The sequence below is a fragment of the Rattus norvegicus genome, chromosome 6 (genome assembly GCF_021556685.1).
Source record: "Rattus norvegicus strain SHRSP/BbbUtx chromosome 6, alternate assembly SHRSP_T2T, whole genome shotgun sequence".
NCBI lineage: Eukaryota > Metazoa > Chordata > Mammalia > Rodentia > Muridae > Rattus > Rattus norvegicus.
Window position 1 is genome coordinate 33175338 of NC_141539.1, and position 127163 is coordinate 33302500.

At 47.7% G+C, this 127163-nt stretch overlaps 2 protein-coding genes across 3 annotated transcripts; one reads left to right on the plus strand and one right to left on the minus strand.

Moving 5' to 3' along the window:
• The first annotated feature begins 4511 nt into the window (after positions 1 to 4511).
• On the plus strand, positions 4512 to 10334 carry Pomc (proopiomelanocortin). 2 transcript variants are annotated; one of them, NM_139326.3, is made up of 3 exons: positions 4512 to 4607; positions 7752 to 7902; positions 9648 to 10332. In NM_139326.3, exons 2-3 carry the CDS (start codon positions 7771 to 7773, stop codon positions 10221 to 10223), a joined length of 708 nt encoding a protein of 235 aa, NP_647542.1. In that variant the 5' UTR covers positions 4512 to 4607; positions 7752 to 7770; the 3' UTR covers positions 10224 to 10332. The 2 variants fall into 2 exon arrangements, with proteins under 2 accessions (NP_647542.1, XP_087408394.1); XM_087552268.1 differs by having other exon boundaries at positions 4520 to 4607; positions 7722 to 7902; positions 9648 to 10334.
• Positions 10335 to 12103: 1769 nt separating this feature from the next.
• Positions 12104 to 85574, minus strand: Efr3b (EFR3 homolog B). The gene is given in 23 exon segments (NM_001427261.2): positions 12104 to 16098; positions 16717 to 16766; positions 18031 to 18137; positions 19402 to 19450; positions 20826 to 20917; positions 21780 to 21907; positions 22975 to 23042; positions 24641 to 24772; positions 26235 to 26396; positions 26623 to 26698; positions 27664 to 27836; positions 29880 to 29931; positions 30225 to 30336; positions 31437 to 31598; positions 31766 to 31901; positions 32608 to 32686; positions 33089 to 33223; positions 34141 to 34290; positions 35085 to 35206; positions 40562 to 40712; positions 46907 to 47034; positions 48120 to 48196; positions 85341 to 85574. Coding segments are annotated over 23 exon segments (2454 nt in total). The 5' UTR covers positions 85348 to 85574; the 3' UTR covers positions 12104 to 15992.
• Between the last annotated feature and the right edge of the window lie 41589 nt (positions 85575 to 127163).

The following is a 127163-nucleotide window of genomic DNA, read 5'->3' on the forward strand; positions in this document are numbered from 1 at the left end:
TTGAAACAGACTAATCTTCGATAACTGTTGCTAGGAAGTAGCGAGGAGTAACTCTGGCCGAGGACAAGCCGTGCGTGGTTCCTTCCTGGTACGTGGGTGCAGCTTGGTTTGGCTGCAAGTCAGATTCTCAGGCTTCTTTTCTTTTCTTTACAAAGGAGGCTCATCCCAAGATGGAGGAGGTTTAGTCTCTCAGCTTCAATCCCTTAATGAATTCCATTCGCCATTAGATTTCTAGAATTGCTTTGTTTTTATGCTAGGATCAAAGGGGAGGAACTGATAAGTCTACAAAAGGAGACATTTAACGGACACACTTCTCTCGATAATCTAACAGGATACCAAATAACCGGAACAGATCCAGATAATAGAGTATTGAGTGTCTGAGCAACCACAGGGTGTGTTCTTTTGGAACAAACATGAAATGCTGTTCAAAATGGGGTACATGTTCACCCATTAAGTCTTAAACATTTCCTTAGGACTGAAATCAAACAGAGCACACTCTCTGACAACAAGGAAATTAAGCTAAAAAACGGTTTCTAAAACAGAATCAGAAAATCCCCAAGGCTGGGAAGATAACAGAACAGTTCTCAGTTCACAGGTCAAAGATGAAAATAAGATATATATTTTGAGATGGGGTTTCCCCGTGTAGCCCTATCTGTCCTGGAATGCACTCTGTAGGCCAGGTTGGCCTTGAACTCTTAGAGATCTGCCTGCCTCTGCTTCTGAGTGCTGGGATTAAAGGCACACATCACCACTGCCTAGCTGAAAATAAGGTATTTCGAACTAAATGGTAATTTTAAAACTTAAATACTAAGAATTGCAAGATGCAATTAAGAAGAACCTTCTTAGAAAGACATTTATGGCCATATCTACATATGCAAAAAAATAGAGGTTCAATGTCAATGATATAAGTAAAAACAATTGCTTCCTGTCCGACTTGAGTAGAGAAAGATTAGCTAACCAAGCATGTAGAAAGTAGAAGGAAGTAACAATTAGTAGAAATTTCAAAAATACTTCTGAACAACACACATGCAGTAGACAGAATTAACAATACCAAAGATGACTATTGTAAAAATAAACTTATAAAATTGATATACATCTGTCTTAGTTAGGGTCTTATTGCTGTGACCAGACACCATGACCAATGTAAGTTTTATAAAGGACAACATTTAATTGGGGGTGGCTTACAGGTTCAGAGGTTCAGTCCATTATCATCAAGGCGGGAACATGGCAGCATCTAGATAAGCATGGTGCAGGAGGAGCTGAGTTCTACATCTTCTCCCAAAGGAAGCCAGGAACAGACTGAGCATCCTCAGGCAGCTAGGAGGAGAGTCTCCAAGCCCACCCCCACAGTGACACACTTCCTCCAACAAGGCCACACCTTCTAATAGCGCCACTCCCTGGGCCAAGCATATGCAAACCATCACAACATCCAAGAAAAGGAGAATATAAATTACTAATACCAGACAAGAAAGAGGCGCACAACCAGAGTCTTCAGATGCTAAGGACCTGATAAGAAGCTATAATTAGACTAGGGATATATCTCAAATGTGTGAAGCCCTGGGTTCAACCCCTAGTTCCACAAAAAACAAAAGACTCCCCCAAACAAACACAACAGAAATGGAAGCTATAACATGCCAATTTTTTTTTTTCCGGAGCTGGGGACCGAAACATGCCATTTTTTAAGCCAAAAACTTAAAGAATTTTTGTGAAGTGAATAAATTCCTGGAAAAAAAAAACACCTTATTCAAATTGGAACAAGAAGAAATAGACAACGGGAATAATATTAAGGAAGCAATTGAATCTTCAATTGCTAAATAAAAACTGTTCAGCAAGCCAGGTGGTGGAGGCAAATACCTTTAATCTCAGTACTTTGGAGTCAGAGGCAGGTGGATCTCTGTGAGTTCAAGGACAGCCTACTCAACAGAATGAGTTTCAGAACAACCAGGGCTACACAGAGAAACCCTGTCTCAGAACACCCCTTCCTCCCAAAAACATCTTTCCAATAAACAAAGCAGACATCTTAGAAGCCTGGAAGCCTTCATGTGCGAAGCACTTTTAACATTCAAGGAAGACATTATAGCACTGTCCTTGGCTGAGTTAAAACAAGGAGAGAGATTTCAGTTTGTCTTGTGAGAACAGTGCAAATTTGATACCAGATTTGACAAGAGCTTAAAAATAAAAAGGAAAATTAGAGGCCACACTCATGAAAGTAGAGGCAAAAGTCTTAATTAAAATGCTAGTTATATAAGAGACACTCATCATCGTTAAATTGTGCTTCTTTGAAAGCACAGTATGTTAAACGTTGGGAAAGCAATCAGCAGTGTCCTAAGAACTCGCTACAGTATTACACTAAATGAGGAAAACTGTATTGTTTGAGGCTTTCAGAGGCACCTACTCCAGGTTATCAAAGATGTTGATACAAAGGCAATGGAGACCTTTTCCTGGTGACACCCATGTTCAATGCCTGTGTGGTGACAGTATCTCCTGTGTCTTTTTGACCCTGGTTCTGCTCTGGTTTTCTTTTCTTTTTAAAATCTTTTATTTATTTTTTTAAAAAATATTTATTTTTATTTTATGCCCATTGGTGTTTTGCCTACATGTGTGAATGTATGGGAATGTCGAATCCTTGGATCTGGAGTTTAGACAGGTATGAGTTGCCATGTAGGTGTTGAGAATTGAACCCAGGACCTTTGGAAGAACAGCCAGTGCTCTTAACCACTGAACCCTCTCTCTCTAAGCCTTGGTTTTCTTTTCTCCTTTACTGAGTTTGGCCATGGGTCCAGCCACCCTTGTCTCCTGCCCTCCCCCACCTTTATGTCCTATAGCCCAACCAGTGTTTCCTAATGTGGTTTAACAGCTTTTCAAACTTTTCAGTTCATATTGGGCAAAGCAAGTTCTCCTATGTATAATTAGGAGTCCAGATGATAGTTAGGCCAACCCAAACCTACCTTGGTTTGACTCCAATGCAAGCAGCCTCCTAAAGTCACATCCATAAAGCAATGGACAAGACAAAGAGCACTGCCAAGCCTGGTGCTGGTTAGGGCAGAGGTGGATGGGAGGTCAGAGACAGAAGTGAATCAGTTCACGTATAATAAGCTACTGTACAGATGAGACAGGAAAGGGGTTCTCTGAAGAAAGGAGATCGTTTCTAAGGCTCCTGGTAGAAATAACCCAAAGTGGCTTAGTAAGAGCCAGGTGATACTGGAGAGCTAGACCGTCATAGGGATCTGAGTTACCTCATCGGAGGGACACAGGGTGCTCAGCTTCCAGGGAACACTCAGGGAGGTAGAGGCAGAAAGAAGCACTCACGGAATATGAGCATTGGGGTTAGCTGACGTCCAGGATATGAGTTGGACAGCAGGTAATCATCCCAGAAAGAGGTCAGAGCCATGTGACACAATCCTTATTCACCATTAGGGAGCTTGGTGCATTCTCTGGTGCCACAAAAGGAAAAGATTTTTGGAAGCAAAGTCGATACTGCCAATCAGAAAAGCTGAACTCTCAAGGGACCCCCTGGAGTCCCCCAAACAAAACAAAGCAAATAGACAAACAGACAGTGTCTAACTGGGGAGTGAAGTTCCTTCAACTGGTAGATTAAACAGGCACCGGGACTGGTCTGATCCAATCCTAGTCCCCCTGCCAGTCACAGCTCTCTTCACAGGCTTTGCTCTTTGGCACACAGGCCTGTTCTTTCTTCTGTTTTGCCCTGTGAGTTCCCAGCCAAGCCAGAACGCCTGGGCCTGGCCACACGGTGAAGGCTGTCAGACAATCCCCAGGCCATTCTGCCAACTCAGCCCCAGAATGGCTTCCACTTCCCTCCACAGAGTGCTGCACCTCCTGGTTAATAGTCTGAGGCTGGCAGGACCTTTCCCTTGGAGTTTGGGCATCAAAGGGCACCTGTCTTGGAATAAGTATTGGGGATGGAGACAGACTGTACAAACTCACTTGCACACACTCCCAAAGGTAGCCTGCCTTGGGCTGCCATGATTCTTGACAGCCTCTGTTGTCTCCCTTCTCGAAACGAAACAGAGATCTTGATTTCACAAGACTCCATACTTTCCCAACACTGGGGAAATCTGATGCGTAACAGACCCCCTCCTCATTAGTGATATTTACCTCCAAATGCCAGGAAGGCAGATGGACGCACACAGGTAATTCCACTCCATTCTGTAAGACCTCAGAACTAGGCCTGCCTCACACCAGGATGCTAAGCCTCTGTCCAGTCCTGAGTGGAGATCCAACAGCATCCTTAATTAAGTTCCTCCTGACCACCGGGGCCAGGTGTGCGCTTCAGCGGGTCTGTGCTAACGCCAGCCTCCGCACTTTCCAGGCACATCTGCTGTGCGCGCAGCCCCGACCGGGAAGCCCCCCCTCCCGCGGCCCGCCGCCCCCCTTCGCGTGGCCGGGGATTCGCTTGTTGCGTTGCAGAAGCGCTGCCAGGAAGGTCACGTCCAAGGCTCACCCACCCAACCCTGCAGGTATAAAAGAAGAGAGAAGAGTGACAGGGACCAAACGGGAGGCGACGGAGGAGAAAAGAGGTTAAGGAGCAGTGACTAAGAGAGGCCACTGAACATCTTCGTCCTCAGAGAGCTGCCTTTCCGCGACAGGTAAGGGTGTCTCGGCTCCTGACGGCTCTCCTACGCTGAGCTCTGTCCCCGGACCCTGGGATCCCCAGCAGGCGGTAATGCAGACTGGCGTTCTGGCTTGTAGCGGACCTGACCTCTTCGCAAACTTTCTGAGACGTGAGAGAGCTGAGCCCGGACGATGGGTTGGCAGACTGCATTGCTCCAGAGAGCAGGTCTGTGGCAATTCCAAAGACCGCCAGCGTCGGGGTCCCAGGGTCCGCATGGAGGAATGAAGCACTGGGAGGCTTAGGATTGTCTTAGACTCCGACTGGCCCCTGGGGAGATCTTGGGAGAGTTCCCCCTTAGGTTTCTCCTCCCTATTGTTTGGACTTTTATATATCTTCTTTAAGGCAAGAGACCATATATACTGAGCACACGTTGGAAAGATAGCGGGAAAGAAGGGCGAGCCACAATAAACTCCTAATAGTGGAGTTCACTTGTTATTGCTGTAGAGATCAAAACCCTCGCCTCCCTGCGCACCTTAGCAGACCTGATGTGGTTGCGTTGCGATAATTGTGTGGGTTATAGGAAAGGACGGTAAGTAAGTGGGCTCTTCTTTCCAAAATCCAGCTCAGATTAAAAACAGGGTGTGGGGCGGGAACTGTCCAAGGTCCTGAACCACTCCATCTAGTTTCGAAAACCTTTAAAAAACCGTGGGGGCGGTGCAGCAAGTTGTAAGGACCCAGACTCAGGCAGAGGACATTTCAAATGGAGAGAAAGATCCCCCAAGTTCTCCGTGCGTAAACCAGGGGAAGCTCTCACAGGATGGCTGGAAGGAGTCGAGTGAAACGAAGAAAAGTTTGTCAGTTTATGAAATATGCACAGACTAACGCCTTGTTTCCTGTGGTATTGTGGAAATTGAAGCATACGCACCGTGTATGGATGAAATCGCATCTTTGTGCCTCTGAGCTTTATAGACAGGTTATCGGAGTCACTTTGAGAGCAGAAAATATAAGGCTCTTCTGAGTTCAGAGAATTTTCTGGGGCCCTAATAAGTGTAGTTCTATCGAAATGAATAAATCGTAATCTTCTGTCTTCCAGAGCTGTTAATGACTGGAACCCGGCACTCTCTAACCTATAAAAAGCACAGCATTTGACATTTCCCCCAATACTTTTGATTTTTCAAAAAAAAAATTGACACAAATAAGGCGTTTGTTTCATTGTGGAAAAAAGGGGGACATACAAATAAAAAGCTGGGGAGCTCTGGGAGTGGGGATGAGAATTTCAGCACACAATAGGTGGACTAGGAAGAGAGGGCACGATTTTGAGGGCCTGAAATCGTGACTGTCTCTTCTTCAAAGATAGACCTCATTCCATGGTACCCAGCTTTCAAGACAATGGAAACTTAGTTGAGAAGTCTATCAGACTTGCATGATCTTATTTTTCTTTACTAATACGTTTTTCATGCTATTTACCATTTTTTCCCACCTTCCTATCTGGGGGGACTTTGTGATCTCAGCATTTTGAGCTAATTGGCTGCTTGTCTGAACCTGAGCCCCAGCAAGGGCAACAAGTTTGCTTCTGGTCTGAGGTGTGGCCCACACAGCTCAAATGACTGCTAGCGTCTACTAATGGTAGTTCTGAAAAACAAAACAAAACAAATCAAATCAAAACAAAACAAAACAAAAAAACCAAAAAACAAAAACCACTCAAAGCTTGCAGGAAAAACCAGCTCTTGAAGACTGGCACAGGGTGGAGCAGAGAGGGGAGATTCTTGAAAGCTTTCATTTCCAAATCCTCCCTTTCAAAAATAAAGGCTTTTCTCCTGTCTCTCTAAATGAGATTTATTTTCTGCCATATTCTTCTTAAAATGCAAATGTTCACCAGACAATTAAGCCATTTACATATTTTTAATTCTTAAATTTTTTTTGTTTTTTTGTTTTTTTTCAAGACAGGGTATTTCTGTGTAAACTTAGCTGTTCTGGAATTTTCTCTGTAGGCCAGGCTGGCTTTGAACTCAGAGATCCTCCCGCTTCTGCCTCCTGGGTGCTGGGATTAAAGGTATGAGCCACCACTGCCTGGGTATTTACATTTCACTCTGACTAACTTTTCTAATTAAAGGTCTTCCTAATGGCTGGTAATCTGAAACCCAGAATGAGTGTAGAGTTGGTGGGGAGCTGATTACAGACTATGGTGACTTTAGGGATCCTTGGGTGATGGGGAACAGGTGTAACAAGCTAAGAAGCTAGCAGTGCTAGGGAAATGCTGGACGCCAGGGAGCCAAGGCACCGTGGTTGCTCTCTTCTGCCTGTTGGTGCCACATCTGCCCAGAGATGCTTTGCATTTCTTGACAGTATCTTAGTGGCTCTTCACTTCAGGGGCAGCTTCTTCACTGTGGAGGCAGCTTCCTTTCTGGTCTTCTGCCCGTCTCTCTGCCCTCAGTATTGACATCCTCTTCAAGGTCATGTATTTCAGACAAGACTTACATGTGTGGTCTGTATGTTTAGAAAACAGGGAAGTTTTAAAGGAAGTGGAATCTGCCTTAGAAAGAAATCTTCCCAAAGTTACTAGGATCTGGGAAATAACAATCACCAGGAGATTTGTGTATACAATATCAAATATTGATTAAGTGGAAGGGTTTTATTTGCCTGTATTGAAACCTACCTTTCATCGGAAGTGATCAAATTTTAGGTGAGAGGAACCAAGGCAGGACTTTCTCAATCCTTTGTCTTTAGTTATTCCCACCCTTTGGATATGGAGTGTTAACTGCAGCTTTTTCCAGGCAGTGAATTTAGAAGCCATCTGGGAATACAGGGAAGCTTACTTTTACTGCATCATGAGCACAAAAGAAATGATCTTTTGGGGTCATCAGCTTTCCCACCTCCCAAATGAGGGGCCGGACCAAGTGATATCCTAGATAGCCTCACCTCTGATTTTTTTTAAAAGTCTGATTTTAACAGGAAACAGAGAGGGAAACTGCCTGTAGTTTGTGTTGAGCCCTCTTTTCCTACCCCTCCTATGACAGCCACACGCATCTCCCATCTTCTGAGCCCTGCTCCTGTCCTCAGAAAGCCTTGGACTGTAAAGGTGAGAGCTGTTAGTGTTGGCTCAGAGTCCTTTCCTGGTCACTGGCCAGCATTGTTCTGCTCCTTGCAGGGGTCCCTCCAATCTTGTTTGCCTCTGCAGAGCCTCAGCCACCTGGAAGATGCCGAGATTCTGCTACAGTCGCTCAGGGGCCCTGCTGCTGGCCCTCCTGCTTCAGACCTCCATAGACGTGTGGAGCTGGTGCCTGGAGAGCAGCCAGTGCCAGGACCTCACCACGGAAAGCAACCTGCTGGTATGTGGGCCACGGACACCACTGTGGCTTGGGTGGAAGATGGCACCGGGATTAGAACAGATGGAAAGGAAGAGGGCTGTGGGAAGGGGTGACAGGGAAATTCATCTCCGTTAATTGGAGTGACTCGGAGCAGCAACAGAACTCTTTCTGTAAGGTTGGAATTAGGCAAAGGTGAGAAGGAGGTGGCTTCAGAGAAAGGGGTCTGGTTCATAATTTCTGCTCCATTATTCTCACCCACTCATTCTGTTTCTGGTGAGGAATCCTCACAGAAACTGAGTATACACAATGCCATATTAGCCAGGAGTGCTCCTTTAGTTGGTCCCGTATTTCAACCCTTTGGCTCCCAAATCAACCTCCCTTTAAATAGTGGAAACCTGCAAGTGCACTTCATATTTCTTCCCTCTTTATTTTCTCTCAGTTACAAAGCCAGTTACTAGTCGGGTATTTCCATATAACACCTCCAGAGGGAGAAGGAAAGACCAAAGTCCCCCCCCCCAAAGAAAAAAAACCCAAAAAACTGATGCCAAATATCTCACACTGCTTCTAGAAGGCAGGATTCCAGCCAAGTTCTTTTCCAGTCTTTCCTGCAGAAGCGTGTAAAGCTGTCAGGGGCAGGCTAGGGCCCCTTACACATCACCATGTGCATGCACATGCATGCACACAAGTGTCGGGTGCCTGCTACTACATCCTGTTCGATGTATCAACGGACAGCTGAGGCTAGGTGATGGAAGAGACCTTCTCAAGACATAAGAACAAGGTTCATGTACTTTAGACTCAGAAGGCCCAAGGAACCCTGGGTGATCCAGTTCAGAAACTGCCAAGGCTGTTGATTTGCATAGCCTCTCCTGAGATCTCACCAGGAAAGGGGTTGGTGTAGGAGATAAACAAGGTCAGAGTCCTCGGGTGACACCTCACACTTCTGACACCACTGAGTCCCCTATTTCATTTACATTACGTTTAAATAACTTTGCTTTTATCACCCACTGTTAACATTCGGTAGCATTATAATTGTAGAAAAACCTTCAACGGATGAGTGGGTGGGGTCCTTCTATTTTCTCCTCCTCAATTTCCAAGGTTCTAAAAAAAAAAAAAAAACAAAACAAAACAAAAAAAAAAAAACCTTAAGGTTGCAGCTTATGTAAAAATAACCACAACCGCAGTTGTGAGTCTTCAAGGTGTAGACGCACCAGCAGACCACTCACGATGGATTTATCCCTTGCCTTTCACCCTTTCTCCCAGTTAGAATGAGGTGGCAGGGAAATGAACTAGTTTGTCTCAAAATTCTGCTTGAGATGATACAAGAAGATACACAGTAAAAGACCTAGTGGGTGCTGGGAAGTTTTGAGGCAAGAGACCTAGGGGTAGAGGGCTGGAGTAGGCACATAACTTTGTACATTACTGGTGTAAAATTGAATCATTGTTAAAGTCCAGGCTCCTAGAAGCCAGAAACCTATTACTAGGTCCCTATCCCAAATCCCAGACCCATGCCCCTCCTGGACTTTAATAGAACTACTCCTTGACCCCATTGACAACACTCCTTTTGGTGCATATGACAGCAAGGCCTTGCTAGTAAGAGCTAAGCAAGTAGATTGGGATGCAATAGCAGCTTGGTGCAGGATGTTGGCAGGACCTCGGGGGTCCACATTGCTGGGCCTGATGGCCTCGAGGCATAAACTGGCACCACTAGAGGGCAGGGATGGTGGCCACAGGAGCTGGCTTGGCTCACACATTGGGCCTCCCTACAGGCTTGCATCCGGGCCTGCAGACTCGACCTCTCGGCGGAGACGCCCGTGTTTCCAGGCAACGGAGATGAACAGCCCTTGACTGAAAATCCCCGGAAGTACGTCATGGGTCACTTCCGCTGGGACCGCTTCGGCCCCAGAAACAGCAGCAGTGCTGGCGGCTCAGCGCAGAGGCGTGCGGAGGAAGAGACGGCGGGGGGAGATGGCCGTCCGGAGCCAAGTCCACGGGAGGGCAAGCGCTCCTACTCCATGGAGCACTTCCGCTGGGGCAAGCCGGTGGGCAAGAAGCGGCGCCCTGTGAAGGTGTACCCCAATGTCGCCGAGAACGAGTCGGCCGAGGCCTTTCCCCTAGAGTTCAAGAGGGAGCTGGAAGGCGAGCAGCCTGATGGCTTGGAGCACGTCCTGGAGCCGGATACCGAGAAGGCCGACGGGCCCTATCGGGTGGAGCACTTCCGCTGGGGCAACCCGCCCAAGGACAAGCGCTACGGCGGCTTCATGACCTCCGAGAAGAGCCAGACGCCCCTGGTGACGCTCTTCAAGAACGCCATCATCAAGAACGCGCACAAGAAGGGCCAGTGAGGGTGCAGGGGTCTTCTCACTCCAAGGCCCCCTCCCTGCATGGGCGAGAGCACCTGACCTCCAGCCTCTTAGAGTTACCTGTAGTTAGGAAATAAAACCTTTCAGACTTCACAGCCGGCTCTGATCTTCAATATAACTGCGTGAATAAAGTCAAAATACACAACCGTCCAATTACACTGCCATGTGACCAGATAAGAGTGTCAAGAAAACATCTCAACCCCCTTCCCCCAGCAAATACTCTTGGTGGGGGACTAGATAGTTTGGATGGCTCAGGGTGGTTCTCTGTCCAACACTTCTAGGATGTCTGCTTAGCTTGGCCCTTAAGCCAAGTCCTACAAGAGTGACTGACCCTAGGCACTAGAAGCCAGGTGGCACTATTGGGGCCTATTCCACACTGGGAATATATCTGGGAAGTCACTCAGGAAGTTCCAGGACACAGGGACACTCCTAGCTATGTTGAGTCTTTGCTCCAATCTCAGGCAGGTCCCTGAACCCTCCCATGATTTAGTTATCTGTCTCTTCATTCTTGGTGTAAGGGCTCCCTGGAGGATAAAAGGAAAACAGAGATTCCATTATTTTATCAGGAAAACGTGAGAACTGAGAGTCAGTAGCTGTTCCGATTTGGTTATTCATATATTCTCTCCACACACACGCTCTTACCCACCATAGAGATAAACGCACTGTCCCTCAGGCCCAAACCTTGAGGGCATTGGTTTCCCACCTTGCTGTGTCTTCCCAGCTCTCTCCCAGTGCTTCATTCTCACTACTCCAGTGCATTAACCAACTGGCCTCCAGTTGATTTCCTGCCCATGCAAATTATTCACTGTTGCATGTATTTAAAAAGAGCTTGTTAGTTCCTTGGTCCTTGGCCCACCCGACAACAGTTTTCTCTACATCCCAATTTCCCATCAGTTGCAAGCTTTTGGGGCAAAGTATATTGAGCATGAACATGAATAGAAAACTATATATGTAAATCTACACACATGTACATATAGAGATGAACATGTCAATCATGTCCATTCTCCTACCAGGCCTTTAGCTCATGTTTCCTGGGATTAAGGTCCTGCTTCATGTCTCTTGGTTTCACTGCTACTCTTCAGTTCTTCATACCTGGACCCCACCCCCAATGTCACCTTCAGAATCTTTGCTGTTTTTTTTTTCAATGCAAACCTAGGTTCAAGACCACCTCTACCAGGCCAGTCATGCTCTCGACCTGTGGCCCTGTTTATACACAGGGCTCCTGTAGTCCGCTCCCTCTGTGCTGGAAGGCATCACTGGCCAGGAGGACAAGTGATTTGCTGTGTGTCTGTTTTGTCCCCTCACCTAAGAGAAACTCCAAGCTCTGCAGGCCTGTGTTGTGTTGCTTCTGTCTCCTTGTGGAGTTTTCACAGTGCTGAGGTGTGTGTGTGTGTGTGTGTGTCACACTTCTGCAGTCAGGTTTACAGGGGAGGCACACACACCCTTTGATTAGACATCCATGGGCCACACACAGCAAAGCCTGGTACTTGTGTATTTATACAAAAGCCCTTATATCTGAGAGGCGTTTACAAGGACGCGGTGAGCCCTGGAAGTCCTGCTGTGAAAGGGAGTCAGAAACCCGATTAAGTTCTCACTAATGTGGGTTGTGGGAAATGAGCTGGAAGGAGGAATGGCCTGGGCCCTCCTGGGGATGATCCCTTGCTGGGAATCCTCCCTTCAGGTTTCCACATCTGTAATGTCCTCCCCCTCCCTTCTTCATTAGAGTTGGGTATAAAGCAAGGGTGTGGGGGGGGGGGTGTCGAAATGCCAATGGTACACCACTGCTATTTTTCAGTTTCTGTTTTTATCCAAAAAAGAAAAAAAAAAAGCTATTTTCTTTTAAGAATTCAAATAGACAGCCATATGGTGACAACATTAACATTTATTTGAAAAGGGCATCATCCACTAAAAGTCAGTTCTAAAGAATGACTTTGGAATAGTCCCTCCAATACCCTGGAAGGAAAACTAATTGGATCCAACAAGTTCAAAATACAGAAAACTGCCACAGGTGCCAATTCTGTACTCACATATAAATACATCAGTCATTATATACACAGTGTTGGCAACTACAACTACATTACACACATGCATGGACATAGACACACACGCACACTCACACACACACTCAGCCAGGTCATGAAGGTCTAAAAAAATCCCAGACACGCTGAGATAGGTGGGCTGCAGCATCTATGGCTGTGCACTTCCATACTCTATGTGCCAGACTCCAATCAGTAAGAGTTCAAAATGGGCAAGTGTTAGGCTCACGAGATTCCCATGCTCTCTGAAGAAACCAGGCTGGTGCCAAAGGGCGGTCAACAGGGCCATGATGTCTTTCCTGCTACCCACGACTTTTCCTTATCACTCTCCGAGTAGCCAGAATCAAGAACAGGGCCTCCCATGATTCCTCTTCTGCAGTCTTTAGATTAGACCCAGCTTGGGTTATAGGGTCATAGAAGCCTGACCGTTTTCCCTGACCTTTACTCCAGATTCAGAGGCCAGAACCCTCGCTTTGATGCAGTCTGCTTGCCAGAGAAGGTCAAAGAAAGCAGGTACAGCCTGACTAATATGCCCCTGCCTGACCTCCGAGTCTGCTTTTGAACACTAAGTTAAGACCCACAGCTCAGGCCTTCCCTTTCCCCCAGGCCCCAAACATAGCTAAGCCACACAGGGCTTTGAAGCTTTCTCTATAATGGGTTAACAGGCCTATGACAGCCAAAGGACACCTGGCAGGCACCGCGACCCAGGGGCCCTCAAGAAGTCTGGGGCTTCTTTTCAAGAAGTCAAGAGTCTTAGGGCTTTTTCAGATCCCAATCCAGTGGAACTGCATCGTGTGGACCAGGAACAGCCTGTGCACAGGCAGCCTACAGGCTATGGCTGCTCTGACCAGGGTCCTTGGTCCCAGGCCCATGTTGTCTGGCTTTGTGTGCAGGTGGGAGCCAGACAGGGGACATGTCTAGGTTTTTCGATGAGGACATTTAAACCATTTATTTTAGTCTTCGAGGTAAGGAGAAAACAAGAAACAGGCTCGGCACGGGGTAAACAGCAGCTGCTACTGGATCAGGTATTTTCTGTTAATCCATTTTTTATACTCTTTATGATCAATGTGTTAACTTCTAAACCACAAACACATTCCTGCCTACTGGATTCTGTCAGCAGGGTGTCACCCTCATGCCTATGAAGCTGGAGCCCTGGGTGCTTTGATGGTGGGGGTGGGGACTGGTTGGCCTTAATAGGTTTGTTGGCTCCTTTTGATCCTGGTTTACAACAGGGAAGGAGAACAGAACAAGGCTAAGACAGTGCTATCAGACACCAGAGGCTCAGAAGGCAAGAATGGACACTAGGCTCCTCCCCTAGCTCCCACCCACTGTGCTTTTGCCTCTCTCCCCAGCCTTGTGATGGAAGGACAGACTCTCCTGCAATCACCATCTAAACTTCCCGCCTCTGAGGCAAGATCAGATTCCATTTCCTGTTAACAGGCAAACCACTATCCTACTGGATGTAAATTTAAATCAATTCTACCAAGAAGAGGGCACACAAGCGGCAGGCTCTCTAAAAGCAGCATGTCCCTGCCACACAGCCATGGTATGAGGAAAAAGAAAGGCAGAGAAGACTGAGCAGCCATTGAGTCTGCAGAATTGAACTCTGGCTTTTTCTTCTGTCCCCAGGGAGAGAGACAGACGTATCCAAGCGGCATCTGGTTCTGATGCTGGCTCTCAAAAGACTCCAAGGAAGTGTCTCCCAATCCACAACTAGGATTAAGGTACCTCAGGGGTGGTCAGCGATGATGTCAGTGGGGAGCAATAAAGAAACTAACGGACTCCTATTCAAGCCAAGCATGGGATAAAAGATGTGGCCAGCAAGAGAAGAAAGACAGTTTTTAAGCGCAAGGCTTAGATTCCTTTAGTCTCTAAAAGATAACTTGCCTTCGTGTCTAAGTTGCCTTCTTAGTGAAAAGGTATTAGGGAAAAACCCAAGGCCTTGCTTATAAAGTTGGGTTGAGCAGCAGCCACACAGCCCCAAAGCCATGTGGGTGGTGTTGGGGTGTGGTCCATGCAGGCCATGCACCCATAGCTCAGTGCAGGGACCATGGGAAAGGCTCAGGCAGGCCCCGTCTGTGATATTTACCACACAAGCAACGGAAAGTACACGTACTCCAGTTCTCCTAATTCTGGAAAATGTTCCCTCTGTCCTAGCAAGCAGGCTCTCACCCTGCAGGGTCCTGAGAAGCCTAACTCTCCTGAGCAGAAATAGCTCCTTTATGACCCTAGGCCACACTACCTAAAACCATACCCTGGAAATGGCTCCTGCAGGTCAACAGAAGCACACCCCCCCCCCCCCCCCGCCTTTTCTAAGAAGTTAAATCTCTGGAGCAGTGTTGGTCCTGAGAGAAAAGCAGCTCAGAACACTTTGGGGAAGTTTGAAGGGAAAGAAAGGACTATCCTGGACCATGGAGTACTCCCACTGCTAGGCATTCTGGGAGGCAGAGGGGCACCAAGAGGGGCATCAGGAAACGGTCAAACCAAGGGGACAGCAAATAGACATTTTTGTACCCGCACAGTCCTGGGTCAGCTGCGCCCAGCACACACGAGTCACATGGGGACAGGTACGTGGCCCACAGAGAAAATGGAAGACGAAGTGATTCCTACCACCTCTACCTCAGCTACAAGCAAGGCTAATTGTCCCCAGTGTCTCAGACTTTGCCCAGAGAGGGGAAAATATTGTTTCAATCCTAGCTGTTAAATCTTTCTAAAGTGCCACTTGCTTAACTGCCTCTCTCCCAACCCCTAACTACCGCTGACAGCATCTTCCGTGGGAAGTGACGTGGACAGGCCGCAGGACCCTGGTGCTTCCTCCCTCTCTTCAGCCGTCTAGAACCAGCTAGTTTGCTCAGCTTTCACTCATCCCAGAGGCTGTGGAAACAAAGACATCAGGGACCAAACTTAACCACCCAGGAAACATCCAGTAGATAGAGAACCAGAGAAGATCCACCACAGGCTTCCTCAGACAGAGAGTGTGAGGAGATGCTATGCAGCCAGGACAGACTTGCCACACTTGTGCTTTGCTGATGTTGCCACCCTGTCTGGGAGACCCAGCCCCTCAACATCCCCAGCCTGTTGCTCTTCTGGTAGCCATGCTGCCTCCAGGGTCTCTGGCCCCAGCTCCCGAAGTGAGCTCTCAGCACTCATTAATAGTAGAAAAGGAAACACAGACACTAGAGAGGAAATGGGATGCTGGGTAAGACCCCCTAAAGACTTAAGAGGTGAGAGCAGACATCCCCTCCGAGCTCTCTCCCTCACACCGTCACTTCTTCATGTGGGGAGTGGGGGATGGGAGGATTGCCTCAGTTTCCCCAAGTGCCATCTACGCTTTCCTCAGATCAACCATGCTGATATCAGGCTCCTTTCTTTGGGAGTGGCTGACACTCCCTCAAAGACACATCCCCAATGGAGGCTTCCCAGAAGCAGGAGGTCTCCTGCTTCTCAGGAGACACCCTTGTGTTTCTCTGTCCCTGGCTGATACAAGAGAAAACAGGTGAGATGCTTGCTAGCCCAGAGGGCAGGTGGCTGGATCCTCCTCACAGAAGACGAGGAGGAGGCAGGAGGGCCACAGAGGACCAGAGGCTCCACCTTTGCTCATTTTCCAGGGTGTTGAGTTCTTAGCTATCCCAGCTAGATTTCCACACGGTGAGAGTGAGCAGGAGGGCGGTCCTCCTGCAGACTGTGTCCTCTAAGGAGTTCTGTCTCTTGGAATTCAGTATACGCATAGGTCGGGAAACTTCATCTCATAGACGGGGATGGAGTGGTTCTGCGGCTGGCCGTACGCTGCACTGATGGTTCCCGAAGGGCTTGGAGGGGGGCTGGGGACACACGAAGGAGAGAGGTATGAAGCAGTAACTGGGGGTCGGGTCCTACCCTTGTACACCTCAACACAGCAGTCAGTTTTGGCTTCTTTTTAAAATGCATGCCACTCTGCGAGTTCCCAGGTTTTCAAGATGTTCTATAATCCTCAGCTCAGTCCAGATTCCCCGCAGGCTCCATGGCAGTGGTTCTCAACCTTTCTAACGCTGCCACCCTTTCATACAGTTCCCTATATTGCGGTGACCCCCCCCCAACCATAAAACTATTTTTGTTGCTTCTTCATAACTGTAATTTTCATCCGTTATGAATCATAATGTAAACATCTGATGGGCAACCCCAAAGGGAGTTGCAGCCCACAGGTTGAGAACCACAGCTCTCTGATGTCACAGGTACTTTAAAGATTAAGTACTTGCCCAGGATGCTAAGATTCCTGGCTGTTTCGAAGCCTCACTAAGCCAGTCTTGTGCCCTCTCCAGCTGAGTCTAGGGCTGGCATTAGAGGTTGAGGGTGGAGGGAGGGCTGGCAGCAAGCAGGTATGAGGAGAGGGCTTAGGACAATGGCCATGACCCTTGATGCTGGCCACAAAGTTAGGGTCCCCTGCCTATGCCATCACTTACCGGATGGTGATTTCAAAGATCTGGTTGAGTTTGCTCTGCAGTAAGGAGGCCTAAACACAAACAGAAGGGAAGTGAACCTGGGATTCCAGGAGTGTCAGCTGCCACCTCTCTGGCCGCCTGTCCAAAGGACACCTGGAAGTTTCTGATCGTCACAACTGCAGGAGAGTAACCCAGTGGGTGTGTTCTTATCTCTGGCACCTGTCTCTTGGACTTGAATTTTCAGCTCAGGGACAACCACTCAGCAAAGGCTGGCTGGTGACCTGAGAGGAGGCCAGGAAAACCAGGGAGAAGTTTTGGCAGGTTTCTGCTCTTCAATATGGGGTAACAGGGTCTGTTGGGCGTGGGGTAAGGAGCTGCCGTTACTCTTTCTTGACATGTGTCTAGTACTTCCTAGAGCATGAGATGAGCAGTCTACATCTCAAAGTGGGATGTGAATAGCTTACAGTAGGTAGCACAGGCATGGAAGTTATGGGCTTTTATATAGATACAAAATATGTAGATCTTATATAAATATAAAATATAAGCCACATGCCTACAGGAGGCTGAGGCGGGACGGTTGAAAGACCGATGCAAGCCTGGGATGTAGAGTTCAAAGCCGTTCAAAAAGGACGGACAGCAAGACCCTCATTTAAAAGAACCAGGCTGGTGAGAGGGCTCAGCAGATAAAGCCTATATAACAGAAGCTGGATGGCCTGGATTCTATCCTTGGAACCCACATAAAATCGGGAGGAGAGACCAAAAGCTGTCCTTTGACTTACATATGCATCTTCACCCATATCATACACACAGGACCATAACAAAGTTTATAATACAATAGTAAAAGTTTCTGTTCATTTGGTTGAGACAGGGTTGGCCTGGGATTAGTTGTGGAAATTAGCCTGGCCTTGAACTCACAGAGATCTACTGCCTCTGACTTCTTAGTGCTGGATTCAACGTGTGAGCCACCACACCCAGCTGGCACCTCCTATGCTGCCCCTACATGTCACTGTCTTCTTTTGTGGTCTCACTATGTAGCTCTGGCTGGCCCTACATGTCACTGTCTTCTTTTGTGGTCTCACTATGTAGCTCTCTGTAAGTTCTGCCTCCCAAGTGCTAGGATTAAAGGTCCAAGACAGTGAGTGCTAAATGATTAGTCACTGGGTTCAGGGAAAGCAATGTAGGGGAAGGTATTGGGGTGAACAGCAGCATTCTGTCTGCTGGAACAAAACCCCTAATTTCTGCAGTACAAAGAGCCAAGGTTTGAACTCAGTCCTGCCCTCAACCCAAATCTGGTTTCTGATTGGTCAGGAAGGTATGCTGTGGTGTGTCACTCACCCGGGCCCCACAGTGGGCTGCAATCTCCTCAAAGGGTGCCTTCTGGAATTTCTCTACCACCTGTCGCCGTCGCTCACGCTCCTGTTCCTCAACTGCCACACTGTCCACTGTGACACAGAGAACTGGGTTAGTGTTCAGATCGTCCCCAGGGATAGAGGAAGGAACTTGAAAAGATGGACAGGGTGGACCCTTGGGATGAAAGTGGGGCGGGGACACGAGAGGGGCGGAGACATGAAAGATGTGGCAACCTCATGTGTCCTCACAGACTTTCCCTGATTCTGCCCAAGGCTCCATCCTCTGAGAAACAGTTAAATGGGCCTGCAGCTCGGCATTTAAAGATCCAAGCGGCCGCACCCCTGCTGGGACTCTCAAAGGAATGATCTCAGCTGCCCCTTTTAGTACTGTCAGGGCAGTTTTTTTTTTTTTTTTTTTTTTTTTTTTGTTCTTTTTTTCCGGAGCTGGGGACCAAACCCAGGGCCTTGCGCTTCCTAGGTAAGCGCTCTACCACTGAGCTAAATCCCCAGCCCCTGTCAGGGCAGTTTTAAAAAGGACCTGAACAATAGAAAGGGCAGAGAGACCCTGAGAGTCAGAGCAAAGCACTACAGCAGAGCAGTCTAAGAAAATTTCACTTAAGGCTTTACACACCCTTACTATCCCAGGTCAGTTAGCACCAAATAAAATAGGGAGTGGGTCTGGAGGTCAAATAATGACCATTTTGAGTGGGTTAGGCAGGTCAGTGGTGTGTTCATTCATTACTTCTTGATTTCTTTTCAGGCAGGCTTTCACTAGATAGCCCTGGCTATTCTGGAGTTCACTATGTAGATCAGGCTGGCTCCAGCCAGGCAGGTATGAGATCTCCCTACCTCTGCCTCCCAAAGTTCTGGGATCAAAGGTGTGCACCACTGCTGCCCCACTGAGTACATTTGTAACAAAATACTGAAGGGGCTTCGTGGAAAGGACATTTAGTGGCTTAATTTGTCATCAGTTAGAAACAACTTCTACACAGAAACACTTCATGAGCCAGTCCTGCAGATCCCTTATTAAATGAACACAGATACGATTTCTTCTCGGTGCCTCTCGCTGGTCATCTTGTCCTTTTGTGTCATCTTCCACACATAAGCAGTTTCCATTTATTTGCACAAACCAGTCACCTGGCTGTAATCCACAAGGGGCAGCTTTCAGAGGCAGCTGCCATTAGTAAGCGGGAAAGAAAGGGCTTGCCTGGTATGCAGCTCCAGCCACCTCCCTGGGGACTTCCAGCTGCAGCTCTGGTGGCTGATGAGTTTACAAAAGGCTACCAGCCTCTGCCACCGGGTCCACGTCACCCCCGACTTCCCCTTTTCAGCAGAGTTTCTTGGGGACCCGTCTTACCAATGGCCTTCTTCAGTGTCTCATAGGTGATCTCTTCTGCAGGAACTCGCTGAAGGAGAAAGGACGGAAACGTTCAGAAAGGTGAACATTGCTTCTTAGGGGAACGGCCCTAAAACACCCTCATTCCCAGAGGTGTGGAGAAAAGCAAACAAGACCAATTCCTCAGATTCCCTAGGAAGAGCATTCTATTCCCTTTTCCCTACCTAAGCCTACCCATCAAGCAACATGGGAGGAAACCACCACATAATTAAAAAAAAAAAAACTCAGAGAAATAATAGGATGTAAAGAAGGCAACTGAGAAATGTGATCTCCAATATGAACTCCAGAAACTTCATAACACTTTGAAGGCTTATGATATTCAATTGCACCCCCAAGTGATGGATTTTAATACAGTAAGTCCGTGAAGGTTAGAAACAACGAGCCCTCTGCTGATCTGATTGGTCCCAAGACCAGAGGCAAAGGATCTCAACTTCTGCAGAGAAAAGAGGCAAGAAATAGTAAAACCCAAAGATGTGGTTTCCGTGGATGCTTGGCCTCAGGAAAGGTGCTGCAGATAACGAAGAAGACAGTGGGGCTGGCTGGCACAGGACCCTGAACAGAGGCTGAAGATGTGAAGCAGGACAGATGAGGAGAGAAGAGCCCTGCACCAGTTACCAGGACACCCCTGGGATAATTTGACTGAGGGAAAGAACCAACATGAGTGTCCCAGGAGTCCCAGGAGTGTCCCATGAGTAAGGGGCACAGGCTAGGTGAGCATTTCTCCTCCTTAGCTTCCCCTAACTATCGAAGGCTTCCGAAGCCAGGACAGGAGAATCCCCTCTACAGTGTGGGGAAGCAGTCCGCTCACTCCAAGGCTGTAACCCAAGAGGGGTCCTGCCTTTCACAGCCTCAAGGGCCTCTGAGGATCCTTCTGCTTCCTCACCTTATTTACTCAATTAGCTAGGCTTAGAGGTTCCTACCTCCATAGGAATGTTCTGAATGAGCTCTGTAGAACTTGGTCCAAGGTAGAGGGATCCTTAGTCCCAACCTTCAGGGACTTTTCTATGCTCTGATCACTCCCGGGGAAAGACTCAGCGCCTTCTACAGCGGCCCTCATAATCCCCATGAATAACCGTGTCCCTGTCCCACCCGGATGTGGGCCCTCCCTACCTTGTACTATGCTTGTGCCTGTCAGTCCCCCAATTTGTGCGATTAGGGAATGGAAACCAGAAAGCCCTTCTACAGTGATTTTTTTTTTAAAAAAATGATAGTCTCATGATAGAAGAATGGTAATACATTTTCCAGCTGGAAATATCAAAGCTGTCCTCATAATGAGAGTCAGTAAGGAAATGGATTTACATGAGAAACTAATTTCCACAGATCCTTTAATGCAATGTAAAGGGCAGGGAGCACTTAGCACCCAGAGTACAGACAAGAACACTTACCTCCTCTTTCTCTGGGCTGTTCCTGGATTCCACCTCTACCTGAAGGGAAATGGTTTCTCCAATGCTCTTCCTCTTGGACAAGCGATCTTCATCTGGAAAAGAGGAGCCCAGAAGCTGGGGCTCCTAGTCCTTGCAAAGCCAGGGCTAAGCCACTGGTCCTACCCACTATGCCTTTGGCCCACAGCCCTCAATGGCTCAGGACACACTTAGGCTACCCCTGGAGCTTCCAGAAGCTTCTAGCTGCTGTGGGCCTTCTCCACCCATCATAGGGTGCTCAGGTTGCTTCTTTGGGCTAGGATTTTTTGCAACCATTTACGGAACATATCTCAACTAGCAAGTTTGTTCCATCCAATCACAGCAGCAGTAATGGTCACGCATGCAATGTTCCCTAAATGCATCTGCTCCACACACCTCCACATAAACCCCTCTAATGAGGAAATTTTGTAGTCATGTAACCTGGGTTTGCAGAGACTTGCCAAAGGTGTTTTTTAAAGAGGAAGTAGCACAGGGTTGGGGATTTAGCTCAGCGGTAGAGCGCTTGCCTAGAGAGCGCAAGGCCCTGGGTTCGGTCCCCAGCTCGGGGAGGGGGGGGGGGGGAGTAGCACAGATATCTTGAAATGGTTCTGTAAGGCCATGCATGCTCTTTCTAGAACTATGAACCGGCCCTTCCTTCACAAGCCGGGTTATCTCATGGGCCAGCTGCTTTCTGAGATCCCAAACTGAACAGGAGGTGCACTGGAGTCAGGATCTCAGCATAGATTCTGCTCAGCTCTTACGCAACATCTAAGAGGCCACCACAAACAGGTTCAGGAGGCAGGCCACGCCCCCTTACCCTAGGCCTCTCGCCTGGCAGGAAATGTGGTCCAGGAGGCCACGCCCCCTTACCCTAGGGCTCTTGCCCTTCCTAAGCCTGGAAAGCAGAGGCAGACCGGAAGCCTTGTCTAGAACTCATACCTGTCAGCTGAGGGATGTAGGGCAGGCAGAGCCTGTCCGCATTGTAGCCGCTGCCTCCGAGGACTTCGCTGATTTTGCTCTGGCGGAAGAGAAACTCGATCACCACACCGTCCAGATTCTGAGCCAGCCTGAAGACAAAGAGGAGGCAGAGTAAAACTGTGGGCAGCTGGAACAGTCTCCGGATGACGGGTGACGTTATCAGAACTGCAACACATTCCGTGTGCAAACAAAACAGCAGCAAAACAGAAGACTATTCCAACAGTCCTTTCTCTAGAGACACCTACTGTTACTTTATCAGTTTCCTTCAGTTGAACGTTCCCTTCCCTAACATACAGTTCTGGGATTAACTTTGGGCATGTGCATGCGTGTACAGGTGCACATGCATACGTGTGTACTCAGATGTGTGGTACACACTCAGGTCAACGTTGGGTGCACTACTTAAGCAACATTCACTTTTTGTTTGAGACAGGGTCTCTCACTGGCCTTGAGTTCACCAAGTAAGCTAGGCTGGCTGGCCAGTGATACCTGACTGTCTCCCCGGCCCCAGAACTGGATGACAAACACATACCTTTTTTTTTCTATTTCTTTTGTAACAACATGGTTTCTGGGGATCAAGCTTCATATGTATGGTATGAAACAAGCACGTTATCAACTGATCTATCTTGCCACTATTTGATAACCATTCTTCACACTAAATATTCTTTCAAAGCATCACGGACTTTCTGAATCTTTTTCTTTTGTGATGCTCTGTGTGGGATTCCACCCAGGATGCATGTGCGTTAGGCAAGTGTTCTATCACTGAACTGCATAGATCCCCTACCCCAGCATTACTGCTCTCCTGCAGTTAGTGTGTGGAGAGGCCACAGTTTAGAAGGCTAAGTCCTGTGGTTGGACACCTTTTGTTCCAAAATATCTTTCCCGACATCACTGACACGTCACCATCTGAAGGCAGGGTCCTGTCAGAGACGGCTCCTCTAGAATGCACTGCCCCTGGGTTGGACCAAAGCTCCTGGAGGCTGCATTACTTCCTATGCAGCGTGACACCCTGAACTGGCTCATAATGACCTGTTTGAGGTTTGACAGCATGGCAGCCATGGAAGGACTACAGTAATGATGAAGCTGAACTCTGCCCAGGACATGCCTAAACCCCTGGCTTTGTCTGGCCTCATACCGCCATGCCTGGTACTGTCCTTACCTCGGCTTTTCCACAAACACATCCTCAGGAAGCATGTATGGTGCCTCTTTCTTCCTGGTCTCTATTACCTGGAGTTTGGAAAGAAACAAAGGATGAGAGGAAGGTCCAACTGGGCGAGGTGCCTCAGAGCAGATGACAGGAAGAGCTGCAAGTCCCCTCCCCCTCAGCCTCCTTGGAGATTCAGTGCAGAGAGCTTCTCCAGGGAGAATCCAGATCCCCAGCCATCGTCAGAGCTGCCTGGGGAGACAAGTGGCTGCTAAGGCTGTCGCCACTGATGACGCACAGGTGCCGAGTGTCCTCCAAGAACAAGGCACTCGTCCCTAAGAGACTGGGATTCTGTCAACTGTGCCTTATGCCTGTGCTTTTGATTGACACAAGTGAAAAGAGATTGCAGGCGGTGAGTCTGCATCTGATGGACAAGGATGGCTTGAGATTTCCTCGAGAGCCCTTGCAAGTGTTGGGGGGAAGAGATGTGAACGTTACTGAGGGAGTGAGAAGCTAGGGAAAGATGGCGTGCAGCTATGCAAGGGTGACCAGAAACCAGCCCCACCATTTCCAGTGAAGAGGGCTTCCTTTACTCCCATATCAGCTCAGAGCCTGGGAAAGTCCGACACTCTTGGGAAGTCTCTGATTCACTGACACAGCACCTTCCCTCATGCCCCAGCCAGTGTAGGTCAGCAGAGACCTGGAATTTTAAACCTAATCCTAGACATCATATGATTCCACCCAAAATAATTCAGAATTTTTTCATGTGTATGGTATCTGTGAAGGCCAGAAGAGAGCATCACATCCTCTGGGACTGGGGTTACAGACAGGTGTGAGCTACTACATAGGTGCTGGGAACTGAACCCAGATCCTCTGCGAGAGCAGCCAGTGCTCTTAACCACTGAGCCATCCCTCCAGCCCTCTTCAGAGAGTTTTAAAAGACCTTTATGCAACAACTGAGGAGGGGCATGCACATGTCAGGGTTACCTGTGGAGGTTTGGGGAGCTGGTTCTTGCCTTCCACATTGGTGAGGCCGAGTCTCTCTTGCTTTTGCCACTGTACCATATACTAGCCCATGAGCTTATGTCTTGGACCCCTATTTTGCTATAGGAATGCTGGGATTTAGGCTTGTACCCATATGTTTGGATTTCTTAAATGAGTTCCAGGGTCAAGCGAGGGCTTTCATCCTGAGACAGTTTCAGTGTTGTCCAGAATGGCCTTGAACTGGAGATCCTCTACTATTGGCCTCCTGAATGGCTGGGATTACAAGTCTCTATCACCACACTTAGCTTCCCAAAACTTTATTTATTAGCCCAGGATGGCCCTAACCTTGCTAGACCAAGGTTTTTCTACCACTGAAACTTATTGAGGGCTGAGAATTAGAGACATATGTCACCATACCCAGTTTTATGCGGCGATGGGAACTGAACCCAGGGATTTATGAACGCTAGTTGGGTACCATCTGAATCACATCCCCATTCCTCCCCCGAACTCCTATGAAATTGCTTTCTTCCGAGTGATTGCAGGAGCATAGGTCACATGCTTTCCTGAGGACAGAGGGAGCAGGGATGAGACCCCTGTGCTCATAGGCCGAGGACAGAGGATCTTTAGCCCTTCCACACTTCTTCCAAAGACAACGCTCAAGGGCCCACTGGGCTCTTGGGCCCCTGATGACACCAACCTCGTGGATGTGCTGACAGAAGGCAGGCACTGTTGTGAGCTGGCTGATGAGGTTCAGGTAGGCTGCACCCAGAGCGTAGAGAGCACAGCGGTTATAGGCAGGCAAATTCTCTTCGTTGACCTGGGCCACATCCTGTGGTAATGCAGATAAGGCTTACAGAGCTTTTCCCTGACACTTTAAAATCTACACGCTCCCACCTGACCTCTCCCCAGGCTTCTTAGAGATGCCTCATCTCTCTAGACTGTCTTTGTCCCACATCCTTGGGAGGCAGAGGTCCTCCTTAAAAAGCTAGAGAAAATGGTTAATGGGATAATTCATGGTCTGGAGGCTCCTGAATAATCCCTACTAAGCATAGAGGTGATGGTCGCATTTCCCTACTCTGTGGTTCCAGCTGTAGTGAGCACCACTGTCAAACCCTACTCATTACCATTAACCATACCATAGCTGAAGCTGGGCTGGTTGGTTTTTGGCTTGTTAAACTGGATCCATATGCTAAAAACTGTGGGCACCATCAGGAGATTGGGACTCAAGAGAATTGAAAATTCCATCTCTTAGGGTGAATAGAGGAAACTGCAACATCTAGGTTGGCCTGCAGGATTTAGCATGGTCACAAAGATAACCTAGACACCTGTCAGTAAGTTCAAGAACATGATACCTACTTGGCTTCAGGACCCCGATGTCCTGCAACCTGTGAGGTTGGAAGGACCCACCTCGAAGGCAGTGCACTTCCACCAGGGCAGACCTTGAAGGTTTCAGGTCCTGTTGAATACCAGACTGGCTGCCCAAGAATCACAATGCAAACTTGTTAAAGATGTGGGTCCCAGGCTTGAGACAGTGTGGCTTTTCTAGTTTGGGCAATTTGTTTTAGTTTGTTTTTTTTTTTTGTTTTTGTTTTCCAAGACAGGGTCTCTCTGAGGAGCCTGGCTATCCTGGAACTAGCTCTGTAGACCAGGCTTGGCTTTGAACTCAGAGATGTGCCTGTCTCTGGGACGAAAGGTGTATGCCACCATATGTATTTTAAGCAAGCACCAGCGGCAATTCAATTCTGAATAAGTAAATCTGAGAGTGAAAGGATTCTTATATTTTTGGTTGTGAGCCTAGCCTTTAATGGCTGAGCCATCTCTCCAGCCCAAGAGTGAAAGGATTCTTTTTTTTTTTTTTTTTTTTTTTTTTGGTTCTTTTTTTCGGAGCTGGGGACCGAACCCAGGGCCTTGCGCTTCCTAGGTAAGCGCTCTACCGCTGAGCTAAATCCCCAGCCCCGAGTGAAAGGATTCTTAATGAACACATTTGTTTCAGGATAGCTCAGGGCTTTTGAATGCTCTCTCAGGAACTTCTGGGGTTAGCATTCAGACCCCATGAGGGACTTGAAATTTTAGAGACTCAGGGATGATTCCAGATGAACTTAAAGATGACCAAGAGCCATGAATTAGTTTCTGGGGCTTCCCAGACAAGATCATGGTTTGGGGTCTTCATAACCAACCAGAGTCCCAGGACACCAAAGAAACTGTCAAGTAATGGCTGCAGAGTCTTCCTATCTGTGCCTGGCTATAGGCCCTTCCCCATGATCCTCATCCAGCCCCACATCCAGCCCTACCTGAACAGCCAGCACCAGTCGGATGAGGTCCACCACCACCTCCTCATTGGCCAGCTCAATGCTGATGAGGGCCAGCAAGCCGTAGAGGGCCTCATAGTGCTTCTGGATGTTTGTCTCCTCCTTACAGCTCAGGTAGATGTGTCTGTATAGCTGCTGGGAGTGCTGGGGACAGGACAGCCATGGTCAGTGGGTGGGCGCAGAGTGGGGAGGAAGGCCCCACTGAAGGGGAGGTAGTAGCCCCATCTCAATTCTCAGCAACTGGGGCCAACTGAAGGAGGGAGGACGCAGGCTCGGGAACCAGTGGTCAAGCAGTGACTTAGAGACTAGAAGGTTGGGAGCAGTAGGCCCGGCCTCCTCTGGGGCTTGTGTGTTCTGTGGTGACACTCACCTTCTTCATGAAGACAGTGTCCTGCCGGGAGCACTTGTCCACTTTCAGCTTCAGGACTGAGATGTCACCAAGGGTGCTAGGAAGGGATGGAGGAGCTGTTAGCCTCCGTGGGAGGCCAGCCTGAGTTCTCACGGTGTCACTAAGTTTGGTCTCCAGGGCTGTGGGTCGCCCTTCATTCTCAGCCTCGACTCTCCATTTCCTCCCGAGTTCTCACATCCCCACCCCCCTCAAACTTCATGCTGTTTGTTCTCTCCTGTAGAGAGAATCTCCTGTGTACTGTGCGGAAGCAACGCCTGTCAATAAAGGGCTGGTGGCCTGTTAGCAAAAGGCGGGAGATAAGAGGTGGGAGCTCCAGTAGAAAGACAAGAGCTCTGGGAGAGAAATGTGGGGAGACTCATCTCCCAGACTCTGAGGAGACAGACGCGAGACTGAGGAAGGGTAACCAGCCACGTGGCACACGTAGCATGGAATAAACAAGTTATATAAACTATGAGCGGGGTTGGGGATTTAGCTCAGTGGTAGAGCGCTTGCCTAGGAAGCGCAAGGCCCTGGGTTCGGTCCCCAGCTCCGAAAAAAAGAACCAAAAAAAAAAAATAATAATAATTATGAGCCAGTCGGGGAATGAGCCCAAGCTTATGGCCTAGACATTTATTAATAAATAAGTCCCAGAGTCACTATTCAGGAACTGGGCATAGGTAAAGACTGGTTACACCCTTCTTCCCTTTACTCCTTCCAAATCCTCAGTGCCAATGGACCTACACCCTCCTCTTCCCTAGACCTGAAATATCCAATATCCCTTAGTACCTCTTATTCCACCTTCAAATCCCCACAGTACTCTCTCCAGCCCTCAGGGCAGGCACAAGCACACTATGGCTCCCCCCTCTCCTTGGCCAAAGTCAGGGATACATCCTAGCGGATCTCATTGCACTCAAACTGTCCTCCACCTGGGCGTGCGGTGACTGGCCAAGAAGACAGGTCTCATTGCCTCCCCCACCCCACGCCCCCATCACACATCTACTGAAGGAAAGAACTCGGGCTCACCTGATGGTAGAGAATTTGTGGCGGTTGCCATGACGATCAATGAAACTGATGAGGATCTCTAGGACGAAGAGGCGGATTTCTGCATCCTCCATGAGGGCAGTGGAGAGAAGGCGGTCCAGGAAGTTGCTGGGGAGGGCTGACATCATGTTGTTGCACTGGAAACCCGTGGATACCTGTGAGGAAGCCCGGGGAAGGTGTACTTAGGAACACGGTCTCTCTCGGTGCAGAGGTGAGTTGGGGAAGCAGCCAGGAGGATTCTGGTGTAAAGTGTTCATCCTCCATCCTGTCCTCTCACGGGCTCTGAGGGGCCACCTGGGAAGTCTGCTTAGTACAGTTCAGTTGACATGTAGGTGTATGGGGACAGCACGCAGGGGCAGTAAGTGTTAAAAGTGAGTAAAGGAATGAGAACGGAGAAGGGAAAGAGTCAGGGAACAACTGAACGTCCACAATGTGTACAATGCTTTGTTAAGACTTGGAGTCCCAAGAACTAGAGGGCAGAGGAAGTCACAGCTGCCTGGCAGACTCCACTTACATACCTGACACAGCCCTGTGACAATAGGACCTTCTGACCCAAATCAGTCGGCATAAACAGATACATCACACATGATACTAAATGCTCAGGTCCCAAGGGGTATTTCCTGTTAAGTCCATTTTTGCAGACTGGTACCTCTCAAGGTTCCATGGTGCCAGCCCAGCCCAACCCTAAAACATCAAGGGTTCTCTGAAGGAAGATATGGGTGTTCTCCATACGACACGGGGTGCAAATTAACAAGGGCCAACTCAGCAAGACTACAGGATCAGAGACCATGGAGAGGTCAGACAGCTAGATGGGGGAAGTATAAAAACAAGGACGTTGCGGACGGACACTGAGTGGGGCTGGAGTACCCTCAGTGGTGGGGCATTTACTTATGAGTGAGGACCTGGTTTCAATCCCCAAAGCAAAGCCGCTAACAAGCAAACAGAGCAGAAGGCTGAGGGAAGGGGAAGAGGAGAGGGAAGGCCTGCATGGAGTGCGGGATCTGTATACCCTGGCATGCTGGGAGCAGAGCTGGGAGCTGGGTGGTGCAAAAAACAGAACAATGAGATTGGCGGCTCTCAACCTTCCTGATGCTGCGACCCCTTAGTACAGCCCCTCATGCTGTACCCCCCTACCACAAAATTATTTTCGTTGTTATTTCATAACTGTAATTTTGCTACTGTAACGAATCATAGTGTAAAAATGTGTTTCCAGATGGTCTTAGGCAACCCCCATGACAGGGTTATTTAATGGCTCTGGGGGTCGGGACCCACAGATTGAGAACCACTGGTCTATAGAGAGAAAGATCCTGGGAATTTTGCTCTAAAAAGTCGGAATTTTAGATGTTGATATTAGAAACTGAGATCTTCTCTGAAATGAGGAGCAAAATAGGAAACTGCATTCCCAGAAAGTTCTTCTGGTATTTATGACCCTTGAAGGTGGACTTAGAAACATTGAAGACAATAACCTAGTTGTGAGATGTCCAAAGTCTAGGCTGGGCCAGGGAGCTTGTTACAGAGGCAAATTTCAATGCTGCACATGGCAGTTCAGGTATGCCCATAGTGCCAGCACTTGGTTAACTGAGGCAGGAAGGAGGACCGTGAGTCCAATGCCAGTATAAGCTATTTAAGATCCAAGGCCAAGCCAGTGCTGCGGGGGTGAGGGGGGGGGTGTCTCCTAAATAAATCACATACACACAAATACAGACTTCAGAACCTCACCGGGGCTGACCACTCACGCCCCCTAGGGAAACTGCATATTTAACCAGGTGGGCGTGGGAATGGTGTTTGGGAAGAACAGAACTAGACCCCAGCAACGAAAGCCGAGATGCATTAGGACATATAGGAAACATGGAGGAAGGAGGTGGTGATGTCTGGAAGGTTGGAGAAATGGGGAAAACAGAGGTACAGGGCTTGGTGAAGGACACCAGGGAGGCAGATGGGGAGGAATTACCTCAAGACCCACAAGGTTTTTAGTGACAAGGCTACCAGTGGGCACACAGAATCACTATTAACAAAGAGAAGCATTGAGTTTCCACCTGGCTCTGAACAACTGAATGGGGCTCAGGTTGGGTTTCGGCCTTTCACTTGCCCCTTCAACGGCTGGGCATATCTGCGCAGCATGGAAGTAACCGCCTTGGTTCCCTGAAAGAAGCTGTGTCCCACAGAGGCAGAGCAGGGACGGGTTAGTGGGGACTCACCTGAAGGAGGGACTTCAGCAACATGATCTGGGTCAGCCGGTTCCTGTTCTCCCTGCAGGCCAGAGACACGGTCTCAGCGCGATGGTAATAGAGATAGAGTGCTCGCCAGCGAGTCCCCCCCTCCCCCCCACGCCCCACCTTCCTCACCAGTTTTCTAACCAGGGACCCATGACTACCCTAATGTGGGGGCGTTTATAGGAGGGAGCCTGAAAAATTGCCACGGGACCTACGACCCCTCTGCTAAGGGGTTTTTTTGAGCCAAGAGAGAAGAGAGCTAAGCCACATAAGTCAGGGAGGACAACCAGGAGCCAGAGAGGGTAGGCTGGAAGGAAGCAATGGACTAACCCTGTCCGTCCGGTCTCTACGGGGTGATGCAGGGAAGGCAGCGGGACTTTGCTCATGATGAAGAGGATCACCTCTGAGCGCTGGTAGGTCGGCAGTGTGCTGGCAAAGGAGCCTGAGAGGAAGAGGACAGATCATGAGAGGTTCCGCATATATCAGCTGAATGGATACAGTGAGGCTCCCTGGTGCGGGGGTGTGTAGGCCCAGAGAGATCTGCCTTGGCAGGCTGCTGTGACACCGCCTCCTGGGGAGGGAGCATGAAGGACTCCAGAGGGCTCTTCCAGATGCCAGCCCTTCTCTTGTTACTGTCATCTGGGCTCCTTTACTGGGGGATAGGGCCCAGGGCAGGGCGGCTCAATGGTTTTGTCGCTCCTGACTCTCGGGTGATGAGTCCTTGGCGTAGGCACATGGACCTCTGAGAGGGAGGAGTCCCTGGTACTTGTGGTTCCATATTTCCGTCACATCCAGGGAGCAAATAGTCTCCATTGCCTTCTTCCTTTCCTCTTTTTTCCCCTTTAATCCCCACCTCCTCCAGTGGTACCACAGTGGATGCACTAGGCATGCGGAATGAAGACGAGAACACATGACTGCCTTTGTAGGAAGCCTGGCTGAGAAACCCAGACTGATCTGATGCCTTTGCTCAGGGCCAGTCAGGCATATGTGTCATAAGCTGCTCCATTTCCCCCGTGTCCCTAAATAAAACAACGCTAGACAGCCATATAGCAGATGCTATGGTGGAGGCCTGGTCCTCACACAAGGGTCATCTCTATCTAGTCCTGATCCTACCCCACCCTCCCAAGATCCCTTTCTTTTCTAGCTCCTTTTCCTAGACCCCAGTCTAACTCCTCCCCTAGGGCTCTTCCCTCTCCAAGCTTTGCCGGGGTCCCTCCTTTTAGCACAGCCCTAGTCTTTTATTTTCCCATAGGCCCATCCTGTCTCAGGCATCGCCCTAGGTCCTCTCCCTTAAGGCCTCATTCCTCTGAAGTCTCATCAGGCTCCTCCCCCTGAGCCCCTCCCTTTCCCAAGCCTCACAGGGTCCCTCTCCTTCCCCACACTCCTGCCCCTTTCCAAGCCTCACCCAGATCTCCACCACCCTATCCTAGGCCTTGGTTCACAGGGTCTGTTTCCTTAGCCCCGCCTCCAGATCCTTGCCAACTCTCTTGGAGCCCGCCCCCAAGCCTCAATTGTTCCTCCCGACCCCACCCGCTTCCCCACCGATGGTTTTGATGACCGCCTCCTGGAACATGCGCTCCTCATGCTCCTTGATGATCTTGGTGCCCAGGCTCACAGCGCCGTCGTAGCTCCCGGTTAGCGCGTAGTCGATGCTGAGTCGCAGCTGCCGCAGCAGGGTATTGAACATCTCCAGAACCGTGGGCCCTGAGCGCCAAGGGGGAGGGCCCCATAAATCATGACAAGAATCCCTCCTACTCTCCCGCAAGCCCAGCCCCGCGCAGCTAGTTGGTCCTAAATCCAACGCCTGCACCTCGCCCCCCGCCCTCTCCCCGCTCCCACGCCCCTTGCCTTTTGCTCCGGCCCCCCCTTACCGACAGAGCCGGTGGCAGCGATAACTGCAGCTTCCGATAGGACTTCCACGATGCCGGCGCGCACTGTCGCCGCGCTGCGGCTGTTGGCGTCCAGGTGGCTCAGGAGCTGCTGGATAACCAGGTGGGAGTGCTGCGGCTGTGGGGGAGGAAGACGTGCTGGTCCCCAAACAACCACCCCAAAGGCCCGGTAGCCCTCTGCTGGCACCCAGAGGCTGAGGGTGAACCACAGCCAGTGGACATGGCAGGTGGCACTCAGACCTCGCTCTCTTTCTTGCAGCACCCGCCCCGCCCCAACCCCCAGCCCAGCCCACAAACACGGAGCCAAATCCCAGGGAATCTACGTTTGCACATTTTTCCTGATTCCTTTTACTTCAAAGGCGGCCAGCAATCCGTTTCAAAATATCATCTTTCATTTCTCCCTGTCCCCAGATCTTACTGGCAAGGCTCATGAGAAGCCACGTGGTTCAACAAAGTGTGGCTGGGAGCCCAGTGCCAATTCAAGATCTGTCTTGATAACACTGCTCCTGAGAGGAAGGCCAGAAGGAAAGTAAGCCCGCTGTAATCGGGGCGCTCAGGGAACGCAGGCTGTTTGTTAATTTTCTCTAGGAATTATTTTCCTTTGCATTTCATAAAAATGCTGGCCTAGGACGTACTAAACAAACACTAAACAGAGAGCCCCTTGCAATTCCTTCCCAGCCAGATGATACATCATGATCTGTGGCAGCTAGGGGGTCTCTGGGGGAAGTCAGAGCCCACCTGGCTTTCTGCCTTGTGCATGGTCCAGTGCCATGAAATACCCTTGCGTATGGGGTAACATGGCTGGAGCTGGGAAATTACCATACCTGAATTGAGTACATGATGATTTTAAAGCAACGGGTGGCAAACACCTTGGGCTCCCAAAGAGAATGGTTATCCAGGTGGCTGTGAGGGAGAAAACATGGGTGGCTGGAGAATTCCAGTGAGGTAGGGAGTAGAGATGAACTTGGAGGGACACCTCCCAAGAGCCCCTGGCAGTTCCCAATCAAGGAGGGGTTTGCAGTATACAGGCTCTATAGCTTGACACAAGCAATGAAGTTGGCACCTTTGTACAGTTTTTGGTACCCCTCCTCTTAATCAGCACAAACTACATACAGGTGGCCACTGTGATAGCCTAGCTGTATGAAGCAAAAAGGGATTGGCTTGGCCATAACATGTCAGCAAGGCCAACTCTCCTTTCTTCTCACAATGGCAGAGAGAGGGGACTGGGGCCATTGGCAAGAAGAGACTTGAAACAGTCATCAGGGAGTAGAGCATTTCCCGGGTGGGGAGGAACACTGGACTCACATAAGGACAGGCTTGATAGCGTTCTTGATATTGCCGAAGGCTGCCCGGCCCAGCAGCTCTCTCAGGCACCTTTCAGCCAGCTCTGCCGGGTTCTCCTTTTCCTTCTCTGGTGCTTGGAGGGGCGAGGGAGACCGGCTGTGGGTACAGAGCCATGTGGTTTATATAATGGATGGGGTTCACAGCTTGGAGCCAGGATTGCCTCTGGGAGCCCTACAGACCTCAAGGGTCTAGATATATCTAAGGGTTCGGAAAGAGAGGGGTGAGAACTGAAAAGAGGAAAGAGAGGCAGATAAGGGTGAAAGAGAAGCATAAAGGTGTGGTGATTGGCTAGGGCATGACTTAATGGTACGCAAATCACGGAGTGAACCTTCTCTGAACAGAACTCCCCTTCTAGGAGAGCAAAGCAGCCGATCAGTGAGCTGTTATGTCAGAAATAGCCACCAGGGGGCAACACTTACTTTCCTCTGCTGGTTCATTTTTACTGAGCATCTAAGCAGGAAAGCAAGGTAGGACAGCAACAGAAACCTTTCTCTCCATCTTGGGGGTGGGGGGGCTTGGGGAGAGGGAGAGGATATGTAAGGGTCGGGGGACTGGATGAGTCTGGAGTTTTGGAGGCTCTAAGGTTAAAAATCCAGTGTCTCCAGTTCTTGAGTGGCTGTCACTTGGTCAGTCATGTTTTAAGATCTGAATTGGCATCACATAGCAAGATGGGGAAGTTCCAAGGGAACGGCTTTAACATTTAGAACCACAGAAGGCATTTTAAGCCTCTCTCAGCCCCTTGTGTGCTGACCAGCTTACCTGTACACTCACTCAGGCAGCCCTGAGCCATACTGCGCTTGCTTTCTTAAGAACTGAAGGGGCTCGGAAGCTGGCGGGAGACAGACCAAAGCATCCAAGCACCCAGGCTCGCACTCACTGGGGGAACAAGCCACAAAGCCAAGACTCCTGGCCTTGTAGCTGCCTTTTACCTTCCTGCCCAAGCCAGGCGTGTTCCAGGAGCCTGGGTGTGAGGGCAGTGCCCTCACGGAGAGTCGAACCCTACCGCCACTCACCTCTCTGCCTCCTCCACGTGCTGCAGATTGAAAAGCAGCGACGGGACGATCTTGTCCATGTGCTGTGGGTCCCAGATGTTGGCCTGCAGCTCATCATTCACTGTCTTCCTCACTACCCCCTGCAGGCCTTTGATGCCTGACATCCGGATTCTGTAAGGAGAATCACGTCCACACCCTGAGCATCTCTACAGCCAGGAGAGGAGCTCAGCTCAAGATCTAGAGACTTGAGTGCCCACGAAGGCTCGCTCCTCCTCGTGCGTTTTGAGCTGTTTGGGATACATTAATAAACAACATGAGCCTTGTCCTTGTGTAGCCTATCAGCTAGTGGGTGGAGGCAGACAGGGATCAGAGACATAAGAGGGGAATGAAAAATCATGGTATGTGATGGTGGGGGCACAGAAGGAAGGAGTGGGTGTGGGGGCAGCCAAGCAGGCTTCACCCATGGGAGCAAAGCCATGGCAGAGGGGAAGCACTGAGGTGTGAGATCCACGGAGGAAGGACTGTGTGAAAGTTCTGGGTCTGGAATGGGCCGTGTGTCCTTGGAGGCATGGCTGAAGGAGAGTGGGTGGGAGGACCCAGAGGACGGAGTGAGGAAGAACCACTATGAGGACTTGGGCTGTACTGATGGCTGTAGATATGGGGAAGCAGGTTGCTTCTGAGGTGTTCAATGCATGAGTGGCAGGTTTGTGTGTGCATACACACTTGTGAGTTTTGTTTTTGACCCTCAAGTTCAGCTCAGGAGACCATTATCTTAAATTTTGCCCTGTTTTCTGTCTCCTCCCCTTCCCATCTGCTGGGAATTCTGATTGACAGCCACCCACTCTGGCAGCAGCGGCCTGAAGGAGAGTCAAGGAAGGCAGATTGGTCATCTGGGGCTGAAGCCCTTCAAGGCCCTTGGTGAGACTACTGGGTACTCCAGAGGCCCCTTGACTCCCAGTACTCACTTAGTCTTGATTTCCAAGTCATCGTGGCTTGAGTGGCACATTTCACTGAATCGGGACACAAAGAAGTCATAGCTTCGATGATAGGAGGGGGTGTCCTCTTCAATGTTGGCGAACTTCACAAACTGCCGGACAGAGGGAGAGAAGGTACATGAGAGGCAGTCATGCTGCCCCGTGGTTCTGAGTGTCCCAAGCACCTGCTACAAAAAAGCCACAGACCGGGGGCTGGGGATTTAGCTCAGTGGTAGAGCGCTTACCTAGGAAGCGCAAGGCCCTGGGTTCGGTCCCCAGCTCCGAAAAAAAGAACCAAAAAAAAAAAAAAAAAAAAAAAAGCCACAGACCCAGACATCTGGGGAGCAGCTGGCACATGAGGGGACTTGAGGGGGAGCTGGGTCAAAGCACAGAGCACCTCCTTGACCGAGATCTGGAACAGGAGAGCAAATCTGAACATATGACATGAAAACTGGAAGCACATTTTACAGTTGGAGTTTGGCGTGCTTGGAGTTCAAACACATTTTGGTAGACTCCCTCCCTCCTCATCTCTTTCTCTTTGAGACAGGATTTCGTGTGGCAGATGTTGGCCTTGAATTTGATCCTGCTCCCCTTACCTCCCAGTCGCTAGGATTACAGGTGTTTGCCTCTGTGCCTGGCTTTAGCTCTCATCTCATCTCAGCTGCTGGATTGTACTGCACCTTACGCTTCCAGCTCTAAAGAGGGAATCCATTTCAATCAAGTCCCCCCAGAGAAGCAAGCGCTACATACAAAATAAGCTGCTAAAAAAAAAACCTAATATAATTTATTTTGTTTGATGACATAAATGCTAGCATCCCCCAAACAACTCTACAAGAAGATTAGACTAATGGGTTGGAGATAGAGCTCAGAGGACAGAGTGCTTACTTAGCAGCATAAGCCCTGGGCTCCGCCCCCAGAGCCGGATAAACTGAGTGTGGCAGCCCAGGCTGTCATCCCAGCACTCAGGAGGTGGAGGCAGGAGGATGAGAAGTCTACAGAGCAAGTTTGAGACTGCATAAGATCCCACCTCAAAAAGAGGGCTTAGATTTACAGCACATCTTACAATTTCCTAAATATTGGACAGTTTAAAAAATATACATATTGAAGCCAGGCAGTGGTGGCACACGCCTTTAATCCCAATTCTTAGGATGCACAGGCAGGTGGATCTCTGAGTTCAAGGTCAGCCTGGTCTACTGAGCGAGTTCCTGGACTACATACAGAAAAACCCTGTCCCCTCCCCCAAAAAAACACAAACAAACAAACAAACAAAACTTACACTTTTCTCAAAGTATCCAGTTGATATACTTTCGTATTAATTGCCAAACTGTATCTGTTTAACTACTTGAAAGTTAACTTTACCCTAAGTGCAAATTAACAGCATCCTTGAATCTCATTTATTATAGTTTTAAATTTTTTATTAATTTTTTGAGAATTTCGTACATGCAAACAGCATTTTTATTCAGCCCTGCCCCCGTCCCTGATTCTTCCCGGTTCTGCCTTCCATGCCTCCCACAGCATCCCAACATGTCCTCTGTTTTCTAAAACTTCACTGAGTTCCAATTGTGCTGCTCCTATACTCATGGGTATGGGGCCATCCATTGGAGCATGGTCAACCTACCAGAGCTCACACCATTAAAAAGCAAAGAAAGAAGCAAACCCTCATCCCCACCCAAACCTGAATCTCCCTCTCCCAGAAGCCACCAACTAACAATAGTTCCTAAGCGAGGGTTGGGGCTCTTTAGGCCTCTCCCCGCTCCCTGCCGGACTGTAGACTGGTTTGCTCTTGTACGGATCTTGAGTAGACAGGGACAGTTGCTGGGAGTGGATGAGCCCTTTGGTCCTGTTTCGTTCTGGTCCTCCCTATCTATGTCCCTTACAATCTTTCTCCTCCCTCTTCTGAGATGGTTCCTGAGCCTTGGTGGAAAGGGGGGTAATACGGAATCTCCATTTGTGGTTGGGCACCTCAACCATCATCCACCATACAGAGAAGCCTCTCTGCGGAGGACTGAGAGCTGTGCTAACAATGGGTGGAGAGATAGGAATTTAGAGGGCAGTTTGATACTGTGTCTGGTTAGGGAAACAGTAGTAGTAGGTTTGCCCCTGGGGACTGTGCGCTCTCCAGACATAGGTTTTAGAGCAGATTTATGGTACCAGACATTGGTTGAAGCTGAGATTCTCTCTCTCTCTCTCTCTCTCTCTCTCTCTCTCTCTCTCTCTCTGATAAAGCAGTGGTGAAGAAGGTTTCCATGACAACAAACTGACAGCTCGGAACACAGGACACTTCAAAGGCCAGGAACACCGCTAGGGCCACCCCTTCAAGTTCAAAGTTCCAGCTCTTTCTCTGTAACACAGGGCACCAAGCTTGCTGGAGTGGATCACCAGCCCTCACAATGCCTCTCACAGATGTGCAGAAAACCGGGGGTGATTAAGAGCTTGGTAAACAAAGAGGGAGCCTACTCCAAATAGTGACTCTGCACAAACAGCTCTCCCAGGGCCGGACAAAGCCTGGATGCGTACACTCTGGCACCAACAAAGTGTCTCCAAGCAGAGTCAGCTTTTCCCTCTTCTACAGATGGCTCTGGTCCTCGGTAACTTTCCATGGTCAAAAACAGGGCAGTAGATGGACTTGGGGCAGAGGCAGGACCTCACTTCTCTTGCAGCCTTGGGGCTGAAGGTCTTTTCACTGCCTCTACCCCCCCCCGGGGGGGGGGAAGAAGTACTTCTGCCCCTCTAAGACAGTCAAGTGACAGGAAGGGTCTCATAGCCATTGCTGTTTTGACTTTTATACTGTCTGCTTCTCCTTACTTTTTTTTTTTTTTTTTTTTTTTTTTAATGGCTGTTGTTGCAATAAGGTCTTTACTATGTAGCCTAGGCTGGCCTCAAACTCAATATCCTCTGGCCATGACCCACTGAATGCTGTGGCTACAGCGTATCCTACCATATCTGCTTTCTCTTTTCTTCTCCTGACAGCAAAACCTTAACTAAGTTAAAAGCGATTCAGTGCCTAAAACACATAGTTAAAAGGAGTTGGAAGCCTCTCCTTTCTCTCCCTCCAGACTCCTTAGCTCCCACAAAGCCTCAGATCCCTGTAAGATCATCGTGACACCCCCAGGCCAACCACCCCAAGGCAGAGCAAGGTGGGCACCAGGGTCCCAGTCTGAAATGGTCTACAGTCTAAACTGATGTGAAGCAGAGCTCTTCTGAGGGTCCTGGCAGCTGGTCAGAACATCCAGATGAAGGACAGTGCTCAGACTGCCTCTGAAGGAATCCCCGCCCACTGCACCTGTCTCACTTAGTGTGGCCAACCCTGCTAATCTTCATGGTCATAGCACAGCCACCATTTCATTGGTCAGAGGTGACAAATCACTGGGAATTCCGAGGAATACCTGTCCTAAGCTAGGATTTGCATTGAGAGAGACAAGAACGGCCAACCGCCTGCCTCTGTAGTTGCGGCCTCCACGCATCCAGGGCGTCTAGTTTATTTTCCATGCAGATGCTCTTTCCCAGACTGTAGTTATCTTAAACAAGACAACTAAAGCAGTCCGAGAAGCTGTTGCCGGGGCAACATGACAAAGGGCTTCACCCTTTGCTACAGTGTATGTAATTTGTCAAAGGCAGCTGGTGAAAAGGGAAAAGGAAGGGAAGGGCGTTGGGTCCTGCAAAGGAAACTTAGAGGACTTTCTTCTGTTAAAGCAACTCTTCCGTAGAGCAGGAGGAAAGAAAATTCCTGACCTGTGTGATAAAAATTTAGAGCAAGATGGTTCAGTAAGTCCAGGGGCTTGCTGCTAAGCTTGACGACCCAAGTTCAACCCCCAGGACCAACAAGGTCTTAAGAAGAGAACTAACTTTTGTGAGTTGTCCTCTGACTTCCACATGTTCACTGTGGAATGTCTATGCCCATGCACACACACGCACACACACACACTCATACGCACAGATACGCACAGACACGCACAGACACGCACAGACACAGACACACACACACACATACACACACACTTACTAAAGCTATAGACTAGTTGCATATAAATTTAAGCTTAAAGTATGCACTAAGGGGAGGAACCAAGACAAAAGGCAAGAGATTAAAGAAAGCAGCCAGAACATCCGTGAACATTTAGATAAACACAATAGTGGGACTTCTCATCAAGCCCTATTATATCTTCTCTCATAAATCATAGCATGCCACGGTCCATCTACTTATTCTGTAACCAGCAACAGAGCCCAGGGGACCCACAGAGTCCAAGTTCAACCCACTCGAGATTTTTGGTAGAAACACCAAAGCCCATGAAAATCACCCAGCCCAGAAAGGACAGAACTAAACCCATGGCCATTCGCTGCTTCCCTGCGGTCTTCCCGCTCCTCTGTGGTCTTGATCGTGTGTTCATGTCTTTCTCTGAAGGATGTGACCGAGACCAGCGTTCAAAGGGTGCCCCATGGAGAGATGAGTCACAAGTGCCCCGGGCAATCCTACTCTCATCAGAATGACCCAAGTTCTGTCCTCTTTTTTATTTCTTCAGCCCTCAATGAAAATTATTTACAGGGACAATTCATTAGGGGTAATATATATCAGAGGTTACCAGTTTAAAGAGCAGAACCTTATTTATTTATTTGTTTGTAGATGTAGGCTTCCTTATGCAGTCTTGGCTGGCCTTGAACCCACAGAGGTCAGCCTGCCTTTTCCTCCCAAGTACTAGGATAAAGATGTGCACCACCACACCCGGCCCATGGATTTTATTTTATTTTTGAAAAGACGTATTGTATCATATTTAAGTATGTGTGTATATGTGTGGTTCTGTGCAAATGAGTGCCCTCGGAACCCAAAGATGGCCGGATCTCTCAAGAGCGAGAGTTCTGGCTGTCTCTGAACAGCCCAAGACAGGTACTGAGAATCAAACCCGGATCCTCTGTAAGAGAGTACATGCTCTTAACTCCTGGGCCATTCCTCTAGCTCCGATAAATCTCATTTTTAGGACATGTTTTCTTATATGTTTCCATAAATAGTGTATTTACTGAAGTTCAAAACACAAAACACCTTTTTGCTCACACAAAGAGAGACAATAAAACAAGAGGTATAGAGCTTAGGGCATCGGTTCTCAACCTGTGGGTCTTGACCTTCATAGGGGTTGCATATCAGGTGTCCTGCATATGAAATATTGACATTATGATTCATATTAGCAAAATTGCAGTTAGGAAGTAGCAACAAAATAATTTTATGGTTGGGAGTTTCCATAACAGGAGGAACTGTATTAAAAGGTCACAGCATTAGGAAGGTTGAGAACCAATGGGTTAGGGTAGTCAGACAGCAACTGAGGATGGAGCGGCCGGACCCAGAGGTGGTCTAACCCATCCCACCCCGCATCCGCATCCGCATCTGCATCCGCGTCTGCGCCCGCGTCCGCATCTGCATCCGCGTCTGCACCAGCGTCTGCGCCCGCGTCCGCGTCCGCATCCGCAGGCCCACCCCTTACCGAGTTGGTACCGAGGATCTGCAGGTTCGGCTTCTCCGACTCCAGCAGCTTGGCCACCATTTTAAGGAAGCTTTCCACGAAGAGGTTGATGCTCTGGCAGTGGCAGGCCATGAGCAGCTGGTCCAGCGCCTCCATGGCGATACAGACATACCTGAGGACAGAGGTGTCATGGCTTCACCTGGTCTTGCTCTCTCCTGGCATCCTACCTGGCTGGGGCAGAGTCTGGGGAAGGAGCTATGGCTGCGGGCCTTCAGTGTCCACTAACAAGGGTTCACTCCAGCCCAGAACGGAGAACCAGGGCGACATAGAGCTGCAAGGGGGGCTTAAAAATATTAAGGCTCCCCAGTCAAGTTCATGTGCTCCATACACAATAAAGGAGGGGCCCAAAGATCGGTTCTCCCTTATCAATACAGACCAAGTCTATTTTTAAACATAAGACATATTTATAAACTCTTCACTTTTGGGGTCTTAAAAAAGTTTGGGTGAATAAAAAGATTGCCTGGCCCGATATAGGCCCTAACCATATTTCTTGTGGAAGCTGTCCAGCTACAGAAACTGTAGTCAAACCACTTGAGCCCCAAAATACCTCTGTGCATCCATACATAAATTAGCAGAATCCTCGGTGTCTTTTTTTTTTACATACATACATACATACATACATTTATTTATTTATTTATGTTTAATGATTATTTTATGTATTCATGAGTGTTTGCCTACGAGCATGTCTGTGCGAAATGTGTGTGTCTGGTGCCTATGAAGGCTAGACAAGGGTTTTGAATCCTCATGGAACCACGATTACAAATGATTGTGACCATCCCTGTGGGTGACAGAGCTCAAACTGGGGTTCTTTGGAAGAACATCCATTGCTTTTACCTACTAAGCCATTTCTCCAGCCCCTAAATCTGTCCTTAAACATAGCCACCAGTTCTTCAACACCCTGACATTAACTTCTGTATAAAACAGGCATTAAAAAAAGTCTTAGGCTGGAGAGTTGGTTCAGAGATTAAAAGCATTTGACTACTCTTCCAGAGGTCCTGAGTTCAATTCCCAGCAACAGCATGGTGGTTCATAACCATCTGTGATGGGATCTGATGCCCTCTTCTGGTGTGAAGACAGAACATTTGTATAAAATACACGAATAAATAAATCTTAAAAAAAAAAAACTCTCTACTTTGGAATCTTTTCTACTTTTATAAAATTTATTTCTTTAATCTCTCTGAGCTGAGACAGCTACTATTAAATACTTGGATTTTACTAAATTTAATTATTATTGAGGACTATTAAGGAAGTGGTAGTGTATACTCAAAAATAGTCATCCTTTCATCTATAATATCCTTATTTCTTCTCTCGAGGGGCGAGGGTGGAAGCCGGGCCTAGCACACACTTGTATCATTGAGTAACCCCCAGTCCTCCGTGGTGGCTTTGGCTCTTAGAATTCATGTGGTGAGTGGGAGCCCTGACGTGGCACCCCTCCTTCACAGGATAGACGCGCTTGACCCTCCATAACCTTGTCCTCCACAGACCGGCAGAGGCAGAGCGAGGACACCTTCTGCAGCCCTGCATTCCGCAGAGTTCAAGTCAGCCGAGCTGGAGAAGAAAACTGACTGGGACCCCTGCCAGAGAGGACAGGCCAAAGGGGGACAGGTCTTCCATGGAGGGACGCCTGGACATGGTCAAGTCACCAAACACGGTAATAAATTAAGGATAGGCAACGAGAACTTCCAGTTTTTCTATGGGTCATGCCACCACTTGTCTACTGACATCTTACTTTTAATAGAGTTGAAATGGATGGAATAAAGGAGGGGGAGCAGTGGGTGGGACTAGGGAAGAGGAGAGACTGGAAGGCCTCCCAAACCCTGGAGCAGAAACTACAGCCTTTGCTTTCTAGCAGAAGGAGAAACCTAGAATATCCTGATAAGAAACAAACAAACAAACAAACAAGCCCCAAATTATTCTACTAGGAAAAAAAAAAGACTAGAGATTTTGGTATAAGGTGAAGATTACAGTAGAACTGACATAGAAATGGAATTACAACACACTTAGTTCCCTGAGCGTGTACTCTTGATGCTCCATTTCTGATGCCAGTGTCACGGAGTGTCAGGAGTCACGGTTTTAATTATGAACTTGAATTCAGACCCAAGTGATGAGCTCAGCATTTGTCCTGTGTCATCACCAGCTTCCCCATGTGTCCTGCCTGTCACACCTCGCTCTTAGACAGAGCACGGAACTCTGGGGATACTGACCGTCAACAGGATTACCACCATCAGGGATCGGATCTGAGTTCTACAAGGGGTCCAAGGTAATAGTGAGTCTGAGAGTCCAAACTGGCCTGCCTGGGTGCTTGGAGCAGCGTGGGTTAGGATGGAGCTGGGCCGAGAGGGTAGTACGGCCTGCAGCAGCAGCAGCAAACATCAGCTCCAAACATACCAGAGGTGAAGGGGACAGAACTCGAGGACACTGGGCAGATTACAAATGGAAGAACTCAGGCGCAGGGACCAGCACACACAAACGACAACCACAGAGCAAAATACCCAGGTTCCTGGTTCCAAGGAGTCAGGCAAGAAGTCCCTCTGTGGGGTCCCTGAAGTGGCTGGCTCTGCTTGGACACTTTGTTCCAGGTCAGAAGTAGCCAGGGAAACCAGGAAAGGTCAGCAGTGTCAGGGGAAGAGTGAGAGGAGTAGCCTCCCTCGGAGCCCCACCCAGCTCCAGTCAGGGACTTGGACCATCCCTCAAAGGGCAGCCAGAACTCTGGACAAAGGGCCTCTTATGCTGGGAATTCTGGGTATATTTGGTCAGCCCATTCCTGAACTGAACTTTCTGAGTTTTTTTAAGAGCCCAGGAGCAGGGAGAAGGTTTGGCCAGAGCTAAGGAAGAGCAGGCGTCTGTAGTTCACTTTTCTGAAAGGTCAACCTACTCTCCACTAGCTTCAGGCCCTTCTAGGAAACAATGCTGCATTAACTGGGCCAGAGTCCTCAGGTTGGAGTAGGCCACCCTCCTCATCTCCGTCCTCACTTCTCATCCCAGGCTGGAGCAACTTCAAACATGGGGGACCCCGATACTGTCTTATATGATATCCTGCACATGTGGCCCACACTCGGAGCTCATTGTGGACTGATGCCTGTCTCAGCTCTGTCATTCCCTCCCCTGCTGCCCAGTGCTCAGGGGAGTTGGGCTGATCTGGAGAGGGAAGGAGAGAAGTATAAGAAATTCTAGGGTTCTGCTTCTCGGCACTTCACCACTCATTCTAGCCAATGCTCGAAATATCCCCATCCTCTCCTTGCTCACGGCTGGCATCCTTGTGGGAACGGACACTCACAAATCAGGACCCCCAGATGGCTATGACAATGCAGGAAGGCAGTGGCCATGAGAGAGTGGCTCTGCCACGGGGACCCATACGTATGGTTCACATCACTAGGATCAAACCATAGAGACTCCCGTATCATGCTAGGAAAACACAGCTCCTCTCACTGTGAGATGTGAAAATGTTTCTCTTCCAGGGCCTCCATCCAGGACAAGGAAGAGGCCAGCCATGTTGGGCAGGGAGACACAGGAGGGCCAGGAGAGAAGAAGATCCTAACAGACATTTCTCCAAATGGTTATGATCAAAGCTCTCCCTCGGGCTTTAAATACCTATATGCTGCAGGGGCTATTTTTAACAGGATGATGCCAGTTTTGAGTTGTCATTCCACAGCCAGAGGAAGGATTCCAAGGGACCCTGTCGGCTATGGGCATATTTAATCACAAGAAACATCACTGCAGAGAGCGAGGGCAGAATCGGTATTAAATGTTTAATGCTATCGCTGGCACATTAGCGTTTGGTTCAGTCAGGGATAAAACCATTTTTACTTGCCTGAACATGCTTTACAGTACGTCAAGGTTCTTTATATAACCACCGTGCGTAAAGCGTTCGTGCTCCTCCTCTTAATGAGTGGCAACCTAATTTTACTGTACAGAGAGCGATCGTGGAAACGTGTCAGTCTGCATTTTGTTTTCACATCGGGGGTAGCCTGGTTTATGAGTTGCCAGATCCGGGGTAGAGCACATCCCTAGTATTTACAAAGCCTCGATTCCATCCTAACCCTTCTCCCCCAGCCCAACATTACTGACAGTCCTTGATTTCTCAACCTTAGGACCGTTCAGCCAGTCTGCCCGTGTTGGCTATCCAGTAAGTGTTGAGGGTGTGGAGGCCCTGGGGGTTGAGGAGCCTGGAGGTGGCTCTAAAGGAGCATCTACACTTTAAGTTGAGGAGCACGGCTAATGGCGGCGTTAGCCTGGGAAAACCAAACAGAGGACAGTGGGAAGACAAGTCCCTGTTGTCATCTGATCTAACAGTTAAAAGGCAGGGACAGAGCTGGGGATGTAGTTCCAGAACCACAAAATCCTGCTATGATGGACATCTCTCACCTCCCCCACCCCAGCACGGGGAGGGCCTAGAAGCTCATTCTTAGCGTGGTGACTTGGGAGTCAGCCTTGGACGCACGAGATGCTGTCTCCCTTCTCACCACCAGCCCCAATAAAAGAAGGAGAAATGAAGGGAGCAGAGGAGAGTGGGAAATCTCTGATCGATCGAGCAGCACCCACAGGATTAGGCGCGGCGGTGGCCGTCCATCACGTACTCAGCCCTCTGCCTAGTGACAGCACTGCCTGTGGTTCTCAGAGTTAGGAGCTATTTAGCCTACGGGTTGCAGCACGAGGACAGCAGCAAGCACAGTATGCACTGGGGTCCACTCTGGCGTCGTGCAAGTAACACATGCTCAACAGTGGGTATTTAGGGAACAGAGAAAACACAGTGAAATCCACAAACGAGTGCGCCCCACCTCCAGGCGTGCCACTCCCAGAGAGAATGCTCTGGACACATCGGCAATTGGACTTTATTTCTAACCACTGAGATTTGTAGTTATTTTCTTTAAGTTGACCTTAAATATTTCATATGTGGCCATTATAGTCTACGTTTTTATATTTTTGGTATCATTATATAGGGATCCTTATAAACACCACTTTGCTTGCGTAATATCATCTTATCCAATGAGGCAAATCATAACCTCCTGTGTTTTTCTCTTGCCAGATGCTTAAGCCACGTCTAGTGCTTCATGGTTACAAGAAGCGCTCACTACAGCAATGGGCACGGTGCCCCACATTTGTGTTCCAGTAGCTGTGAGGTGCGGGCAAGAGGTTCGAGAGTTCGAGGCTACCCTCAGCCACTTCACAGGTTTGAAGGCAGCCAGGGTGACTGGAGACTCTGTCTCAAAAAAAAAAAAAAAAAAAAGAAAAGAAAAGCAAAATCAAACCAACAAACAGAAAACACTGCAAAAAAAAAAATCTCTGTGGACAAGGTAGAGCATTTAGAGCATTAAGGGGTTCCCTGAGAAGCAATGGACAGAAGGGACAAAGAGCGGTTTTGAAGATCTAGACTGACCTGGAAAATTTCAACCAGTCTGTTCTTTTTCCAGGAACATGCCTCCCTTTCTGCCACCATTTCCTGATTAATACTTGAATATTTACTTTTAGAGACAAGCCAGTGTGATAGGATGGTCCAGTGGTCTGGGCGTGGCCTGTAAGTCTGGCGAATGCCATACAGGTGACCTTTGTAATCTTTTCCCCAGCTGCCCTCCCCTGACTCCCCCAGACCATTTATTCTATATTATTAGTGTGTGAATTAGCTTGAATCCTTTGCCTTGTTTGTTGATGATCTTTGATGTTCACTTTTAAAATCCTGATGGTTTCTCTTTCGATGGCAAGATATTTAAAGTCTTAAAGCGAATGTTTGTCTCGTTCTGAGATGGAACCTCACCTTTCCTGGCCTAGCCTTGCTATCATGGAGAACAACCTCCAACCTTTGACCTTCCGGCCTCCAACTCCTAGTGCTAGGATCACAGGCCTGCCCCACCGTGGAGGTTTAGAGATCTAACCCAGGGTTCTTCTAGCAACTGTGCCAAGTTCCCAGCCTCTCTGAAGTGTGTTTTTAGTGGACCAACTACTCCACCTTGCCTTCTCAGAACGCAGATGGCTCCGTCTCACTTTTTCAGTCAGGAAGGGGAGAGAATATCCACACATTCCGAGTCAGACTGGCTGTATAAATTCTTCTATGTGGACACACGGCAACTCCACGGATGCCAAACAGCTACTCCTCTGGGGCCAGCAAGCCCTCTTCCCAAATCTCCACAGAACAATCCATGGTCAGGAGGACCTCGTGAACCCTGCTCTGTTTGGCCCCAGTCTCACTTTTCTCAGTCTAGTTGAATAGCATACCCAATACCTTTTCCTTGAAATGTTACTACACTGTCTTACCCTAAAAATACAATGTGATTTCTGAAAAGTCATCTTGCCTTTCCCTATGTGACTTACCCATATCTATGGCGACCCACATCTCGGATGAGCCTCTCTGAGAGGTAGGCACCAATTCGATCCAGCTTTTCTGGAGCCGAGAGGGCATAGAAGGTCAGTTTCTCCATGTTGGTTTTCACCAGACCATCCTGTAGAAGACAGAGAGCTCAAAATCACCATGACTCCACTCCAATCACTGATGGGAAAGCTCAAGTCTGGAACCAATACCAATTCGACTGGTCCCTCAAAATCTAGCTTCGGAGACCATGGTTTAGCCACTGTACCAGGGCTGGGTGCGTTAGAGAGTTGCCAAGCTAGGAAAACTTGAACACACATGAGGCTCATTGACCCTAGTTTAACACAACAGCAAACTCTAGGTTCCTTGAAAAACTTGTCTCAAAAACCATGGTAAAATGTGATAGAGAAAGGTACCAAAAGTAGTCAAGTTCTGGCCTCCACACACACATGCACAGACAAGTGCAAGTGCACACGTGCATGCACACACATACACCACATACAGAGATAGGGTTTTATGCATGTGCATATATATGTGTATATATGCATTCATGCATATATACATGTGTGGGTGTAGAGACATACACGGGTGTGTGGATGAAGGGTGAGGCATCATTAAAAGCAATTCAGAGGGGGCTGGAGTGGCTCAGCAGTTAAGAGCACTGACTGCTCTTCCAGAGATCCTGAGTTCAAATCCCAGGAACCACATGGTGGCTCACAACAATCCGTAATGGGATCTGATGCCCTCTTCTGGTGTGTCTGAAGACAGAGACAGCGTGCTCATATACATAAAATAAATAAATCTTTAAGTCAAATTCTGACACCATCAGACCTCAATGCATAACACAACGTGACACAGAGTGACAGCTTGGGAGCCAAGAATCCTGGCCTCCTGTGCGATGCGCAGCCAGACACCTGCCAGATGCCAGGGAGAGCCAGAGCCAAATGCTAGACAGGGGCACGTTTTCACTAAACGTCAGGAAAACATTTCCGTCAGGAGGGCGAGCAGCTGAGGCAGGAGTGAGAAAGATGTGTCACCGGCATAGCAGCAGCCCGGCACATCCCTAAACAGTCTCCTATACATCCAGCCTTCAGAGGGGTCAAATGTCAGAAGGGCCAAATGCTTAACAGAGCCTCTCACCCTTCCCAGGGGCGGGAAGAGTCAGTGCCCAAAGTCCTTCCCCAGTCAGCAGCCCACGTAGCCCTTAATGGGACCCACCTCAGGATCTTCAGGGAAGATATTGTCCACCAGCCTCTTGTACCTGGGACGAAGAGCGCCACAGCAGCCACACACACCTAGAATGGGAAAAACAACCCAGGTGTAAAGCCTTGTTATGAGGCTGCAAAGACCAGGGACACAGGGCCTATGAGGAAAGAAACCAGCCGAAGGGCCAGGGCCTTGTCCTTCCCAGGGTAGAGGTCTCCAGATGATCCCGTGTGCCAAGACACTGGCCTAGTTTAGGGATTGGGCAGAGTGGGACATTCGGGGGAAGAAACCAGGCCTCAGAAGAACACTTGGAGGGTCAGGCCTCATGGGTGGGGAGCTCGTGTAGAGACCAGGCACTTCCACCACGCTACCACTTACATCCACACCCACCCCATGATTTTCAGAGATCGGACTATAAAACCTCCTCTTGCAGCCCATGAGTCTAGAGCGGTGGTTCTCAACCTTCCTGACGCTGTAACCCTTTAATACGGTTCATGTTGTGATGACCGCCAACCATAAAATTATTTTCATTGCTACTTCATAAATTTTGCTACTGTTATGAGCCATAATGTAAATTTCTGATATGTAGGATATCTGATATGTGATGGCTATGAGAGGGTCATTTGGCCCTTAAGGGGTCATGACCCACGGGGTGAGAACTGCTGGTCTAGAATGTCCTGGGACGATGATGGCCACATTCAGGGTGACTGCTCTGCCTGCTGTCACTGGCTCCTACATTTCCTTTTTCTGTGCCACTCCACTTCAGAATGGCCTCTTGCTGTGATACATGAACAGGGTCATTAACTATCAACAGGAAGTGCTTCTTTAAGGTCCTTGTCTGTGGTATTTGAAGCTGCACTGGAGAACTGGGCTAGTACTCCATCCAGGCCCTTTCCTGGTCCAAGGGCTTTTGTCAGTCAGTGGGGGAATGGAAAAACTAAGAACAATGTAGCAGGGTTTTACAAAGCTACATTTATGTCATCAAGAAGCCCCAAATGACTCTGTTCAGGGTCTCTGAGGCTAGGAAATGAAAGTGTTTGGAAGTCAACAATAAAACTGGTTAAAAAAAAAAAGAAAAGAAAAAACAACAAAACCTCCAGGTCCAGCATTAGAAACTTAATGGATCAAGGAAACAGAAACTTCTGGAAACTGTCCTCTTTAGCCTTCTCCCCAGGCAGGACATTCCTCTGCTGCATCCCAGCTCCTTTGTGCTGGGGGTGTGGGGGGGAGTGAGTAGAAAGTGGGCGGGGGTGGGGTGGGGGTGGTAGTTGCTTTCACAGAGGAGCCCATCAGCCTGGGGAAAGTCCATCCCGAAAAGAAAACTAAGCGCCCCCTTCATCCGCCAATTACAGAAGAGTTCTGTTTGTATACGCCCTCTTCTTGAAATGCAAATGTTCGCTGGGAAGATTAGGGGGTCACTGAGAAAAGAATGAATTGCTTTAGTGGAAATTCCTTCACCACACAAAGAGCTCTAAATGGGGCCAGCAGAGAAGCAGTGAGGGAGCTTGGGCAGGCAGTCGGGTGGCACCCAGCCAAGAGGAGGAGACAGCCATGGGTTTGGCTCCAGGGCTGATTTGAGTATGTGGGAAAAGATGTGGACCCGAAGAAGTAAGTGCAGGGCAGCCAGGGTACCAGGGGACTGGTCTGTGAGTCTCACAGGCTCTTCTGGCCACCAGACATTTCCTGGATTTGTCCTGGCTTCCCCTGGCTCCTCCAAGCTGCTTCTTTCTGTGAGAAAGCATTTAGGGCACCCTATTGGCACCCAGGATTATTTATGATTGAATATCTCCCAACTAGACACATTTCCCCTCTTGACCCTCAAAGTCCAGGGTTTGAGGCTATGGGCTACACTGTCATCTGTCTGTCCCAGACAGATATAAACCAACTCGTTAAATCTCTGGAACAACGAATTCCATGGGGTGAACAGCTCCATGGGGTAAATGGGCACTAAGTTTATTCCCACCTTACAGATAAGGAAACTGAGGCATGAAGACTTGCCTAGAGATGCACAGAGATAATATACAAGCAACCAGGATTTGGTCCCTCAAAATCTAGCTTCAGAGACCATGGCTTAACCACTGTATTAGGGCTGGGTGGGTCACATAGTTACCAAGCTAGGAAAACTCAAAGCACATGTGGAAATGGAAGGCACAAAGAGATGGGATCCCAATTAGGAGTGTGTATGTGAGCGTGGGGTGGAGCCCAAGATGCTGCTTATCTGTCCGTCACTGACGCTCCAGTTATTAACCACTCTTGGAGTCTGCAAAGTGGCAGGGCATTGTGGATAAGTGATTTAGACTCGAGTCAGAGAGACCTGGGTTGGAAGCCCAGCTCTTATGGTTTCATACTGTATGACCTTGAATAACTAATTTAAACCAAATCCACAATTCTTCATAGACATATGGTAATGGTTCCCACTTAGGGGACCCCAAGAGACACTGCATCTTTTTTCTTCAACCTCCTAGAAGAAAAGACACAAAGGCCAGGCAAGGCCTGACTGAGGGAGGCTGTACACAGGCTACCAGGGAGCTTTGAGAGTCATCTGAGCAGCGGGTGAGAGTCAAGACCCACAATGATGCAGGGTGACGTGAGGGATGTCTTCAGGGAGCTGTGCGTGAGCCACACCAGACTGTGGGGACAAAGGTCTGAGCTGAGGGACTTGTCCAGACAGAATGGGGGTGGGGGGCTCACAGGCCCAGCAAGACGTGGGCACCTCATAGAAGCAAGAGGATATTGTAAGACTATGGGGTTCCTACCTTATACAAGCAAATACCCCAAATGCAGCAGTACCTCACAGAACTGGAGAAAACAGAGGTGGCTGGTGGGTGGCGTCTAGAATGGGCTGCACACAGAAAGGCTAGGGCTGAAGTTCATGGGAGGGGGGGACACTGAGGCTGCACCACAGCACTGCAGGAGGTGGTCCTGCTGCTGGGGGTGGGAGTGGGGTGGGGAGGGAGAAGCAAAGGACAGGGTCTGTGACCTCACCAGATTTCCATAAAGCGTGTCACCTTTCTTTCCTTCCTTATTTCTTGGCCTCTTTCCTCAGGCCCTCCAAACCCAGACACTGGAGCCTTGGCAGAAGCTAACACTGGTCTCCGGTCTGTCTCATTAACAACCCTTGAAAACTAAAATCTCATCTGAGAGAATCTAATTAACCAATTCAAAAGCTGTTGGTCTCTAGGAAGCGGTCTTCTGCACTGTGTGTGTTTTTGTTTTGCTTTAAAGACCGAAAGGCAAGAAATAGTCCCATGCTGTAGAACCTTCTAGACGTCTGGGTGTCCGTCAGGGAGTTTACATGAAGAAACGAGCTCACAGGTGTCTGAAACCCATTCTGTTCTGTTGGGTGCTAGAGTTTTGTTTGTTTCCTGTGCAGGGTTTAGCATAAGGTACGGGATATGAAATGAACAACCTGGTTTAGGAGGGAGGAAAAGCTCAGGAAAAAGTCAAAGTTTTGTCCGTTTTAAGTAGTGCACCGTATTGATAACTATAGAGCTGTGTAGCTCAGTGCAGCCCAACAGGGGCGTCATCAGAATGCGAGGCCCAGGGCCAGATGGGTCGGCATCTTATTATCTGCTTCCCTTTAGAAGCAAACAACCATAATCATAAACTAGAGAGATGTCTTTCTGGAGTCTCAGCCACAGAGCAGAAAGCCTTATATAGCTTCCATACTTCCTGTGCAATCCAGAGAGAAGGCAAAAACCTGGGGATTCTGGGCTGAGGCCTGGCCTCTGGAAGCCAAAGCAGTCAGTTACAGGAAGTGCCAGGAAGATTGCACTGAGTTTTCTACCAGACAGAACCCTGCCAGGGAAAAACCAAAGAAAGCATTAAGAAGCAGCTGAAAACAGTCATCTGAACGAGAATTCAATAGGCTTGTCTATGTTCCTTTAATCTTGCTCCTGAGAGCACTGATTCTGAATGTTTGCACATAGAAGCAGGTGGAGATTAACTCTCAACATGTCTATAACGTTAATTCTGATGCATTTTATTTCTGGGAGAGAATTGCTCTCCCCCAGGGTCATCTCTCACTCTCTGGAGACTGTATCTGGTAGATGCAACCTCCATTCACCAGAGGTAACTTTCCAAAAGATGCTCTTCAGTCACTACACTTTCAGTCACCTAACAATGTTTTATACCTATTTTAAGGAAAAGTGGCCTGGCCAACTTCCTGTTATAGTATCCCTGGGTAATCGAAAACCAAACAATTAACAAAAAGTTAACAGAATATCCCGTTAAAAGGCTTCAGTAACTACTAGAAAACTAAACATGCAGACTGCCCTCGTCCCCTCTCATTCCTCCTCCCCTAGAAGTCATTAGGCCAGATGCGAGGGCTCCTCACGGGACATGTGCATAGACGATTCCGCCTGATAGAATGTTCTTCCCACCCATGGTGTGTGGTGCGGTTTGGGGGAGCACTGAGCTCATTCCTCAAGGGTATGAAGTGGACATTCTGGAGACGGGTAGCAGGAGGCCAGGGTTCTCCTGCTGGCCCACACCACATACCCTGGCCTTCTCCCTGCCTTGCCGGCCTTTGCATGGCCCGAGCTATCTCATCAGATGACCCTTTCCCATTAAGGAGGGTCTGGTGTGCAGCCGCAGTGAGAGCACAGGCCCAGCTCTGGCTGTTCTGGATCTGATGGCGAGCGGCCCGGGTTCCTGGCAGCATCATCTGGTCTGCTGGCTTTGTCAGCCTTGCTAACTCCTGCCCACTGCAGCCTTTTCTCCTGCCTGCCCCCACCCTGTGTTCTTGACCAATCTGTCCTTTTGGCCAGAGCTGCCAGTGACAAGTGGAAGATGAAAACAATGTCCCCAATATTAAACATCGCAAACTTTTCAAAATCTAGGTCTTCTCTGGTGACACCTTCTTCCCAGCCCATATGACCTGTAGGTCCTCACACAAGACAGTCAGTCTCCTTTGGATTTCTCATCTTGCCTCGCTGCCTCTGGCTCCCGTAGGCTCATCTTTAATAGCCGACAAACCCCAGGGCTTACCGACTGCTTTGGGTTGAACCCGAGTGTTTTTATCTCTTTCACCGGGATCCTGTCATGACCTGGTAAGATAGAGAGGCAGGATCTGAGAGATTAAGCTCCCTAATTCTCTCGTCACCAGAGCTGGAATGCATCGTCAACCACTCCCCAGCCTTCTTCTATATTGTCCTTTGACACTGGGTCTGCAACCTGGATGCTGGGCTCTGTCCTGTCTTCTTTATGTCCATTTCTGATGGAGCACTGAGGTGACTCTGGTTTGGTTTGCTTCCCAGTTGATGAGTTAGCGGGGCTCCATTTCCGCATGAAAACCTCAACGCTTACACTTGGCATTTGACCAGGGAAGCTCATCCAAGGCGGGGGTCACCCTGTCCCTCAGCATCCTCCACCGTAGACACTTCTTTACTTCTCTGCCTCAGAAGGCTCGGGCTCATGACAGAGAGCAGACGTCCTACTATAACAGGAAGTCCTAAAAGGGACAGAGGGTGGAACATGCAGCAAATGAGGTGACAGGGAATCTTGGGTACAAGTTAGTGTGGGTGGTGACCAGCAGCGATAAGCACTCTGACTCAGGGCCTGGCACAGGCTGGACCACCCTGACTCAGGGCCTGGCACAGGCTGGACCTCCATCCCTAACGCCTCTGCCAGCAGCCATCCCTTCCTCTCTGTCCGTGCAAGCGCATTCTTTGCAGAGTCTCCCAGGCAGAGTTCAGGCTGTTATTTCAGTGACTCATCTTTTCTTCCTCTAAAGAAACTGTAAGTTGCCCGGGTCTTGTGTCCTGCAACCTTGACCTCTGTACAGTATCCTGAGCACAGCAGCCCCGGGAGGGGCAACTGACGTGCCTGTGCCTTTGTCTGCCTTTGATCAGCTTGAGACCCAAGGAAGTTCTCTCCTCTCCGCTCTCATTTTCTGTCTTAAAAACATCAGTTCCATTATCCCCATTCACACACACACACACACACACACACACACACACACACACACGCTCACACAAAGCCTTTTCACTCAAAATAGCCCATATTTATTTTCTTCTATAATCTCCCTGTAAAAACAAGGGCTAGACTTGGTTGTCCCTACCAAAGCAAATGGAATTAAAAAAAAACACACACACAAAAAAAAACAATTCACAATAAAGTCTAACCCAGGGCTAATGGCACAGACGGCCCTTTTAGATGAATTGGAGGAAATGGGACAAAGTTCAGAGAGAAAGGCGGGTCACCCCCATGTGGTACTTCCCAGGAGGACCCAGCTGGTGTTCAACGGACACTGCTTACATGATGGCTGAGCTGTGGGGCCCGGAGAAGGAAGTTAAATAAAAACACAGGCTGCTGGCCGTCAAGGAGCTGGTTCTTCAGTTGGGCTAGAGAAGAACCCCCACCCCCCACAGTTGCTGGCGTGTCCTAGGGAGTCCAAGGGGGTCCACCAAGCTGAAGTTATCAGATTTGGATAAACCCAGGAAAGCACTAAAGAGGCAAGGCTTAAACTGGCTCCTCAGAGCAGTGGAAACTCGAGTACTGAGCAGGGAGGAGAAACCAACAAGTTCCCTTACCCATAGTTCCCTGCCCCTTGTTTCTACTTTAAAAAGACACCATGCTCTCAGAGACACGTTTATAACGTAAAACACTGTAGTCACATTGTTTGATGATGGACATCGTGATGGCGTTTGTTCTGTTTCCATGTTTTCACATATGTTTAAGATACATACATGAAATCCGGGTCCTACGGGGCACTGTCAAAGTTCACTTTCTTCTTGTGTCAGAAATGCTGTGACCTTCTCACTACATATCCCTAACCCCTGGACTTTAATGACTGCTAATGAGCCATGTTATTCAGTCTTTGGACCAGATGCCGATTTATTTAATCATTCCCTTTTGTTCCTGATCTCTCATTGCTAAGAGTGAGGCAGCCATTTGCCCTGGGTAATTAAAGCCAGGGAGTCACACAGGCACAACCTGGGTCTGCTTGGTTGGAAGGACATTGATGTTATCGTGTGGCTACAGGACAGGTGTATGGTTGTGGGGGCCACACAACGGCTGGTGTGCTACCATCTGTTTCTCACCCTGGAAGATTCTAGATGGATAAGAATAAGAGAAGATTCAGGTGAAAATGGACCCGGGGAAGGAGTTGGGAACTAGCTTCTACATGGTCCCCACCGAAAAATGAATTCTGTGGCAGCTGAATTCTCTCCAGGGAGGCAGACGATCCAGGAGCTGGCAGGAGCAGGCTGACCTTTCATGCTCCAGAGCCGCCAAGATGCTCACCGCTTTCCAGCCAACCTCTCTCTCGGCTAATCTGATTGCCACCTTAATTGAGAATGGGAAGTTGAAAAGAAATGCATCTGATTGATTTAGTGTCAGGACTTCAATTCTTTACTACTGTGGGCTTCCCCCGAGGGCTTTAGCACCACTGTCCAAACAGATAACAAATAAAACCAAACAGAATCTCTTCCGGTTGGCTGACTCATGGGACCACAGACAGTAGGAAATATTTATCTCACTGTATCCAGGGGCCTGATAGCTTGGATTTTGAACCCCAGTCCCGGCTCTGACAAGGTATCCAGACTGAGGCAAGGTATCAAAGCCTGTGTGCCTTTCTGCGCAGCAGTGAAATGGGACCAAGGAAATCTGTTTCTTGGGACTTTAGCAGAGATTAACCTAAAACAAGCAAAGTTCTTAATTGTTTGTGCCACAAGATAAACACTCAGTCTACCACAGCCTTAATCACCGGCACCACCACCACCACCGCACCACTGACCAGGCGGCACTGTGACAACTGATTATTATTTAGATTTATTTTTATTTATGTGTTCGAGTGTTCTGCCTGTGTGTACACATGTGTACCTGGTGCTTGCTGAGGCCAAAATCCTAGGAACTGGAACTGCAGAAGGTTATGAGGCCACTGAGTGGGTGCTAGGAACTGAAACTGGGCCCTTTGTAAGTACAAGTGCCCTTAGTCACCGAGTCATTTTTCTGTCACCATCACCACCGCCATCAGCAGCAGAGTCTCTAGCCCAGGCTGGCCTCGAACTCCCCATGTAGTTAAGGATGGCTCTGAATTTCTGGTCCTCTTCCTTCCAAGTGCTTGGATTATAGGCATGCACCATCCTAGGCAAGGTTTATGCAGTACTGAATGAGTGGGCCATGGATATATAAAATGGGCTCCAAGCATGCTAGGCAAGCATTCGGTCAACTTCAAGTGTTAGGGGACAGTTGCCTGAGTCCAGTCACTGAAGGAACAACCTTCATCTTGCTGACGGGGTCAAAACTGAGTTCATGTTCCCAGGCCCCGGAAGCAACTTCTATCCTGATACGTGCAGATGTCTCATGTTTGTGTGTTAACTAGGGAAGGATGTAAAAAGGGAAGATGCTGTTACCCCATTATCTAAACCAAGGCACACATATGATAAATGTATTGATTTAATTGGCTACATGCAGCTGGTCCACCCCTTTGTCCTGTTATCATTCTAAATTCTAGTACAATCCAGGAGCAGACCTGACTGCAAAAGCTGACTCAAGGACCCCAAAACCAGATGACCTGGATAAGGTTCAGTCACCATTGTTAACTTCCTTGTTTAACCCCTTCTGTCAAAATATGATTGGTCAATGCCATAGCCCATCCTGCTCCCCCTTGCTTTGTGTTCCCGTCCTATAAAAATGTTGTGTGATTGCCCTTCAGGGATGAGGTTCAGATCCAGAACTGGCAGCCTCCTGTTCAAGAAGAAAATAAAGCTTTCATTTTTAGGCTTCTGTCTCCAATGTGAGTTTTCTCAGCTTCCACCCAGAGCCCAACACAAGTAATTATTATTAACATTTCTAGAACTGGGGAGAAGTCACAGTCAATTGAGTGCTTGCCATGTGCTGATTCTGGATCCCCTGCAACAACTCAAAAGCTGAGAGCTGTATCCCATGTCTGTAACCCCAGAGCAGAAAGGGTAGGAATAGGCAGATCCCTGGAGCATGCTGCCCAGACAAGACGGCCCACTGGTGAACTCCAGGATCAGTGAGAGGACCAGTTCTGAGACCCTATCTCAGAATAAACCCAGTAGCAACATCTGGCCTCCACCTGCACGTACACACACATGTGAACACAGTTTCTTTCCCCGCTTGGAAGATGTCGGGATAGAGGGCAAATGAAATAGCAGAACGTAACTGGCCAATACAGATTTCTATCTTTAGTTCTCTCTCTCTCTCTCTCTCTCTCTCTCTCTCTCTCTCTCTCCTTCCTTCCTTCCTTCCTTTGTAAATTTGTATTTATTCACCACGGAAATAGTGGCCCATGCCTTTAATTCCAGCACCGGGGAGGCAGAGGCAGGTGGATCTGGGAGTTTGAGGCCAGCCTGGTCTACAGAGTGAGCTCCTGGTAGGACAGCCAGAGCCCCACAGAGAAGCCCTGTCTCAAACAAGAAGATGATGTATTTATTCTATGTGCACAAGTGTTTTGTTTACATGTATGTATGTGTACAAAAGGTGTGCCTGGTGCTTATGGAGGTCAGAAGCGGGCATGGGAGCCCTTGAAACTGAACTTAGGATCATTGTGAGCTACTACGTGGGTGCTGAGAACCAAACCTGGGTCCTCTGAAAGAGCAACAAGAGCTCTTAGCTACTGAGCCATCTCTCTAGCCTCTCTCTATTTTTTGCTTGGGGTGTGTCTTAATTAAGGTTACCGTGATGACCAAAAAGCAAGTTGGAAAGGAAAGGGTTTATCTTCCATATCACTGTTCATCATTAAAGGAAGCCAGGGCAGGAACTGGAGGCAGGAGCTGATGTGACACTGTGGAGTGGTGCTACTTACTGGCTTGCTACCTGTGGTTTGCTCAGCCTGCTTTTTTTCTTTTTCTCCATCTTTATTAACTTGGGTATTTCTTATTTACATTTTCAATTGTTATTCCCTTTCCTGGTTTCCAGGCCAACATCCCCCAACCCCTCCCCCTCCCCTTCTATATGGGTGTTCCCCTCCCCACCCTCCCCCCATTACCGCCCTCCCCTCAACAATCATGTTCACTGGGGGTTCAGTCTTGGCAGGACCAAGGGCTTCCCCTTCCACTGGTGCCCTTACTAGGCTATTCATTGCTACCTATGCAGTTGGAGCCCAGGGTCAGTCCATGTATAGTCTTTGGGTAGTGGCTTAGTCCCTGGAAGCTCTGGTTGGTTGGCATTGTTGTTCATATGGGGTCTCGAGCCCCTTCAGCTCTTTCAGTCCTTTCTCTGATTCCTTCAATGGGGGTCCCGTTCTCAGCTCAGTGGTTTGCTGCTGGCATTCGCCTCTGTGTTTGCCATATTCTGGCTGTGTCTCTCAGGAGAGATCTGCATCCGGTTCCTGTCAGCCTGCACTTCTTTGCTTCATCCATCTATCTTATCTAGTTTGGTGCTCAGCCTGCTTTCTTATAGAACCCAGGGATGGCACCACCCACAAGGGGCTGGGCCCTCCCCCATCAATCACTAATTAAGAGAATGTCCTACAGGCTTGCCTAGAACCCAATCTATTTTCTTAATTGAAGTTCCCTTCTCTCAGATTACTTCAGCCTGTGTCAAGTTGACATAAAACCAACCAGCACAGCACGTGAAGCTCACGTAGCGGTTACGAAAGTCTATCCCAGACCCAGAAGACACCCATCCCCTCTCAGATGTCCAAGGGCAGAGGTCTGTGGGGAAACACCAGTGGAAGGTGGTGACCATGACCAGCAGCAGCCCCCGGGGAGTTCTGAACTCATCTGTGCTGGGCACTCTGCTCTCTGCTCTCCTTCAGTGAAGCTTTATAGTTCCTGAGGTTGGTAAAATTATCTTTATATTCCAGATGGTGGCAAAGCATGGCTCTCCTCCAACGTGCTGACTTGTAGAAATGAAAGATTTGAGGACTCTCCTGAAAATACCTCATATTGTTGCTAGGTTAAAAAATAGAAATATGAATATATTCAAAAGGAGTAAGAAACACACAGTCAGGTTCATACACATTAAATGATACGCACACATGGACGGGGTTGCTGAGGAGACGCGCTGGGGTGGGAAAGTGTCAGGGTAGAGTAATTTTGAACGTTGCTTAAGAGAAGAAATCCACTGTATTGTGAGAAAACGGCAGCATTCGATGTAGGAGAGGGTAGAAGAAAACCACATTTCCTGAATGTTCTTATGTTTTTATTCTGAATATGCATGTGTGTCCGAGTCCCCACACGCATGCAGGAGCTCATGAACACAAGTGTTCACAGAGGTCAGAAGAGGGACTCAGATCTTTCAGAGCTGGAGTTACAGGCTGTGTGAGCCACCCACCGTAAGTGCTGGGAGCTGAACTTGGGGCCTCCGCAAGAGTAGAATGCACAGAGTAGAATGCACGTTTAACCACTAAGCCTTCTTTTCAGTCCCTAAGTGTGTAGTGTTTTATGTGCTTAACTTAAACATTTTGCATTAAAAATCAAAAACCCCATGAGGTTGCTGTTGCCACTCTTCAAATGAGAAAACCAAAGTCCAGAAGGGTTAATTCGTTGGCCCAAGATCCCACAAGCAAGGAATCGGGTGCGTGCGTGCGTGCGTGCGTGCGTGCGTGCGTGCGTGCGTGCGTGCGTGCGTGCGTGCGTGCGTGCGTGGGCGGGCGGGGTTATGGATCGCTCACAACTTCAGAGCAACTGTTCATATAAAATCTGAAGGGACAAAGTATGTCAGGCAAGCATGGAGAAAGTGTGTTTAAGTAGAAAAGGTCAAATTCTGGGATGGCATGTTTTTTAAAACGTTGCCCACCAAGACTGGCGAGATGGCTCAGTGGGTAAAGGCGCTTCCCTGAGTTTGATTCCCACAACGCACATAGTGGAAGGAGAGAACCAGTTCCCATAAGTTGTCCTCTGATAACACTGCCTTTTGTGGCACGCTTCCACCCATGCACGGACTCCCATACACACAATAGATAAATGTACAAAGTAAACCGAGCCTGGTGTGGTGGTACACGCCTTTAATCCCAGCATTTGGGAGGCAGAGGCAGAGGGATCTCTGTGAGTTTGAGAACAGTCCAGTCTACAGAGTGAGTTCCAGACAGCTGGGGCTACATAGAGAAACCCTGTCTTGAAAACCCCCCCTCAAAAATAAGTAAAAATAAGTGATCAAGTTATCTATAATTGATAAAACTGTTTTGTGGACAGGACCAATGCCCTTTGTATTGATACTGAACCATAGTGTCACATTATGGCATCATCAGAGGGCACTGTGTGGAGGGTACATGGGGCTTTCCTTTGCTTCTTTGCAACTACTTAGTAACCTGTATTTCTAAGTAATTTTAATTTAACGTAATAAAGGCAAAGATGTTTCCGCTGGCAGAGATGGGAGCTGTCAAGGGGACTGGATATAGATAGAAGCCTCGTGCACACACAGGGGCCCAAGAACACAACCCCACATGGCACCACACCTGCCGTCCCCTCTGAGTGACTACCAGCCTTGCACTAGGTTAGCCACTAGTGGAGGGAGGAAGTCCATTTGCCGAGGTCACCATGGTTCCAGCAGTGACGGGGTGACTTGGGGTAAGATTCGGTAACAATACACAGGAAAGGCCTTTGTGCCTCCTTCCCTCCCCCCAGTGACTATTATATCCAATCAGAAATAAAACATGGTGGTGGGTGTGTACTGATGCTCTCTGGGAAAGTGTCCCATGTTAGAGGTTCCTCAGAGTGCGTGAGCGCTCCAGCTGGGTGACTTTCAGGGGAGGCATAAGTCAGGCACAGCCTTGAAGGGTATGGATCTAGTAATGAAAAGAAAGGGGTCATCCAGGCAAGAAAGGTTGCTGTGCAAAGGATCACACGGACAAGTGTCGCAGGAACAAACCTTGCTTGGGAATCCTTGCAGATTCACAGTCCAAAGGTCTCAGTGTAGAGCGAACACTCACTAAGATGTCTGAAAATCTTAAATGATATTCATAGAAGACCATTTCTAAAGAATTATCTTCAAGCCAGGCATAGTGATGCAATTTCGTCCCAGTAAACTGGAGACAGGCAGCGGCGGTATTGAACTCAAGGCTGCTCTAGACTATATAGTGAGAAGCTGATAGGTTACATTGAAGGATCCTGTCTTTCGGAGAGGAAGGGAGGGAGGGAGGGGGGAATTAAGGAAAGAACACTTTCTTCTAGGTTTTTCACTAGATAGAAGAATGGTATACAGGCTAGAGAGGTGACTCAGAGGTTAAGGGTTCCAATTGCTCCTGCAGAGGACCCAGGTTTAATTCCTAGCACCCACACCGTGGTTCACGATCACCTCTAACTCCAGTTCCGGGGCATCGCATACTCTTGTCTGGCCTTTGCAGGCATCAGGCACACACATAGCACACATACACACATGTAGGCGAAACGCTCATATGAATTGGATAGATAGATAACTGTGCACATCTCTAATCTCAGAGGCCGAGGTAAACAGATCTCCGAGTCTGAGGCCAGCCAAGGCTGCTTAGTAAGACCTTGTCTAAAACAAAGGCAAAATAATCATCTAAGAATAGTGCACCACACTGCAAACACATGCACTGGAATTCACCAAACTAGGATGGGTCTATGTGCCGTCAGCTGCATCGCTCAACCCCTCTGTTAGCATCCTTGTCTGCAGGAGGTGCTCAAACTAACTCCCACAATTCAGCCCCAGACGTGGGCTTCATCCCAACTCATACACATTTTTCCTGTTGTCAAGGTAGCATCTTGAATGGGTCCTTCAAACTCCAGGGAGACCCACGAGAATTACTGCATCTTTTCCCAATTCTTTGACATTTTGCCTTGTTTACATTTCCACACAATGGAGAAAAAATAATGTTGGGAAGAACATTTGCATGTTACAGTCATTCTCCCTTTTCTAGATCACTCCCGGAGTTTGGATTTTCAGAGTCTACAGGCAGAAGCAGGAATAAGGCTCAAGCGTCTGAATTGGGTCTTCAGGGGCAGGACAGGTCCCCACTGTAGCAGGAGAGGATGTGGGAGCAAGAGCTGCTTCACTTGCTGGGGTAAGGAAGGAGAAGGTAACCTGGAGGGATGCTGAAGGAAGTGACTTGTGGGCTCTCAGAGGAGAAACCTGGGTGGTTGGATTTGAAGTTTAGAGCAAATAGAAGGAAGACTGTTACAGATAGAAGTCAGAGCCTGGGTGAGAAGAGGACAGAAAGCCCAGAGGACCGAACTTTGCAGACAGCACAGGCAGGGAAAAGACAAAATCTTGGGGCTACTGAGAGAAATGGTTGACTCTCCATTTTCAAGGGTGAGTTAGCCACACTGGTCTTGAGAGCTGGATTAGAACTCATCCCACCCCTGAGGAGTGTGTGTGTGTGTGTATTAAAAGATCCATTTCTATTGTGCATGTGAGCAGGGGCACACATGGAGGTCAGAGAACAGCCGTGGAAGTGAGTTCTCTCCCTCCACCATGTTCCACCTAGGAGTTGAACTAAAGTCACCAAGGTTTGCACACATAGCAGGTACCTTTACTCACCCGGCCATCTCGACAGCCCAGAAAGACAATATGGATACTCTCATATCAATAGAGTGCCACGTGAGGTTTGAGAAACAGCCATGAGACACAAAGTGATTTGGGGCCAGAGTCTGGAAACTACCTAGTACTCTTCAGGGAGAACAATGGAGAGAGCCTCCCGGCATCGGTAATCTATTTTGCAGGTTCCCACTAAACATAGGCACATGACATACTTTCACCGTGATGTCTGCCAACAAAGGCATTCCCAGTGAAACTTGGCCAGATGGCTGAAATGTGTTTGAATAAATAATTTAAGTGCAAACTTCACTGGCATCATTTTGAAGACAAGGGGACACCGTGGAGAAATTCCCAGGGATGGGGATGTTTAATAAGAAAGGACCGTATACAACAGTCGTTGGCTGTCTATACCAAACTCCTTCTGAAATTTGGTATCCCAGGCCCATCGTGGTGCAAAGAGATTAAATGGAAAGCTTGAGAAATAAAAACTCCTAAGTTCTACATTGCATGCGATTCAAAGTAGCATAATGAAATCTCATGGAGTCTCAGTTCACCCAGGCAAGAATGTGAACGTCCTCTTTGCCCAGCGTATCCAAGACGTATACACTATCATCCAGATACTCACACGGTAGACATCCTGGTTATCAGACTGACCGCTACAATACTTCAGTGCTTGCGTTCCGATAAACCTTATTTTATTTGAAAACGGACCCATAGTGCGAAGGCAGTGACGCTGGCACCTTACACGAGATGTGATTATTGTAACTTTAATTTTTTTCAAATCCTGTTTGTAACAATGGTTCTTAGATGCTTTAACCACCCCCCCCTTGTAGCCCATTGAGCTGTTTTAGTTTCCTGTCATCGTTAATCTCTCACCAAATTTACAAGCTTATAAATTACTGTGCCTAATTTGTAAACCAAACTTATTGTTTTATAAAACTAAACATATTATAGGAGTAAGACACAGGCTATTTAAAATCCAGTATCATGTATAGATTTAGATATCCAGTAGGGGTGGTGCTTGGTATAAGAGGAGTATTGGACTTTCTCATTGCTGTGGTAAAACAGCTGACAAAAAACACCTAGTAAAGGGGTGGTTTATTTTGGCTTATGGTTTCAGAGGGGCCAAACCGTAGCCATGGGCTCTGTGGATTCTGGGTCTATGATGAAGCAGAACATTATGGTGGCTGAAAAATGTAGCGATCTCCTTACTTCTCAGCAGCCAGGAAGGAGGGGGAAGGAGGAGGAGAGAGGGAGGAGAGGAGAGGGGAGAGGAGGAGGAGAGGAAAGCCTGGGATGATGAGAAACATCCTCCAAGTAGACCCAACTTCCTAAGTTTCTAGAACCTCTCAAAAGAGCAACAGAGACACTTCATATCCAAACCATTACCACACTTAACTGTATCTACCATAGGGCCTGGGCTACTACTGAATCTGGGCAGAGGATGTTCAAAGGGGAAGTAGGCCGACTGCTAGAGTATCAGACTATGATGAATTTTAAAACAGGAAATTTAAAACACAATATGTGATGAATCTGTGTTTTATTCACAGGTCAGCACCCAACACCCAAATGTTTGCACTATGCGAGCCTCTAACCTAATTTTTTTTTTTTTTGTTTGCCTGTGCCCTAGAATAAGTGTAGTGAGTTAACTTGAGAAATCTAACTTAAAAACAAGACCCTGTACAGTCAGGCAAGGTAGTACACAAGGCGGTGTGTACATCTGCAGTCCCAGCATGCATGTTGCTGAGGCAGGAGGACTGCCGTGAGTTTGAGCCAACCTGGACTACATAAGAAGACTCAGTCTCAAAAACAAAACAAGGTACTCATAAGCATTCTGATCTTCCCGGAGTCTACGCTTGGCTCAGCCTCAGCAGTGCTGTCTGTGCCGCCATCTTGGTTTGTTATTAATGTCCCTGTGTCTTCAGGCCTCGTCACCCTCCATTTGATAGAATCTTCTCAGCATGAGGAGTGACAAGAGATCAGAATAGGGTTCGGCTGCCAGCTTCCTACCTTCAAGTCAATGCTGGCTCTGTGGTGGCGTCTCAGACGCAGGGCTAACCCCACCGAGGCTCTGGAACTCTGCCTGGGCAGGATGTCGGGACGGGAGAACCCAGGGCACAGTATGGACACCTAGGCAATCCCATGTCTTCATATCTGTCCCTGCTCACCTGCCAAAGCAGCAGGTCAGGAGTGGCCTTGGTGGCTTTGTCTGGAAACAACGAAATGCTCCCAAGGAGGGGACTAGGCTGCCTGACCTGGGGACATCCATGCAGCGGTCAAGACAAATGACATTGAGCTGTGGGTACTGCCATTTACAGCTCTGCAAATGTCTTGGTAATTCAAAGGAAATCTGTGAGACACACTTGACGTGATATCACTGGTGTGTGTGCAACAAGCCTGGCGTGTATGTAGACGTGTGAGTAAAATATGCTACAAATATAGAAAGACCCATAAGGACCCAAGCACAGTGGCAACATTGGCTACGGCTGGAGCTGGGTGGCCAACTGATGACGGGACAAGAAGAGGCTCTTAGAGTGGGTCACACAGTGTGGTAGTCTCTTGGGTTTTTAAGTTTTATTTTACTATTTATTCATTCATTCATTCATTCATTCATTCATTCACTTTTCTTGCTAAGCTTCTCACACTGGTCTCAAACTTTCAACCTCTCTGACTCAATTCCACAGTAGATGGTGGTACCGGAAGATAGTAGCATCTTGTCAGACTTTGTGGCTTCTGAAGTAAAAACTCTGCCCCTGGGGTTGGGGATTTAGCTCAGTGGTAGAGCACTTGCCTAGCAAGCGCAAGGCCCTGGGTTCGGTCCCCAGCTGCGAAAAAAAGAACAAAAAACAAACAAACAAACAAACAAACAAAAAAACTCTGCCCCTTAGATACGAAGGTTTCATTTTGTTCAATAGCCAGAGACAAGAAAGGACTGCTTGGTACTAAGCTACAGTTAGACCAGAGGAAAAGGTCGTGTTGTGGTACCGCAGCAAGGCGGTAACAGTGATGTACGTGTGTATGTCGTAGACCCAGAGGATAAGCAGAGGCAGGCAGATCTCTGTGACTGTGAGGCTAGCCTCATCTATAGAGTGAGTTCCAGGCTACCAGAGCTATACAGTGAGATTATATTTGGTCTCATTTCCTAATTTCTACATAAAGAAATGACAAACACTTGGGGGTTGAAGAGATGGCTCAGTGATTAAGAGCCTCTGATGCTCTTGCACAGGTCCCAAGTTTGGTTCCCAGAACCCATACTGAGTGGCTTAAAACCAACTGTAACTCCAGTTCCAGGGCACCTAGAGCCCTCTTTTGGCTTCTGAGGGTACTGCATGCTTGTGGTGTACATATAGGCAAGAAGACACAGGCACGCACATATACATACATTTTAACAAAGGATAACACATATTTTAACTGATAGTTTAGCTTAGCCTGACTTAAACATTATACAGTGCTTATGTGTAGTTATATCGAAAACATTACATGGATCCCCATTTATATGCACTACCCCATACCTTTATGAATTGATTAAAGAATAAATTTAAAAAGGGTATTTTGAACTAAAAAAAAAAAAAGCCATGCATAACCATAGCCAGTGGCTACTGTGTTAAACAGCAAAGACATGTGACATTTGGGTCTTTCTAGTAGGTTTCCTCAGACATCTCTGATTTTGGACCATTAGTTTTCGGTTGTGTTTCTTCCCCCAGTGGAAATGTTCTATAGATTATCCACCCAAATTAGAAGAAGGAGGAGGAGGAGGAGGAAGAGGGAGGGGGAGAGAAGGAGGGGGAGGAAGGGGAAGGGGAGGAGAGAGGGAGGGGAAGAAGAAGCTGCTGCTTAATGTATCTCACATTTTCTCTTCAAGTTAAATTGAAAATCTGATTCTGTTCAAAGATTTGGACTGCTAGAGTTACACAGATACACACACACACACACACACACACACACACACAGACTCTTTTCTGCAGTTGCTCAGCTCTGCTCTTACTGGAATTTTGATTGGAAGAAGCTGATTAGTGACACAGAAGTTATCTCATCTATTCCTGTACACAGGTGGCATACGCCACCTGAGAGGCATAGCGTACACAGATATGAAGAGGTGAAAGGAAACAGGAGGAGGGGTTCTGTGGCTTTGGAGTGACAACATGCACATAAGCTGTCGGAGCAAAGGGCCGTGCAGGAGCCAATTGTGTCAGGGAGCAGACCAGGACTTCCAAAGGCAGCCGGCTTTAGCTTAGACATTCCCCATGGAGATGGGGTGGGGGCGAGTCAGTAACATTCAAGCCAAAGGGGGAAAGGGAGCATTGTATGGAGAGGAGTGGACTAGGCTTCCAGGGGAGCCATTTAGGGGCAGAGAAGGGCAGGAAATTGCAGAAAGACCCTCAGAGCATTGCTCTGGTCTCTTCTGGAAGATCTGCACCAAGCAGAAGCAGAGGCCGACAACCACACAGGTGAGGCGGGGAAGTGAATATATTTCTTTTCTTTCTCTCTCTTTCTTTTTTTGTTTTTCAAGACAAGGTTTTTCTGTGTAGCCCTGGAACTCGCTGTAGACCAGGCTGGCCTCAAATCCAGAGATCCACCTGCTTCTGCCTCCTGATTGTTGGGAGTAAAGGCGTGCTCCACCACTGCCTGGCTAGATCATTCTTTAAATATTTATGTCTATTATTTTAGATTACGTGTTGATGTCTGTGCATGTGTATGCATACTTGAATGTAAGCCCCAGCAGAGACCAGAGGTGTTGGAACACCCCCACCCCCCACCCCCCATCCCCGAAGCTGGAATTTACAGGTCACCATGACCCACTGGATGTGAGAGCTGGGAATTGAACTTTGGTCCTCTGGAAGAGCAGTCCTTGCTCTTAACTGAGTCATCTTGGGAAAGAGACAGTGGGAATAGGGAAGAAGACTCTGCAAGGCCTGGCTATCAGACACTCACTGGCTACCCTTGAGAGGCCCTTAGGAGGGAGTGACATTGGAAGTTCAAAGAGAGAAAGTAAAGAACAACCAGAAAAGGAGAAGAGAGTGTCATCTTAGTTGCAGTGACTGGTGGTTCGAGGAGCTCCCTAAAATGTCACACAAATCCCAGAGGTAAGGACAGTTTTGCAGACCAGGGAGGGCACGTGTCTCCACATGGCACACTGCTCACTGGCCAGTTGTGAATTCCCAGGACTGCAGGTTGCCTGCAGAAGCAACCATGAAGGCTTCTGGGAGCCTGCCTGGCAGAATGGACTTGAGAGGTGGCTCAACACCTTCTGGCTTCAACTTTTACAGCGTTGTGACCCCAAGCTTCTCTTGCAGCCGTGTGTATCCAATGGCCACACAAGAGCTGGCGTTTTGCTCCATAATTGCATTGGTAATAGGCACTCACTCCATAAACAGTATTTACCAGGACAGGCAGTCTATCAGTTACATCTATGAAAGTGTTTTGTGAGCTTCTTAAGCCCCAGGAATGCCAATAAACGAGAGCTCAGGTTTAAGAAAGTCCACACTTGTGTGTCTAGCTAGCTCTGTGTGAGAAGGGTCCGAGCTTCTTGTGGGGCATCATTCATCCGAATACCTTGATACTCAGCAATGCTCTACTTGTTTCTTCCAGTTCACGTGAACCATGAGGTTAAAAGTACCAATAAATAACTCCTGCTCCTTTTTTTTTTCTTTTTTTTTCGGAGCTGGGGACAGAACCCAGGGCCTTGCGCTTACTAGGCAAGCGCTCTACTACTGAGATAAATCCCCAACCCCATAACTCCTGCTCTTAAAGAGCTCGCAGCACCAAAAATCTACCACAGACAAACACTAGTGTGCTAGTAATGTCACTGGTGATTTGGTTTAAAGTTAGGAGCTAGGAGCCAGAAATCGGGATTTGGAATGCACAGCACATTTCTGCTTTCCTCTTTCCTAAAATACATCCAGTTTCCTATTGTGGTCAACAGGCGACCTATAAAAAGCAGGGTTACTCACCTCCAGTTTCCAAATGAACACACATAAATATAGAAACCTGAGGAAGCCTCACTGTCACGGCGCCAAGTCGATTGGGGGCAAGTCTAAGTGATTTAATTCTACAGACAGACGGGTAACAGACTTGAGACACGGACTCTTACAGACTAAGAATCTGAGATCAATTATTCAGATGTCCAAATAAAAACCAGAGAGTCGGTTGTATCATGTGGGGGTTGCCAGAACATAGAACAGGCAATGTGCCCAGGGAGGATAAAATCTAAGAGCTCAGGGTGGTCCCGGTGCCAAAGGGAAATCTCAGAAGCGATACGTTTAAAATGCAAAACTGAATGGGAATTCGGGGGGGGGGGGGATGCAAAATGCTAGGTTGAGTCCTACTAAAAATGCCATGTAAGCAGAGGCCGGGGCGGCACCAAGACCCATTTTCAATGAAGCAGGGCTCTGGTGCGCATGGGCGTTTTGTTCCACCTGGCTGAGGAACGAAGCCTTCGACAGATGCTGCCTAAGGCAGGTAGTGAAGGGCAGACAAGGTGGGAGAACGGCTCCTTCTCCTTCGAAAGCGCTACATTAAGCAAGGTGCATCATTGTCATCATAACAGAATGGCTGATGGGGAAATGTGTAGTGGCTTCTCTATTAACATCAGCACCATCTATCATTCATTATCACAGTAAGTACTTTGTGTCAGGAACCGTTGTGCCGTTTCAATACCTTTTTCTTTACCCCTCCCAATGCCATCGAGAGGAGTTTGTTGTCCCATTTAACAGATGAGGAAAACAAGACATGAAGCAGATAACATTTTCAAAGACACCCAGGTGCTAAAGGGGTGGCTGAATTAAATCCCAAAGCTATGTGTCTCTCCAGGGGTCTTTATACTTATCCTATGGTCTGAAAGGGAGACAGTGACATTTATTCTTTCCAATGTGCCATTAGAGAAAAATTCATCTTAACCATGGAGACATAGGTCTCTGTGCAGGGATGTCACCACCCAGCCCATTATTAAGACATTGGGCGAACAGCAAACCCATTAACGGCTGTGCAGTCTTAGAATGACATTACTGTGCGATGAGCCCATCACAAAAGCCCCAAGGACGAAATGGAAAAAATCAATCCTTCTCATAAGCTGGCCCTGCTCAGCCACGCCTGTGTTAGGCCGAGACATTGCTGAAGGCATATTAGAGCCAGGCCTTGTCATTTCTGGTCCCCTGAGAGGCAGCAGTGTCAATCTCAGTTCTCCCAAGGCGACCCTCTGCCCAGATGACTCTGCTTGTGGGCCCTCTGCCCACTTACCCTGCTGGCACCATCAGCCTCCCAGCTGCCAGTGGACTGGATTTGCAGGGGTCAGCTTCCTCTGCTTGCTGCTCGACATGGAAGTTGCCTTGTATTGTGGGCTCTGCCCAGCAGCTCTAAATGAGCCCTTTGACCAGGGTGCCAGGGATCATCTTGGGCTACGGGTAAAAGTCATGGTGTAGGCTGGCACAGACCCTTGGCTATTTCCTAACACACCCACAGCCTGGACCACAGAACAGCCTTGTGATTGTCTACATGCCTACTTTCTGCTTCCTGGGGCTCCTACATGCTCATTGTGATATAATTTGTCTTGCATTTGACAAGCATTTTTACAACGGTGTAACCAACCACTCAACATATAGGACCTCTCCAAGCCCCTAAAAGGTCCACCTTTCCAGCCAATGTCTATATCCAACTGGGGTCTTAATCCTATCAACATAGATTTGTTCTTGCATGAATCCTTGTGAAATTACTTCTTAACCATAATTAGAAGACTCTAGATAACTACCCACAAGGCTGCTGGTGATGAAAACTACTTTTAATTATATTTATGCCCTGACATTAAAATGCTCATTATACAAAATGTGAAAAAAAGCGTTTAAGTAAATTAAAACCATCCATGGTCGTCTTAGCCATTGCTGAAGCTCCAATGTGTTTCTGTCAAGCATAGGACCTATGCATGCATTTACCACAGTTCCTGGGTGGGGCATTAGCTTCACCATCTCTTCTCTCCCTCCTCCTGCTTGCCTCTTCCTCTTCCTCCTCCTCCTGCTCTTCCTTCTCCCTCCTCCCTCCTCCTCCTGTTTTCCCTCCTCCTCCTCTTCCCTCCTCCTCCTCCTCCTCCTCCTCTTCCTCCTCCTCCTCCTCCTCCTCTTCTTCCTCCTCCTGCTCTCCCTCCTCCTCCAAGCTTGCTGCTCACTTCACTCTAGAGTTGCCCTTGCAAGGTAGCTCAGTCAAAAATCAACCCATCATTCAAGGACCAACCCTTGTGGCTCAGTTGAAGCTGAGGTCCTCCTTTATACTGATCTCCTCGCAGTAGCAGCCGTGTGGACCTCTCATAGCATCGCAGCTTCACCACTGAGGGTAATAGCCGGCCCCCAGTGAAGAGTGCATCTGCTTTTAAGGCAGCCCATCTGTGGCCTAGACCTTAAATCTAACAACCATCCCTCTAGCCACCTGCAGAAAAAGCAGCAGCAGACAGGCCATTAGTCTGATTTAGGTAAAATTTTCATTTAAAAAATGGCCCTTTAATGCCAGTCTTAATTAGAGATGGATTTTGCAGAAATCAAAGAATATAAGGGTGTCTGTTTCTGAGCCTCCATTTATAGATGTCCCTAAATAACAGGTGGTTGTTGCGAGGTCATCAGCAGGACCAGTAGTAAGGGTACAAAGCAGATTTGAAGGTGCTGCCATCTGAGTGTGTGTGTGTGTGTGTGTGTGTGTGTGTGTGTGTATGCACACACGTGTGCATGTGTGTATATACAAACATACAAATATACATGTATAAAACTTCTGTAAAATTATGGTAAAATTTATATAAGCTGAGTACAATGGTTACTGCTCCTCCCAACCCCCAAGTAGCTGCTGCTGTAAGTGTATGAACCTGGGCAACTAGCATGACCCTGCCTCAAAAGAGGGGCGTGAGGGTGGGGGGAGGATGAAGAGATGGCCCAGTGACTGTTAAGAGCACTGGCGCCCTTCCAAAGGACCCAAGTTCAACTCCCATCACCCACACTATGGCTCTCAGTCATCATAATGCCAGTAGAAGACCTATGTCCTCTGCAGGCCTGCATACACATGGCACGTAGACATGCGTGCTGCAGGCAAAATACCAACACACGTGAAAAAGATTAAGTTAGGGAATACAAAAATGTCCCATTTCAATTCTTTTCAAGCGTCCGTCCGAGGTGCTAAATCCATCCGTGCTGCTTTCCCGCCATCTTGAGTTACTTTCCATTTAAAAATGCACCCTTTGTGCATGAAACACTTTCTCATGCTTGCTACCCACGAAACATTCCCTGCTCTCCCTCATGGTGGCCACCTAGTTTTTGAAACAAGATTTCTCACTTTGGAGCTGCAGGGACCCGCCAGTCTCCACTTCTCGGCACCAGGGGCACCGGGGGCACCGCGGTTACCGGTGTGCACCACTGCTCCGAGCTCTGTACGTGGTCTCTGGGAACCAAACTCGGGCACTCCTTCACGCTTTCATGGGAAGAGCTTTAATGACTGAGCTGGCTCCCCAGCCCCTGGATTCATTCTGTTTTCTGTCTTTATGGATTAAACAGCTCCAGTATTTCGATGAGGATTTACTAGTGAAAACATCCGTCCCTTTGTAGAATGTCCTTGGGTTCATCCATGTAGAATGTGAGGGTTCCCTTCTTTTTTAAAAAAAAATTGAACCCAGGTCCTCTGGAAGATCAGCCAGTATTCTGAGCTGAGCCATCTCTCCAGCCCCTCCCTTTTTAAAAAAAATTGTTGGTTTTTTTTTTGCAACTCTGGGGATTGAACTAGGACCTTATGAATGCCAGGCATATACCCCCTCTATTCCTGAGCTCTATCCCCAGCCCTTCTTCTTCAGAACTAAGTAACATCTATTATATGTAAACACCACATTTTGACCAGCCATTCGTTTGTCTGTAGAAGCAAAAGTTCAAAACTAAAAGCAATATCCCCATACTTTATCAATCAGACCATGGCCACTTGGAGCCTGGCCCTAGCACCTAAGATATCTTACGAACACGTGAAGCCGAACCCCTGATGACCCGAGGCAGTCTAGAAAGAGGCAGTCTCAAGAAAGGCAACTGATGCTTTAAAACTTACTACTCAGCAAGGAAGCAGTGAGTCCTTTGTCCATCCAGGGCTTACGGGACACACCAAACCTCTTCCCCTCCGAGGCTATAAAAGAACATCTCCCTCTTCCAGTAGCAAGATCCTCATTCTAGGAATTCTTCAGAAGTCATCTCTTGGTCTAGCCCATCACCCTGCTTTTTACATGAGGGTCAGGCAAGCACTTTACCCACTGAGACACATCCCCCCCAACCATTTTCTTTTTCTTTTCTTCTGTCTTTCTTTCTTTTTTTTTTTTTTTTTTTTTTTTTTTTTTTTTTGAGACACAGGGTTTCTCTGTGTAGCCCTAGCTCTCCTAGAACTCACTTTGTAGACCAGGCTAGCCTCGAACTACATACATTCACGAAACAGAATGAGATCTGCCTACCTGTCTACCAAGGCCTGGGATTCATGGTGTGTGTCACCACTGCCCTGCAGTGGCAGAAATCTTAACAAGGCTTAACCGTCTCCTCGAGAGAGAAGCCTTGTGGGTTTGTTGTTGTTTGTTTGTTTGTTCTGCAGTATAAGGAATTGAACACAGGCTCTCATACATTCTAGGCAAGCCCTGTACCAGCGCTCCCTAGTCAAGTCTCTTGTACATCTTAAAATGAAGGGTTTCTTTCCCCCATGTTTGCTGGGTTTCCTTCATTCCTTATAAAGTCTGTAACTTGTCCTTTGTCTAATATATCACCGGCTAGTATCTTCTTCTATGGTTATTCTCTCCTGTCTCACTCTCAGTCATGCCCTCAGAGGCATAATGTTTCCAATCTTGAAGTAACCCAGTTGGAAATGGTGTTTTCAAGCATTCCCACGGAAGATGGGTCAACAGGAGATAAAAGCTACCTTTTAACTGTGCCACCAAGGTAAGCTGGGTGACTTTGCATAAGACCTCTAACTTCTAAGACCTTATTATCCTTGAGAGCGGGGAGAAGGAATGAAGAAAGGCCCACCCATCAAGCAGGATTTTGGATGAGACTTGAATGTATGTAAAGCAAAAATGGTGGCCCCGGGTACCTTGGCCTAGCATACCTGTCAGCCTGACCATCCCATTGGTCCTCCCAGGACAGACTCTGAGTACAGAACATAGTTATCCCTATTCCTGACTTGCTGGTGAGAAAGCTAATTCTTAGCCAGGCTATAGAAAGAACCTGAGCGGACTGGTTTCCACTAAGATGATTCGTTCACACACCCCCAACCCCCATATCACCGTCCACTCCCACCACCCTCCCTGGCTTTGTTTGCCCACCGGCTCAGAAGCCTGGGTCAGGGGATAGACTAGCCTTGCCAATCACTTCAGGAGCTGAAGAGCTTGGAAACCCTTGGAGACCATCCAGTCCAGCTCTTCCTATTTACAGATGGTAAAAACTAAAGCAGAGGGAGGTAGAGAATCCTGCCCAAATTCACACAGCAACAGAGCCCGAATCCGTTCTGATGGCCAACTCCCCCCCACACACTCCAGAAATGTCCTTGATGAAGCAGAAGGACAGTGTGGCCCATGCCCGGCACCACCCACGCTTTTCCAGAACACTCAGCTCCCTTCTCCAAGAGTGCTGTCTGGAGAAGACATTAGTAGCAGTCCTAATGAGTAACTTCCGGCAGTCAGATGGGTTTCCTGTCTTTACCAGCTGTCGACTCAGGCCTGCTGGCCAGGTCACACACTCTCAGGGGTTCAATATCAACAGAAGACCCAGTTATTCGACACGGTGCACTCTCCACACCTCCCAGACTGAAGGTGCATAGGTTTCATGTTTGTCAGGAACACTCATCAGGGCCAGCACTTCTAAGCGCCAAGAAACACATTTTCTGCCTTTGCCTCAAAGGGCCTTTCCATCTTGTTTGTGATAGGGTATACGAGTGACAGGAATGGAAATCAAAATAAAGATTTGCTCATACTTAGACCACAAGATGACCTTCTGTTTTTGAAAAGGAAGACTGTGGCATTAATGTTGCACTCCACACAACTAGGAGGAAATCCTTGCAAAGGTCTGGCCTCCTGGGCCACCTCTCACAGCTAACCCAGGGCTGTTTCCCAAGACTGAAACCTCAAACCAGAAGAGGAAGCCAGATGATTATACACCAGTCTGTTCCTACATGAGTTATCACCAGAGTGGGAAGGGACAATCAGCACGACGGTACACGGCTGCTATCATTTCAGCCTTGTTCCAGGCCTCAGTGAGACTCCTAACCCATCAATATTCATTCCCTGGAAGCATGGTCTCATGGGCTGCTTGGCCTATTTGTGTATATGAATGATACATGTGATGGCTTTCAAGTTCAGTGCCAACCTGTGAGTTCTCACTGCATGCAGAAGTTCTCCACCTGGGAAAACAGAACCCACCCACTAAGAAAGAGACGGTGCACACCAGGGACTGGAGAGATGGCTCAGTGGTTAAGAGCACTGGCTGCTCTTCTAGAGGACCAGAGTTCGATTCCCAGCACCCACGGGACAGCTCATAGCTGTCTGTCCACTTCTTTTACACAGACATACATGCAAGCAAAATACCAGTGCACATAAAAAATAGAAAGGGATTATCAAGACTGTGTGTGCCGTAGAGACTGTGCTTAAGAGGCTCACAGATCTGTGAGGTAAGGAAATAGCTGGCATTCACTGGGATGAATAGTTAACCAAAGTAATAAAGGACAAAGCATCCCAAAGCACAAGGAAACTTGTGGTAGAGCTCTGGATTTTCCCAGTATCTTCTCCTATGCGTCCATTCTAGAAGTTTCTTTCATGCACAGGTTGTGAGAAGCTAGGAGGTGCTGGCAGGCATGATGTCATTTTGAGAGATCTTAAGGCGGAGTCTGTACAAGCGTTCTTGTAATTTAGGGATAATCCTTCACACACATTATAAATGAAGAATGTGGGCCACGCATGGTGGTGCCTGCCTGGAATCTCGGCGCCCAGGAAGCTAAGGGTCAGTTTGGCAATGGATCAGCCAAGGTTACATCCCAAGACTCTGTCTCAAAACCATATAAACAGGAACTTAGAAGCATGAATTAAGTGTCCAGAGTCCTGTGACTTGACAAGCATACTCAGTTGTCCCTTCCCTGGTCCCAGCCAGGCTCACATAGGACATGGGTGCACGCGCAGTCTATGCATGAGATCCACGTAGGAGTCAGGCCTGCTCTATACAGCCTACTCCAAACTCACCTCTGAGTCTGCTTAGACCTGAGGTTGGATGGCAAGGTCTCGTTAACAGGCAAACTCTCAGGGAAACAGGAAGCACCTCTTGTTCCAGACGCTCTCTGTCTAGTCCAAACACTGGCCACAAGACTTTTGTCTTTTAAAGCAGGGTATCACACAGACCAGGTGACTTCCAACTTGCAGTGCAGCCTGGGATGACCTTGAACTCCTTGATCTTTCTGCCTCTGCCTGGAGTACTGGGATTACAGACATGCACCACCCAGGATAGGTGGCCTCTTTGAGGGTACAGCTACCCTAACGCTGTATGACAGTCTTGGGGGTGCCAGCCCCGCTGCTTTGTCTGCCTGCCTGCCTGCCTGCCTGCCTGTCCGTCTGCCCGTCTGTGGAACACATGTGCCATCTCCATTCTCTCCACCACTGCACATCTGTCTCCATGTTTTCTTACTCTTACTTAGTCCTTCATGGTTCTTCCTGGAGCCTTTCTCTCTGACAAAGCAAAACAAGGATAACAGGGTAGGACAAGAACAGACCCCATGCACAAGGTGGCCTGGAGCCATAGAACAGTGGTGTGTCACTTTCAAAAACTCTGTCACCTTATTCTCCTGCTCTTCCCAGCTCACCACGTGCGCGTCTGGAGGTGTGTGGTGCAGTGAGGCCTGTATCCTCTGGAAGGTTTAAATGGTCTGGATTTGGTGTGATGTCATTTGGAGTCGGAAAGTCCAAGTTCAAATCCTTACCCAAAAATAGATGGCCATGGGCAAGTTTATTTGACTTTCTAGGCCTCCGGTTTTCTCACTTCAAATATAGAAATGATAACCTCAATTTATAGAATTCAGGCAACATTAAGTCAGGTAGCACATAGTGTCTCTCACCTTACAAGTCTCTTCCACGTCAAGATATTGCTGGATGAAGTTAAATAAACTTTGTGCCATGTACTGAGCACATCCTTGTAAAACCTGCCAAAAACAGGGCTGGAGAGATGGCTCAGCCCTTAAGAACACTGACTGCTCTTCCAGAGGTCCTGAGTTCAATTCCCAGCAACCACATGGTGGCTCACAACCATCTGTAATGGGATCTGATGCCGTCTTCTGGTGTGTCTGAGGACAGCTACAGTGTACTTGTATACAATAAATAAATATTTTTTAAAAATGCAAAAAATAAAAAAATAAGATGCTATTTGTTACACTTATTTAGTATGTGTGAAGTCAGAAGACAAATAGTGGAGGTTAGTCTTGTCCTTCTACCATGTTGGTCTTGGGAATTGAATTTATGTTTTCAGTCATGGTGGAATGCAGGTTTACCTACTAAGCCATCTCATTGGCTCCTTAAGTCACAATCTTGATAAAAAGACTTTTATATATTTTTGTGTCTTCCAGGACGCCCTATGGTATTTCATACCTAGCTGCTATACCACAAATAACTGGCGGGTTTTGTCTATTTCCATTCAAAATAAAACCAAGCAAACGAGAATCAAATGGCTAATACCCTTAAGAAATAGAACACTCATATTCTTACAATTCACTGAAATGTAAATGCTCAAAACTACAGACGTGTTAGTCATAAAATACAAGTTATGGGGTTATGGAGATGGTCCGGTTGGGGAAGTGTTTGCTACAGAAGCATGAAGACCTGAGTTAGGGCTCCCAGAACCTACACAAAAGCTGGGTGTGGTAGAACATGGCTGTAACCCCATCTCTAGGGAGGCAGAGACAGGAGGGGATCCTTCAAGGTCAGTGGCAGGCAGCCTAGCCAAAGCAAAGAACTTCTGATCCCGTGAGACCTTGTCTCCAGAAATAAGGCAGAGAGAAATAAGGCAGAGAGTGATACAGGAGAACAATGTCAACCTCTGGCTTCTGCACACTACGTGCACACGTGTGCATACCGACTGCCTCCACAGACTGCACACCCAGAATGCAAGCTAGAAAGATAGGAACGCCCTGCCCAGATTAACAAAGACTTTCGAGAAAGTGGGCCTCGGGAATGCCGAGCAAGGGCTCCGTCAACCATACCCGAGCCTTAACTGCAGCCCTCACCTCCAGGATTAACTGAAGCCAGACCACTAATCCCTAGTATGTATTGCCTTAGAAGGTACCAGAAGATAGGCATTCTGATAATTGCTCAGAGAGGTGTTACTTACAAAAGCTGAAAAACTACAATTCTGACCATAGTAACAAGACTCTAAAAATGTGTTTAGGCACTTACATTGATTCCTTGACTATGGCTTAAGGGAAAATTCCAGAGTTCAAAAGAAGCTTTGGACACCAGGTATTTCTTTATTCAGTGTACCGTACCATAGCCTTTAAAAATCACTGCAGGGCCAGGTGGCGGGAGCCTTTAAACTCAGCAGGAGGATCTCCGAGGTCCAGGTCAGTCTAGTGAGTTCCTGTTTAAAAAAAAGCCTAGGGTAGCAGAGCATTGGTGGGCCACACTTTTAATCCCAGCACTCAGGAGGCAGAGGCAGAGGCAGTCAGATCTCTGAGTTCAAACCCAGCCTGGTCCACAGAGTGAATGGACTCCAGGACAGCCAGGGCTAAAACCAACAAACAAAAAGCTAGGGCTGCCAGAGTTTGATCCCCAGAAGCCGTGCAAAGGTGGAAGGAGGGAAGCAAACTGCACAGAAGTTGTTCTCAGACCTTCTCAAGTGTACTGTGGTATGCGTCCCCTCCCCCACAGCACGCACATGTGCACACGCTCAACAGTAATATACGAAAACAATTTAAATGGCAGCTGTCTGCTGTTGAGTGACTACCGATAATTACGATGGACTAATTACAATGGATTGTTTTTTATTATTTTCACTTATGTGTATGAATGTGCACACTTGTGAAGAGGGTGCCAGAAGAGGGTGTTGGGTCCTCTGAAGCCGGAGTAATAGGCCAGTGGTTCTCAACCTTCCTAAGGCCGCCACCCTTTCACAGACGTGTGCCTCATGTTGTGGTGACCCCCAACCACTCATTTCCATTGCTACCTCATGACTGTTATTTTGCTTCTGTTAGGAATCCTAATGTAAATGTTTGATATGCTTACCCTTGTGAAAAGGTCGTTCAACTCCCAAAGGGGTCTCGACCCACGGGTTGAGAATCACTGTTATAGGCAGTCGTGTGCCACCTGATGTGAGTGCTGGGGTTTGAACTCAGGACTCTGGAAGTAGAGCAAGTGCTCCCCCCCCCCCTGGAGCTGGGGACCGAACCCAGGGCCTTGCACTTCCTAGGTAAGCACTCTACCACTGAGCTAAATCCCCAGCCCCAGAGCAAGTGCTCTTAAGCTCTGAGCCATCTCTCCAGCCCCTGTATGTATGTATGTATTGGCAAGACAACAGGATTTTAAACGTTTTCATCACAGAGGAACAATAAATGTTGGAGCAGCTGGATAGGCTTAGCCTGATTCAATCACTATAATACACATATATATGTATGAATACATAGGTAAATATCACATGAGTCCCCATATGTATGTTCATGTGTGTGCATGGGCATACAGTGCTGGGATCTGCTATAGTTTAGATATGGAATGTTCTCCAAAGGTCCATAAACTGAAGGCCTGGTTCTGAGCTTGGTGCTACTGGGAAATGGTGCAAGCCCTGAGGCTAAATGATGGAAGGGTCAGGTCACTGGGGCATGACTTCCCTCGAAGACACTGGGGCTCTGGCCTTCTAACCTCTCTTAGCTTCCTGGCCACTAGGAAGCTAGCAGCTTCCTTACCACCTTCCACCATACTGTGCCATGTCACTACAGACCCCAAAATAATGGGGCTCACTGGCATAGACCACTGAACTTGTGAGTCAACAAATTTTTTCTCTTGTGAGTTAATTTATTACTGATTTTTAATGTAGTAATAGAGAACTAACATACAGACTGAAGCAGGACATCAGGCCTGCCAAGTATATATATCCTTGACCACTGGGCTACAGCAACCCAGCCTCCAATAAATATCTATTTTAAGTAACGTTTCATTAACTTGAGGTTTGGGAGGATGTACATATGCCATGTGGGAAAGAACGACAGGGACTTGTGTAAAGTGAGTAATTTCAGCCATGTAAACAAGTGCATAGAACAGGTGTCAAAGACAATATTTGTTATCGCTAGCTATATTTTCAGAGTCTCTAGAAGGATCGTTACTCTTGGCAGCAGTAAAGGAAAATAAAGGTCATTTTTTAAAATTAAACTTTCTTTGAATTAACAAGCACTGTACTTAAGCTATGAGGCATAGGTTTTTGTTTATTTGATTTTTTTTTTTTGCCTCTTTTCATAAGTCAAGAGGCAAAGGGGGAGGGACCAGGCTCCGAGGGTAAAATGTATTGTGCCATACAGAAGGGGAGGACTTGAGTTCAAGTCCCCCAGATCTACTACATACAGCCAGTTCTGGCAGCACAGAGCTCTAATCCCAGCATTCTTAGGGCGAGATGGGAGTCAGAGATAATATAGACCCTGAGAGCTCCCAGACCAGCTGACCTGGCACACACAGTGCTGTAGCAAACAAGGTGAGGTGGGAGGCAAAGACTGTCTTCTGACCTCCACATACATGCCATGGCATGCGTGGGTGCCCCCAACACACCATACGCACCATAAACACATATATCATACACATATACATATACATGTAAACAAATACATACATACATATACACGCAAACAAAATAAAGAAGCAGAGAAGAATTGAGGATAGGAGAAAAGTGGGGCAACTCTCATTCAAATTAATTTCGATGGTGAGGTGGGCATTCTTTTCAGAGCACGTGAATGTGTACACCAGTGTTAAGAAAAGCTCCATTTCAAGGTTACCTGAGGAGAAGAGCTGGGGTCAGAACTGGGCTAGGGCATTGCTCAAGTCAGTGCTCCATGCTCCGTGCTCCGTGCTCTGTGCTCAGTGCTCTTTCACAGTCACTGGCCAAGAGTGACAAACAGCAGAGATCCAGAAAGAAAGCAAAAGATAAAGGACAAAGGATTTGACCAGGTGGCAAAAACATAGTATCCAGGGAAACTGTAACACAGAAAGCAGGAGCTTTGACAGGTTTTATCCAGTGGCTTGTTCTTCTGTTTGTTTTTTGAGACATTGTTTCTCTGTGTAGCGCTGGTTGTCCTGGAATTTACTCTGTAGACCAGGTTGGCCTCAAATTTAGAGAACCATCTGCTTTTGTCTCCTGAGTTCTGGGCTGGGATTAAAGGTGTGGGTCACTGCCCAGCTCTAGAGTTTGTTGATAAGGGTTTTGTTTGTTTGCTTGTTTTGTTTTATAGTGCCAGAGATCAAGTCTTGGCTTTACCATAGAGCTAATCTCAAGCCCTAAGGTGGGTGTGAATGGGAAGCAGGGAAGGGGTGATTCCCCACCCCCACCCCGCCCGCCTTCTTTCTTCTCCAGATCTTCTGTGAAGTGATGTTAACTTCTTGTTTTTAATTGGTATGAAAGAACAACACAGTGACAGCCTGAATCACTGAACTGTGAGCAGCAAGAGACAGAAAACAGGCTCTAACCAGAGGGGGTGGGGGTGCTCTTCCAAAAGAGAATAAAGAATGGGAGGATAGATGGGGAAGGGCAGGCTATGCAACTGAGGCCAAGTAGGGTGGGTACCAAGTAGGGTGGCTCAAGATTTTCAGGGAGAGGTCACTATGACTGAGTGTGTGTGTGTGTGTGTGTGTGTGTGTGTGTGTGTGTGTGAGAGAGAGAGAGAGAGAGAGAGACAGACAGACAGACAGACAAGCAGACGGAGACAGAAACTAAAACAGAGACACACAGAGGGAGACAGACAAAAACAGGGAGGCAGGCCAACAGGCAGATTTCTACAAAGGTGAGTCTTTGCACCTCAAGGAGAGACATACTGGCCCTACAATTCCTCTGCTCCATTTGTAACATTTGTGCAGAATATACTGGATGCACCGAGCACAGTTTCAAAAGCTGGACCCCACTGCTGTCTGTCATCACAGAGCAGGGAGGGAGCACAACCGGAGGATACGGAGGAACTAGGCAGAGCAGCTTTGGCATCAGTGGGACCATCGAGCCCAGACCACAGTGTGGTGGGGAAATCCTCTCCGGTCTTTTTATGCTTCCTGGCCAGCTGCCCTCAGTCTCTGGAGGCAGCTGTCTCAGGAAGCTCGATCTGGCTTCAGTGGGGAAGTGGGACACTCTCATGCCTCTCGCCCTGGTGAGAGGAATAGGTTAAATCTTAATTATATAATCCTAACCAAAAGACAGTGGGACCCACCTCTGTAGAAAACTCATCTGGTAACTGTCCCTCTCCAGAACAAAGTACTTTTCATCAAGACTCTTGTCACTCCACATTCAGGGATATAATCAAGATTATAGGGCAGGGAAGTGGCGGCACACACCTTTAGTCCCAGCGAGAGGCAGAGGCGGGCAGATCTCTTGAGTTCAAGGTCAGCCTGGTCTACAGAGAGTTCCAGAACAGCCAGGGCTACACAGAGTTCCAGGACAGCCAGGGCTACAAGGAAGGCCCTGTCTCAAACAAACAAACAAACAAACAAACAAACAAACAGTCTAGGAAGTAAATTGTGTCGCTTTGGAGAGCCATTTAAGAAAGTGACTGTGGTTTATAGCTGAGTGGATGATAGTAACAGCTTTGATGGGTCAGAGAACAGCTCAGGCTGTTCAGGTGTGGTTCCCCCATCCCCACCCGGTGTAAGCCATCACTCCAGAGGCAAAGGCAGGAGTATGAAGAAGAGTTCAAGGCTAACTCGGGATGCATAGAGAGACCCTTGTCTCAAAAAGAGAAGAACGGGAAGAGGAGAGCGGTTTAGTGCGTCATGGTTAGCAAGGTCAAAGTAACATGCCTGTGTAGGCTGTGGTGAGAAGAGATGCAAACAGGCAGGGGAAAGAAGAGGCTCCACGAGGGGCGAAATGGACAGACTCTTCTGTGCACTGCTGTGCAAGTGTAGAACCTCTTATAAAGCTCTTGACCCTGTCGCTTGGCTTCTAAAAGGCACAACAGACCTGGCAGGTGGGTGGGTACTTCACCATTTTATAGAGCAATAGATCTCAGAGACATGAGCCCACCTGTCTAAGGCCACAAAGCTGTGAAGGGCTCTTGGGTTGGTATCCCATGACCCCAGGTCTAGGATCCCACTGTGCCCTCAGGAAAGACAAAAGACATTTGGTCTCTTATAGGGCAAAGGAAGGAGACAGACTGAGCCAAGCAAGATAACTGAGTCGTGAAAGACAAAGGTAAGGTAGAGACTGACAGGAGGAAAAAAATGAAGATCTATGTGGAGCTGTCGAGGGGGGAGGACACAGTCTGAGGACAGGGCACAGTTCAAGGATCTGCATTTATAAGAGATTGCATCACCAAGGTAGGTGGTCAAAGATCGCCTTTATCTACAGCTCTTGGGCAGCTTCTGGTTCTATATATCCTTACTATCTATCAGTTCATAAAATGCTTGCTGGCATCTAATGATAAACATTCTCCTGAGACATTTGGGGAAGGGAGACAGGGGCTAGCTCTGAGCCAAGGGGCCCGGTGTCACCTTGTCTTATTCTACCTGTCACCCTGGACAGGTCACTTAGAAAATTAGGCGAAAGAACAATAATCTGTAGGAAGTCCATAATGCCATCTTTTCTCTATTTTAGATACCCTTCCTAGGTAGATGGCCTCTTCCTATGCAGCACTGGCTAACCTGGAACTCACTATGTAGCCCAGGCTGTCCCCTTCCTGCATTTCTTTTCATCACTGATGTCTAGGGAGAGCATGCTAACAGCTCTGCAGCCTCTTACGCTAAAATGCCTCAGGCAAGTGAGGCTCCCACCTGAGGGCAGAGACAACTCCAGGGACCAGTCTGCAAGGGGCTGGTTCCCACCCAGCATGAATGTGCCTTCCCTATGCTGTAGGTAACTACCCAGAGGAGCTCTTCATCACAATCTTTTCTATTTAGGATTGGCCCTGCTCCATTTGCATCTGGGGAAATAAAAACATTATTAAAGAGAATTGGAATTTCGTGGTGCATCTGAAAATAGCCCACAGTTACACTGTCTCCACATCCTCTACTAGCTAGCTCTTCCAACAGGAGCAGACCAGGAACCACCCCCACCCCCCCACCCCTAATTCTCAGACACCCTAAGTAAGTTATCACATTATCTACTAGATGTAATACTGTGACTGACCCAGGACTGCTAATTCTGGCCCATACTGATGAGTCCGTCCTAACTCCTTCCCCACTGCAGGTGCCCCTGCAGTCACATGCTTTTGTCAAGTGATCTGCAGCTTCAGCCTGCTCCCTCTGCAGAAAAAGGGAGGGGGGGAGCACAGATAGAATAAAAAGGTATATGGCTCTTTTACCTCACAATAGGCAAAGCACAAGTCCAGTCACCTTCTTCGAAAGTCCCCACTGGTTATGGGTCCAGCCTCTGAGAACATCTCCCCTACCCCCATTTGCTCCACCCAAGAGAATTAATATTTGCTGTGAGGACCTGCTGACACCTCTGTAGGAATCATAGTGGCTGTGTAATCCAACTGGCCTGGGAAGGAGATGCAAGGCAAAAGTTAAGTCTTTGTCTTCTAAATAGGAGGCCCACCAACCGCTGAGCCTTTTCTGCCTGCTCTCTGCGCTAACAAACTTTGTGACTCATGGTCTGTTCACAGAGGCAGCCAGCAGCCTTAGAGATGGGTTAAATTGGGAACACACTCTTCTAGATCACTCACCCCTCAGGTGCATCCGAGCCCCTACCCTGCAGTAGGAGGGAGAGCACTGCTCCAATTCTTCTGTGACCCCAGAATAAACTACCGGAGACACGGGTTCTCATAAACTGTGTCCATAGAAATACACGTACACTGTACCCCTGGTAGGCTCTGCAAGGCAACCCATTCCTAGACTGGTTCACTCTTTTGAGCTGCAAAGTGGGACCCAAGGAGCGCTTTCCTCATCCACACTGCCTTGCAGAACTAGAGGAATTCTTGGTAAATAAGCAAGCAGAGCAGTGCACCGTGAGGGTCTTGGAGCTGCCACACATCCGTGGGGGCGGTGGCTGCGGAATTGGGAGAGACCCTCGAAGCAGCATCGCTTCCCGTCAGCCCTTCGCAGGGCCAACCTGGAAGTTGGGGAGCCTGCATATCACTAGCATATCACTAGCAGCAGTGTTAGGTAGAGGCCAAGTCCACCCAGCTGAGAGACGAACCTCCAGTGCCGGTTCGCCAGCTTCTGCACTGCCGGCGCCGCCTCCCACATCCAAGGAGCCCGGCATCAGACTGCCAGTGAGCAGCTCCGCTCTACCCTGGACCACTTTCGCGCATCAAACTCCCAAGCACAAGCCTCTTTGTTAATTCTGCAAATACTGTCACACGATCACCTCCACCAACACTCCGTTGGTTCAGCTCCGGAGATACTCGCTTTTCCCAAAGCCGGGTGCATCTCGACAATCAGAGTCCCTACCAGGCGACGGACCACCGCCCCTAGCTCCTGCTAACGCCTGCCCGAGGGACCTCTGGGGACCAGATAGTCCCCCGGCCGGAGGCATCTTTGTCCTCTCGGCACAAACGCACGGTCACAGGCGACTGAAACAGCCCAGCCTGGCACTGAGTCGGCGTTCTCGCTTTTGCGCCGGGGGCCACTCCGGGGGACAAAGGTCCGCGTCTGGAAGTTTGCGGGCCCGAGCCGGGGCGCCAAGCCCTCCTTACCGTACATCTCGGCGGGGAGTGCGTCTCCCGGGAGGCCGGCGTCGCCGCGTCGCTGGCAGCTAGTCCGGGCCGCGCCTGCCTTTCATTCACAGCCCAGCGGACTCAGGCGGCTGCGGGCGGAGACCCGGGCGCGGCGGGAGCAGGCGATGGGGGGCCGGCGGCGGGCGGGACAGAGCAGGACGCCACCCGCCCATTCAGCGCCAAGGTTGGCTGCCGCCTCCTGCTCTGGTCTGCAAGCAAGGCGGTGCGCGGGGGGCGGAGCTATGTTCTGCCACGCCCCTCCCCCTTGGCCACTGGCGGGCTGCCTCAAGAGCCCCGCCTCCATCCCAGCCCCTCTCCCGTCCCCAGTAAGGGGCAAGCCTAATGCTTACCTGACCCCCCAGGGAGCCCGGGTTCTTCTGTCACTCGGTGGATCATCCCTCAGAATTCCAGCTCCTGGCTCAGCCCTTACGTGGGTCGCTGACGTGTCCTTCAAACTGATGACACACACACACACATCCCACGCCAGGTCAGCCGGGCTCTGGAGGCTGCAGGTGTGCCCCTCCTTCACCTCCATTCAGGATGCTCAGACTAAGCCAGGGACGCTAAAGAGCAGAAATTGAGGCCTAACCCTCTTCTTTCTGTGGATTCCCCAAACTCTAGGTGTTTGCTACCTGGACCAGGTATGCAGGAGATAGAGTACACTCCCAACCTCCAAAGCTGCAGGAAGTCTGCTAGATTTTTCCTCTCCAGATTTATTCATGTAATCCGCAAGCTTTGCAGCCAGCATGCCCTCCAGCGATGTCCCAGAGCGGATGTGAATTCGGTCTCTTTCACCTGACCTGACAGAGTGAGAAGGAGACACAAAGGGACAGAAACCACAGGCCAACGCCCCCAAGCCCTGGAGATCTCTGCCTTCTGTTTCCCCAGCCTTTCTATCTCTTGTTTCTTAATGTCTCCTCTTGCCTCTTGGTGGAGGCTTTTTGTTTTCTTCCCGACCGTAGAAATTAAAGAAGGAACTGAAAGATAATGTAATGACCTTCATTTTATTTTATTTTGTTTTGCTTTTTTGATACAGGGTTTCTCTGTCGGTACATTACCCTCTTTGAGCCTTGCTTCATGTTGAGAAATTCCCTGGGACCTACAGTAAATAGTGGGCACCACAAGCTGTTTTTCTCTTTCTTTCTCTCTCTCCCTTCCTACTTTCCTTCCTTTTTTTCAAAGCAAAGATCAAACCAAAGAGATTCCAGTCCCTGGATCTGGAGACCGTGCTCACTGCATCCCAAACCAGCATTTTCTATTTTCCTTTGGCTTCATTCCCCCAGACACACCCACCCACCCACCTGCACCTCCCCTGATCTGATGCTTTCTGTTGCCGTGATAAACAAAATGACCAAAAATCACTTGGCTAGAAAAGGGTTTAGTCATGTTAATCTTCACAGTCCATCGTTGGGATGGAATGAATGAGTCCCCAAAGGCTTGTATATTTGGATGCTGGTCCCGAGTTGGTAGAACTGTTTAGAGGATTAGGAAGTTCTTAGTGGGACAGGTGTGTCAGTGGAGACAGCCTTCGAAGTTTCAAAAGCCCACACTAGTCCAGTTGGCCCTCCTCCTCTCTGCCTCACACTTGCTGACCAGATGTAAGCTCTGATCCGCAGCCAGGCCTGCCTGCTTGCTGCCACACTCCCCACCATGATGGCTGTGGTCCCTGCTACCCTCTGGAATTGTGAGCCCCAAACTGAATGCTTCCTTTTACAAACTGCCTTGGTTATGGTGTCTTATCCCAGCAATAAAAAAGGAACTAAGACAGGATTCTTCCCTAAAGTTACACGGCCAGTAAGCAATCACTGGAGTGATATAGAGTGGTGTACTGCACCAGGGCACCAGTAATGTAACATTGAGAGTTATTTACTATGCAGAGTGGGCCTTTCAATGGCAAAAAAAAATACCTAATTCCTCATGCTCCTGTATGTGACCCCAACAAACTCCTCGGTCCATCAAGATAGCCTTGCATGGGATTGTTTCTTCGGTCTGTTGATATCCTCTCTCTCTCTGGGTTTAACAGACATAAGCTGTCAGGAAAAAGAACACAACAGAGACAGTGTGAAACCGAAGGGCTGAATTCAAGAGTCCCATCCTCTAAGGCAGGTGACTGTTAGGAGACAGAACAAAAAATCAGCTCCTTAGGGGAAACTCTAGGTTGGAGGGAAGTCAGAGTTGGGATTTCTACCTTAGATAGGTTCCTCTTTGCTTGCAGAAATTCCAAGTAAGGACAGAAGATAAGGGGAAAGAAATTGCATTTACTGAATGGCCCCACCACAATGGGTCTGCGCCAGGCTCTTATAGATCTCAGTACAGATCGCCCATGGCTTATGATGGCCAGTCTTCACACTGTGCAAAGAAATACATCTTCAGTAGAAACTGGACTTGGAAATTTTTTTTTCTTTTCTTTTTTTCGGAGCTGGGGACCGAACCCAGGGCCTTGCGCTTGCTAGGCAAGCGCTCTACCACTGAGCCAAATCCCCAACTCCTGGACTTGGAAATTTTTATCTTTTCTCTGCCTAGTGATATACAGCACTGTATTCTTTCTTGCTACTGGGCAGCAAGAATGAGCCATCAGCTCTGTCAACCCCTTGGCTCACTAAGGGAGGCAAGCAGTAGCCTATATTGCACTGTATTCTATGATGTAGGTTGGCAGAAGTAAGTAAACTTTCTACTCACAATGTTTTCTTCACAGGTGTGCACATGTTTGCAGGGTGTGTGTGTGTGTGTGTGTGTGTGTGTGTGTGTGTGTGTATGTGTATGCGAGCGCGCATAAGTATGTGTGCAAATACATGTGAGGGCCAGAGGCTGATAACATGTTTCTTTTTCTGTTGCTCTCTGTCTTATTCGTTGAGCCAGGGTCTCTCCCTTGATCCCAGAGCTTGTTCATTAGGCTGCCTGCTTGCTGTCTCCTCTTCTCATGAGCTGGAATTACAGCTAGGCTGACATTCCCACCCAGCATTTACATGGGTGTCCTGGACTCAGATGCTAGTCCTCACACTAGTGCAGCAAGTGCTGGAGTCGCATCCCCTGCAGCTCCTACGATGACTTTATCAGGAACACCATTGTTGGCATGGAGTTCTGTTATCATTTCTACCTTATAGTAAGATTGAGGTGCAGAGAGATTAGACAGCTTTGCAGCAAGAAGCTGAGAAGGGGGTTCAAGCTCAAAACATTGCCCGAGATGATTCCTTACCAGCTAGCGTGAAGCTTTGCAGCGCTCACTGCGATAACAGGACTGCACTGTAAGTGGGGTTCCTTGCAGGTTGAATACACTGCCCACCCCTCTCCCTTTACCTGCATCAACTCCCCTGCCTTATCTGCTTGAACAGACCATGGTGGGTCCTCTCATCTGCACTCTGTCCTAGGACTGCCAGTCCCAGCTCCCTGCAGTGTTGGCTGGAGGCTAGTTGCTCTTAAGACTGGTTTGCTCAGGCCAAAGACAAGATTATTATTCTTTAGCCAAAACACACCGTGCTCCATGTGGTTTCCCTGAAACAGTGTCTTTGGCTGTGACAACTCCAATAGTCCCCTCTGCCAGATTTTCTGAGCCCGGCTTTCTCTGTGTTCCACAGAAGGAAGGCATAGAGATAGAAGGCAAGCTACAGCCATCATGCGTAGCCCAGGAACCTCCCTCCCCTCACATCTAGGACATCAGCAATATCCCCAAGGCCTGTCCTCTAGCATTCTGACAGCTCGCTTCACCAGGCCCCATCACTCCTCTTTGTCCACCCAAAGCCTTTAATCTCTCTGTGCGCTGCAGTTCTCAGCCCTGCGCTTGCTCCAGGCACCAGCAGTGAGCAGGGGCCAGTTTTAAAGAACTATCTACCGGATGAAGGGAAGAGAGAAGGAAAAGACAGCCTCAGGGGATGCAGCTTCAGGGGAGAAAAAAAATCCTGAGACCTAAAGTGAGGCTCAGAAAGACCCAGAAGGGAGAATGCACTTGGAAGGGTTGCCGTGCAGCTGTTATCTGTGAGGCTGAAAATAGAATTCAAGAGTCCTGACACCAGGCTGGATGTCTTGAACCCTGGCACTTGTCCCTAAAGCAGGTTAGCTACCTTGACCTACTTTTCGAAGGCCATGTGGAAAGAGCCGTCTATAAAAGCAATGCCCAAGAACAAGAGTAGAGGTCTCCAAGGGCTGAAGAACGGTCCCCACGACCCACAAATATAGCTAAGCAGACAGGTGGGCAGGCTGTGCTCTGGTCACCATGCAGGAAGGACGCAGGAGGCAGAGCTGCCTGCATGCAGCAGACGTGGGTAGGCAGGCCTAGGCATCTGTCATAGACCAGATTTTAGAACCAGATTTGACCATGGTGGAGGAGAGTTTGAGATTAACGACTTCCCTGCCTTAGGCTTCTCCATGTTTCCCTCTCCCACTTCTCCTCTGCCTTTTGTTTGTTTTATTTTGTTTTGTTGTTGTTTTGTTTTGAGGTTTTGAGACAGAGTACCCTGGCTGTCTGTACAGAAAGACTGTAGACTAAGCTGTTCTCAAACTCACACATACACACACACACAGATACTCACAGCCTTTGTGTTCCCAGTGCTGGAATTAAAGGCGTGTGTTACCACACCTGGCTCAGTCCTCCCTTCTCTAGCTACAACTCCCTCTGGTCCCTGGAGACCCAGTTACCACATAAAGCTCAAGCCTATAAACAGGCATTGCAAAACCCATTGCCCAGCTCAGACAAAGACCAGGGAAATCCCATTCCTTTGCTTCCAGCTGGCTGGAGGCACCTTCTCTCCACACGCAGTTCCCTCTGTCCAGCCTATGTAATATCTGATCCCACTGGGAAACCCAAGCTTACCCATGCTCCGAAGAACCGGAAGCCTATGACGTCATATCTATCTTACTGTTAATAGACATGGCTTGCAAGTGAAAAAGGAATGGGGAGGGAACAGCTGCTGCTCAGAAAGTCAGCTATGCTTCTTCAAGCCTAGGAAGAGGAAGCCTGAATCTTACCATAGTTAGGACGCTGGGCTGAGCTGAAGGGTGGCTATCCTACCAGAAGGATGGCTCAAACACAAGGGGCCCATCAACCAGAAACATGGCTCCAAGAACATAGAGGGGTTGCCCTGAGCCACTTTGAGCCAGCCTAAACATGCTTCCCAGGTCCTGTGTGTTTGTTGCCTCAGGTTAGGCGTGGACTCAGAAATCACCCTTCCTCCACACTATAGCATATTGATGTTTACACTTACACGCTCAGTCTTTGATAACCACAGTTAGACAACCCTGGCCATGTACTGCCTCTTACCCTGACTCTAGTTGGCCACAGGTCTGACTCAGCTTTGAGAGTCAACTGCAGTTATCAGCTTTTAAATCTTTAGCCTAAATCTCACTTTACTGGCTCATGGGTGGCAGTCATACAACCTAGTCCAAAGAAGAGGATGCTTAAAAACAAAGTTCAAGCAGTGTTGGAGAACTGGTTCATCAAACAGGTCAGAGCACTGGCTGCTCTTCCACGGGACCTGGATTCAATCCCCAGCAACCACATGTCAATTCACAACCGTCTGAAACTCCAGTTCCACATAGGTATAATCTTGTGTGCATCGTGTAAAAGCATTACCTGTTAATATAAAGCCAATGTGATGGTTTGTATATGCTTGGCCCAAGGAGTGGAACTATTGGGAGGTGTGGCCTTGTTGGACGATGTTGTCACTCTGGGGGTGGGGTTTAAGACCCTCATCCTAGCTGCCTAGAAGCCAGTCTTCTGCTGGCAGCCTTCAGATGAAGATGTAGAACTCTCAGCTCCTCCTACGCCATGGCTGCCTGGATGTTGCCTTGCTCCCACCTTGATGATAATGAACTGAACCTGTAAGCCAGCCTCCAATTAAATGTCTTTATAAGAGTTGCCTTGGGGGCTGGGGATTTAGCTCAGTGGTAGAGCGCTTACCTAGGAAGCGCAAGGCCCTGGGTTCGGTCCCCAGCTCCGGAAAAAAAAAAAAAAAAAGAGTTGCCTTGGTCATGGTGTCTGTTCACAGCAATAGAAACCCTGACTAATACAGCCAATAAGTTGAGTCAGGATTAGAAGGTGGGACATCTGGGGGAGGGGGGAAGGGAGAGAGAGAGAGAGAGAGAGAGAGAGAGAGAGAGAGAGAGAGACACGTAACAGTACAAACAGGTTAATTGAGCTAATACTAGTTGGGAAACAAGCCTAGCTTAAGATCCAGGCACTTATTAATAAATAAATATTTGTGTGATTTTTGGGGAACCCGGGGAACATAAGAAAGACCAAACAGTTCCAGTTCCAGAGATCTGATGTCCTCTTTTGGCCTTCAGAGGCACTGCATGCTTGTGTGCAGAGGCATACATGCAGGCAGCACAACTATACACATAAAATAAATATAAGTGGATTTTTAAAAATTCTAGCTCCCTAAGATCAAAAACTCAGGTGACAACAGATGCTGGCGAGGATGTGGAGAAAGAGGAACACTCCTCCATTGTTGGTGGGATTGCAGACTGGTAAAACCATTCTGGAAATCAGTCTGGAGATTCCTCAGAAAATTGGACATTGAACTGCCTGAGGATCCAGCTATACCTCTCTTGGGCATACACCCAAAAGATGCCCCAACATATAAAAAAGACACGTGCTCCACTATGTTCATAGCAGCCTTATTTATAATAGCCAGAAGCTGGAAAGAACCCAGATGCCCTTCAACAGAGGAATGGATACAGAAAATGTGGTACATCTACACAATGGAATATTACTCAGCTATCAAAAACAATGACTTTATGAAATTCATAGGCAAATGGTTGGAACTGGAAAATATCATCCTGAGTGAGGTAACCCAATCACAGAAAAACACACATGGTATGCAGTCATTGATAAGTGGCTATTAGCCCAAATGCTTGAATTACCCTAGATGCATAGAACACATGAAACTCAAGACGGATGATCAAAATGTGAATGCTTCACTCCTTCTTTAAAAGGGGGAACAAGAATTCCCTTGGCAGGGAATAGAGAGGCAAAGATTAAAACAGAGACAGAAGGAACACCCATTCAGAGCCTGCCCCACATGTGGCCCATACATATACAGCCACCCAATTAGACAAGATGGATGAAGCAAAGAAGTGCAGGCCGACAGGAGCCGAATGTAGATCTCTCCTGAGAGACAAGCCAGAATACAGCAAATACAGAGGTAAATGCCAGCAGCAAACCACTGAACTGAGAATAGGACCCCCATTGAAGGAATCAGAGAAAGAACTGGAAGAGCTTGAAGGGGCTCGAGACCCCTTATGAACAACAATGCCAAGCAACTAGAGCTTCCAGGGACTAAGCCCTACCTAAAGACTATACATGGACTGACCCTGGACTCTGACCTCATAGGTAGCAATGAATATCCTAGTAAGAGCACCAGTGGAAGGGGAAGCCCTGGGTCCTGCTAAGACTGAACCCCCAGTGAACTAGATTGTTGGGGGGAGGGCGGCAATGGGGGAAGGGTGGGGGTGGGAACACCCATAAAGAAGGGGAGGGGGAGGGATTAGGGGGATGTTTGCCCAGAAACCGGGAAAGGGAATAACATTCGAAATGTAAATAAGAAATATTCAAGTTAATAAAAAAATAATAAAATTAAAAAAACAAAAAACAAAACAAAACAAAAACAAACAAACAAACAAACAAAATTCCAGCTCCCTGTCTCCCAAGTCATCTATTTGTGTAGCAACATGCAGGTTACAGAGTCAACCTGAAGCCCTGTAGCATCTGATGTCTGAAAGGTAGGACTTACTTTTACTATGGAATGTGCCTCTACTGAGAGTACTTTGTATTCCTGGTGGACACAGAGAGAAATAAGAGATCCCTTGATATCCTGAAAGATCACAGTCTATCAGAGCAGGCAAGTCAACACAGAGCAATGGATGTGTCAGAAGAAAGTTGAAAATGGAGTCCTAAGAGGGCAGGGGACACGGTTCAGTTGCATGGTGGTCTGGTATGGTGGTCGCTCCTTTTTGTCAGTTGTCATTCGAATTGTCAACTTGACCGTCTAGGCTCACTTGGGAAGAGAGCCTCAAAGAGGGTTTGTCTACATCAGGTTGGCCTGTGTGGGTGCCTCTGGGGGATCATCTTTATAAATGAAACAAAGGCATCTGATATCTACAAAACCCTGGGTTTGATCTCTAGCACCGCACGAATCAAGAATGGTGGTACACACCTTTAATCTCAGCACTCCTGGAGGATCAGGAGTTCAGGGCCATCCTTAGCTACATGATTTTGGGACCAGCCTAGGATAAATGAGATCCTGTCTCAAAAAAAAAAAAAAAAAAAGGGCTGGGGATTTAGCTCAGTGGTAGAACGCTTACCTAGGAAGCGCAAGGCCCTGGGTTCGGTCCCCAGCTCCGAAAAAAAAAAGAACCAAAAAAAAAAAAAAAAAAAGAAAAGAAAAGAAAAGAGAAAGAAAGGAAGGAAGGAAAGAAAAGAAAGGAAAAGAAAAGAAATATAGGGAGAGTTAGGAGAAGCCAAGAAAAGAGACTCTGCCTGGTTGGAGTGGTAAGGAGTGGAGATTTCTGAAAGGAATGAGCTATGGAGAGGTGGGAGTGTGCACTCTAGAGAACGTAAGGAGCAAAGGCAGGTGTTGGGAAGTCACCTTTACTTCTGCAGAAAGGCAGATGATTCCCTGGCTTAGAGCTTACGCCAACCAAAGGGATAAGCTAAGAGATACAGGAAGGGGGGCTGGGGATTTAGCTCAGTGGTAGAGCGCTTACCTAGGAAGCGCAAGGCCCTGGGTTCGGTCCCCAGCTTCGAAAAAAAAAAAGAACCAAAAAAAAAAAAAAAAAAAAAAAAGAGATACAGGAAGGAAGGTGGCTTCTGACCCGGTCCTGAGGGCCTGGGTTCAAGCAAAGGAATACGACCTTCACTCAGTGAGGAGCGTTCTTCCAGCAGCTATAAACAGAATGAGGTACCAACAGAGAACTGTGGAACCCAGATATGAGAAGAGGCAGTAGGAGAAGACAGGGAGGTGCTTAGGCAGCTGTGACCATGTGAACTTGGTGACCAAACATGTCTCCCTGACTCATGAGGTCCTCTGTCAGAGACAGAGGGAGAGGGGGAGGGGAGGAGAGGGGAGGGAGGAAGGGAGGGAGGGAGAGAGAGAGAGAGAGAGAGAGAGAGAGAGAGAGAGAGAGAGAGATTAATTCTAGGAGCTGGACACATTGGCACTCAGCTATAACTCCAACACTAAGGAGGTGAGGGGTTGGGAGATCATGAGTTTAAGGGCAGCCTAGGCTACAAAGCAAAACCTTGTTACACACACACACACACACACACACACACACACACACAAGAAGATGCATAACAGGGTTGTACAGAACCTTTTCTTCCTTCCGAATCTTTTCAGAAAAGAATGGGAAGGGATTGCAAGACTCTTTCGTTCCTGTACATTCCCTTACCCTACCTTAGGGGGAGGCTCTTAGCATGGCAAGAAACGGACCACAATGTCCACATGCGAGGCTACTTGGGTTTTGGAGGTCTGAGTCAGGCTCAGGAGACAGAGAGGGGCACACTATTCGGAGCTGTGTCTAGCGCTCACATTCTTGAGCAAGACAGAAAGGCTGCTCCGACTTCTGCACACTGCCCGGCTCTGCAGACAGGTTTCTTACTCAGAGACTGGAGGTAGAAACCTTAACCACGGATGAGGAGGAGGGATTCATCTGCAATGTGTTCTAAAGTTCTTGGATCTCAGGGATCTAAGAGTGGCAGGGGGAACTAAGCTGGGCACAGAGCCAGCCATGGAGATAGAGAACTCAGTCGGACACCTTTGTGTGTAAGGACCATGGAAGGCACAGGCAGGCGAAGGGACTGACATGTGCTATTTCCTACTGGATGTCAGGCTTAGCACATAGTAGGTGTGGAAGACAGGTCTCCTTTTCTGCTCACACTTGTACCTGTTACAGTTTGAATTTGTAATGGCTCCCATAGCCTCAGGTATTTGAACGCATGGTCCCTGGTTGGCTCCAGGCTATGATGCTTGTTGTAGAGGTTATCAGGCCTGGCTGGTGGGAGTGGGTCACTGGGGAATAAGCCCTTGGTGGTTATAGCCTGGCCCACCTCTGTCGAGCTTGCTCTCAGCTTCCAGCTCCAGCCAGGTGGGAGCTGTCTCCCTGCCAAGGACGGCGCCAGACCCACCATCCTGACCTCCCTGCCGTGATGAACTGTAATTTTCTAACACCAGGAGTCAAAAATAAACCCTCCTCCTGTTGCGGGGTCTGCTTAGATCCAACACAACTGAAACAGCAGGTCCACGCAGATGACAAAAATGTATTGTAATCACGCCGCTTCACCGACCAGGGCCGCGGAACAGGCTCAGAAGCTGAACTGTGACCCTGATGGCGCAGAAGTGGCTGGATTACAATAAGGTTTTGCCGTCAGTGCGAACCTGCTGCTTGAGCTGTGTAGGATCTAAGCGGCCCCCATAACACTCGGTTAAGCTGTTCCTTCAGAGGGAGAGGAAGATAATGATCGGCACCCACGAGATTCTGTTGAAAGGCAAGCTCTTGGGGCCACCCCAACCCACGAAAGGGGAAGCCTGGCATCCCCAGGAAGAAGGTGGTGGCGGTCGCAGCTGTGGGCAGATGAGAAGGAGCCTAACACTGGGGAGTAGAGGGTCAGTTTGGAGAGCTTCCGTTGGTTAGTTGGGGTGGTGATGGAGCACTGTCGGGGAGAGACGACTGAGCGCATACTGGAACAGAGGAGGCAAGGGGGCGGCAGGTGTTTTTCTAATGAGAAGCTGAGGCTATGCAGCCTAGCTGAATAAAACAGCGTATGTATGTGACTAAAAGTTAAGCCGTTGACAACTTCGGCATCCACAGAGGAACTCTGAGAACATCCATTTCCTCAGAATGTGTTCCTGAGTGCTAAAGAAAACCAGGGAGAGGGGTGTGAAGGGAGCCATCAGGCTCAGGAGATACAGAGGACAGACACAGTGGAGCTGCCTCTGGCTCCCAGCTCCCTGGGCGAGAGCCTTTCTGGCTTCTAGATTGCCTAGCTCAGCAAAGAGGTTTCTTATCCAGAGACTGGGGGTCTCTACCTTGCCCACCTTCTATGTAATCTTGCCCAAGATCTTGGAAAGATCATATATAGTTGGACTGTGTGGTGGTTTGAATAAACCCTCTCCCCTCCCAGACTCGTGTATTTGAATGGTTGGACCATGGGGACCACTATTAGGAGGTGTGGCCTTGTTGGAATAGTTGTGGCCTTGTTGGAGGAGGTGTGTCACTGTGGGAGTGGGCTTGAGGTTTTCTAGTCCTCAAGCTCAGCTCAGTGTGAAATCAGTCCCCTCCTGGCTGCCTGGAGAAGACTGTCTCTTTCCTGGCTGCTTTCCGATTAAGATGTAGAAGAACCATGTCTCCAGCACCATGTCTGCTGCATGCTACTGTGCTTCCCTCCATGATGATAATGGACTGAATCTCTGAAACCGTAAGCCAGCGCCAATTAAATATTTTCCTTTATGAGAGTTGCCTTAGTCGTAGTGTATCTTCACGGTAATGAAGCCCTAACTTTTACAGTAAGCAACTCTGCAAGAGCTGTTCATGCCTGACCAGCAGGCCTAGGGACTTCAGTTCAACCAGCGAGTGAAAGATCGGTGGGAGGCATTAGACCATCATGGCCACTTGATAAACTCATTATAAACCATAAGATACACTCGCCCATGTCTCTTATTACTTCTGGGTAAGTTTTATCATTCCCAAAATGTCCAAGAGACACTGACCGCTTTGTCCCAGTCTCCTCCCCCTATCTCTGGCTCATACAGTCTTTCTGCCCTCCTGAACCTTAGAGTAAAGCAGCGAGACACAGACGTCCCCTTTGTGGCTGAGCACGCCACAGACACTTATCCTCGGCACTTGGACCAGTTGTACGTTTCTGCATTACCCACCGTTTGCTGTACAGAGAGCCTCTCTGATAAGAACCGAGAGCTGCACAATCTGTAGGCAGAGAGAGAGGCAGGAACTCTCTCTACCTATAGATGTTGATACTGTGCCCATTTTGCAAAACACGAATAGTAGGTTCACCCCTGGGACCTATGAGCCCTCAGCCATGGGTGCCTGATCAGATTTACAGCACCAGGCATGACTGTCAACTTATGGAGTGGGCCTTAAAGCCAACAGCAAAACAGTTGGTTGTTCTAAGAGAACATTTGCGCCACTGTGGGCACGCCTTGCCAGGCCGGTTCTTATTGTAGCTAGCAGTGTTCGTACGTCTGCCTGTATTGGGTCCTGTGTGTGTTTGCATATGTGTCTGTCTGTCTGTCTGTCTGTCTGTCTGTCTGTATATATGTTTGCTGCTTAATTTCTTTGTTAACTTGGAAGAGGGAATCCTGAATGCCCCCATTCCACTGCCCGTAAGCAAGTCTGTGGGACATTTTTTTTTTTCATTAATGCTTGATATGGGATGCAGTGCCACCCCAGGGCTGGCAGTCCTGAGTCATATAAGAAACTAGCAGAATGCCATGGAGAGAAAGCCCATAAACAACATTCTTCCAGGGGCTCTGCTGCAGTCCCTGCCTCCAGGCTCCTGCCCTGCTTTCGCCTCCCTCAGCGATGGACTGTGATTGGGATCTGTAAGGCAAATAAACCCTTTTCTCTGTGTGTGTGTGTGGTTTTTTTTTAAGTCAGTGTTTTATCACGGCAATAGAAAGCGACCTAGAATAATGTGTGTCCGTGTGTATATGTCTGCATTGGTCTCTGTCTCTGTGCAAGTCTATGTGGTGGTTTGAATGAGAACAGCTCACATAGCCTTGCTTATTGGAGTGCGTTCCTTAGCTGGTGGAACTGTTTGGGAAGGATTGGGGGTGTGGCTTTGTTGGGGGAGGTGTGCCACTGGGGTGGCCATTGAGGTTTCAAAAGCCCACACCATTCCCAGTTAGCTCCTCTGTCTGTGTTTCTGTCTCTTTCTCTTTTTTTTCTTTTTTTTTTTTTTTTTTTTTTTTGGTTCTTTTTTTCGGAGCTGGGGACCGAACCCAGGGCCTTGCGCTTCCTAGGCAAGCGCTCTACCACTGAGCTAAGTCCCCAGCCCCTTATTGGATATTTTTAATTTACATTTCAAATGTTATTCCCTTTCCCCGTTTCTCTTCCAGAAACCCATTATCTCCCCCCTGCTTCTACGTGGGTGCTTCCCACCCACCCACCCTCTCCCACCTCCCTGCCCTGACATTCCCCTACACTGGGGCATCATCGAGCCTTGACAGGACCAAGGACCTCTCCTTCCATTGATGCTCAACAAAGCCATCCTCTGTTACATATGTGACTGGAGCCATAGGTCCAACCCTGTGTACTTTTGGGATGGTGGTTTAGTCCCTGGGAGCTCGGGGGGTCTGTGGTTGATATTGTTGTTCTTCCTATGGGATTGCAAACCCCTTCAGCTCCTTCAGTCCTTTCTCTAACTCCTCCACTGGGGACCCCGTTCTCAGTTCAATGGTTGGCTGCGAGCATCTGCCTCTGTATTTGTCAGGCTCTGGCAGAGCCTCTCAGGAGACAGCTATATCAGGCTCCTGTCAGCAAGCACTTCTTGGCATCCGCAAATTGTCTGTCTCTGTCTCTTTCTCTCTCTGCTTTGTGGTTGTCTCAACATGTAAGCTCCCAGCTATTGCTCCAGAGCCGTGCCTGCCTGCTGCCATGCCCTCTCTGCCACGATGGTCACGGGCTCACCCTCTGAAGCTGTCAGCAAACCTCCAACTTAATGCTTTCTTTTATAAGTTGCCTTAAGTCTGATGCTGTCATTGAATTAGAAAAGATACTATATGTCAAGTGTGTGTGTGCGTGTGTGTGTGTGTGTGTGTGTGTGTGTGCGTGTGTGTCTGTGCTGGTCTCTCTTTCCTTCTCTTTCTCTCAGTGTGTCCCCTGTCCACAGTGTGTGCTAGCCATTACCTCTTGGGTTATGCTTGATAATTGGCCCCCTGGGCATGCTGGGCCCTAATTCTAGTCACACACTCGGAGATAATGAGGATTGGAGGATGCAGATAATTGGCTTCCTCCTGCAAGGGAGCTAGATGAGGTCTCCTAGGTTCATCTTCATGGACAACAACAGTCGCCTCATTAGACATCGGACAAGGATTTGTTTTGGCTGACAGTGGAGTCGGTGTGGCTGGTTCAGGGCTTCCCAGGTTCTTCAAATACTAGTGTGTTATCATTCCAGCTCTCAAGAGACAAAAGCTGGGCTGGAGAGATGGCTCAGCGGTTAAGAGCACCCGACTGCTCTTTCAGAGGTCATGAGTTCAATTCCCAGCAACCACATGGTGGCTCACAACCATCTGTAAAGAGATCCGATGCCCTCTTCTGGTGTATCTGAAGACAGCTACAGTGTACTTATATATAATAAATAAATAAATCTTTAAAAAAAAAAAAAAAAAAGAGAGACAAAAGCTTTCCTGGCCAGCGTCCTAATTTTTGCAGAGGCCGGGTGAGCTATGGACTCAGCTGACATTGTAACTTAACAACTCATAAACTGCCTTCCATTCATCTCTATCTCACCTCTTTAACAAATTAGTTTTTTTTTTTAAATTCTCTTTGTAACCCTGGCTTTTCTGGACTTCACTCTGTAGATCAGGCTGACCTCTGCCTCAGAGATCCACCTGCCTTGGCCTCTCCAGTGCTGGGTTCACAGGTGTGCACCACTGTGCTCAGGTGGAATCAGACTCCTTTTAGAACTGTCGCTGGAAGTGGCTTAGAGGCTGGGGTTGTGGATCAGTGAGACGGTGCTTGTGTAGTTTGTCCAAGATCCTGGGTTCCATCACCAGCGCTGCAAAAGTAAAACCAGAGAGAACGATCTAGTGGGTATGGTGGCTTTCACCTATGATGCCAGTATTCAGAGGCAGAGGCAGGAGATTGGAAGTTGGGTCTTCTTCTACATAGATGGTTCAGGCCCATTTGGTCTACATAGGAAGTGCCAGGCCAGCCAGGGCCACATAGTGAAATTTGTCTCAGTTGGGGAGGAGGGCAGAGACAGACACAGACACAGAGAGACAGAGAAAGACACAGAAAGGGATTAAAAAGAAAAAAGAAAGAAAGGAAGGAAGGAAAGAAGAAAGAAAGGAAGAAAGAAGAAAGGGGGGAAGGAAGGAAGGAAGGAAGGAAGGAAGGAAGGAAGGAAGGAACCAGCCCTTGTATCAACTTGTATTATGACCTAAGGCTCTAAAGACCTTCCATTTTCCTACAGTTCAAGGACAAACAGCTGGCTTTCATGAGCAGGGGTCAGAGGTAATTCCTACCTGTTATTTTTTACTGTCATATAGCATGAAGGGCATCATCCTATGTGTGAACAGAAATGTACTCTTCATGTTTCCTCAGTGACCGCCAATTTCAGATCCCCTCTCCAAAATTCTCCTCATGATTGACCGTGTACCAGTCAAGGGGCTCGGTATAGATAACATAAACCAGTTAGCTAATTCCATGCACACTTGTTTGTTCTCTCTCTCTCTTTCTCTCTCTCTCTGACACACACACACACACACACACACACACACACACACACACACACACTACCAAAAGCCCCAAATTTCAAGATAAAATCTCAGCTAGGGGGCCGGTAAGGGGACTCATTGAGTCAAACTGGTTGTTTCCATGGGCTGGAGAGATGGCTCAGAGGTTTAGAGCACTGATTGCTCTTCCAGAGGTCCTGAGTTCAATTCCCAGCAACCACATGGTGGCTCACATTCACCTGTAATGGGATCTGATGTCCTCTTCTGGTGTGTCTGAAGACAGCTACAGTGTACTCACATACATGAAATAAATAAATAAATAAATAAATAAATAAATAAATAAATAAATAAATAAATAAATCTTAAACAAAACAAAACTGCTTGTCTCCAAGCCTGATGACCTGTACAATCCCCAGGAACCACATGGTTAAAGAAAATAATTAACTCCTGCAAGCTGTCCTCTGGCCTCTGCATTATGTAACTCGAGATGCTAAGAGTTCTACATCTTGTTTCAAAGAAAAGACGGGCTTCTAGGCAGCTAGGAAATGTCTCAGAGCCCAAGCCCATAGTGACACACTTCCTCCAACAAGGTAACACCTATTCCAACAAGGCCACACCTCCCGCTCCCTGGGCCAAACATATTCAAACTACCATAAATACAAAACTAAAATACAGACAGTAGGCTCAGTGGTAGAGTTTTTGCCTGGAATCTCCAAGACCCTGGTTTATCCTCAGCACCATGTGCGTGGGGAGGGGTAGCTAACAAATTGACAGATAGTGATTTCTAGTGAAATAAGCCCAAATGCTTAGCTCTACTCCTCCATTCTTACTGAAAACAGCAACAAAATCATATAATAATAAATCGTAAAAGCCTACAGGGAGAAAACGATTGGGTGAGAAGACAGGACCCGGACAACACGGTTTAAAAAGATGGGGGGAAAAGTGGATGAGGTAGAACAGAGATGGGAGAACAAAGAAACCTGAACGTGAGAACTGAAGATGCTAAGGAGAGCGGGAAGGTTCGGGTCACGGAACCCTAGGAAGGTTCAAAACCTGGGTACCCAGAAGCAGAAAAGCAAGGGGCGTGGCTGAAGACAGAAGAGCTAAGCAGAAGTTGCCCACCATGTCCCTGAACATTGCCGTGGTTTCGACACAGGGTCTCTCTATGTAGCACTGGCTGGCCTGGAACTTGTTATGCAGACCAGGCTGGCCCCCAGCTCACTGAAGATGTGGCCACCACACCTGGCTCATTATACTGATACTTTTTAAAAAGTTGTCGTATTTGTGTGTTTCTGTCTGTCACATGTGCACCTGTGCCCCAAGAGACCAGAAGAGGGACTGCATTTCGATCTTTGCCCCCCACCAACCCACCCTTAAATCCATATCTGGAGTTAATGTGCCACCGAATGTGGTTACCGGGAAGAGAAGGCTGTCTCTCTAGCCTCTGAATTGTTTGAGATATAATCTGATAGTCAAAACTCATCCATCAGACATGAGAAAGGCCTGACCTGGAAGGCAGGTAAAGTGCAAAGCAAACAGTAAGACTCGGAGGAGGTGAAGGATGAGTTTGCTTTAGGAACGTCACAGATACACAGGTAGATAGACCTAGATCTCTGCCTTGGCTAATTTCCTATTTATCTTCATTTGTTTGCTTGTTTGTTTTGAGAGACAAAGTTTCTCTGTGTAACCCCAGCTGTTTCGGAACTCTCTTTGTAGACCAGGCTGGTCTCAAGCTCACAGAAATCCTCCTGCCTCTGCTGGGAATAAGGACAGGTACCAGGACTGCTCAGCTCCCATCATAGAGATCCCCCTGCCTCTGCTGGGAATAAGGACAGGCACCAGGACTGTTCAGCTCCCATTGGTCTTAATGTGTGTTACAGAAACATAGAGCTACCATAGTGGACTCTTGATTTCCCAGGTGGTATTGTTTCAGATGCCTCTTGAGACTTGAGTGTTTAAAACAAAGTCAAATAAAAAAAATCCTAAGCTGCTGCTGATCTGGTGGTGGTGTTCGGAGATTGGCTGGTGGGAAGCTGAATTAGAGTTTCCTCTCTGCCCAGCAGGTAACTTCCCCCCACTCTCCTGCCACTTCCAACTGTTTCTCTGCAGCACGTGCCCAACCTTGTCCTCTTCTGTCTTTTCCTTGCCATTTCTCCTCTGCCTGTATGTGAACGGCTTTCCCTCCTCACCTCAATACCAACTTTTGTGGTTTTCTGCCTCATATAAATCTTGGAGGTCCTAGTGGTAGTGATTTGGTTTTCATTTTTATTTAAAAAAATTATATTTGCAAATCAGGCATGGTGGCTCCCTCCTGGAATCTCAGCACTCTGGAGTCTGAGGAAGAATTGTGTCTGGTGGTGGTGGAGCACACCATCAATCCCAGCACTCGGGAGTCAGAGGCAGGCAGATCCTTGGGGAGGCCAGCCTGGTCTACAGAGTGAGTTCTAGGACAGCCAGAGATGTAGAGAAACCCTGTTTCAAAAAACAAAAGTAACAAGCAAACAAAACCACAAACAAACAAACAAACAAGGATTGCTATAGTTTGAGGCCAGCCTGAGCTAAAGAGTAATACCATGCCTTAAAAAAATATATAGTCCCTTCCTCATACACCATCCAACCTTATCTTTAAAAGCGTGAGAGTCCCTTCTGTGAAGCCTAGCATCAGGCAGTGGAGTCGCTGGATCGCCTCACTTTCTCCCCACTCTCTTGCTCAGTCCCACAGGATCTAACTCACAGCCTCTTCATCAGCACTGTGGCTCTCACCCCGGGTCACATTCCATAACAGACAGAGTGGAACTGGAGCAAAGAACTCAGTTCCAGGAGCAGTCACCCGGCTCAGTGGAGCGGACACAGCCTCAGTCCTCCCCACCACATCTGCTAAGACAAACCATTCAGCCAGACCTCAGATTCCAGATTCCAGCAAGCACTATGGAAGTGTGGATCCTTCCCAAGTGTAATCAGTGCTTTCTAGAAGGATGTACAGACAGACACACAGACAGACACAGACAGACAGATGCCCACGCATGCGCGTGCCTGCAAAACAACACACACACACACACACACACACACACACAGAGTCAGTCAGTCAGTCAGTCAGTCAGTCAGTCAGTCAGTCATCAGTCAGTCAGTCAGTCACACTTTACCACCAGCCATAAAGATAACCTGCTCTCCAACCACATGGCTTACGGAACAACCAGAGACTTAATCCTGAGATACTATGGTGATCCTGTGATTATTTTAAAGCAAAAGGGGAAGGAGAAAACCAGGGTGCTCCCAAAGGGCTATCTTAGGTGCCACCTTGACCATAAACCGTAGGTTTTCTTCTCACCCTGAGAATAAAAACTCAGGTGGCAGGAACTGTAGAGCTGAGGTGGAAGTTTCCAGAGGCCGTGGAACTCACTGGGAAGAGTTCACAAGACGAGAGTTCTGCTACTGTCCTGAACATTTAAAGATACGCCGGATAAAATAACACAATCATTCCAAGAATGAAGAGCACATGAAAGTGAAGGTGATTTATTCATGACAGATGTAGCTGATGATGGCTTATAGTCCTTCAAAATAGAGTTCACCACATTTCATGAGGGCAAGCCTTGGCCGTTTGTCAAATGGCCAGGGACATGAAATGTGACTGAATACACATCAGTGAAAGCAGATGAAGGCGAATTCAAACATCTTAGACCATCATCGACCTAGAAGATGAACCGAAGTTGAAATACTGCAACTGAAAGCCAGCATCAATGGGTTGAAGATAGATTTCAGGGCTGGAGAGATAGCTCAGTGGTCAGGAGCACTGACTGCTCTTCCAGAGGTCCTGAGCTCAGTTCCCAGCAATCACATGATGGCTCACAACCATCTGTAATGGGATCTGATGCCCTCTTCTAGTATGTCTGAAGACAGCTGCAGTGTACTCACATGCATAAAATAGATAAATAAATCTTTAAGAAAAAGATAATAGATGTAAAGAGGAAAAAATGTATTTGCACAATAATGAATTCATGGTATTACTTACAATATTTGAAATATCCTAAATGCAATGTCCAGAGCTCTCAAATAAAAATATGATTAAGTAAATTATGGTATAATGATAGAATGACTACTATATAGTCATACACACACACAAACACAACATGCTTAAAAGAGAATAAGTGTGATGATTGTTGGAATGTGTATATCTGGAAAAAATGTAGACAAACAAGGAGTATATAAGCAGAAATTTCAAGCGAAGATAGACCCAGTAATAAGGGTTAAAATCAAGTTCATAGAGGTTGGTTAGCTAATAAGCAGATTCATTTTGTGTCAAGTCGAGTCCATAAATAACCATGTGGACATATATACAGGAGGAAGGGGGGGTCTTTCTCTTTGCCTCCCGGGGAGCTCTGAGGGTGAATTAAGTGGTTTGAACTTTCTTGGATCAAATTAGAAGCTGGAATAAGCGGATGGTGAGATTCATCTTGGAAGTATTTAAAAATACTCGTCTGTCAAGTGTTAACTATGCTTCCGCATTAATTTAATGCCACTGGAAAGCGGTTATAATTAGTGCTGGGTTTTGTTTTGTTTTTAAAGGTTCTGGACTACTCCCTCCTGAGTGATTATCTTTCCTGTTCTCTCTCTCTCTCTCTCTCTTTCTCTCTCTCTCTCTCTCTCTCTCCCCCCCACTCCCCCTTTATTAGAACAAAATATTAAAATCAGACTTACTTAGCTTTAGGAGGAGGAGGAAGAAGAGGAGGGGGAGGAGGAGTAGGGAGGAGGAGGAAGAGAAGGAGGCTCTAAAGATCTAAAGGAGTTGTCACATATGGCCAAGCACTGTTTGTTTTGTTCATTTTCTCCACTTGGCTCTCTCTTATGGTCCTCTTACTCACTCACACCAGCACCACAAAGTGGACCTGGTCAGTCCTCCATCAAATCATGACAGTGTGGGCAAAGTATTGCCCGGTTATTTAGAAAAATTCTTCTACAAAAATGTTGATTTTTTTTCAATTATATAGAGCTACAAATAGCGATAAACACATTTCTGTGTTTCAGTTTCAATTTGGATTTATTTTTAATGTGCATGTGTCTGTGCTAGGATAACTTTATGTGCACCACATGCATGCAGGAGCCTCAAAGACCAGAAGGGGGCGCAAGATCTCCCAGAACTGGAGTTACATATGGTGTTACCACGTGGATGCTAGCGACCTGGCCCAGGCCCACTGGAAGAAGAACCAGTGCTTGCAGATGTTGAGCCATTTTTCCAGTCTCCCTCATTTTAATGTTAATCCAGTGTTTAATATGTTTTAAATATTGAAGGCTGTTAAACATAAATTTCATAATGACATCCAAACCTTGTAAAATTCTGTGGAAAAAAATGATCAGTTGACCAGTTGGAGTCATGGCTCATGGGTAAGTATATGTGAGGCCCCTAGGTACAATCTCCAGGATTAAATACACACACACACACACACACACACACACACGACAGAAGAGCAATCTGTCCCATTACTCCATAAAAGAGTGCTTAAATTATGCCATTAAGTAAAAATAATCATAATACAAAAGTCTGTGTATGGCGAGAGTCCACCGTTCAGCACACACACAACTCCACACCCATTCAGAGAAATGTTAATGGTGGCTGCTAATAAAATGACAGAATTGTAAGATAAAGATTTTTTTCTTCCACATAGTTTCCAAGTTTTTCTACCATCAAAAAAAAAACTGTGCTAGCTTTATAACAGAAAAATTGGAAGAGTTATTAATAGAAAGTAATATCCAAGAGTCTGGGAAGAAGCTCTCAGGAAGCCAAGGGCAGACAGGTCAGGAACTGGCAGCACCAAGACAGCTGCAGCGTCTAAAGCCAGTGAGGGCCTTGCTGAGCCAGGAACAGCCTCTTCAGAGACACTGTCCAAGAAGAGATGGGACAGGAAATTGAGCCTGAGAGGCTGGAAAGGCAGACGTGACGAATCTCATTATCGCTTAGCTCAGGTGACTGTCAGGGACATTAGTAAAGAGAGATGATGACCAGGACTACAAGACTAGAAAAGGTTCCTCAGAGCATGCCTGGCCCAGTCTCTTTGTCTCCAAGGAAGAGCCCCAGGGGTGCTGACTCCCTTCCTTCTGGCTGCTCCACATGGAGCCAGGAGCAAACTCTAGCACCTTAGGTTCTGATTTGGCATGAGAAGCTCCTGGCCTCTCAGAGGGGTCAATTCAGCCTTGTTAAGATTCCTGCCTCAGCTGGAGAGATGGCTCAGTGGTTAAGAGCACCGACTGCTCTTCCCGAGGTCCTGAGTTCAAATCCCAGCAACCACATGGTGGCTCACAACCATCTGTAATGGGATCTGATACCCTCTTCTGACATGTATGGAGTACTCATATACATAAAATAAATGCCTTTTAAAACATTTTTTTTCTGCTACATTGGATATACCAGCCAGGATGGGGACAAGAAAGCTCGCTCTGATACAGGAGATCTGGCAGGCTGACCAGCTCAGATAGGTCTTAGGCCCAGACAGGGCTTTGAGTTGGCCCACCGCAACATCTATCCCATCCATGAACTGCTGTAGTGGATAAAGGGGCGGTCCTGCAGATCCAAAGCTGTGGGATCTCCATGACACGGGGTTACAACAGGATATCCCAGAGGAGCCCCAGTGAGGATCCAATACTGATAGAGTGACAGAAGCCAAAGGCTTTGTGTCAGACCAATGACTCATTGCAAGGAACCTTTGCAAGCAAAGAAGTCTAGACAAAAGGGTGTGCTGTGAGACACACTGTGACACACTACAGCTTCCACAACGACATTTTTTTTTTCTCTGTTAGGAGGGAGGTTGCAAGGACAGGTATGAGGGAGGGGGCGATGGAGTGGGGTTGGGGTGCATGATGCGAGGTTTACAAAGAACCGATAAAAAAGTCAAAATAAAAAAATTTCTGCCACGATGAACATTATGAAAGTGTGAAATACAATCTTTATCATTTCAGGTGGGTCCTGGGTATTCAACTGCTAAATTCTGTACCCCTAGATCTGGGTGCCCCAAGAGTGAATTCTCACATACACCAGCTTCTGTTGTGCAAACCTTGCTCCCCAAGTTAATTGTTCAATAAAAGGATAAAGCCTGTGATTGGGTAGTCAACAGAGATGGGCAGGGCTTCCTGGGAAGGAGAAAGGCACTGTGGGAAGAAGAAAGGGGAAGGTCCTTTCACCAGAAGACATCAGGATAGATGTGACTATGGTTCTGGAAGGTATAACTAGCCATGTGACTGGAAGGGGCTAGGTGGTTGGGGTAACTTAGGGTCTCTGTGGTTAAGTAACTAGCTGGTTAAGGAATAACTGCCACAGTATTAATTTTCAGCATTAATTAATATATACAGAATATTAATAATCATTTTTTACATTAGTGATGGTTACCTGAGACTGTCGACTGGATTTGGAATTGCCACTGGGCTAGAGTGATTACTCATCAGTCAAGATCTCTCATTGTTCTTATGAAGGACCTGAGTTCAGTTCCCAGCACCAATGCTGGGTGGCTCACAGCTGCCTGGAAGTCTAGATTCAGGGGACCTAGCACCTCCGAGGGCACCCCAACTCATACCTTAAGAAAAAGAAAACAATATAAAATCACCATGGAAACAAACATCACATCGTGTCATGAGAAGTTATCCACATAAAGGTAATTAGGGAGGGAAGGCCTACCTTGACTGGGCAGCGCCATTGCATGGGCTGGGATCTCAGACTAAATACAAAGGAGACAGGCAGCATCGGCATTTGTCTCTCAGCTTCCTGAGTCTGCACACAATGTGAGCGGCTGCCTCATGCTCCCACTGCCACGCCTTTCCCACCTTATACCAACAAACCAAGCCAAGATGAACTTTCTTCGCCTTAACTTGCTTTTGCCAGGTATTGTGGCTCAGCAAACACTATTTCAAATTGGGACAGACTGCAAATGTCCCTTTATTTCTCTCGACTCTAACCTTCCTCCCTTCCATGTCCCTCCAAAACACATGTGTTGACATCCCGCTCTGCTCTGTGGCGTGGCGTTAGGAGGAAATTAGGTAAGAAAGGATTGGTGGACTTGGTGTCCCCGTAAAGGAGCCTCAGAGAAAATTCTTGTCATTTCTCTGCAATGTGAAGACAGCAACTGTGCACAGTCAACAATATCTACAACACACAAGAGGCTCCTGACAGAGCCCAGACATTGCTGGCTACCCTCACCCTGAGCCTCCAGAGCTCTGTGCAAAGCTTTTGTCATTTGAGCCCCCAGGCCTTACTGTTCTGTTGCAGCAGCCGAGAATGAGACCACTGATAAAGCTGCTGTCTTGGGTTTGGCTTTGATTGAATTCTTCTCCTTCCCAGACTCTTTTTCAGCACCTAAACATACAAGAACTCTGAAGACATTCAGAAACTCCTGGGTCGTTTACCCAAATGCAAACATTGACAGCATCTGATCGCTCTCACCCGTCCAATGTGTCATACACACAACTCATAGGCCTGTAAAAGCGTCCAGATCACTGGATGGTGGTGGCACACATCTTTAATTCCAGCACTCGGGAGGCGGAGGCAGGTAGATCTCTGTGAGTTCGAGGCCAGCCTGGTCTACAGAGCAAGTTCTAGGACAGCCAAACAACAAATGCTCTTAAACACTGGACCATCCAGCACCACTCCTAGCCTTTTAGTCAAATCCTCATGCTTGTGATGAAAGCATGCTACCTCCTGGATCATTCCCACAGCCCGAGGTTGGCTTTATTCTTGGGTAGTATTAGAGACTTAAGGAATAAAGTGTTGGGATATTGCCAATCTACTTTTAGAGCTTCAGGAAAATGTCTAATGTATGCATATGTACACATATGGTGCCTCTGAGTTGCTTGTTTGTTTGTTTGAGACAGGGTTTCTCTGTGTAGCCCTGGCCGTCCTAGCACTCACTCTGTAGTCCAGGCTGGCTTTGAACTCACAGAGACCTTCTTGTCTCTGCCCCCTCCCCCCAAGTACTGGGATTAAAGAGCCATTCCACCATGCCCAGGGATGCATGCCCAGCCTCACTTGTTCTTACAGAGGACCCAAGTTCGATTCCCAGAAGCAACCCAGCAGTTCACAACCACCTGTAATTCCGGTTTCAGAAGTCCAATATCTTCCTCTGACTTCTGTGGGCACCAGGCATGCATGTGGTACACAGACATCCATGAAAGCAAAACATTCATACATAGAAAATAAAACAAATACAAAAAACTAAAGGGGAGAGGATTAGATAAAGACACAGGCTTCAACCTCTGGCCTCCACACACATGCATGCAGGTGCACACATGCATGTACCAGCATATACATATGTATGCAAACACACACGCACACCATACACACACACACACACACACACACACACACACACACACACACACACACACACACAAATAGCTGCTAATTGCTGAAAAAAACACAAGAGAAGACCAGCACATAGCATCAAGTTCACATTCTCCAGCTGACCTCAGAATGTCTCTGAGAGCTGTTTCAATTCTTGGTCAAGGATCTCCTCAACCATTCTGTATTTTGAAACGGGCTCCATTCCTTTTACTTAGAGTCACGTCTTCCGTTTTGTTTTCTTTTTTGTCCATTGTGACACTGAAGTTTTAAAGGATTTCAACCAGTTGTCTCCCGTACCACCTTGCCCTCTGGATTTTTCTGGTTATCTCCGCATGCTTAGACTGAGATCTCTGAAAAGAGGCCTGTGCATGAGAGATCACACGTGCGTCTTTCTTTTGAGGCACATCAGAAAGCAGCCGGTATCCGCTTGTACACGCTGCTGAGTTTGCCTTCCTCCTCAGGGCGGTGGCCCCTGGATCTTTCCTTTGTAAGAATGAAGTTTCTCCTTTGCGTTTCTCCACAGAGCAGCTCTCAGACTCTGTGAGGAGCGTATCTTTTGTTGGTCGTTTTCATCATTGCCTGGACTGGGGCTGCAAATGATTCTCTCTGATTGATGTGGGGAAGCATTGTCTTTGAGGAGTCCGAATCTCACCTCGTGCGCTCTCCCACAGCAGACTTCTGACTTCTTCCCGTCTCCACTTGGGTTCCCCACACTCAGTCTGCGGCCAGTGTGAGCATGTGCCATTGCAGATCTGGACCCTTCAGGGGCGCACTGGGACCAACAAGCCCGCCACTGGACTCTGCAGTCTGGTTCCTTCCTACCAGTTCAGGCTCATCTCTCTGTGCACGCCTTGAAGTCTCTCCACCACCAACCCCCGTATGTGCACCTTCCAACCTCATCCGACCCTCTCCTGGCCTTAAGCTTCAGCTCACACATCACCTCCAAAGCCTAGTAAGAACCTGTCTGAGAAAGAAGCCCACTTAAGGGCAGAGAAACCCACAGATCTATATATCTCTAAATCATCTATATCTAATCTATATCTCTCTATATCTATCTATCTCTCTATATATCTACATGTATAACTTTATCTATTTCTATCTATATCTATACACACACACACACACACACACACACATATATATATATATATGTTGAGAGAGCGAGAGAGAGAGGCCAGCAAACTGGCTCAATGTCTAAAGGCACTTGCTGCTAAGCCTGACAACCTGAGCTCGATATTTGGGACTCATGTTGTAAAGGGAGAGAACTGAACTGGTGCTTCCAAGTTGTCTACATGCCCTCTATAGCATGCCTGTGTGCTCACATGCATCCACATATGTACATACATACATTCATGTCATTTTAAAAGGTTTAAGCTTTTGAGACAGTTTTGCCTTATATCTCAGACTGGCCTCTAGTCTCACCCTAGAGCCCAAGCTGACCGCCATCTGAAGATCCTTCTGCCTCAGACTCCCAAGTTCTAGGACTAAGGACATGTGCTGTCACACCTTTACCTGACTTCTTTCCTGCCCCTCGAGAACCATGTAGAGGCTTGCACCAACACCATCTCTGGAGCCCCCAAGTTCATCTCCAGCACTCCCCACCTCTACCAGAACTCATGCCAGCCAGGAAGACAGTGTCTACCTGCTTCAGGAGGAGGGGAGGGCATACTTGGGCCCCATGCTCACCTTCATGCCTCCTGTGTCTCTTCCAAAGGAGCAAAACAGACTCAGGTGGCACTCTGGGAATGGGGAACAGCCAGGATCGTCACTTGAGTCTGTTCTGGCGGTCCATTAAGCCCCTCCTCACCACATATAGCCATCGCATCTGCTTCCTTCTGAGATCCACAGCAGGCTGCCTCTGCTCCTGGGCATTGAGAATCCTGAGGAGGGAGAGGGGACATCTGTCCAACAGCTCCTGAGTTTACAGTGTCAAGTGACCTTCAGGATATTTTCCAGACTTCTCCTGCAGTTCTGTATCATGTCTTGCTAATGTACGGTTTAAAAAATACATTTGGTGGATTGTGATGGTGCCTTTAGTGCCACCCAGCACTCTGGAGGCAGAGGCGGGAAGATATTCTAAGAGTGGACTATGTGCTACAAGTGAGTTCCAGAGCAAATCCCACTAGAGCAAGACCCCATCGGAGAGAGAAGTGGGGAGGACGTGACTCTGTCCTGCTAGCCCAGCTGAGCATCCTGCAGGGCGACTTGTTTTTAGGAGGGGAAAGAGCTGAGCTCTTCAAGGAGAGTGTTTTTCCTGGCTGTAATTAGACACTTTTCTCCTAGCTACTAGCTGAGGAAAACCCATGAGAACCAAAGTTGGGAAGTATGGAAGGACAAGGAAGGCATTTGACGATATGCGCTCACGCTCTCAAGGTCTGGTGCTCCGCCTGCTGTCTCTAGACGGAGTGTGTGGAGCACAGTCTTCTCTGGGCAGAAGTAAATCTGACAAAGAAACCAGTGCAAAAAGACGGGGACCACGCACAGAAAAAGGGGGACCACAGTTATTGATAACTGCAGTTACTATGCATTTTCACTGAAGGGGAAGTGGCTAGTGTCCCCAAATGTCCGTTTCATAAATACAAAGAAGCACGTTGTAAGCACGTTGTGGGGAGATGGTCACACCCACCTTCCTCCCCTAGGTCCTAAAAGCTTGAACCTCCACTTTTCAAACAGTTGCCACAGGTTTTCATCCCTAAGGAAGAGGGAGAACTCCTCCCTCTTCCCTCTCCCTATGCAGACATAGGGAAATAAGGAGAATTTATTTCCTCAGACTATTCCCGGAGTTACAGCTCTAGCCTGCAACTGTAGGAAGCCACACCTTTCCAGGTCTTGCAGACATTACTACCACCAAAGGACCACCACTATCATCACCACAACAACCACCACACATTTTTTTTTTTTTAAGGATAGTATCATATTGGGCAAAGTGGTACACACCTTTAATCCCAGCACTCTGAAGGCAGAGGCAGGCAGATCTATCTCTGTGAGTTCAAGGACAGGGTCTGTATGAGTCCCAGGACAACCAGAGCCACATAGTGAGACTCTGCCTCAAAACAAGAAGTTTGGGGGCGGGGGAGGGGAGGAATCTCCGAATTTGAGATCAGCCTGGTCTACAGTTCAAGTTCTAGGACAGTCAAGGCAACATAGAACAACCCTGTGCCAGGAAACAAACAAACAAACAAAAAACCCAACAAAACAAACATTAACAAAAAGATAAAGATTCTTGTAGCCCACTCGGACTAGCCTCAAACCTGCCGTGTAGCTGAGGATGGCCTTGCACCCTCTGCTTCCTCAGTGCTGTGATTGCACGCACCACGCCCAACCCAGAGCCTCTTGTGTGCTAGACAAACACTTTATCAACCGAGCCCCAATCCCAGCCCTGTGTCCCCTTTACTCTGTGTTCTGACATGGACTGTAAGTTGAAGAAGATACAAAGGGGGCGGGCCATTCAAAACTCTGCCGCAAGGCGACTGGATTTGGAGCAGTCCTGACGGCCTCCTCTGAGCCCCTCCTTGATACAATGTGAGCGAAGGGGATTCCAGAGCACAATCTCACTTGGAATGTTAAGAAGGGCCAGAGAGCTTCTTGACCAGGGCTGGCTCGGCACCGAGAACTGAGACAGAGAGGAGGCGAGATGAAGATTGGTACGGGTGCTGCAGGTGGTGAATTTGCCCTTTATTCCTGCCTGTCCCTGGTAACACACTGAGGATGTTATTAACCCCACAGCTGTTCCATTCTTCCCCATTGCCTAGTGCAGGCACATTCTGAGTCTCCGGGTGGCTGCTGCTCCTCCCTCCCTGCATAGCCAGCAGCAGCAGCAGCAGCAGCAACAGCGGCATCTACAACAGCTTCTGCATCAGCATCTGCATCACATCAGCATCTGCATCTGCATCAGCCGCCAGTGCTGATTCTGGCTTGGTCACTGCTGTCACTCGCTGCCGTCACTGCCCGTGGTCTCTGCAACTCCGACGTGCACAGGTTGTGCCAGCTGTCTGAGCTCTTTCCCTGTGAGCTCCCCAGATGTCCCCAGACAGCCAGAGGAAGGCTGAGCCCACATCCCTGACTAATGATCACGCCTTCAAGACTGGAGGCAGTCTGTGACTCAAACTGTGGAGGCACACACAGCAAAGGGAAGAAAGAGTGGGAGGGAGAGGAGAATGAAGCCTGAGAAGGAAGGGGAAAGAGCAAGGGGACCAAAGTGTGTGTGCCTTGCCTCTGTAAAGACCCTTCCACAGCCTCCGCTCTGCAGCCTTTCTCCACCAGCCCATCGGTCCATTTGATATTACTTTGAAAGGGAGCGGGGACCACGGCTATAAAGGGTGCTGCAATGACAGGGCATGTCATTGACAACATGGTATCATGCATGCCACACATCCAAATTCAGATTTCTGTCACATGGGAACTCCCAAGGAATAAGGCATCATTTTACCACAGAAGAGATTGTGTGCCCCCGCTGTCCTGGTTTAGTCCCAGTCAGGGATCTGAGTCTGTCTGGAGAGGATATTTTGAGAATTAAGTTCTGTCTTGGCACAGGAGAGCGTCATGTTGTGGGAGCTATCACTGGACATCTGTTATATTTGATGTCTGTTTATTGTAGCTGTGTTAGAAGAGGGGATTTGCTCTGGATGCAGTATATGTAACATATATATGTATACGTGTACACACATATATATCTATGTGTTTATATACATATTTATATATACATGTATGCACATATATGCACGTGTATATATGCATACATACATATATCTTTCTCATATACAATATGTATATTAGATATATACATATGTATATCTATACATGTCATATATATATATATGTATATGAGAGAGAATTAGGAATAGTGTGGGTTTTAAAATCTCAAAGCCACCTCCGATGACACACCTCCTCTAGCCAAGCCACATCCCCTAGTCCTTCCCAAACAGAGGGAGTGATGGCTCTAGGTCTGCAGCTTTATTTAAAAGGTTGCTTAGTCTGGGTGTGCTGGCACGAGCCTATATACATGGGCTCCCTGTTCCTTTCTGTGTCTATATATCTGTTCTTATGCCAATAGCACACTCTTGTTTACTGAGGCTTTCAATACGTTTTGATTTAAGAACATGACTCCCAACTTTGCTCTTTTAAGATTTCACACACACACACACACACACACACACACACACACACACACACACTTCTACAGACTTTGCTTGAATCTGCCAATCATTTTGGATAGTAACAATGCCTTAACTAAAGTCTTACAACTCACAAACACAGAGATGTTTTCCCTTTTACTTATCATGTCTCCCTTTTGAATTTTTAACCATCATACCAAAGTTTTTGTTGGTTTTGTTTTTTTGTTTTTTTTAGAACTAGCTTTCTAAACTCTAAGGGCTTGTTCTATGCCCCTGTAGTGGTCTGAATGAAACAGTCCCCCATAGGCTCCCACATTTGAACACTTGGTTCCCGGTCGGTGGCACTGCCTGAGGGAGGTTTAGGTGGTGCCGCCTTTCTGAAGGAAGCACACCAGAGGTGCGGGGCATGAAAACTAAAAACCTCACGTGACTAATAGTTCACACTCTCTGCTTTGTGCTTTTGGTTAAAGATGGGAGCTCACGGCTTCCTGTTCTTGCTGCCATGCCTGCTGTCTCAACGCTTCCACATCAGTAACGTGTCCTTTCTTAGTGTCTTCCAAGCGGTTAGATGAGGTTAGACGGTCTTCTCTCAGCAGGACAAAGCTCCAGCAGGAAAGCTAAGGAGGCGATTCCAGGATTAAGGGAGATGGAGAATTCGCTTATCTGCAAACTCTTCTCCAATTCGAGGCCCTAAAATGTCCTTTGTTTTCTCTTTAGACTGTGGAGCACAAAGCGTTTAAAAATAACACCCATTATATATTTCAGTCACTACAATGCAGTTGCAGTAAACCGCAAAAGAAGATGTAGAACCACAAGAAGAAGCGCTGGTGTGTGCCGCACCAAGTTGGACCTTGAGAAGTGCGCAGCCTGGGCTCTGCTCCTGTGAGACATTGGGAATAGGTGAATCTGCACACACAGGAGGCACAGCGGTGCTTTGCACGGGCCGGGAAACTGTAGGAGAACATGGGAATGACCATTCGTGGATGTTTACGGCTCTCGAGGAGGTAGAGGATGAGGCAGGCTAAAGTCTCACTCGATAGCCAGCTTTATTCTGAGCATCAGCCAATATATACTCTGAGCGTTAAGCGGAGTCACATGAGTAAAGCGTAGACCCGTACGCTGCCCTGGCAAAACATGTTTTCCCATGGAGGCCTATAAATAAATAACAACGGCCAGCTGTTATGAGCAACCTGCAGTAAATTCACTCTTATCTGCTATGCCTGGGAAGGGGTCACAAGCACATAATCCAAGAACAAGTCTATGTTCTGAAGAAGCTGAGGGCACGAGACTCGTGTCTTGTTTTCTTGGAGGTTTTTTTTTTTTTTTTTTTTCTTTTCACAACACTCAAAATTGTCCTCACTCAATTCCATTCCTGGACCATGTTCTGACAGATAACAGATAGGTACAGGGTTTTCTTTGGGAAACACATTACAATATTAGATGGGAATGGTGGTTACAGAACTCTGCCTACCCTGAAAACCCCGCCCAAATTGCAAGCTCTAACGAGTGAACCCATGGCATGTGAGTTACACCTCCATCAATCAAAATTTGAAAATCATAGACATGTATACATGAATGGGTATGTTTGTGTTTCAATTTTTCAATAAAGTTTTATTTATAAAAACAGTAGATTTGGCCAGAAAGTCACATTTTGTCGTGCCTTAGGGGTCACATCATCACAGACTGTACATAATTTACAGTTAATTTCTAGCACCCAGTATAGTTCCTCCCAAGTAGGTATTGACTGAGTGAAAACCGAAGGCTGTTTTGTCAACATGGACTTAAGCCTACAGAGAGTATCATGCTAACACACTTGCTGGCCTGGGCATAAAGTTGCTTCTTACTTTTCAACAGCTCTTCTTGTTGATCTCAGCCCTTTTCCAATCTCTCCCTCTCCAGGTGACGTCACTTGCCCACTTGGCACTACACTGCTATAAAACCCTAGTTATTCTTTCAATCCACTCGCTTCCTGTTTCTCATCCGTTTTCCTCTCCTCCCTTGCTTCTTAGTAATGTTTCGCTTATACTTTATTCGTTCAACAAGTATTTTTAAGATCTTGCTTCTAACTTAAAAAGAATTCTGTGTATGTACATGTCTGGTGTGTGTTGTATGATTCCATGTGTGTGTTTGCATGCGTAAGAGCACACAAGAGCTGTGTGTGTTTATCAGTGAGAGTGCTTGTGGGTCATGGTGTACATGAGGAGGTCAGAGGACATTTCCAGGCATCGGTCCCTACTCCCTATGCTGTTTGAGGAAGGGTCTCTCTCTCCTTGCTATTGCAAGCACCAGGCCAGCTGGTCCATGAATTTCAGGGGATCCCCCTGGTTCCAACTCCCATATTTCTGAGAGGGTACTGAGTCTGACTTTGGTTTATAGGGACCCAAACTCTGGTCCTTACGCTTGTATGTACATGTCCTACTGAACTTTCTCTCCCCAGCCCTGCATCTGGGTTTTAATCCCTGCTGCTTCCAATGACCTGGTATGGCTTGAAGGTGAACTTGAGCTCCGTGGTACCTAGTCTTTGTATGGAGTCACACTCTAATAAATAAAGTCAGAAAAACAAACCTTTGGGCTGGAGAGATGGCTCAGCGGTTAAGAGTACCCGACTGCTCTTCCAGAGGTCCTGAGTTCAATTCCCAGCAACCACATGGTGGCTCACAACCATCTGTAAAGAGATCCGATGCCCTCTTCTGGTGTATCTGAAGACAGCTACAGTGTACTTATATATAATAAATGAATAAATAAATCTTAAAAAAAGGAAAAAGAAAAACAAACCTTTTAAAGAAATTCAAATTTCACCACATTCAACCCTTCCCTCTTGATTCTATGTCTTCTCCCTGTTTCTACATCTTCCCTTTCCACCCTGTCAAATATTTGTGACAAAAGGGAAACACTTAAATGTGGGCTATCGGGCTGGAGAGATGGCTCAGTGGTTAAGAGCACTCACTGCTCTTCCAGAGTTTCTGAGTTCAAATCCCAGTAACCACATGGTGGCTCACAACCATCTGTAATGAGATCTGATGCCCTCTCTGGTGTGTCTGAACACAGCTACAGTGTACAAATATAATAAATAAATCTTTTTTAAAAAATGTGGGCCATCCACCGTCCTTCTACAGTTACACAGCAATGTATTTATACAACTTGGAGAGTACAGTTCTCTTTGGAAACCTCTAGGGCTAATACCAGACTTTAGCTGTTTCTAGTGTGTGTCTGAAACCCTTAGCCCTGAGCAATGGGGGAGGCTATAGGAGTTGTTTTGCCACATACAAGAAAGAGTATATCCATTAGGTGACATCCTCAAGTCTATAGGCTCTGACTGACTAGATGGTTCTTGGCCATGAATAAACTAAATGTGAAGCCATCTGCCATTTCCCCAAATGCCCAGACAGGGCTGATAAACGGGAACCAGAAAAGTGCCAAGGAAGGAGTGGCCACACATTCACAGAATGCAAGTCACAGTGCAGCATCTCTAATGGGAACCTCCTTGACCCCCCAGGACTCCTTGACGGGCACTCCTGGACGACTGCTGGTGTGCTAGAAGCTATCGCTCAGAGATCCAGTTTCAGCTTCAGGGGCAGAGATCTGTCTACGCCACCTTTTTGTTTTTTCTTTCTTCTTCTGCTTCAGCTATATTTCTCCACCTGTCTTCTTTTTCCTAAGGGCCATCTTGTTTCTTTGTCATTTCTATAGCCCTGAAAAAAAAACAAAACAAAACACTAGTAATGAGAGTTCAATGGGGCTCTCAAGGTTGTGATGCTGTTATTAAATACTTTTAGTCAAAATTTTTATTCTTCTTACATTACTTTCACCAAAGTGCCCCTGGTCTCTCAGGCCTGCTCCATAAATTCCTTGAAATAGCCCACCCCACACATGACTGAATCTATTTTTCTTTTCTTGACAACACACGGTTATGAATTTGACATTTGAACATTCCCCTGAGCGTGAAGAAGCTTCGTACCAAACTAATATGTTTTCTATTGTGAAGCCTGTGACTCTCCTTGTAGGGGAACTCGGGTTGTTGGCTGGCTTGGGGACATTTCCCAGCCTCTAAGGCAGTGGTTCTCAACTTTCCTAATGCTATGACTTTTTCACAGTTCTTCATGTTGTGTCGACTCTAACAATAAAATTATTTTTGTTGCTACTCCATAACTGTAATTTTGCTACTTTTATGAACCATAATGTAAATATCAGAGAGGCAACCCCAAAGGATCCAGGTTGAGAACCACTACTCTAAGGCTTTCTGGTCCTATAGCAACATCTTGGCATGTGTTGACCAGAATTCGAGTACTTTTCTAAAATCCTTGCCCTTGTTCTTCTGATGTACCTCTCTAGTTTCTGGTGCCCAGTAGCCTGAAGCAACAGTTTCGTGCTCCCTTGATGTGGTCTCCACAGTTAAGCTAGCAGAGGTCTCAGACTTCCTCTCCCTTCTCGAAGAAGCAGGTAAAAAAACAAACAAACAAACAAACAAACAAACAAACAAAAATGAAACAAAAACAAAACAAAACAAAAAAACCTACTGTCTGGTTTGCAACAGCACCAGGAGACGGTTTTGTTTCCTTGGTTTCATGTGTTTATTAGATTGGTTCTCCTTCTGTAATAGCCAGGGCTGAGCAATCTGCTCTCTCAAATGCAAACTGGACCTAGGCATCTTTTACAGAGGTTTTTGCTTTGCAACGGTGGCTTGGTCTCTTCTGCTTCACACACTGAAGCCCAATGTCTTTTGGGTCCTGGTAGAAAGAAGGTCTGAACTGGACTGCACTTCACTGTTGCCTGAATGAGGAGCAGTCTGTCCCCTACTATTGATCTCCTTAAGACACAGCACGAAAATAAAAATTCTGCTCTTTGTGGTCCTGACTTACTGCTTGCTTAAAATATCTTTATTTCTCATTATTTTCTCTTAAACACTAGATGTTTTTTTTTAAAAACAAAACAAAAAAAAAAAATCACGGTGCAAGATCGCTTCAATCTCAGCCCTTGGGAAGCAGAGGCTGTGAGTCTGAGGCCAGCTTGGTCTACAGAGGGAGACCCAGGACAGCCAGAGCTGTTACACAGAGAAATTCTGTCTTAAAAAACAAAACAAAATAAAAAAACCAAAATTGTGTTCAATGAAAAGTATATCCTCAATGAGTTCTCTAAGGCATTTTCTGTTTTGTTTTGTTGAGATAGGGCTATTGTAGCCCAGGATGGCCCAAACTCACTATATAGGGCTACTGTAGTCCAGGATGGCCCAAACTCACTATACAGCTGAGGATGGCCTTGAACATCTGACCTCATCCTGCCTCCTTCTACCTCTTGAACTTGTGCCAATCCTGACTCAACCTTCCAAGGGTCGATCACAGTTATCTGATGCCTTTATCTCCAAGCTCTTAGTCATTCTCTTTTTTTTTCTTTTTTTTTTTTCCTTTTTTTTTCTTTTTTTCGGAGCTGGGGACCGAACCCAGGGCCTTGCGCTTGCTAGGCAAGCACTCTACCACTGAGCTAAATCCCCAACCCCACTCTTAGTCATTCTCTTCGAAGATCTTACCAGTCTTGGAGCCTCCGTTTGCTCAGAACCACAATATACATATCCTTAGAATAAAGAAGAAAAGTCACACATGTGGTTCTGAACCTTGCTTTTTCCTTTTGTCCATCCCAAAGCTGATAGACAGCTCCTTAGCCATGACGTGGAGTGGCTTCCTTTCCTTCTGCCAGCTGTCCAAGGTGGTACCCTAAAGCCATCCGAACCTCTTCTGACGGGCATGGAGGTTTCCTCATCGGCCAGTCTTTTGTTTACAGGGACAAATGATTAAACAGGCCAAGAGAAGCAAAGCACCTCCTGCGTACCAGAAACTTGAAGGCCATCACCAAACTCGTGTTCAGGAATGTTTTGTGGGTTGGGGTTTTAGCTCAGTGGTAGAATGCTTGCCTAGGAAGCGCAAGGCCCTGGGTTCGGTCCCCAGCTCAAAAAAAAAAAAAAAAAAGGAATGTTTTGTCAGGGCCTCTTGGTAGCTGGGTGAGCACGGATCGGCCCTCGCAGGCTTCTTGTTAGATCTTCACAGTACTCTCAAGAGAGCTACAGGGTCTGAAGAGAGGTGTGGCCTCCCTGTGACTCACTCTGATCACTCCTGTCTACCTCCCTTTCCTATGCTATAGGTGATAACATACGGTACAAGCAGCACCACTAGCAGCAGCAGCAGTAGCAGCAAGAACAACACAAATGGCATTGATCAGGCAGGCAGGCTGGCACAGGCCTGAATTTACAGCATTCAGCAGTCTGGGCCAAGAATATTGGGAGTTCAAGGACAGCCTGGGCTATACAGCAAGAAGTGGCATAAACGTTTTGAGGAAGGTAGGAAGGTGTCAGTCATATGTTGGCCGTGATATTAAGTAGCTGATGTAAAGATTGGAGCTGGTGAATTAAAGGCAAGGAAACTAGAAAGAGCAAAGGCCATGGAGGCGACAGCCAGGACTCAGTGTGGGAAGATGTCATAGATGGGGGACATCTATGTGATCAGGAGCAGTGGTACTGAGAGAGGACAGGCAAGGAGAAGCATGACTGTGCAGGGGCTGATTACACAGATGATGAATCCTTATCTACCCTTGGAGGGGTTAAAATAGGTTGTGATAACTTGACATGCTTCCCCGCACGCTATTTTTTTTTTTTCAGACATATCCTATTATCGAAACTTTGCTCTTCATGCAAAACATAGAGTCATCTTGTCAGCGCCCTTTTGGGATTGTGCTTGGGATGGCATTGACTTTGCAGATGAAGAGGAAGTGATGTTTGTTTGTTCACTTATTCGTTGAGGATTTCGCGTTAGGGATTGACTCCATAACCCCACATGCTGACATTTCTGTAATTTCAAATTTTTTTTGTCGTTTTTACAATGAACAGAGTTTATCCCTTCACTTAGGCATTCTTTAATGTCCCTCGGTGAGGTTTATCCTCTCCTACAGGTTCAACTCAGCAAATACGAGCTGAGTTTGTATCCTGAGTTGTAGCCTTATGTCTGGAATATGAATGAACGAGAGACACACGGGGGGGGGGGTTTGCTCTCAAGGAGTTTGCTGCCTAGTGAAGGAGACAGCCTAGTGAAATAGCAGTTCCACTCCAGTGTGACGACTCCATCGGAGGACAAGTTCCAGGGGCTGCAGAAGCAACCTGTCTGTCTCTCTGCGGCTTCTCTTTCCTTCACGACTCTCGTTAAGCTGCCTCCTAGGTCGACCACGCGATCTTCTCGGTTCGGAGAATGAAGATACTGATGTGGTACACAGGCCGTGCTAACTCGAACCCAGGTGTGCATGTGTGCACACACGGATGAGGTTGACTCAGGCAAAAGTCACCGAATATTTAACCATTTTTAGCCCACAGAAAGGCAATTCCATACGGCTAAGCCATATGACCTCAAAATGTTGCCTGCAGCCAGCTTTCCCTCTATAAATCCACACGCAAGTTTACAGTTTAGCTCAGAAAAATAACTGCAGAAGTGGCCACAAATGCTCTCTCATATCTCCCCCAGAGTCACAAACACGTAAGTTCCCATTTGCATATTTTACATCCCATTTCCCACACGTACATATAAACTCACAAAGTGACAGACTCATTCACAAATGTCCTGACATACCACCCACACAGTCTACACACACAAAACCGACAGATGCACAAGACGCAAATGTGTACAGCTCTTTTACACACGTTCGTTAGAACCAACACAGTGCCATACATGGACGCCAAGTGTGTGCTTGCCTACACAGATTCACACCCAGACACATCCAGGGCACGTCTCAAACACAGCAGAGTCAGGCGAGCGTGCACCCTCAGGGGAGAATTTCACCCACCCACTTCTGACGTATCTTTTGGTAGACCCAGAAAAATTTAATAACAAGGTGCTATACGTATGTTTAAAATAGCAATTAGTAAGCTCTGGAGAACTCTCCTGAGAAAACAGTGTGTGCTTAACACGTGGCCCCCGAACATTCGCTATGGCTGTTCTAAGGCTTTTAGCGTCTCCTTTAGAGCCGAGGTTCCAACATAGCACATCCAGTTAGTGAGGTGTGAAAACCCTTCAGGTAGAGAAGACCTCTTTAATATCAGATTTCTATCGGTATGTTGTTTGATTGGGTAAAATGGGAGGCAGTAACGGAGCTGGCTGGAATTTGTCTAGGGGTATAAACATTGACAGACAGAAGTGAACCGTGTGCGATGAGTCCTGTTTAACGGGCAGGGATCTGGCTGAGGCTGGGTGGGATCAGAACCCAGGGGGAAGTCTTTTGAGAGTCTGGTTTTTGTTACATATGCTATACTTCTCAGGCTCTGATCCCTTCCTATTTCCACACTGTCTCTGTCTGGTTTCCATGGACACCAAGATCTGCTACAAGAACAGCTTGAGGAACTCTGAGCAGAGACAAACATCAGGCCCAGTCTTCTCTCAAAACCTTACGGAATTAGGTAGGAATTGTTTCTGTAAATGGTTTTGAATTGGAGCGTGATTCACTGAAGTGTTAAAGCGCTGTGTTCTCACAAGGTGAATGTATCCATGTAACCACACTCAGATTAAGATATGAGCCATGTCAGGCTTGGTTGCATGTGCTTGCAGTGGCAGCATGGGGACACTGAGGCAAGAGCATCAAAAGAAGTGTAAGACTGGCTTCAACTACACAGTGAATGCTGTTAGAATAAAGAGAGAAAAGGGGAGGGAGAGGAAGGAGGGAGAGAGGGAGGGAGGGACGGAAGGAAGGAAGGAAGGCAGGCAACAACATTGACAACAAAAAATTGAACACGGCCAGCAAATGCAAACTCTTGTCACCCACTATCCACAGACAGCCACACCCATATTCCTCACACGTGGGTGAGTTTAGTCTGCCTTAAAACAGATTCATTTGTGTTTTCCTTTTTTTTTCTTTTTCTTCTTTTTCTTTTTTCTTTTTTTCGGAGCTGGGGACCGAACCCAGGGCCTTGCGCTCGCTAGGCAAGTGCTCTACCACTGAACTAAATCCCCAACCCCGTGTTTTCCTTTTTTTAAATTCAACATTATGCTTCTGAGACTCATAACAGTAGTAGGTAGTAACATGTAGCAGCAGTGTAGAATTGCAAGCCTGGGTAGTGGTCACATCTGTAATCTCAGTGCTCAGAAGGAGGAGGAAGAAGAGTTGACGAGAGTTCGAGGCTTAGCCTGGGGTTATGCAACAAGTTCTAGGCTCTCCTCCAGAGGGAGACCCTCTCTAAAGCAAGAAGCTGAAAACAAAAAGAGCAATCACATTGTAAATACATAGGTTGAGCATCTCTACTCTAAATACCCCAAATCTAAAGTTCTCTGAAATCCAAAACATGTTGAGCACTAATATGAAACCTCAAGAGGAAAGCTTCACACTCTGAACTTTCTCTCTGATGTGTGGTTATTAGATAGAGCAGTGTATAACACTATCTTTGGGGACCAAGAGATGACTCCCTTGGTCGTGTGTTAGCAGCGGAAGGGCAAGGACTGAGTTCATTGATTTATTGATTTTATGTGGATGGGTGCCTGAATGTAAGTGTAGGCACCATGTGCGTGCCTCCGTGTGCCTGGTGCCTGTGTGGGTCAGAAGAGGGTGTTGAGTCTCTTAGAACTAGAGCTACAGATAGTTATAGAGCCACCGTGTGGAGGCTGGGAACTGAACTTGGGTCCACTTAACCATTGAGTCAGTTCTCTGGTCCCAGGACTTGAGTTTATGTTCCCAGCATCCAGGTCAAAACTGTGCTTGGAGTGAGAGCTTGCAAATCCAGCAGCGGAGGGAGGGCAGGCAGATTTCTGGAGGAAACTGGCCAGTCAGCCTAGGTGAATTTCTGAGTTCCAGATTCAGTGAGAGATGCTGTACCCCAAAAATAAGGTACAGAGCAATTGAGGAGGATAGTTAGTATGGACTTCTGGCTTTCACATGAGCATGCACACAGATTTGCACACACATGTGCAAATATACACACACTACACACACACACTTTCAGGTTGTGTGTACAAAATATATATGAAATATAAATGAATTTCATGCTTAGGCTTGGATCCCACTGATAAGAAATGTCATACATTGAATAAATATTATTATTGTATATATCATATATAATGGTATATATATACACATACATACATATGTGTGTGTGTGTGTGTATATATATATATATATATATATATATATATACATATACATATATATATATCCCCCCAAAAACCCCACAAATAAACCAAGATGAAAACAAAAAACCTGGGGCTGGAGAGATGCTCAGTAGTTAAGAACATATACTGAGGGGTTGGGGATTTAGCTCAGTGGTAGAGCGCTTGCCTAGGAAGCGCAAGGCCCTGGGTTCGGTCCCCAGCTCCGAAAAAAAGAACCAAAAAAAAAAAAAAAAGAACATATACTGCTCTTGCACGAGACCCAAGTTTTTGAGTTGCTAGGACATTACTCACAGATACACAGAATGGATTTCAGGTAGCCTGACCTCTTGTGTCCCCTAGTTGCTTGAATTGTGCCTTAAGGGGTTTGCTGGCGCTAGCTCCTTGACATCTGCCACTGCCCATCTTAGTTAGGACTTCTCTCGCTGTGATAAGGCACCGAGGCCTTTTATAGAAGAAAGTGCTTATTGCTTGTTTTGGGCTTGTTTCCAGAGAGTTACATCCATAATGGTGGGCATGCAGACAGCGGACATGGCTGCTGGAGCAGGAGGCTAAGAGCCAAGGGCTCACATCTCAAACTGGTCTGATTTTTAGACACAGACTCCTTGGTGACACCAAGCCATTTCTGAAGGACGCAGAGGTTCCAGGTCACACTGGTACCAGGGTGCGCAGGTGCAGAGACCCAAGTTTTTTTTTTTTTTGTTTTTTGGTTTTTTTTTTTTTTGGTTCTTTTTTTCGGAGCTGGGGACCGAACCCAGGGCCTTGTGCTTCCTAGGTAAGCGCTCTACCACTGAGCTAAATCCCCAGCCCCGAGACCCAAGTTTTATTCCCTGTGTTCATGTCAGGTGATTCACAACTACCTGTAACTCCATCTCCAGGGTTACCCAATGCCTGTGGCTTCTTGGGTACCTTGTATTGATATGCACACAAATGTACACACACGCACACACACACACAAACACACACACTCACACACATGCACACACACATACACACAAACACATAACACACACAGGTACACACACACTTACACACACATGTACACACACACACACACATATACTCATAATTTTAAAATATATTTAATGAAAACCAAACTCTAAAACACTTCTGTTCTCAAGTATTTCCAGTGAGAGAGATCCAATCTGTATATAGCACAGTTTACCTATTCTGCCAATGCTGGAAAAATGATGGCCTCCAATATTTTTTATTCTTTTTTGTATGTGTGTGTGTGCATATCCATACATGTGTAGGTCCACATGTGCACATGTGTGTGGAGATTGATATCAAGTGTGTTCCTCGCTCTCTCTTCTATACTGAGGCAGAATCTCTCCCTCGGCTCTAGCAACTCAGGATGCCTCTCAGGACCCAGTGCCTTGTCCTGGGCTCCAATTTCTTGGTGGGTTAATGACAATTTCTGTCAATGTTGCTGTCACTTGTCATGCATGTCTGCTGCTTTATCCCACTACTTGTTGTCATCAGACTTTCACTGCCTGGCACTTCCAAGATGGCTCGATCCCAGGGCTGGCAAGTAAGGCTGCTTGTCGTTTGTGAGCTCGGCTGTGGCTAATGGGTGTGGGAGTCTCAATTCCTACCTCCTTGGTCCCCTCCATGATCTTTGAGGACTTTTTGTCTGGTGGCTGAATTCCAAGGGTGGGCATTACAAGAAAGTCTAAAAGATAATGCATTGCCTTTCATGACCAAGTTTAAGAGGTGGTTTATGTCAGTAATACCAATACCTCCCAGATCCACAAGAGAGGAATCGTATAGCCTCTCACCTCTCAAAGACTATCAGTTCTGTTGTGAGACCATCGAAAGAGAACTTTCAAGATATGACA

What these genes read in the sequence shown, in the direction of transcription:
- Pomc (NM_139326.3), top strand. Translation starts at nt 7,771, where the DNA reads ATGCCGAGATTCTGCTACAGTCGCTCAGGGGCCCTGCTGCTGGCCCTC. An exon ending in CCACGGAAAGCAACCTGCTG is followed by an intron (nt 7,903 to 9,647) that starts GTATGTGGGCCA and finishes GCCTCCCTACAG; the next exon opens with GCTTGCATCCGGGCCTGCAG.